The 143,853-nt window shown below is 37.8% G+C and overlaps 10 protein-coding genes and 5 long non-coding RNA genes across 16 annotated transcripts; 11 read left to right on the top strand and 4 right to left on the bottom strand.

The window, feature by feature from the left end:
* Window positions 1-1,692: 1,692 nt before the first annotated feature.
* On the top strand, window positions 1,693-3,447 carry LOC129739604 (uncharacterized). The gene has a single exon (XM_055731083.1). The coding sequence runs from the start codon at window positions 1,714-1,716 to the stop codon at window positions 3,346-3,348; it is 1,635 nt and encodes a 544-aa protein (XP_055587058.1). The 5' UTR covers window positions 1,693-1,713; the 3' UTR covers window positions 3,349-3,447.
* A 28,594-nt stretch (window positions 3,448-32,041) lies between these two features.
* On the top strand, window positions 32,042-33,291 carry LOC129742991 (omega-amidase NIT2-like). Its single transcript, XM_055734938.1, has 2 exons — window positions 32,042-32,256; window positions 32,329-33,291. Exons 1-2 carry the CDS (start codon window positions 32,238-32,240, stop codon window positions 33,168-33,170), a joined length of 861 nt encoding a protein of 286 aa, XP_055590913.1. The 5' UTR covers window positions 32,042-32,237; the 3' UTR covers window positions 33,171-33,291.
* A 147-nt stretch (window positions 33,292-33,438) lies between these two features.
* LOC129743000 (uncharacterized) lies at window positions 33,439-43,966 on the top strand. Of its 2 annotated transcripts, none has more exons than XM_055734955.1 (4): window positions 33,439-34,057; window positions 42,700-42,776; window positions 42,842-43,025; window positions 43,094-43,966. In XM_055734955.1, the coding sequence occupies exons 1-4, from the start codon at window positions 33,940-33,942 to the stop codon at window positions 43,165-43,167; spliced, it is 453 nt and encodes a 150-aa protein (XP_055590930.1). In that variant the 5' UTR covers window positions 33,439-33,939; the 3' UTR covers window positions 43,168-43,966. The 2 variants fall into 2 exon arrangements, with proteins under 2 accessions (XP_055590930.1, XP_055590923.1); XM_055734948.1 differs by lacking the exons at window positions 42,700-42,776; window positions 42,842-43,025; window positions 43,094-43,966 and adding exons at window positions 34,723-34,799; window positions 34,867-35,062; window positions 35,129-37,271.
* LOC129743018 (uncharacterized) lies at window positions 38,484-40,341 on the top strand. The gene is made up of 4 exons (XR_008736581.1): window positions 38,484-38,596; window positions 38,651-38,866; window positions 38,929-39,085; window positions 39,616-40,341. It is a non-coding gene; the product is annotated as an uncharacterized LOC129743018 (long non-coding RNA).
* Window positions 43,967-47,764: 3,798 nt separating the features above from the next.
* LOC129738280 (uncharacterized) lies at window positions 47,765-48,136 on the top strand. The gene has a single exon (XM_055729463.1). It carries the CDS (start codon window positions 47,765-47,767, stop codon window positions 48,134-48,136), a length of 372 nt encoding a protein of 123 aa, XP_055585438.1.
* Window positions 48,137-61,950: 13,814 nt separating this feature from the next.
* Window positions 61,951-74,035, top strand: LOC129739601 (uncharacterized). Its single transcript, XM_055731078.1, has 4 exons — window positions 61,951-62,169; window positions 73,042-73,118; window positions 73,200-73,404; window positions 73,467-74,035. Exons 1-4 carry the CDS (start codon window positions 62,046-62,048, stop codon window positions 73,574-73,576), a joined length of 516 nt encoding a protein of 171 aa, XP_055587053.1. The 5' UTR covers window positions 61,951-62,045; the 3' UTR covers window positions 73,577-74,035.
* Window positions 71,091-71,585, bottom strand: LOC129739602 (uncharacterized). Its single transcript, XR_008735908.1, has 2 exons — window positions 71,502-71,585; window positions 71,091-71,410 (listed from the first exon to the last, which is right to left on the bottom strand). It is a non-coding gene; the product is annotated as an uncharacterized LOC129739602 (long non-coding RNA).
* A 7,886-nt stretch (window positions 74,036-81,921) lies between the features above and the next one.
* On the top strand, window positions 81,922-96,211 carry LOC129739598 (uncharacterized). The gene is made up of 4 exons (XM_055731077.1): window positions 81,922-82,244; window positions 95,449-95,525; window positions 95,604-95,793; window positions 96,012-96,211. The coding sequence occupies exons 1-4, from the start codon at window positions 82,127-82,129 to the stop codon at window positions 96,092-96,094; spliced, it is 468 nt and encodes a 155-aa protein (XP_055587052.1). The 5' UTR covers window positions 81,922-82,126; the 3' UTR covers window positions 96,095-96,211.
* LOC129739599 (uncharacterized) lies at window positions 85,722-91,803 on the top strand. The gene is made up of 5 exons (XR_008735907.1): window positions 85,722-85,784; window positions 85,845-85,916; window positions 85,979-86,218; window positions 86,282-86,890; window positions 91,678-91,803. It is a non-coding gene; the product is annotated as an uncharacterized LOC129739599 (long non-coding RNA).
* A 504-nt stretch (window positions 96,212-96,715) lies between the features above and the next one.
* LOC129739597 (uncharacterized) lies at window positions 96,716-98,240 on the bottom strand. The gene is made up of 2 exons (XR_008735906.1): window positions 97,328-98,240; window positions 96,716-97,269 (listed from the first exon to the last, which is right to left on the bottom strand). It is a non-coding gene; the product is annotated as an uncharacterized LOC129739597 (long non-coding RNA).
* Window positions 98,241-106,961: 8,721 nt separating this feature from the next.
* On the bottom strand, window positions 106,962-108,029 carry LOC129740021 (uncharacterized). The gene is made up of 2 exons (XR_008736072.1): window positions 107,574-108,029; window positions 106,962-107,515 (listed from the first exon to the last, which is right to left on the bottom strand). It is a non-coding gene; the product is annotated as an uncharacterized LOC129740021 (long non-coding RNA).
* Window positions 108,030-114,224: 6,195 nt separating this feature from the next.
* LOC129739596 (uncharacterized) lies at window positions 114,225-121,365 on the top strand. Its single transcript, XM_055731076.1, has 4 exons — window positions 114,225-114,450; window positions 119,780-119,856; window positions 120,693-120,891; window positions 120,958-121,365. The coding sequence occupies exons 1-4, from the start codon at window positions 114,339-114,341 to the stop codon at window positions 121,071-121,073; spliced, it is 504 nt and encodes a 167-aa protein (XP_055587051.1). The 5' UTR covers window positions 114,225-114,338; the 3' UTR covers window positions 121,074-121,365.
* A 1,034-nt stretch (window positions 121,366-122,399) lies between these two features.
* LOC129739595 (omega-amidase NIT2-like) lies at window positions 122,400-131,094 on the bottom strand. The gene is made up of 2 exons (XM_055731075.1): window positions 130,366-131,094; window positions 122,400-122,985 (listed from the first exon to the last, which is right to left on the bottom strand). The coding sequence occupies exons 1-2, from the start codon at window positions 130,702-130,704 to the stop codon at window positions 122,491-122,493; spliced, it is 834 nt and encodes a 277-aa protein (XP_055587050.1). The 5' UTR covers window positions 130,705-131,094; the 3' UTR covers window positions 122,400-122,490.
* A 6,616-nt stretch (window positions 131,095-137,710) lies between these two features.
* LOC129738279 (omega-amidase NIT2-like) lies at window positions 137,711-138,550 on the top strand. The gene has a single exon (XM_055729462.1). The coding sequence runs from the start codon at window positions 137,711-137,713 to the stop codon at window positions 138,548-138,550; it is 840 nt and encodes a 279-aa protein (XP_055585437.1).
* Window positions 138,551-140,297: 1,747 nt separating this feature from the next.
* LOC129738277 (omega-amidase NIT2-like) lies at window positions 140,298-141,137 on the top strand. Its single transcript, XM_055729461.1, has one exon. The coding sequence runs from the start codon at window positions 140,298-140,300 to the stop codon at window positions 141,135-141,137; it is 840 nt and encodes a 279-aa protein (XP_055585436.1).
* The last annotated feature ends 2,716 nt before the right edge of the window (window positions 141,138-143,853 follow it).

Below are 143,853 nucleotides of genomic sequence, written 5' to 3'. Positions count from 1 at the left end.
TGAAAACCTATTTTTAAATTACCTGACGATAGAGGATTCCAAACCACAGTTCTCAACAATTATTGATCTATTTATCAATCGTTTTTCAAACTTTCACTCTTTTACTGCAAACCGTTGAATAACCACCGAAAAGTAGTCGTACCAAAACATAAACAAAACAAGGGTTTCTATGACACGGTTAAAGAAAAATACCTTACTTTGGATGAAATATTATGGGAGAGTGGGGAATAATGGGCCACTTTTTTTCGTTGTTCCATAACTTCTTTATTATAAAAGATAAAATGAAAATAAAAAGTGGTATGGTTTTCTACATTTTCAAGGTATCATAAGGTATTTTTTTTATTTTTTTAATAAGTTATTTTCCCCAAGTTCTGACTGTTTAAAAAAAAGCAATATTTTTTGGATTTTAAAAAATGGTGGGGAATCGTGGGCCACCAAATCCAAACTGATCAAATAACATGCAAAATTTATGAGTTGACAAAAAATTGTGATTTACTAATTCATTTTGTTATTTAAACGCAATTTCAGATGATGAAATAAAAAAGAGAGCTGTGTATGACCGCATAGATTCCAAAACCTGGCTCGCGAACGTTTTGGCAAAATTTCTTGATGAACAAAATATTATTTATAACTCTTCATTTGGCATAAGAAAACTTTGCAGATAGTTAAAATGTATTTTAAGTTCTGAATGTGTTAAAAAACATAAAAATAAAGGTGATTCAAGATGTGTGGCCCACGATTCCCCACAAGCTATGATTTGCAAATTGGTTGCGTTTGTGTGACTTATTGATGTTTCATCAAAAATTCCTTTTCCACGTGAAAGATCATGACAAAACTAACATCATAAGCGTATGAGCATATTTTTGTTATGCACTTTAGGTTTCCCATCGATGAAATTAGCGAGTGTTTTTTTTAATTATGTAAGTAAATTTTTCTAACTTTTTATAGCTTGATAAATAAAACAAGCACATGATGCGTATTTCAGTCTACAACATATAGGAATATATGCTCACGCAAAGCGACGACGATGACAGTTGGTTTGAGATTTTTATCTTAACACACATCTGAGATATTAAAAGTGGCCCACGTTTCCCCATGGTCCACGATACCCCACTCTCCCCTACAGTTTTGCATTGAAATGGAAAAGCGCCAATGAGGATTTCGGATTTGGATCAAAATAATAAAAAATTCAAAGTAAAAAATTCGACAAACAAGATAATGGTCCTAGCTGTGAAAAAGTAGGCCAATTTGGGTCCAAAGTATGACGGTAGGACAAGGGTCGAAAAAGTAGAACATGCCCTACCAAAGTAGGACATCAGGTAAGCCTATGACGATATCGGTCATCACTTTGGTGATTCATGAGTCAAGTGATCGTTTCATAGGCGTGGAGAAAGTGAAACAGAGCAATCGATGGAAGAAGAGAATAGAAAAAAAAAGTTGATTAGCGTTATCGCAAAGTGTAACAGAAGAAAGAGGCTTTTCTGTCTACTGGTCTGAATTTATCAGGAGCGTGAAAGACACCATAACAGTAATTGTCCTTTCAAACAACGCTCCGTATCGCGTAAAAGGGAGATAATCAGTTAAACCAAGAGTATGGGAAATAATAATCTCATCCTAAAGTCTGTTCCTCTACTGATAAAAATGTGTATATATACGAGAAGGCGCTTCGAACAGCTCGTAGTTCATACAGAAATCTTCAACACAACTATCACAATGCGTTCACCACTGAATTCGCTCACATTCTACGACCCTTCAACGCGAGTTTGGAGGGGAACACTAGCGCCTCCTAGGTATGATCCACATCAATCGCTTGGAGGTGTGGTACTCAGTGCTCTGGATAGGTTCCCGGAGAAGATAGCTGAAATCAACGTTGAAAGCGAGACCCGTCTCACGTTTGGAGAAATGAAGCTCAGAACAGTTCGGATGGCGCAGAATTTGACCTCACTGGGCTACAATGAGACGGACACGTGCACTTTGGTGACCCTGAATAGCGATCACGTGGCTCCGCTCGTCTACGCATGTTTGACCTTGGGGATCACTATCAATCCGTTGGAAGTTTCACTGCCAAGTATTGGATTCGTCCACATGTTGAAAACGGTGAAACCGAGTGTAGTCTTTTGTGAACAGAGATCTCTGCAAGAAGTGGAGGCCGCCATGAGCATGATCGATTTGAGTGTTGAAGTGTTTGTGATAGGTGAACGAGTCGAAGGGTACAAACACGTAGAGGATCTTCTAGTGGAGACCGGCGAAGAGGACCAATTCGTTCCAACGGATCTCGAGGATGCAGCTAATCGTGTCGCAGTGATTCTGAGTTCTTCGGGCAGTACCGGGCCTTCGAAAGCTGTGTGTCTGTCGCATGCCGCCTGTATCGCAAATATGGTTGGATTGTTCGAATTCCATCCTGATGAAATTGTTCTGTATTTCAGTTCGATGTATTGGCTGTCCGGTTTCGCTACCTTGATATCGGCCGTGGTGGCAGGATCGACTCAAGTTATGACTAGATCGCCCTTCAGCCCTGAGCATATCTTGTCGATAATTGAAAAATACATGGTGACATGGTTTTTCTTGGTTCCGGAACATCTAAGAAGTGTCATTAACCATCCTAAGGCTAGTCAAACCGATTTGTCCAGTATCAAACGCTGTCTTAGTGGTGCAGCCTACGTCTCTTGTGAGTTAAAGCGAAATACTGAATTACTCATTCCTGGTGTGGATTTTATGATTGCCTACGGATTTACTGAACTGGCAGGGGTAATAGCCATTGCAGAGAAAGGTTATTACAAAGAGGGGTCCACGGGGATACTGAATTTCTACTGCCAAGCTAAGATCGTTGATGACACAGGGAAGGCATTGGCAATTGGAGAGTCTGGAGAACTACTCGTCAAATCGGATTACACTTTTCTAAGGTACGAGAACAATCAGCAGACAACTGAAGAAACAATGGATTCCAACGGTTGGCTGCATACCGGAGACATCGCGTGGTTCGATGAAGATGGTTTCCTATTCCTGATCGATCGCAAGAAGGACATCATTCGTTCGAACGGTCACATCATATCACCGAGCGAGATTGAGAACGTAATCCAGGCCATCCCAGGTGTTGTTGTAGTGTGCGTGGCTGCAATCACTCTCGACTGTGGTTTGGACGTGCCGACAGCTTTCGTGACGAAATCCGATGAGTCGCAGCTTGATGAAGAGCACATCAAACGAGTGGTTGCACAGAAACTTCCGAGCTTCTGTGAACTCCGTGGTGGAATACACTTCGTCAAGCGTATTCCATTTACGATGACCGGAAAGAAACATAGAGCCGAGTGCAGGAAGCTGTTGCAGAAGAATGCGGAGATCCGGAAATGAAAACTTGTTTTTTTCACAGCGGTACCTTTTGATAATTTTTTTATGTTTTAATGTTCAATTTAACTTACTTTCAAGTTTTAATCTTAGCAACAAGTGTGTTTTATCAGATAAATAAATTAACAAAGAAAAAACTCATTCGTCTTCTTTGCCCTTTGCTGCTTGTGAATCCGTCAAAATTAAGGTTGCCATCCGTCCCGCAAAAGCGGGACATGTCCCGCTTTTTTTTTTTTTGTCCCGCCGTCCCGCTTTTTCCTCAAAATGTCCCGCTTTTTTTCAAAGAAAACTTAAAAAAAAATCAAAGACTAACACTGTAAAAAATCAAACTTTATCTTCTTTATGATTAGGTATTTTTTCTCAAAATAAGCAACACAACACAAAAAAAAATCGAATAAGTAATTTTCCTCGAAATATGCATCATTTTTTCAGAGTTTATATAAGACAATACTAAAAAGTCCTGAAGTTACAATAAGATTCGGATCAATTAATCGTTCTTGGAGAACGTTCAACCAATAAAATAACTTTAGTTTATATGATGAACGTATTGTTTAAGTATCTTCTAGATGATTGTAAATCTTAATTTTTCGACAGAATTTAAGTTCAATTGCCTTTTACACGCCATCTTTTTCAACTTAACTAGTCAAGTATACAATGATGAAAATTTTCTTGAGTTTCAAATTTTTGAAACAAACTTGAAATATATTTGTTAATGCACAAATGTTTTTAACACGATATTAAATTCGCCATGTAAGACTTGAAATATTTCTCTCAAATAACGTGTTAATCAAGGTTGACGAAATCACAGAAAATCTATAATTACAATGAATTTTGAGCAAATTTTCATCACAGAATCTTTGTCACAGAACACAGAATATTAGAAATATTCACAGATTCCACAAAACTTTAAAATTGCATAGATTTAAAAAAAATTTTTTTTACATCGATATTTATTTTGAATTTTAGTATGAATTGGAAAATATGATAAGATAAGTAATGTTCTTTGATTTTTCTCAAGTAAAATATTAAAAAGACTAATAATCAAAGGTTTGAAGAACCTCTTAGCTGAATGAAACTATGATTCCAAAGTAGTCGAAGATTCCTTTGAATTCAGCAATTGTAGCTGAATTCAAAGGAATCTTCAACTACTTTGAAATCATATTAAAAAGACGCAGCGCCACAGAAAACCATCACAGAGTTTTTGGATAAAATCTTAGAACATCAGGTTTTTTCATCGACAATTTTAACAATTTTGGCAATTTTGATAATTTTGACAATTTTGACAATTTTGACAATTTTGACAATTTTGACAATTTTGACAATTTTGACAATTTTGATAATTTTGACAATTTTGACAATTTTGACAATTTTGACAATTTTGACAATTTTGACAATTTTGACAATTTTGACAACTTTGACAATTTTGACAATTTTGACAATTTTGACAATTTTGACAATTTTGACAATTTTGACAATTTTGACAATTTTGACAATTTTGACAATTTTGACAATTTTGACAATTTTGACAATTTTGACAATTTTGACAATTTTGACAATTTTGACAATTTTGACAAGTTTGACAATTTTGACAATTTTGACAATTTTGACAATTTTGACAATTTTGATAATTTTGACAATTTTGACAATTTTGACAATTTTGACAATTTTAACAATTTTGACAATTTTGACAATTTTGACAATTTTGACAATTTTGACAATTTTGACAATTTTGACAATTTTGACAATTTTGACAATTTTGACAATTTTGACAATTTTGACAATTTTGACAATTTTGACAATTTTGACAATTTTGACAATTTTGACAATTTTGACAATTTTGACAATTTTGACAATTTTGACATTTATGACAATTTTGACAATTTTGACGATTTTCACAATTTTGACAATTTTAACAATTTTGACGATTTTGACAATTTTGACAATTTTAACAATTTTGACAATTTTCACAATTTTGACAATTTTCACAGTTTTGACAATTTTGACAATTTCGACAATTTTGACAATTTTGACAATTTTGACAATTTTGACAATTTTGACAATTTTCACAATTTTGACAATTTTCACAATTTTGACAATGTTGACAATTTTGACAATTTTGACAATTTTAACAATTTTGACAATTTTGACAATGCCTACAATTTGAAACTATTTTTTTCCCATTTCATGGTTAAAAGGAGATTTCGTTTTATATTTTGTACATTTTTAGCATATTTTGTACAAGTTTTGCCGAATCCGTAGCAACTAGAAGACATGAACAGATCCATGAAGGAAAAATAAAACAAGGTCAAGCACACACTAGGCAGCAACAGAACCATTTGCGATTCGAATCACTTGCATATGACGCAAAAATATGAACACCAGGGTTCGTCCGGGAGACGGAAAGTTGTAGACAATTTTTCTCATTTTTTTCTCAGGGTTGTCAAAAATTTGTGTTTGAGTTTGTTGGAAAAAAACCTTCGAAAAGACTATTTCAAATATGCATTATCAAAACCTGTCGTACATTCGTATTGATATTTTTTAAAATTCCGGGAAAAGATTACTTTGAAAAAAAAATGAAATTCCCTACCCTGGCGAAGATTCCGAGCATCAACTAGACAAGCACTCCGGAGGGCACACTCTTCGTCATGATCCCGTAATTCCTGGGACTTGTGTTTGAATGGGTGGCCTGGCTGGCTAGCTAGCTGACTGTCATGGCATTGCACGTGCCAGCCAGCAAGAAAGCAGATGAATAATAAGACGAGCTGAGAAGATTGTAATCACATGACTATTCATCACAAAAGTTTGTTCATTTATTTTTCATACCTCATCATCCCTCGGATGGGTCCTGTGGGGGATCGGAATCCTGTCCGGGTTGCAATGCAACAGCTGTCGGGCAGCAGTAGCAGAACTTCTAATAGGGAAACACACACAAATTGTGTATTTGAGCCCTGCAAATGTCGAAGGGATTCTACCACCAAGTAGGAGTTGGTGGTCCAAATCCAACACGTACTTAATCTTTGTAGGTACAAAAGAAATGACATCTTTAAGTTTAAACTATGCTGATGGAAAACTGTTTTTTTATAAATATTTTTATCAGATTAATTTAAAAAAAAAGTCTGTTCGAAATTGTTAATTATTTTGGCTCATTTTGAAACAAAAACGCTGAATATTTGTATCTGAGCGTTTTATTGAAAATGTAAACATCATGCGAGTTCTATAAAATAATATGGTGCAAAGGTTCTTGGGAGGTTCGAAGTCTCAATTCAGTTTTATTTATATTGGATCGAATTAATAGGCATGAAATTCTGCAGGTATTTGCCTGTACTAAGCGCTGAATGGGCTTTTATAAGCTCTTAGTGACCTAATTTAGACTCTGTGTGGCCTAATCACCACTCTGAGCGATCTAATTTAAAGTTCAAAGAAGCCTATTTCAAGCTCTGGATGGCATGTGCTCAGCCTCATTTAAGCTCTTAGATAAGTTCAAGTTTGAAATTAAGCATGGTCAACAGATTTTTTTTAAAACTACCTAAATATGAATTTCTAAAAAACAGCAAAATCAAACTCATTTCTTTAGCTTACCCAAAATTTCTCTTACATTCAAAAGCACAGCTTTAATCAGATTAATTAAAACCCTTAGGACCGCAGCAATCGAAATTCAATCCCACCATTCCAGTTTCATCTCACATCGCCCGATTCTTCCATTTACCGCCAGCCCGATACATATTTAATGAGCAACCAGAATGACTCCATTTGACTTCCGGAGATCGTCTTCATTTTACACCTCCAGATTAAAAGACGCTGCCTTCCGGTTCAACAATCTTGACTCGACTCTGTGGCAGCAGTGAAACTAATTAAAAATTTTACTCCTCCAAGTTCGATCACTTGCGCTTTGAAAGCCAATTAGGTACGTTTGGACTTAGGATAGGGAACTCATCGAAGAGAGGCTTTTTTTTTCATTACAAAATATCTGGATCGAACTAAGCTGCATCAATCGATTCCAGTTTACGCTTAAAGCTCGTTACTTGGTTGAGTCATTTTTCATGCAAAAATTCTAGGTGGCATCCAAATGGCCCCATTTTGAGGCCAACAACCCACCTCAGAGATAGAGGCATAAATTATGTATAAACTCTTCCTCTCACATGCTTGCACACCCCCTTTTTCTCCTGACCTGGTTCCAGCTAGTCGGTCTAACTCTAAGCCGAGAAAATAGTTTTAATTCTGAACGCATACACATTGCAACAACATGTTTGCAGGATGCAGTCTGGAAAACAATTTCGAGTTGAATGCTTCCTCGTAGTTCGTGCGTTGGATGGATCCGGTGCAGATATTCCGGATTAAAGAAGTTGGTGACAAATCAAAACTCATTCACCTGAGAAGCTGAAGACTCTTTAGGATTAAACGTAGATCGGTTTGATTTCATTTATGGAAAACGTTTAGTAAGCCTACAACCAGGAAGAAGAGGAAGTTCCTAGGCAAACAAAAACAACTAATAAATGGCAACCCCTATTTGATCACTTTTCACAATATTTACAATTTTGCCAGTTTGGACAATTTAGACAATTTGACAATTTTTATAGTTTTGACTTTTTTGACAAACGCCTTTGGCAACACATGTATTTTTGGAGAAGGCATTGAATTAATTTAGGATCTAAGTAATCCGTGTTGTAAAATAAGAAAATAAAATCATTCCACTGTCACACGTTAACTTAACCACAATTGGTTAAGGTACCCACATCGGAAGTCAGTAATTTTTGTTTGGTCACATCAAGATTAAGGCATGACCACTCAAAGCCCTGAAAGAACACGGCAATCGAAAAGGACATATCAAAACTAAGGAAATGGTCCTCGACAGCAGTCTTCAAGAAATGAAGCACCCGGCGGAAGCTGTACGATCGGAGCAGGAAGCGTTCGAGTGGGCAGGAGTTACGTTGCGTTGACCCCATTGAGAAGCTGTGTGGAAGGGACAATTACACGTCGTGGGCGGTTGCGATGCGGATGGTTTTGATCCGCGGTGGTAGCTGGTCTGCTGTGAAAGGAGGTGGTGATGGTGTGCCGAAAGATTTGAAGTGGCAAGCTTTAACTACCATCTGCCTAAGCCTAGAAAGCTACAACTACAGCTTGATGCAGAACGCGGTCAGTGCCGAGGACGGGTGGGCGAAATTGAAAACTGGCTTCCTTACACCCCAGATACTGGGCTAACAAGGAAGATAGGATTACTGAGAAAATTCACGTCGGTGCGGCTCGTCAATTGTTCCAGCGTTGAAGCATACGTGGACGAGTTGATGAGCACCAGTCAGAAGCTCAGAAACGTGGGATTCGAGGTGAATGATTCATGGTGAGCGGCGATTTTGCTGATGGGACTTCGTGAACAATACGAGCCTATGACAATGAGGCTCGAAGCTTCCGGAACGGCGTTGACATCGGATCCAGTAAAGGCCAAAATCCTTCAAGACGTGAAGCTGGAACGTGGTCCGGTCGGCAGCAGCACGGACGGTGCTCTGTACAGCAAAATGAACCGGAAGAAATCAAGCGAATCAAAGGATGTGTAACGACCGACTAGCTCAGTCTAATCGCTAATCTCAGAGTCGGCTAAATGCAAAGGGGAAACACGAAAAAGACGAGGAAGAGGGATGCGCAACAAAACAAATCTCCGAATGAGATAGCGGACCTCTCCAACATATATCGGCTCGGAAAATTATAAGTTTGGAAATTTACGTATTTACATTTTATTTTATTTAAGACATACAACAAAGGTTATAAGGGAATCGATGCGGCCGATACAGCGACTTGACTTAATTTTGAGGGCATGGGTGGCGACTTGATTTCTTGGTTTGGAAGGCTAAATTATGTGGCTTACCGCAATTGCCGGAGCGGATGGGCGCCATTCGACGATCCTTGGATGGACCAACGAAACTGATACCGTGTGGTTGCGGTAGCCTTCCACTTTGGTGTCTGGTTGCCGGATTGTCGTCCATGTGTCGATGCCAGCAGGTTGTTTGAACGAGTCGACACCGGCGACTTAGGGCCCACAGATGCGTGCCAGCAAACCAATGCCAGCGGATTCGACGCTTACAGGTGCCGAACCAGTGCCAGCGGAACCAGTGCTAGCGGGATAGAAACCAGCCAGTTGATTGCGGCCAATCGGAGCTTGGCCAGCGGAACCAGTGCCAGCGGGATAAAAGCCAGCCAGTTGATTGCGGCCAATCGGAGCTTTGCCAGCGGAACCAGCGCCACCGGAATCAGTGCCAGCGGAACCAGTGCCAGCGGGAAAGAAGCCAGCCAGCTGATTGCGGCCAATCGGAGCTTTGCCAGCGGAATTTGTTCCAGCGGAGCCTGTGCCAGCAGGGTCGATTTGATTGCGGCCAATCGGAGCTTAGCCAGCGGAGCTTTAACAATAGATTGCGGCCAATCGGAGCTTGCCAGCAAGATTTGTTCCAGCGGAACCTGTGCCAGCAGGGTCGGTTTGATTGCGGCCAATCGGAGCTTTGCCAGCGGAGTACAATCAAGCCAACGGATTGCGGCCAATCGGAGCTTGCCAGCGGAATTTGTTCCAGCGGAACCTGTGCGAGCAGGGTCGGTTTGATTGCGGCCAATCGGAGCTTGCCAGCGGGATTTGTTCCAGCGGAACCTGTGCCAGCAGGGTCGGTTTGATTGCGGCCAATCGGAACTTTGCCAGCGGGATCCAATCGAGCCAATGGATGTTATCGTCGGATTAATTAGCTGATGGAATGCTAAGTGGATAGTTGCCACGTGATTTGGCTCCCGGTAATAAAGTGTCCAGCGTTCCAACTTGTCGGTTGACCAAACTTTTCAGAGAGGTTGTAGGCCATCTGATTTGAGTTCTCCGGAATTGCCCAGCAAACCTTTCAGAAGGTAAATTCGAGAACTGGGTGTTCTTTAAAAGATGATTTCTCCAAGCCCACAACCACGCGGTTTTTTTATGTGTAGACCACTTCAAACACGTCTGCTCCAATTCACTATCCACTCCCGACTGACTCCTTGTAGAGATCGACAACCAACTCTCCACTTCGTTTCAAGATTTTGCCACGGAAATTTGTTGGTTGTCAAACTTAAGTCGCCCATTATAGCACGAACGGGGTAGGGATGCTGGCAGTTAGGGTGACCATGGACATAGTTCTATGTCCGATTATCATACTCACGAGCCACGGAAGCCAGCCCACATAACGTAACCGTTCTGGTAGTTGTGTCTTAGGGCATCGGGCTCTTGGGACACTCCAGACCGGAAATCTTCCGTGATGATAACCGAACATAGAACCCTATCGCAAATCCTAAACTAACAGACAACACATCTAATAACAATTGTATGTTTACCTATCATCAAACATCGAGCTTTACAAAAAACTATTACAATATGTTATAAAAAAAATCTTGCTTGGCTTTCGGTTGCCCATAATAAGAAAAATTGTCAAGTTTAGTTTATCGTGTTTTAATTTTCTGGCAACAAATTACCCAATCTCCCTCTTCACAATTTTCTTTCGGACAAATATCGACTTACGGGTCTCTCCTGTATCGGCGCGTCTCGCAAACGCTTCTCCTGTCGCTGCTCCCGTCGATCCACGACAAAATCTGGTTAATCTGCTGCCGGGGGACCTTTGAGCTTTGACCGGTGTCTCGACCATCGCTTTCGTCGCACATCTCGATTCGGCAGCCCGATTCCGACGTCATCACCTCGTTGGTCACAACCTGGCCGGAAAAGGCACACATGGCCGTGCGGTTGAACTTCGAGGGCAGCCCAGCCTTTCCACGCACAAACAGCTGTCTCTATTTTCGCGGCGATGGTTGATTCGAGCCAACTTCGTTGGAGCCACATGACTTCTTGAATCCCTTTTCGGATCACTTGCGAAACTCGCGTGATGTGTCGATTCGCACTCGTCACGAATCTGATCCGAACCAAACCAAATTACTCCTCGGTCGCGGTTGAGTCCAAACAGAAAGTCCTAAGCCGAGACCGAGCCTCGAGAGGAAGAAAAAGCCGTCCTCCCCCGGTTCCACGTCACCTTTTTCTGACACTCTGGTGACGCACACTTTGCCGCAAACTTTTTCCTCGTTTTTGTTTATTTCTTGACCGCTTCCCGTTCAGAGTTTTGTCCGATTTTTTGCCAAATTCGGCCGATTTGAGCAGTTATCGGGTCGATTTTGCCACGTGATTTCCGAACTGGGATGTTATTATTTTTCGGTTCACATTGAGCGTAACTTAATGAAAAGTTGGGTTTTTTCTAACAAAAATGTTGCCAATTTTGCTCAAATCATATTGAATTTCAGTCAACTCAAACATTAAAAAAAAAACAAATGTAAAAAATAACAAACCCTAACTTAATTTAATGTTATATATATACATGGGATCAGTCCATTAATACTTACATTTAACGCATTGCTACCTTCCGACGGTAACAGATGGTAGCAAAAACGACAAACTTTGCTACAATTGCGAGAAACCGGGACATTTTGCCATCAAGTGTCCACTCAGGAGAATGAAAGACGAAAATTTTTGCCATCGGAAACGTCAAAGCGGATGAATGGTATCTGGACTCCGGAGCCACCGTTCACATGGCTCGCGCGGATCAACCATTTGTTGATGTGGTTACCATGGAGCACGATGTTGGGACAGCAAACAACGGTAACATGAAAGCTGTCGTCAAGGGAACGGTTCGCATGGAAACCGGCGAAGGACGAGAAGGAAATTCCTGACCTAGCAACCCCACGGAGCTGTTGGAGTTGGTACACTCCGATCTCTGTGGGCCTGTCAAGGTGTCATCGTTTGGAGTCAGCCGTTATTTTGCAACGTTTGTTGACGATGCGAGCAAGAAGGTCGTAGTTTATTTTCTCGAACGCAAAAACCAGGCGCTTGAGGCTTTCAAGAAGTTCAAGGCAAATGCTGCGAGCGACTAAGCGGCAAGAAGTTGAAGATCTTGCGTACCGACAACGGAACGGAGTACGCAAACCGAGGCTTCCGAAAGGTTCTGGAGCGCGAGGGTATCCTGCATCAAACGACTTGTCCATTAGACTGAGTCGATTTGGGGTCATTTTGGAATTCCTCAAACCCTGGGGTCTAAAAAGCTTCGTCTTGGTCCAAAACTTATCCATGATTTTTTGCAAAATTTTTAAGTAACGTTTACATGAGTAAATTTGAACTTTTAGTTTTGTATGGGAAACTTGAATATTTTGTATTGAAAAATCAACATCATTTTTGTTTCTGTGGAACCGAGCCAACTTATGGTTTGTGAGCCAATTTATAAAATTCGTAAAGGAAATTTTCCGCTGAACAACTTTGTCGAAGGTCGTAACTTCGTATCTTATTAGGAAAAAAAGTTATTAGCTGTTCAACAGGGGTATGTCTTTTCGCACTGATAAACAATAAATTCAATTGACATCCCTGCAGGGTGCCTAGCGAGGTATTGCGTGACTTCTTTCCATGCAATACTTCGCGAGGCTCAAGCAGTGATGTTAATTGAATTTATTGTTAAGGGGGGGGTAGGGTCTAACGGGTATAAAAAAAACACCATTTTCACGATTTTTTTTTTCTAAAGCTATCGTTCAAACAAATGTATTCAAATTTTTTGCATTATACAAAGCATTGTTAAAAGAACATTTAGTAATTTTTTCGTAGAAAAATATTGAAAAATGAGCCGGTGACGGAGCATTTTCGAGGATGCCTTTTAGAAAACAGGATTTGCGGTGGACACTGTATCTCAGCACAGAATCATCTGAATTCAAAAAATCAGAGCAAAATATTTTTAATAGATGTTTTTCTGGACCCCAACGTTTTTATTTAACTTAAAAATATTTTTATGAAATTTTTGTGGCTGTTTGAAGTAAAAACTACGATTTTTCACTTAAAAATCCGCCATTTTTCACCTATAAAATCTCCCCAAAGTAAAAAAATCAAAAAAGAAAAACGTTGGGGTCTGGTATTTTATATGTAGAAACTATGTTCCAAATTTGAAAAGAATCGGATAAGTAGTTTTCAAATGACGATGTCCACGGACTTTAAAAATGTGCTTTCGAGAAAAACGCGTTTGAAGTTTCTGCTCTTGCTTTCTTGCAGTATTAGATAGGAGGAGATAAAGGCCTATAACTTCTACAGTTTTGCTTTAATTGACTTGAAAATTTGACACAACATTCTTGAAATGTTTTACAATAAGAAAATAAAAAAATAAAAAAATCGATTTTTTGAAAGTGTTAGACCCTACCCCCCCCTTAATCAATGCGAAAAGACATATCCCTGTTGAACAGCTAATAATTTTGTTTCTTAATAACATACGAAGTTAAGGGACACGGTGTTCTTCATGGGGAAAAAATATTTAAATCTATTTTTTCGAAAAAATTTCTGGATTATCAAAATTCAGTCTACCTATTATCTTTGGATCTTCAGCTCTGGAGAGATACAGTAGATACAAGGTACTTGAAATGTGCCTCCTTCAATAAAAGCGCCCTCAATGGTTTCCCGGATATTTTCATCTTGCTCCAGCATGCAAGGGATCCCATTTTAAATGCCAGATTTTTCATTCCACTTGGCGGAACGACGACGAAGACAATAAATGGTGGCCTGGAAGAAAAAAATATCTCGGAAGGTACCTACCTACAGTAAAATCTTCAACAACACAAAGTGGCACTCGGTAAATAAACTGAATAAAAATCGCTTTGTTTTACTTGCTCTCCATTTATCATGACTTGGAAAGGCCACACTAGGAAGAGGAAGGAATGAATCGCTACCGGCTGCTGGAATATGTAGGTACAGGCTGGAAGCTTGAAGAAAACGCAACACAAAACTGAAAACTGAAGGCGGAAGAAATTTTTCCGGCACGAGATCTCGACACGAAATGAAGGGGAAATTTGAAAACAGTTCCGGGGCTTGTTTTTTTTTCTCTCTGTCTCGACGAAGTTGTTTACAAAGAAGCTGTGCTTACCTGAATATGACGTATTACTTAATGCTATTAAGAACCAAAGTGATCAAAGTCTCGAATATATGTTACCGCAAATATTCGGAGTCTTTTTTGGTTCAAATTAGCGCAATATTGAAAAATGTTCACTTTCACTGACCAAAAATTGATGCTCAAGCAATACCCATTCCAATAAATTTGGATGTGTAATTCACTCTTTTAGTCCTTTTTTTATCGTTTCGAAGTTGCTGAGTGAATTTAGTTTTTTTTTTGCGAAATACAAAGGAGAGCAAGATCTTTGTCACAAGTGCGTTTGAGTTTCTGCCACATTTCTGCTGAACGGAGTGGATTCTAGGCCTTTCTTCCGACGACAAACCGGGACAAGCTGAAGTTGAATTGAAGTGCACCACCTGAGAACACTGGAGTAAATTCGGTCCTTCCTAAATACGGTTCAAATGTTAAATACAAAGTCAGAAGAGATGTTTAAATTTGAGTCAGGGCTACTTTTAAGAAGTCGAAGGCACAAAGCAATCAAATGTGTCCTTAAAGTGAAGCCCGGAGCGTTTGATAAATTTCCAAAAAAAAGATAAAATCCCGTTATCCTTGCTGCAGGAAATGATGAGCCGGAGAAAATTTGAAGAGGTGTCATAGACTTCAGGCAGCTCTCCTAAAGATCAATCAACTTTATTCGGGTTGAATGATCCAATGAAACGTGATATCCCCGGATCAGATATTGATGATTTGTGAAAATCACAAAGTACACTTTAATGAAAGAACTTTTGTTAGAGAAAACTACCGAAAATGAATTTGATCATTTTTTATCCTTCCCTTTGTCAGGTAAAAAATTACTTTTACGTAAATTCGATTTTCGATCATCGTGTTACCCCTGAATGTATGCATCTATATAAACCACTCGAAAAAATATGAGTAAATATTTGAAAATCAAAAATTCTGATTCTCAGAGCTGCAATTTCCACCAAATCGAATTCAGATTCAGATTCAGAATTCAGATTTAGAATTCAGAATTCAGATTCAGAATTCAGGTTAAAAGTTCAGATTCAAAATTCAGATTCAGAATTCAGATTCAGAATTCAGATTCAGAATTCAGATGCAGAATTCAGATTCAGAATTCAGATTGAGAATTCAGATTCAGAATTCAGATTCAGAATTCAGATTCAGAATTCAGAATTCAGATTCAGATTCAGAATTCAGATTCAGAATTCAGATTCAGGATTCAGAATTCAGAATTCAGATTCAGAATTCAGAATTCAGATTCAGAATTCAGATTCAGAATTCAGATTCAGAATTCAGATTCAGAATTCAGATTCAGAATTCAGATTCAGAATTCAGATTGTAAGCGTTGCTAGTCAGTCGAAGGAGGCCGCGGTGATCTTGCTGTAGTTTTTTTTAAATAAATGTTGCAGTGTTGTTTGTGGGGGTTAAGGGGTTCTCCTTGGTGAAGCAGTTCACCAAGCCACGCTAACCAGGCGAACGACCGGGCGAAAAGTGGTCGTTCATCAATCCACCACCAGAGCGCAGTGCAAAGATGTGAGCCGTAGTCTTCAAGCGAAAAGGCGAAGCGTGCGATAGGGCGAAGCGAAAACGAGCGCGGGACGGGGGCAATGAACGCGAATGGGGTCAGAGCCGGTCAAAATGGAAATGACCATTGACTCTGCAGATAGTTCGCGAACGCACAGAACCGATCCAAAATCAACTGAAGGATCATATCAATATTTTATAAAATTTGAACTGTGGTGATTTGTTCAGCAAGATTCCAAAAAGAACAGGATTCACCACCAGCAGAAGATTCCTAAAGGAAAAGCCAATCTCGAGTCGCTTTTGATTGGAACTCCAGGTAACCCCACGCCATTTTGCCCCCTGCCAAAAATACCATGTTAATCTGATCCTGAACCTTACCAGGACCCCGCTGTTTCGGATTGATTGTTAATCAACCGAGCCCTGAGAGCGCCACAGCGCTCTACCACCTCAACCGACCACCGTCGGTGTTACTCAATTCCGTACCTGGTTCAGCACCCAAGGTGGGGCCAGGTACGACGTCGCCACGCGCTCCGTCCATCGTCGAAGGGCCTAGTGCGCCACCGATAACATCGACCGACCGCCGCCGGTGCTACTTACCCTCGTACCTGATTCAGCACCCAAGGTGGGGTCAGGTACTCAGCATCCACGCCGCTTGCTTGCCGTCAAAGGACCATCAGTGCCCGGTTCAGCACCCAAGGTGGGACCGGGTACAACAACACGACCCGCTAGAGCCAGCCAGCTTCCAAGACGACCTAACCGAGCCCGAGCAAGGAAAACCAGTGCGCAAATAAAGGTTAGCTAGGTTAAGAAATTGGTGGGTGAACAAAACTGCAGATTATTAAACGGTACCGAATTTTATCCGAGGAGTTTTCTTTAGCTCTCCCGAATTTCCCTGCAACTTAGTTTTTGTGTAAGCTTGCCGACCCTAGGGATAATTAGGGGTTCACCGCAAATCTACCGATTGGCTAACAGCCAGTCTTACAAGATTCAGAATTCAGATTCAGAATTCAGATTCAGAATTCAGATTCAGAATTCAGATTCAGAATTCAGATTCAGAATTCAGATTCAGAATTCAGATTCAGAATTCAGATTCAGAATTCAGATTCAGAATTCAGATTCAGATTCAGAATTCAGATTCAGAATTCAGATTCAGAATTCAGATTCAGAATTCAGATTCAGAATTCAGATTCAGAATTCAGATTCAGAATTCAGATTCAGAATTCAGATTCAGAATTCAGATTCAGAATTCAGATTCAGAATTCAGATTCAGAATTCAAATTCAGAATTCAGATTCAGAATTCAGATTCAGCATTCAGATTCAGAATTCAGATTCAGAATTCAGATTCAGAATTCAGATTCAGAATTCAGATTCAGAATTCAGATTCAGAATTCAGATTCAGAATTCAGATTCAGAATTCAGATTCAGAATTCAGATTCAGAATTCAGATTCAGAATTCAGATTCAGAATTCAGATTCAGAATTCAGATTCAGAATTCAGATTCAGAATTCAGATTCAGAATTCAGATTCAGAATTCAGATTCAGAATTCAGATTCAGAATTCAGATTCAGAATTCAGATTCAGAATTCAGATTCAGAATTCAGATTCAGAATTCAGATTCAGAATTCAGATTCAGAATTCAGATTCAGAATTCAGATTCAGAATTCAGATTCAGAATTCAGATTCAGAATTCAGATTCAGAATTCAGATTCAGAATTCAGATTCAGAATTCAGATTCAGAATTCAGATTCAGAATTCAGATTCAGATTCAGAATTCAGATTCAGAATTCAGATTCAGAATTCAGATTCAGAATTCAGATTCAGAATTCAGATTCAGAATTCAGATTCAGATTCAGAATTCAGATTCAGAATTCAGATTCAGAATTCAGATTCAGAATTCAGATTCAGAATTCAGATTCAGAATTCAGATTCAGAATTCAGATTCAGAATTCAGATTCAGAATTCAGATTCAGAATTCAGATTCAGAATTCAGATTCAGAATTCAGATTCAGAATTCAGATTCAGAATTCAGATTCAGAATTCAGATTCAGAATTCAGATTCAGAATTCAGATTCAGAATTCAGATTCAGAATTCAGATTCAGAATTCAGATTCAGAATTCAGATTCAGAATTCAGATTCAGAATTCAGATTCAGAATTCAGATTCAGAATTCAGATTCAGAATTCAGATTCAGGATTCAGATTCAGAATTCAGATTCAGAATTCAGATTTAGAAGGGGTTTTTTTTTCAAAAATTACATTTTAATTTATTTTGACAAAATAAACCTTACTTTACAATAACTCAAATTTACAAATATATAGGTAAAGCTGATAAAGTATTCTATTACTGCTCTAACGAACTTATCAAAGATAAGTGCGCTGAATATTTCTAAATAATAGAATGAAAATTTCTTAAATGTCGTTTTTTCATTTCATTTTAACATATTATTTTTGCGTTAATTTTTTTACCAAATACTGCTACATGCTAATTACTTTTGGATCACTTTGTAACTCACTTCATGAGGAAAAAGCTGAACATTTTTTTAATACAACTTATTATCGTTAAAGCATGTGATTCGAAACGAAAAAAAATCACTTTAATTTTCTAGATCTCGATCTTGTTCGCGCTGCTCTGGTGGTATTTGTGAGCGCTTTCTTCGTTTTTGACCGTCCACGAGGAGATTCTTCCGAGCCGGTGCTTCTTTCTGATGAAGACTGCTTCCCACGTTTTTTCGTAACCAACAGAAAATCGTCGGTGTGCATTTCGTCGTTCGGTTCGGCGATGCGAGTCGTTGCTGCTTCTTCCGGTGTTGCCGCTTCATGTGCCGTCTCATCTTGAATCCGTTTGGGTTCGTATCTTGATTCGCTGATCTGGTTTTTCGAAGAGCTTCCATCGGTTTGATCGGTTTTCTTGATCATAGGAGTCATGTTCAAAGCCAATATCGATTCCTCTGGTCGGTTATTCGTTCGGGCTGCGGCCACAATGCTACGGTACGTTGCAGGATTGGGTGTTTTATCCACGTTCGTTGTGCTGGTACTGGAGGTACTAGAGCTTGAGTCGACGCTTGGTTGATGTCGTGTTGCTGTTAATTTTGGACACTCGGCTTTTATGTGCCCCTCTTGCCTACAGAGGAAGCATTTATTCTTAAGGCCGTCATAGTATAACCGCACTTTGTAGTGCCCTATGTGTAGGTTAGCTGGGATCTCCTTCGCTATTTCGATATGCACCCCTCGTATTCCGCTGTACACCGGATAGCCGTATTCCAATGGGTAACGTTCCCTTACCTGCTGTCGTACCACGCCAAACCTGCTCATAACTGCTGCTATTTCCTTGTCGTCAGTTTCTGGCGGCAGATTGAATATTCTGACGTATCGAAACATACGACTAGCTACTTCCAATTTTACAGGTGCACTCTGACCATCGCTGTACAAGAATAAATATTCTTCTTCCATGTTGGCCGTAAACTGGTTGAATCCAAGGTCATCCAAAAATTTAATAAAGAAACAATGATCGTACTCGTCTTTATATATCGTATGTACACAAGTTGCAGGAAGTTTCAGTTCGTTCATTGTAAATTGCAACACATCCAAATGGGCTGGAACCTTTGTCACAGGCCTGGGCAGTGTTCATCTTGGAACGGGAATTTGGGAAATTTTGAGAAAGTATGCACAGTTGATGTGCCGATTGTGAAATTTGGGAAATATTTCTCTCGATGATTGTTTACGTCTCTCGAATAGGAGAAAAAAATATATGAGAGCCGAAAAGCTCAACCAACACAGTCGAATCTACACGGTCTTGAATTAAAAATCAAATTAGGCACTGTTATTGAAACCTTAATTATCCAACACTAGGCCGTTGTAACTCAAAACCAAGTTTGAATGACGCAAAATCGGTATTCCCGACGAGAATTATTTCGAGATAAATTACTCAAACTTGAGAACAAACGTCATTCTCACAAATTAATTTTGAGGTATGCCATTCGGCAGGTATTTTTCGTTTCAAGAACTGCATCTCAAAAGGGCCCAGCCAACATGAAATCGTAAAAGAAATCAGCACTAAACCCTTTTATGCACTGTAAATTTTGGCCTCGTTTTCCAGCAAAAGAACTGTTTTCTTTTCGCAAACTATATCTAGTCATCCGAAAATACCGAGAATTTAAGTCCATTTTTCCCTGGGAATCCTGATTAATTGGCCATATAATTTTTTATTGTTAATTGTATAAAATTCAATGGATCAAATTTAGATCATATATCTGAACTGAATTATAGGTTATTTACATAGAGTTGCAGAATGTGATTTCTCAATCCTCGCGGTCGCAGGTTGAGAGGAATAGCTTCCAGCAGCACGGGACAGTCAATCCCCGATGTGAGGAGATCCGCAACCACCAAAGCACGTGTATAGTGTTTCTTCGGACTTGAAGCGTGTCGAAGTCTATCGAAATGGAAAGTCAAACGAAAAGAATCTTGCCAGTTCAGGTGTCGAAGGGCATATTGCAAGAAGCGCCTCTGGATAGGCTCGATTCGTTCAACTCCATGGTAGGAAGGGCAACAGGCAGCAGAAGCATACTCAAGAACGGAACGGACTATGCTACAATATTGCTGATCCACTCTTTTTTTCTATTTCTGCGATAGCTGATTTGGGCTCCCGTAGGGTACCACTGTAAAAAAAATTACAGTTTTCAAGAAAAAAATGAGCATTGTTCTACATAAGGATTATTTATCGACAGAAATTAATTCGGATGAACAAGCGGAAAACATTGAAAGATGATTTAATAAAAAGTTTTCAAACAAACATGTATACCAAATATTATTATCGGATTATCTATCTAATATATAAAGATGAGTTGGACTATATATGTTTGTTTGTTTGTATGCACCTTATACAAATCCACACCGCTGAACCGATCAGCTTGAAATTTGGTACAGAGATGTAGTTGAACCAGGGTAAGGTTTTAGTAATAGTTATGAGCCCCTCCCACCTAAGAAAAGGGACCCTCCCATACAACTTTCGGTTTTATTCACACAAACCAAAAGTCATGGCACACATTTTGCTAACAGATTTTCGTTTCCTTTGGCGGGGTTTTTTTTCACCATCACCATGGGCTGGGCATTAGAAACGACCATCCAGAGTTTACGTGTACTGAATATCAAATCAAAGCTTGCTGAGTATTAAAAATTTGAGAGAGAAAATTTTGGGGGTGATTTTTGTCCTCCTACTATTCAAAGCACGTGGTACCGGTACGAGATATTGGGATGCAAAATATGCCTGTATCTTGAATTGAAAAATACAACTAGCCTGTTAGGAATATAATTTGAAGGACAAGAATTGTAGTGGCTTTCGAAGTGCTTTTTACCGCCTCTGGGGGGCTTTGAGGGTCTGCAAAAACAAACTGTGAACTGAACAGTGAATAATAAATTGACTTTTTCAGTGGAACAACTATTTTCACTGAGTGTTGAAAAATTTATGAACCGATTTTCATAAATTCCAGCTTTCAAGAGCCAACCATTTTCATATTTTTAGCATTTTTCATAGAGAAAGATAAATTAATTAGATTCAGAGTTATAAGCCGAAGGCTGCGGTTTTAACGCTTCGATAGCCTTCGAGGAATTCAAACGGGGGTTTAGAAAATTGGTTAGGAAATTAAATCCAAGGTTTTGAGTTTAATACAATTCCATTTCATTGGCCAATTTCTAAGTTTTGAGTCATTTTTGGTCATCAATGTGACTTGACAGCATTGAACACCTTTCGAAATCATTAAAGGGATGATTGTGTCCAACAATGGAAACATTGAAATATATCTCAAATTAAATCTATTTCTTAAAATTATAATGGTAACTTTGGTTCAGAGATAGTTTGTTTTCGATAACTTCAAAAAACTATAAGTAAAACTTTCAAGTTGAAGTTCAGCATTTAAAAACAAGTACTCATAAAGCAGTGTGATTTTACAAAGCCACATACTATTGAAAACATGCAAAGTGAGTTTTTAACATGGTTGAACAATATTCTAAATCTTTTTTGAAAATTTCTTAGTAACACAGGAAGATCACCCAGCTTGAAAAGTGGGATGATCTCCAAAAAAAAGGATTGTATCAAATGGGGGATGTGAAAGTTTAACGAACAGTTTCATCAGCTGAAGAGAAAAAAAAATCAGGTAAAAGCTATTCAAGCTTCCTTAGAAATGGTGGGTGGAAAAAAATGTTTGTTATGATAGGATGAACAAGCATTCAAGGGAAATAATTTTGAGTTACTTTGAACACAAACGCTATGAGGTTCGTTTTCAAAATTATGAACACGAGAAAAACAATAAATAATCTCAATCTAAACTTAAAAAAGACTAACAAAATTTACAAAGCTAACATGGCCTAAAACAGGCCAAATTTCTTATATCTTATGATGAATACAAAGCTTCCCAAATTTTGAGAAATCCAACGACTCATTTTGATTTTTATTTTATGCAAACCCGAGCAAGGCCGGGTAAAATCAGCTAGTTGTTTATAAAACAAAAAAATGTGTTTGCCTTGAGCTTGGTCAATCAGCGGTCAAAATCACGGAAAATGAATAATAGAAAAAACCTGTTTGCGATGGGGTCAATCAGCGGACAAATTCACGAAAAAAAATGAAAACCTGTAGTTGTTTAAATAAGTTTAGAGTTCGACGACACGGTAGCGATCATTCATTGAATGTTGGATTTCGTGCTATGTTTTGCAGTTGGAGTTATCCGTATAAAGTTTAACTGAAAAGCGGTTAGCGTGTAGAAAACCGTCAGATTTTATACTGATTTGATAAATCGCACAAATTTCGCAGTAATGAGTGCGCAGTCCATTTTTTTTGCGATGCGAATGGTATTATTTCCTATAATAGTTCACCGTACACAACTCCTTTTTTAAACTTCTCATATACGATTTGTTACATTTTAACGACAACATAATTGAATTCGACCAGCATATAAAGTATCAAAGAAGCATTTATCGCATCAAAAATCTTCGTCATGCCAAATTAGTTAATTCTCAGGCTACGGAAAAATGTGTTTTCAATAATGTAGACTGCTTTTTGTTTTGTCTGGGATTTTAACGCTCGTAATTAATTCAATCTCAATGAATACTAAGAATAATAATATTTCATTCCGATGACTTCATGTTTTGTCCTCTCTTGCAAAATAATGATTTGAAGATTGATTGAAGAATTTACTTCTCAACTTTTTAATGAAATTAGTGAGTAAGAATGAATTTTTTAACTGTGTTTACTGCTCCGGCTAGCCTACCGCACGGAAGGCTACCGTCGTGCGATTAGAAATTTTCCCAGTAACCGCAATATAAGCTTTTTAAGCAGTAAACATCTTTTTTAGCCACGCGAAACAAGAAACCAAGATTTGTGGAGGCTTTGTCAACAACGTGAGAATCTTAAACCCGAGAGATTATTTCATCCCCGAGAATGTACTCAGTCAGCATAATTGTCAGGAAATCCAACAGATTTCGAAGGGAAACCGGATAGATTCAAACTGACAACTAATGGTTTGACAGTTATCGGTCCGGTTGCGATGTTCCTTCCGATCCGGGATGCTCTTTAAACGAAATCATTTTCTTTTGGCAATGTTACCTCATTTGGTACTCGTTTTGTATTGAGCCACTGATTTTGTTTGAGACAAAAAGCAAACATTATTTAGTTGATTGAAGAGAAAGCAATAATAGTTCAGTTAACATTTGCCGCAGGATTTCCGTATGATGTGTTAATTTATGATACCATTATAAGCATTTCAAATCTAATGAATCGAAAGTATCACCACCCATCTTCGTTCGAACATTGCGAAATTCTAGCATGTAAACATCGCGTCATTTCTGCCAGGATAGGACTTCAGTACCTACTTCCGAAAATATTTGAAAATTGGAATAGCTTCTTAATATTGAATTTATCTTCTTAGACAGAGCCAAGTAATTGCATGGATGTTACCCGGACACCTAAGAATTCGAAGAATTTAAGGGAATAGCAAAAGGCATTTAAAAGCAACTCGATATCAAAATTTTTTAAATTCTTCAAGTATTCCTCCTTACTATTATACTTATTACAGATATCCGATAACACCATGCGCCAATTTTTCACTAATCCTACACACTTAATATTTTCTCCTGTGGTCGGGACGAATTCAACCTGTATTTTCAACAGCTGAAATTACAGGACGATCTCGGGACAGAAAAACAGCTCAGGAAAACCATCTGTCAAATTGTCCTGTAAGCTCGAAACGGTTTCCTCGCGAGATTTGCAGGGAGCTAAATTTTTTTTTTCTGTAGCTACGGAACGCTTTATTTTTGTTTTTTTTTTTTATTTGTTTTTGCTCCCATTGAAATGTTTGATAAGATTGAATAAAATAAAATGCGAGATACAGAGATATAATCAAATAATTTTATTTTTCCTAAACATAATAAATATATTTACAAAAAAACACTTACAAACTCACCTCACTATCACAACCGAATAAGTATGAAATTTTAAAATTCCGCTCACGTCTTTACCATAAGCCGCAGAGGCATTTTCCCTGGGTGATGATGTCCTGCGAGGGGAGGACCGGCTGTTCCCATCTAATGATGTTTGATGGTTTCCCGGGTGACAACATTGACCAGTCGACGTCGAGCGCAGGATGATCCACTTTAAGACAGCTCCTTTTTTTTATAAAAAGTAAAAGACGACGACAATCAGCGCATCTAATGATTCAATTAGAACGGGGTCCAGCACTACACTTCCGCAAGCTTTATTTCCATGGTGAACTTGTTTATCACTACTCAAGTCCAGTTTTTGCTTCCAGAAATGCCAGAACATGCAAAGTAAACGTGACACACGATAGAAAAGGATAGAAACAAACCCAAGCAACCAAAAGTCGCGTTTTTACTTAACTCCGAACTCCGAAGTTCACATTTGGCTGAAAAAATGTTTTACGGGAACTTCAGGTGACTCTTGTCGCGTAAAAGTTACTCAGGAACTTCCATCGCCTTTTAAAGGGTTAAAATGACGATAACGGAACTTCTGAGCGCTTTTAATGCAACTTTTTTGAGAAGGTCAGTTGCGTTCGCGAAGCACTTTCTAAGATACTTCTAGGTGTTTAAAGGAACTTATTTGGGAATTCTATAGCACTTCTAGGTGTTTCAAGGAACTTATTTGGGAATCCTAAGCGACATGTCAAAAATGTCTGTCAATTTTTTATCATGGTATTTGTTTTGTTCATATTAGTGCTGATATTTACAATGGAATTCAACGCAAAAGAAAAATTCGTCGAAGGTTGAATCAACAAGTAGTAAATATTTTTCGGATTTTCACCATCGTTGTTATTTTTTTTTTAGATCTTTCCTATCATCCACCGCTGCGATTGGGGAGGGTACCTGCAGGCTTACTGACGGCGATTTGAATTTCAATCTGCATTCTGGCGCAGCTCGGGGAAAACCTCTCAAAGACCGCATCCCATTACTAATGACAACATCCACCTGGAAACGGCCTGAAGCCGGTGCCGTCATTACGGACAACATCGGCTTTCTCCTGGAAGACACGGCCACTTTCGTAGGTAGAATTTTTCAGCATTTTAACATTGATATTCGGTAAGTCTTTTGTGTGATAATATTTATAGTGAATCGAATAAATTTTTGATAATGTAATTTTTTGTTACTAATTATTAAGTGTATTGAAATCCCTTGAAAACAAAATAATGTACAATCTATTGACCAACCCATTCAATTATCGCTCATACGCGATCTCAATTGACATTCCTTAAGTTTAAATACTAATCATTACAAAGGCAATGAACTATTGCTGGATTGGTCGAGTGGCTGGTGAGTTTCATTGCAACCTAGAGAGCAGCGGTTCAATTCTCTTAGCGTAAGTATAGCTTTTGTAATCAAAACTATGTAATTAAAATTGAAATCAATGAGCTAGACCATGATAGACCGGCAATCAAGCAATCTGTCAGAGCTTTCTGTCAACCGGATTTTTTTTCGGCGCGTAGAAGTTTTTTGACATTCTCTTTAAGGCTGAATAGCATTCTCTACAGCTTCTTAAACGAACTTGAAAGTAGCTTTAAGAACTTAAATTTTGGGCTGATTAGCGTTCTCTTCAGACAGAAACGAGAACTGATTAAGCTTCTAAGGAACCTTTTTAAGGGAATTCTGGTTGCTTGGGAAGGACATGACAATAAAAGCGCGATAGCTGATGAGCTCCACGTAATACAGGTCATAACTGTTTCGAATTCAGGACGGTTGTTCGAGTAACTGTGAACTTGTAGTAATTTCATTCTGAATTACAGGAGTAATCAAGTGACACGATTTTCGGGGAAGTTTCCATTCGAATTTCGTCAAAATTAAGCTATTCCCCTGTGACTCAGAGAGCCAGTATCCCGAGAGGGAAAATTGCAATCTTAGAGCACCTGCAACGGTTCAGGCGTAAATATTGGTTTTAAGTATACCAGTTTTAGCACAATTTGAAATTTTAGAATCGGCTAAAACACCCACTCCCCACCGGTGTAGGAGAAAAATTTAAAACGGAAACACTTTCATTGCAGACACTCAATCATTGAGAAGAAAAAACCCATTTTATTATAAAAATTGCATAAGTTTTGAGTTTCACGGTTTATTGTCTCAAAATTAATTCTACGAATATTGTTTTTGACAGAACAATGATTTCAACTATTCTACCAGGATTTCATTGATTTAAAAGCAAAAATGACTACACAACGAGGAAAAAAGGTCAATTGAAATAATTCTTCAATTAATTCAATCAAATTGCTTTGAATCAATGGAATAAGGTTTTGTTAAAATGAAATGAAAAAGCAATTTTTTTTCAAGTTATTGGTGACATTGATAAAGGAAACGAGAAATGTTTATCCCAAAGTCAAAGGAAATTTTCCTTTGATTTGTCGACATTTTTGTTTGACAAAAACTTGTTTCACTATTTGTAAATTTATGTATGCAGAAAAATATGCTGATATTGACGAAAACTCCGAGCAATCCATACGAAACTAAAAATCTCTCAATATATCAAATAAAACAAAAATTATAGAACAAACAATAAACATTTATTTTACCTCATCGAAAAATTATTTAAATTTTCTTTTCGTTAATTTTTTTCTAATTTTAGAACGCTGACTGGATTCACTAATTCGTTGAGCCCAAATGAAAAGCTTTTTATTTAATTATATTAAATCGAGAATAATGTGACATCTATTATTTATACTTGATATGGTTTTTATTAACATCTATTCTCAATTTATGTTACGTATAGAGTGGTTGAAGCGAAAAAAAAACATTCAAATAATATCTCAAAAAGAAACTATTATAGAAACTATCACACCCAATGTTACCCAAACATGTGTGAAAGAAATCATTGTTCGCTAAAATTTTCTCACCGTGAACTAAATCGGTCTGTCGTATATTTTGAAATCCTGTTCCAAATTTGCATGAATTTGGAACAAAGGCGTATAACTGTTGGGAATTTTGAAATCGATAACTGTGCTAAAACAGCAATTTACGCCACCGGTGCCAGCCGAAATGTTTTAGCGTGGTCGAAAACCGTGTTTTGCATCTACCGTTGGGACAGCCCTTAGTGTGTACCGAGATAACAATTTTGTGAAAGAAAAAAGAATACTGAACGAATTTTTAAATTTGTGTTCATTATCGAAATTTATTCTAAATTATAAAAAAAATTCAATTTAGTCTTGATGTAGTGAATTTCATGTCGACAAAAACAAACACAGGCCAAAAACTGAAAAACCATACAATTATTTTAATACCCGATTGAGTGACTGAAAATAAATTTGGCTTTGAGCGCATTTTTCATTCGTTGAAGGTACTATAGTCTGAGCGTGTAGAAAAAAATGGAAAAAATAAAAGTACCGGTAACGACATCTGATGGCTCTTAGCTAAGTTGCAAAAATGACGTCGTTTATTTTGAAATCACGGTTGGTGTTTTTACACACGGTTGGGGCTCCAGCCCGAACTCTGGTTCTCTGTGGATAAACCACATAAAGATATACCAACTCATAAACTATAGTCGCAACTTTTTTCCATTTATAATATTTGTAGTCTGGTCAACATATTTTATATGAGAAATACAAATTTTAAGATTATTTTGATAACTTTTCCAGCAGTTTTTTGTGAATGCTTAATATGTTTCTTACGACGTAATGAAAGCTCACCCGAGAATTATTGATTATCATGAACTTTTCCAGCAAAGGTGGGAGCGATGGAAGGCGACACGTATCAACGTGAAATCGTCTTCAGCGAATTTTACTATTTGGCTCGAAGAAACTCTCTTGTCAACTGGCAGCGCAAATGGGACGAGGATGACCAGGGTCGGTGGTTCCACTCGATTATCCCAAAGGTAAGCCTTAAACCATCATGGTTTAATAGATTGAACTTGAGTCGGGATTTTATTCGTATATTTTCCCGTCTCATGTCCAATCATTGTTCCTTAGACGCGGTACTCTATCGTTTTGATATTGCTGGCAGCAATCTATGTGGTTGTGGCCAAGGTTACCATGACATCGAGCATATTGTTTGGTCGTGCGAGGTCCATCTTGTCGCCAGAACGAATTTTATAGACTCCCTTACGGCCCGAGGAAAACCACCCTATGTTCCAGTGAGAGATGTGCTGGCTGTGATAGACTTGGACTACATGTTCGAAATATATCTTTTCCTAAAAGCTATTGATCTTCGTCTATAATTCTTTTTATTTTCACATTTCCCTATCTATCTTCTATCGTCTTTTCTTCAAAAAGTGAACTACACGCAGCGAAAAGTAGTACCATTGAACTAAAAAAAAATACACCTTAGAATCAAAAACCTTGTGTACATTGAAACAAAATCCAATTTCCTCGATTCAAGTAAATTTTATATTGAACCGAACTTTTTTCCCATAAAACCAATGTTTCAAATTTTTAAATCTAAATATTTAATTTGAATTCAAAGAATTTTTTTCTTAACTTAGAATCAAAGTAAAAATTCATTGATTAAGATGATTTATCTTTTGAACCAAAGTATGTTTTCGTCAAACTATCGACACATCTTCATTAGCTTCTGTTTGTTGAACCGGCGAGAAGCTTTTCCAAACAACCACCTATTTATTTTTTTTTGCGTAATCTTCCTGTCGCGCAACCGCCAGACAGCACCGGAATCACAAGTCGAACCCGGCGTAGGAAAGTTTCGACAGCTTTGAGAGGACAAACGACAGTGGACTATCCTATAGGTAGGTCTTTCAAAATTAATTTAATTTCAAATAAACTGTCTATGTAATACAATTTTTCAGGGCAACCATTCATCCAACTAATTTGAAGAGGAAACTGTGCCTCTTCCGGTCCTCCGACTAAGCGGTTGCAATCGCTTCCGGTCCGGTCCAAGGAGACTTAACAAATGGTGCCGAAACCCTTTATCGGTTGTTCGGATGGAACTGTCCGCCAATAAACATCGTCCAGTAAGTACTTTTCATGCAATGTATGCAAATAATTTTGATTTTTTTTAAAATTGCATTATTTAGCTTAATGTCGTTTTTTGAAAGCTTCATCATAAGCCGTATTATGTGTTCTCCTCTTTATTTACAGATGTACCGGTTCAAGTCTTATCCAGTGGAAAATCGAGGATATAAATGATGATCATGTACTTAAAAGCAGGAAATAAAATGTTTTAACCATAATTGATTTCATTTAATAGGATATTGATTTCATTTAATAGGATGAAAACTAATATGTAGTACTAGAATTTTTAGAAACAAAAACTAGAGTTGAAAAACAAATGCTTTTAAATTGAAACCCAAATACCGTTGGAATAATGGAAAATTTCATAAAATTAAACGAAAAGGTTTTTGAATCAAAAGCATTTAATTATTTGAAACAAAGAAAAAGTTTTGATTCAAAGGAATAGGCATTTCTTCGAAACAAAAGAAAATACATTTGAATCAAAGGAATTTTTATTTGTCCCAAAATCAAAGGAAAAAATCCTTTATTTTTGCGGCACTTTCCTTTGAAACTAATTTCTATTTTTCTGCGTGTAGATATAAGCACACAATTGTAATCAAACAAAACGAGTTTGGCTCCTTAAAGCCTAAAGGTATGAGCCGTTTCAAATAAAGAAATTACAAAAAAAAAAATTAACTTTTCCAAGGTACAATTTAGAACAATTAACCTCAACACATGAGACTGTTGCTATTAACTCGGTGCACAAAAATACTAGCCAATAAAAGATTATATTTTCGTATAAACAATTGTTTTTGATGACTTTTTGTTAAGCAACTAAAACGACTAAAACTGAATAGTTTTCAAGTTTTGAAATTTGAGTTGGAAATATCCATCATTTTTCGAACTTTAATATTTAATGTTATAGAAAAAAATTCTCCAAAATCTTTCTTTTTTAGTACGAAAATGCGTTGGGAGGTGATTTGACATCTACCAAAAAAAAAACGATCGACTGATGCATCACTATCAAAATATATCAGATATCTGTTTACGAACGCACCAGCCGCACCAGAAGACAATCGCAGCGAGAAACTCAAATAAATAATTTCATATTACAAAAAGTTGTTTGTTCTCAATTATGGAGAAGTTTGAAATTTTCTATCACAGAGTGTAAACACATACATGAATACCTGGGGGAGGAAGACTGAAATTTGCTGTATCGTTTTCTGTATCGTTTTTTTACTGTTCGGCAAAAAGCTAGCAATTGTTGAAAAGATTTGTAATCGTTCAACTTTTAACTTTAGATTATCAGTTTCGTGTAGCGAGTCATGTAACTCAGTTGTTTAGGTGCTGAATTTAGATTTAGCTATTTTTAGAACAACCATTAATCAAACCATTTTTATGTATCAGCTTCAAAACTTTAACGAAATTTGATCGACTCAATACGCCTGATCATGCCAGAATTTGCGAGAGCAAAACAAAACCTAATTAAATCATTGTTTTATGCAAAACAAGTGCTTTTCAGCATCAAACAAGTTTTATTCAAAATCACTTAATAAGAGAGTAAAATTTTGAACGTTCGCACTGGTCGGTAGATTGATGAGAGAAATTTGACGTTTGAAAGATTTTTTTCTATTTTTATTCAGTCTTCCTCCCCCAGATGAATACAAACTAGCCTCTGTGAGAGAACAAGAAGCATTGAAATACTGCAATTTTCTCATAAATTGTGCTGATTGAGCTAGCTTATTGTGCTATAGAAAAGTGCTATAGTGCTATAGAAAAGTGCCAGAAATTCATCCGCTGTGCAGGAAATTCTTCTAATGTGCAGAGGCGGGCAGTAAGTGTGGTGGAAAGTGTAAGAAAAATCATTCTCCAAGAGAATTAATGATCGTTTCATACGGGTGCTTTGTCACATCAGAAAACACTATTTTCAAAGTATTCTTGCGAGTAGAATCCATTTTGACGTCGGTACTAGAAGTTTCCGTTTGAAAGCAAAAAAAATGATCACCACGCGATAACGCAACGTGTTTGTTAAAACGGAGCTCAGCTTTAAAGCGTGTGCTCGTGTCCGAATCTCTACGAAGACTGAATTTAGATTCAGAATTCAGATTCAGAATTCAGGTACATAATTCAGATTCAGAATTCAGATTCAGAATTCAGATTCAGAATTCAGATTCAGAATTCAGATTCAGAATTCAGATTCAGAATTCAGATTCAGAATTCGGATTCAGAATTCAGATTCAGAATTCAGATTCAGAATTCAGATTCAGAATTCAGATTCAGAATTCAGATTCAGAATTCAGATTCAGAATTCAGATTCAGAATTCAGATTCAGAATTCAGAATTCAGAATTCAGATTCAGAATTCAGATTCCGAATTCTGATTCAGAATTCAGAATTCAGATTTAGAATTCATTTTCAGAATTTAGATGCAGAATTCAGATTAAGGATTCAGATTCAGAATTCAGATTCAGAATTCAGAATTCAGATTCAGAATTCAGAATTCAGATTCAGAACTCAGATTCGGAATTCAAATTCAGAATTCAGAATTTAGATTCAAAACTCAGATTTAGATTTAGGGTTCAGAATTCAGATTTAAAATTTTCATTTCGTAAAATGATTATGAGATTGGTTTGCTCACCTTTTTCATTAGATGGTCCTGAAAAGCTTGTTTTAGTTGAGGTTATCCGGAAAAGCACCACACGAAGCTTTTCATATTTAGTTACAATGTTCTCCACCAGAGAGGATAAGCTCTGACATTTGAAAGATTGAAAGCTTTATTGGGCGGGCAGTATTTTTGTTACGAATAACGTGTGAAACAAATTAAAAACAAGCCGCAGGCTTGAACGGCTACGAATACAGTGTGAAACGAATGTACCCCAAATTAAAAACAAGTCGCAAACTTGAACTGATAACAGATAAACCGCGAAGCTGCGAGATAGAGCAAGAGTATATTGATGGTTTATAAACCACCAGTCTTGTATTTATTAAAAAAAACCTGATAAGGACGTGACTTTCAGTTTGCATTACGAAGGAGTATGTTGGAAATGGCTAGAGGTAAGTTGCATCCGTTTGTTTTTGGTTTTTTGTGTTATTGAAGGTAAAGATCTAATTTGTTTGGTTTTTAAGCCGGTTTCCGAATCGCGTTGCTACAGCTCCGGGTTGGCCCGAGTAAGGAGGAAAACATTTCCAATGCCCTGACAAAGATTCGGTCGGCGGCCAAGGATAATGGTGCCCGAGTTGTGGCACTTCCGGAATGCTTCAACTGTCCATATGGCACCCAGTACTTTGCCAAGTACGCCGAAGAAGTGCCCACTGGAGAGACGTGCCGCAGTTTATCCGATGTGGCCAAAGAGTTAGGCATCTACCTGATCGGAGGGACGATTCCGGAAAAGACGGCCGATGGGAGTGGAAAAATCTACAACACTTGCACGGTTTGGTCCCCGGAAGGTTCCCTGATGGCAACCTATAGGAAGATCCACCTGTTCGATATAAATATTCCCGGGGCAATCACTTTTCGTGAATCTGACGTGCTGTCCGGTGGGGAAAAACTGGCCATCATCCCCGTTGATGATGCCAAAATTGGCATCGGAATCTGCTACGACATACGATTCGACGAGCTGGCCAGACTGTACCGGAACAAGGGTTGCGACATGTTGATCTATCCTGGGGCTTTCAACATGAAAACTGGACCCCTGCACTGGGAGTTATTGGCCAGAGGCCGGGCAAACGATACCCAATCGTACGTGGCCACGATTTCGCCGGCCCGGGATGCATCGGCCGGGTACATCGCCTGGGGCCACTCGATGGTGGTCGATCCGTGGGCCCAGGTCGTGGGCTCGGCCAAAGAGGGCGAAGAAATGGTGCTGGCCGATGTCGAGCTGCGAAAAGTGGACGAAGTGCGGGCACAGATTCCGATTTTCAGCCAACGTCGAACCGATCTGTACGACACCAAGGACCTGAAAAGCTGAAAACGGTTTCATTTGATGGAATTTTGGTTTTGAAATTGTTAAACGATGCTTTTAAAAGTTTTTGACACATTTGTAGAATGGAAGTCGAAGAGTTGAATAAATGTTTCAATATGTAAAACAACTTGGCTTAGAAGTGTCGAAAAGAAATCCATAAAAACACTCAAACAAAGAGCCAAAGTAAAGTTTCGTTAGAGCGAACAGAATCAAAACCAGAACCCAAAATTCAAAATCATTACTCCCGTTGATCAAATTGACCATTGTTCCCAGATCGCGCCCTAAACATTTCCAATGAATGCAATCCGTTGTCAGTCAGATCATCAATGGAGAAGAAACCCCGTGCCGAATGCCATGCGAAGAAAGTGTTGATGTTGACACATTTATGGTCAACCAAGAAACAAGAATGGAACTCAAACGCTCAAAAGGAGCATTCTTTCGCAGTATGGTCGGTCGTCGGAGCTGGATAGGGAGCGTTTGTTTATTATTTACTAAGTATCCGGTACCAGGAAAAGATCGCATTCGTAGCCTGAACTCGCTGGGTTTGTGATAAAATTTAAGCTCGTCAGCATAATTTCAATCAGTTTCCCTGTTCAACTGAACCTATGCTTTATTCAGAAGAAAGTTTAGGGCATCCGTCGCTAGAAATAGTAGGCAGCTTGATCAGTTCTAAGTTAGGTGGCATCGAGATTTGACCGAGTCCTTTCAGTGGGATCAGTTAAGCGAAAAAAAGATTCAAGTTTGAGAAGAAGACAGTTGTAAGATAGTGGACAAAATGGTATCCAAAAGTACCTACAATATCCTGGGATACATCTACACCGGACTGTGCCTGACCGGATCGTTACTTTTGATTATCAATGTTAGCACAGCCATCGAAGCCACGGGTGTATCTGGTAAGTAGACTCATTATGGATTATGAAATTGAATTTGTTTCTGATTGCGAAACTAAATTCTGAAATCTAGATTCGATCCTAATACAGCTAATACAGTTTCAGACGATTTCAATTTTTAGAGATTTTAATTTGGACTCAACATTTCGATACTAGATTTCAATTTTGACTCCCAATTTTGATTCTAGATTTTAATTTTGACTCCTAATTTTGATTCTAGATTTCAAAATTTATAAACAATTTTAATTGTGAATTTGGACTGAGTTTAGGTATTGAGTTTTTATTCTTATGCTGAATTTAGCATTAGTTTCAGAATCATGATCCTACATTTTGACAATTTTGACCTCAATTCTGGTTCAGAATCAGCCATCAGAATATAGATTTTGATTTAAAATTTGAGTTTTTATTCTGAGTTCTGATGTTTTATTTTTTAATTAAAATTCTATTTTCCACATTTTAATGCTACAAAAATTGCGCATTTAGTTCTACAAGAAAAAAAAAGAAAAACAACGATACTGTTTTCCAATTTAAATTTAATTTTTACTGGTTAAATTTTTTTTTAAAAAAACCCTAGGGTCCACATACCAAAAATGTTTCTCTTTAGAAAAATTTCCAAGATTTACCAGCAATCCGATTTTGAACAACAATTTTCCCAAACTCATTTGCAGTGGCTTCGTTCTTTGTCACAGCCGTTTCCTCAACGTGTTTGCTGTTCAGTTTGGTTTTGCTGTTCGGGATTGTGAGGGTAAGTTAGAATGATTTTTTCCAAATTTGCATTCTTACCATTTATTATCTTTTTTTATTGAAACCAGAAAAACATTCGACTCATCACGCTTTATTGTCACTTCCTGGTGGTTGTATTTGTCCTAATGGAGTTGTCGATCATCATTGTCAGCCAGAAAATTACAAGTTACGTTGCGGATTACATCCTAGTAAAACCGATATTCGGAGCTGCATGCCTTGGCTTGCTTCTACTTCTATCGGTCGCTCTTCTGGGGATTGTCGTTGGTGAGCACAAGGGAAAAAATTGTAATTCTGTGTTTTGAAAATTACATACATTTTTTTAAATTTTAGTGTGGTTTTCCCTGGCGATGTGGCTCATTAATGGACTGATTATTGGGATTCAAGAAGAACCAGAGGTTTCCTCACTACACTCCTTAGTAAATGAATCCTGTAATGAGAAATAAAAATTTTGAAGGAGATTTTTTTTTCCAACGGATATTTTTTGTGTAATAGTTTTATTTTTTATGCTCGCCAAGATATCATCAGTTTTCCTCGAGCACGAAGAGGATCTAGCCCAAATCAGGCCTCTTTTCCTAAGTCGGAGGCCCGAACGGCCAAGTCAGAGGCCAGAAGTCCATAAAGTTTGTGTCGGAAGTCTAAAATTGTTATACATTTGAGAATGAGTGTGTACGGTTTGATTTATCAGAGGAAGCTGGATGCTATCGATCCATGTTATTAGGGGTGATCCTGATCATTATCAAAATTCGCAAAATACTTATATAGTTTAAAATAGTTAAAATACAATTTATTTAACAGATATCCAGAAAATTTTATTAAAGTTTTTGTCCGGAAGTAACATTTTGGATGCTTTTTTGAGAGGAGTAGGCGATGACCGGATGACATCGCACGTGATTTTTTTCGCGTCCCGGAAAAATAAATAAAAATTGCTGGTTCATTCGTGAAATTGTTAATTTGAGTTGATACTAAGTGATATCAATATTAAACCGGGGAAGAATGATTGTGCTCTGTGCAATAGTTTGATTCAGTGCCACGAATTATTCCCCAAGCGAGGGAAAGCTGTTGGTTTTGGTCAATGTGAGCCATCGTGGCTAGTGAATTACTCCCAGATCCGTCGCTGTTTCTTTCTAAAAGTCCGCCAATGGTTGGCCAACAAGAAAATTGGTTGAAAAAAGAATGGTAAAGTGCAGGACTTCCAACAGGAAGGACATAGTACATACTAAGAATAGAAAGTGTAGTCGAGAATTGATTTTATGGTGAAATTGGAAGTGTTTTTTTCGTTTTCTCCCCACCCAAAGGGATTTCCCCCGATTGTATTCACTTGCCAACGACATCTGTTTTCTGGATTGCTATGATGATGATTCCACGTATAGAATTATATTTTAGCGTTACTTAGAGTTTAGAGCTTATTAAAGGGAATGGTAAAATTAACTGTATTTTAAGCAGTTCTATTTATCAAGCCAGCCGGAGTACCTCGATAAGTGTAATGCATGTATGTGTTCGAGACAAACATTTCGTTTACAAGACCTTACGTACTTCGAACAGCCAACGCTTATTAGAGACAAGCTGCGCAATGATAAGTATCCTTCATATATTTTACTCGTGCAATGAGGTGTTTTTTCATAAAAGTGATTTAAAAAAATCCGTTATGCTTAAGTTTTTAATAAGTTCAATCTTGCAACCTATTTTTTGTCAAATCATATCTTTCAATTCGGTATCGCGTTTTTAATACGTCAGCTTCTCAAAGTTTGACAGCTCCATAAGCTCTCAGCAAAAATATTATTATGTTTTTCGTTTTTCTCTAAAATAAAATATCCTCAAGATAACTTTGTAACAAAATGTAGGTCTCCGAACGGACCCTTTTTACCCATCTCATAACTCCATATGTTTACATTTCGTGCATTCACCTTTTTTGAAATTCATTAACGAATTGCTATTTAAATAAATTTAGTAAATATCGAATCATATACTAAATGCATGAGGGAAGATTACAATGTTTTTTGTTCAAATTTGAATTAAATGTAATTTAATTAAGAACTGAAAATTTATGCTTGTGGAAGCTTTCGGGGTTATTCAATGAGTAAAATTATATTCTACGATTAGGATAATTTTTTTCAAAAAAAAAACTTTCAAGCAATAAACAGACCTTGAAGGGTTTTTGTTCTACTAATATTTTCCGTTTCTCTTTTTTTATTTTCAAGAGCGAGTAAAGGCGCTTTATCCTTGGTCAATGACCAGAAATGATTGTACTCTGAAATCCAAAACAGTTATAAAATAAAGCTAAGATTTTAAAAATCCTTATGTTTATCAAATTCTTAAAAATGAATCTATTCTTAGGTTTTGTGATTTTGGTATACCAAATAAATCATTTCCAGCCGCTTAAGAATTGCCCTAGTGATTGGCGAAGTTAATTCACATCACCCATGGTTTGTTCATCAATTTTTTTAGCATGCTTCCAACGATACTGCCCATTCGAAACGTACACAGTAAACCAAAATTACCGAGTTCGGTAATTTAGTTTACAGAAACTGATCTGTAATTCGAAAATTTTCGGTAAACGATCAATCTGACGTCTTGTTTTTACCGAGTTCGGTAATTCGATTCATGATGTACCGAAGTTCTTGTATTTTTATGTAAACAAATCGTTTTGCCGTAAATTTTCGGTAAAAAACAACCGAAAACTGTAAATCAGTATCGATGTCAATACAAACGTCAAATTTCGAGCGTCCGTTTCTCAGCGCAACTGTCTCACTCTAACAACCGCGATGTATGAGTGGCATTGGTGGCATCCCGCTTGCGCTGTAGAAAAAGAAGCAAAAACATTTCCCGCTTGCGCTGTAGAAAAAGAAGCAAAAACATTTCCAATACTGTATGCGCGAGCGGGATGCTTTCAATCAAGCAGTAAAATTTCGGTATCGCGGTTGTAAGGGGGTTGAAATTTGGCGAAAATATCGCGATCACCAGCTGCTGCTACCCAACAGCAACAATCGTCTTCTTTCGGCATCATGTCGAGGATTACAATCCACGGGAGCTGCTCAAGCACCTGCGGTAATTGAAGTGTGTGCGCGTAAATTTTTTTTCCTCATTTAAATTTTTGTTTACTTTCAGGTGTAGTCATGAAAGGAAAGTTGCAAATTTCTGGTAATGGCACTGGTCCGGAACAGATGTACTCGGTTTCTGGAACTTTAAAATTTCTTCAAATGATAGCGGTAAGTTTTTGTTTTTTTTAATGGTTTAGTTTTTTTCGGAAGTGGACTAGCGTTTTGACTGACAAAGCGATTTCTGCTGTCAGTCCTCAATCGGGAAGAAAATATTGAACTGAATTAGAAAATCACACGGATGAAGAGCTCAGCAAGATATACTACGAAAAAATTGAACCAAAAAAGAATCTGCTCTTCGGTCGGCCGTCAAACAAACCAGTACAAATGATGCCCTCTGAAATGCGAGGCAATATTGCCAGAGGGATAATGCCGATTCAGAATCAGCAGCAATAGCAAATGCAATCGATGCCACTGGAAGTCAATTCGCAAATGTTTGCACAACCTACATTTGCACCTTGTTCCGGTGGCCGAGGCATCGTACATAGAAAAAATTAATAAATAATTAATAAACATACTTGGTTTTAAAACCCCTGATAAAAAAAGAAAAAAAATCGACCAAAGCAGATTCGAAAACAAAAACAAAGGAACCAAAACATGAAGTTTTGTTTGAATAATTTCGAATGACACGCATCCGTATAGGCACTGGTAGTGATATCTGGGCGGGTGTTCTATTACAGAACGAGTCGAGGTCTTAATTTTGGTGAGTGTTGAAATGTTAATTTGGATTTCTTGTAATAGCTCTAGTGTTTTGCAGAAAATCGTATTTTCGGCTTAATTCTTCCGCACTTCCCGGTGGTGGATTCGAAAATCAGTTTTTATGGTGGTGATGGAAACGACATACATAATTCCGCATTCGTGGGTGCTGCAGTTCCGCCGTTCCGTTGCCGTTGCAATTTATGATCCAGAAACTAAAAAAGACGCTACCATACATGGGTTTTTAGAGACGGATTTGGATTATGTCTATGCGAAGGTATTGAGACATCACTTCTTCCATTTTAACAATTCTTAATAAACTTTCGATTTACTGCGTAGGTTATTCAATCTGTATCCAATTGTCATTCAGAACGGGTTTCTGAAGATGCTTGGAAAATGCTCAAGTATCGTGAAAGGCTTCTAGCTACGTTTGTCAACGGAAGGGCAACTGGTCTAGGTATGGCCAGCAGAGATACCTGTATATACTGTGACCCATGTGAGTATTTAGCTGTGAATTTTTTCGATAGCCTAATTCCGCAGAAGTTCATTCTTCATTATTTGTATCGAAGTTTTCATAATTTTGAGTATATTTTATTCTATCTTAATAACTTTGATCAATAAAACTGTCATCTGCCGAATGCGTGAACAACGATGTTTCGAGAAAATCGCAGGACAGCTCCATAACAATAATATTATATTGTTCTCTTAATTTCTCGAATACCAAATATTCTTCTGACAAGAGTTTAGAGAAAAAAAAAACGAAAAGGCTTTTGAACGTACTACATATTTCATTTAGCTTACTTTTTTTTTTGTTTTGTTTTAAGACCCTTTATTTAGCTTACTATTTGATTATCTCACATTAGTCGCAATAACTCTTTTCAAATATCGATACCGGACATACTTCTTGGTTTCATAATTCAAAATTCATCCATAATATTTATTACACTTTCCAATGAACAATAAAATATCAATCTGATCAAAATGAAGAACTGAACGTTTAATGTAGTACCTATAACATATTTTCAGGAAGGGGAAGTCATCAGCCAAGCTGTTGTGGAATCTCTCCTGGGTGACGATCTTCAGTTGCAAAGTCAAAACATCGACCTCATGAAGACCTTGCTGAATAAATTAAGATCCTGCAGGAAGCAATACGTGCTCAGAGCTTCCGTCCATGTTTTTGTGCTTGGAAAGATCGACGTGTGACAAAACGCGTGAATTTTTATGTAATTCTTGGTTGGTTGAGCAATGATTATTTGTACTGTTTAAATTTTTTTCAACTAAAGTAGAGCATTTTTTATCGATTCACGACATCTGGAATTACTTCCAAATAACTATTTGAACAACAATATAAATAGCGATTGAAAGAAAAATTCTTTTAAAACTAGTTAAACAAATAATTTTAAAGAAGCAATGTAAGGTATGTATAAAAGTAAGGCTCTGTTTCATTGATTCATTTATATTTTTGTCTGATTTACACAATGAACCGAACAATTCTTAAGCACCAGAGAAGAATGTTTTCGGACAATTCGGCTATAATAAGCTATTAGATAGTACAATAATAAATAAGGCTTCAGCTAAGACAGCAGAATCAATCTTGTTAACTCCTTCGCAATATACTACTGTTACTATCTGACGTTTATGTATGTACTAACTATAGTAATATATAAGGAATTGATTCAGAAGCATACGCAGTAGCTCTTGAAAGATAAAATTGTGTGACAAGAAGTAATGAACATAGCTTGAACTGTGTAAAAAGTAAGCGGTTATAAAATGTTAATAAATATTTGGAACACTGTATATCAATCCAAGTTAATTTGCCTCAACCACAAATATGGAGTTATTCTTTGAATTTTCATTCATAAGGTGAAATTAAACTTTTTTTCAGAAAAAATATGTGAAAAAAAATTTTTTTTTGAATTGTATCGTAAAATCGGAAATATTTTTTCTTCACTGGCTTTTCTGATATCAAACATGTTTAAATTTACCTCACGAATGAGAATTCATAGATGATGAAATCCATATTTGTGATTGAGGCATGCTGGCGAATGCTTATTTAAAAAACGACATAATTTTACATCAGAAAGGATGCTCCGCTTTTGTGCATTCAATATGACCGGAAATTACATCATTTCAAATTTAATTTTAGATGTGTCAATTATGATGCTTCAGTTTTGTGCATCTTATTTGACATAAATTTACATCTTAATGAGTTGAAATTTAAGTCTCGAAGCGTTTCTTTCTTGAAAATTTTACACGACTTCTATTTCTATGATGTAAATTTATGTCAAATGTGATGCTTCAATTTTGTGCATCCAATTTGACATAAACTTACACCAAAAATTTAATAGTGTGTACTATATAAAAATGTTAGCTTTTAGCACTATGTTCGTGATTACATATTACGAAATATTTTAATTTTGTATTTGAACTGATCATACAAAAGCAAAAAATGAACAGAAATGGGCAAGAGATTTTCATTTCTGCAATGTTTGAATTTTTCAATGAACTCTTTATGTTTTTGCAACTTTGAGTCTTCCGAAAATTTTGGTGGACTGCATTAGAACTTTATGTCAAATGTGATGTTTCAATTCGGTACATAATGTTTGTAATAAATATAATTATAATAATATATAATTCGGTAATTTTTATCGAACCGTGGAAAACGTTCAGTAATTTCAGCTTAGGATGCACATCGCATAATATGTGATGATTCGAGTCTCCAGAAGATATTTCAAGCGAAAAAATTTCTCTGAGGAACACATATGTTAATGTTTTCGCATAAAGCGGAGATGACTTCTGAAACGAAATTTTCGACAGGTGTCATTTCTTGTCGGTCGGCATGAAGTATGACACGAGTCGAAAATTTCGAGATGACACTTTTGTTTTAGGCGAAAACATCGATTTGATGGAGAGGGTCCATATATGTGTTCTTCAGAATAGAAATTTTTCGATTGGAATGTATTATGGAGACTCGAATCATCTCGTGTAATGTGCTGTGCATCATAAGCTGAAAGTGCCGAACATTTTACGGGTATCGATAAAAATTACCGAAAATTTTACAGTTTTCGTTAAATATTACCGGTATTTCGGTAAAAATTACTGAAATTTCGGTAAAAATTACGGGTTTTCCGGTAAAAGTTACCGATTTTTCTGTAACTTTTACCGAAATTTACCGGCATTTAGAGAATATTTACCGGCATTTCGGTAATTGTTACAGGTATTTCGGTAACTTATACCGGTCGTTCGGTAAATAATACCAAACTTTTACAGCTTTTCGGTAAAAAAATTACGGTATTTCGGTAATAGTTCTAGATAATTGGGTAATAATTGCAGGTATTTCGGTAATAATTTCAGGTTTTCGGTAATTTATAAAGGTATTACAGTAAATTCTACCAGTTGTTCGGTATATACTACCGAGCTTTTATAGTTTTCCTTTCAAACATTACCGACCTTTCGGTAATAATTACAGGCATTTTGGTTCAACAATACCGGTTGTTCGGTAATATAGCGAACTGTCACGTTGACAACTGTCATAATTTGACAGATGATTTTAGATATGATCAGCCGAGGTTTGGTAAAGTTTTACCGAAAAAGGTCTGTGATATTTGACAGCTGTCACTTCTCTGCCATGAGAAAAATTACCGAACGGTTTAACGAACTCCACATGTTAGGATTTCGGTAAAAAAATTACCGAACTCGGTAATTTTCGTTTACTGTGTATGGTACTGGTGGTCCACGTTTCTTCTGTTCCTTTGTTCCAGATGTCGCTGCGTTCTCTGCTCCACAGTGGGCCCGGCCATTTTATGTTTTCTATTATTTCAATGTTTTTATGTTAACATAATAGAAAAACATGAACAAAGACAAAAAGAATGGTAATAATTTTTTATTATTCTCCGGGATCGGACATAAGTTCTGGCTGAAGAAGTACGATTAGTGATTAGTGATTAGTGGAAGTAACATTTTGGATGCTTTTTTTTGCTTCTTTGTTCAATCTTAAACTACATTCAGTGAAAAGATAAATTTTACATGTTGACTTTTCGAATCAATTTTGTTGTTGTATTGTATTATCTACCAACTAACCTAGAGCATTTTATATCTCATACTTTTCAGTCACCGGTATCCTCATTCTGCTGACGATCATTGTATGTTTTGGGTTCGACTTGGTGCTTGTTTTCGGAATTGTTATGGTATGTTTTTTTTTTTTGCACACAATTGGGTCTACAGAAATTTTTGATCTTTTGGTCCCTTTTAGCGCCGTGTCGATTTCATACGGATCCACAAACGTTTTGTTGTTACCGTGTACGTACTGGTTTTGGTAACCATTTTCATCGGAAGCATCGTCGGTGCCACTTTCATTCATATGGAAAGGAACGCCCAGGCCGGGTTGGTAACTTTTTTGACATTTTTGTGCATCTTAGGAATTGTGATCACCACAGGTTAGTCAGCAAAAATTCAATTAACCCCATTGCATTAGCTGAAATACTGTTTTATTTTCCAATTTTAGTGGTGTGCTGTTTTTGTTTGTGGATTTTGAACGGATTCATCAGTGCTGTCGGCCAGGAAAACCACGCGGTCTGATTTTTTCGATAGAGCAGAAAATTGAAATGCAAATGACAATATGTATTGCGTGAGCGACAGACAGAAGAATAGAATTTTCCGATTTGTTAAAACGACCTTTATTTAACAATAGGATGTACGTTTATTCGGTGGCGTTAATAAATTCCTTCAATGATAAAATTAGATATAAAGAAAATTCATACATTAATTGCCACATTGTTAATAATTTTTTTTGATTCGAAAGGTTTTTATAGTTTTGTGAAATAAATGACTTACGTTTAGTTTCCTTCTGCCTAATCTGTGCTCGAAACTTTGGTTGCACGTGTTTTGTTATGCTTTCGTGCAGCACGTGAGCTGGGAAGATTAGTTTAGGTTAGGTTACAATTTATCTATGATGTTGTATAAATTTATCTGATTGGTAGTACATATAACAGTTATGGTTTAGAGAATGTTCCTACCACTTACAACTGCTTGTATAGCTAATCTAACTGACTAAATTAGGAAAATAAGAATTTACAAACAATATTTTCTTAAACGATTCACATTTTTACCTCGGCAAAGCACACTTGCTCTGCTTCTGATTTTTCGTTAGTAAAGACCTGAGGTTACTTTGATCACATTCCGTGATTCAAATTCTGATTGACGGCAAGTGGCAAGGTGGCTATTAGTGAAAGGTGCTTCACTCCGGATGGTTTTGACAGTACGATTTGGTGTTCAATGTTCTGTGATGAAAAATCATATTTATTTAGGTGTTAAAAATTAAATCTAACCGAACACAAACAGAAAACTTATTCACTACCGGTATAGTGCGTACATTTTGAGTGTTGGTTTTTTAGTGATTCTATAAATTGGCACCATTAATTAAGAAAAGCTAATGGAAAAAAACAATTTATGAACTGTTGAAATTTAAATTTTATTAAAAACATACAACGAACATAACAAAATGCTCGAATTACTTTGTGTTGATTTCCCTGTCATAGCAAAACTAGGCATCGTTGAGGTATCATGGAATCGATAAGAAATTAACAATTCAAATAAATCCAACGATTTTGGTTTCATTGAACGTTTTAGCCAGCCTATTCAAAGGAGTTTTGAGGGCATGACAATGCCAAATTTTGAATATTTTGATAACTTTGTCAATTTTGACGTCTTTGATTCCAACCACTTCGACAATTTTGACGGTTATGAAAATTTTGACCATTCTGATAATATCCACAATTTTATCAATTTTGACAATTTAGACATTTTTATAATTTCGTTAATTTTCGCAATCTTTACAATTTCCACATTTTTTCTGTTTCGACAAATTGTTTGGATTGGTTAGACAATTTTTTTAATCAAAATTGAATGGTCTTTTAAATGTAAATTACTTGGGAAATTTGTTTATTTAAAAAAATAGACATGTTCGTGTAAAATTTTCTCTAATTTCTTCCATTTGAATGAATTTCTATTTTCATAAAGTTTTATTAATTTGATTGGAGAACTTTTATAATCTAATCAGTCGAACACACAGTGGAACTCAAATCATTTGATTTGAAAGATTTCGTTTGCCCGTTAGAAAAAAAAAACCGGTCGCGATCACGAAGCAAGCCAAAAATAGATTTTATTACCTCGTGCTAATCCGCTTTGCCTCGATTTCTCGTGATGTTCTCTGACACTAACGACATCTAGGTGCCACTAGAGACGGAATGCAGGTGCGAGTGTTTGGTGACAGTTTCTTGATATCTACTTCAAGTTGTCGAGAATATTTTTTTTTTAATTGAAGTAGGAACTAAGAATTGACAGACTTATTTCGATAGATAGAAAACTTATTCAAAATTGAAAAAACCTAGGTTTTTCCAACCATGCAAAAACCACTCTGGTTTAAGTCGTCAAGAGATGAGTTCAATTCTTCTCTATAAAATTTACCCAATTAAATCATAAAATTGTCCTGTAGTTATTTTTGCTTCGAACGATTCGTTAGCTAGGAAGTTTACTTGGTTGTTCCTAAGGTGTCGCGATTTGCAAGTCCAGCTGCAGAGTGACTCATGGAAATTAAGTTAGCTCAAATTCGATTCTCGAAGTTGAACCATTAAAAACCGATCACCTAACATGGGACAGGTTTGCTTTGGGCTAAACCAACAGCCGATATCATTTTGCAAGCGAATTATCAATTTAAAAAAAATGTGTCCGTTTTGATTTCAGCTATCATTTTTGTCACTTTTTTTATTTATTTTTGCCATTTTTTGTCGTTTTTTTTTTTGTAATTTTTGTCGTTTTCATCATTTGTCATTTTTTGTTGTTTTTCCATTTTTGTCATTCATGTGATTGTTTCGGTTTTTAGTCGTTTTTGTATCATTTTTGTGTCATTTTTTTCATATTCGTTTCATTCATCTGTTTCAAGTGTAATGTCATTTTTTGTCTCGTTTGTGTCCTTTTTTTTTATTTATTTATTAACGGTTTTCTATGGCTTTGTAGTCTTTTTAATGCCTGTTCTTTGCCATTTTTTGCCATTTACGATTAATGTTGTGTGGTTTTTATCATACAGCTTAGTTCTTTTAGAAATGGGACACTTTCTTTTGCTGAAAGCTCATTTACTGGTAATCGAACATTCAAAATTTTGACAGCATTTTGCTGCCTGTGAAAAATACTATCCAACTGTGGCATCTGTTTTCGCGCTCCCACCCTACAGACTACACACGCAAAATAATTTGAAAATTGATTCTACGGTATTTTTCACGTAGACTGAGCTTTTGATGCATCCCATCAATTCTACGTGAATCCGGAGTACCTTATTTGTTTCCTCATGAATTTCACGTAAAGTCTAACGGAATGAATTCTGAAATCAATTGAGGCTGGCATCAATCTTGTTTGAGTTGTGAACATTTGGTTGGACTTTTTCTTCCGTAATTTTTTAACTTGATTTTTCGGTAATTTCGATGGTTTTATGGGAACTTTATCAACGTTACTGATGCTGAAATTTGTGCGCCCTTGTAGATCGATAGAAAAGGGTAAGGGTCCTGTGGAGAAAAAACAACAATTTTCAAAAAGAAAACTTTCGTTTTCGCTGTTTTTAAAAGCCTAAAAAGAGTAGTCTTGTATGTACATTTCGCAAACTACGATCTATACTAACCGATTATACTTTAAATTCAATCCCATTATGGTTTTACTTCGATATTGTCAGATTTTCCCAGCAGACATTTCATCAAAAATGCTTTTATGTGGCTAAAAAAATAATCAAGTTTTGTTAATTTCCAAACAGCTGTATCCACTTAATTGCTCTCAGTTTCTTTTGGAAGAAAAGTATTGGACTGAATAGTAGCAGAAACTGAAGGAGGAGGATGAAGCCACCTAAAATACAGATTAGATGAAGTATAAGTTGGAAAAAGCGATCACCGGCCGGCGAGATACCAAGAATGAAGTAGAATCTTTTCTTACAAAAGACGATGAATATTTATTTTCAAATTTTTTCATGATCTGTCATAAGATTACCTTTGTTTCCTTCATAGAAAGTATTTCGAATAAATAATGGTTTTTGTGATACACACATTCGTAACTGTCCCAACTTTAAATGAACTAAGCTTTATTTGCATAGGTTCTGTTTATTTTTGTTTTATTTTTAGGCATTTTTGTTTACAATATGTGCTGTGGGCCTACTTGGTTTAGTAATTCTATTGAATCAAAGAAATCGAAAGATTCCCTTTAATTCAACCACGATAATCTTTCGGTTGCTTTGATTCAGCATTTTTGTTTTATTTTTGTGTTTTTATTTGACATTTGGGGTGACACTCTTTGGTCATTTTGTTCACATTTCCAAGTGGTTTTTTTTGTTTCTTTTTATGTTCTTTTTTCTGTTATTGAGAGTGACAATTTTCGAAATGTTTTTGGAAAAATATTTGTATACCTTTTTTGTGTTATTTTATAATATTATCCAGTGAGCGTTACGTTTGTAGTTAATCCGTTCATTGATGCGTCAACATGGTCAACATCCATACATATTTGAGGCCAAAAAACAACATCAATAGAACGCGTATCGCCCATTGATAAGCATTGAACAATCCTGATAGCTAGCGCGAAAAAAAGCTTTCGTCTAGCACAAACCGTAGATATGGCCACCTTGAAACTAGCATTGATTCAACTCAAAGTGTCCGAATCTAAGTCGCAGATCCTTCAAAGGACGAGACAGTTGGTAAGAAAAGCTTTACGAGAACATGGCGCTTCGGTTGTAGTTCTTCCGGAGAGTTTCAACTGCCCATACGATGAGGAAGCGTTAAAAGCGAGCGCCGAAGACATTCCGGGTGGAGAAACCAGCCAGGTTCTGGCTGAGACAGCTCGGGAATTACAGCTGTACATTGTTGGAGGATCCATCGTTGAGCAATGTAAAGGCAAACTCTTCAACACTTGTGTAGTCTGATCACCTTCAGGAGAAATTCTAGCCAAATATCGGAAGGTGAGTACCTACTTGCTTCAAACAAAACCCTTATCAGTACTCATTTGGTTATCTTTCCAGGTTCATTTGGGCGATGATAGTCCCGGTTCCATTCCAATTGTCCAAGAATCATCAGTTTTTACTCCGGGCAGCAGCTTCGAAACGTTTCAGATTGGCCAGTTCAAGATTGGCCTCGGAATATGCTGGGACATGCGATTCGCTCTGTTTGCCAACGGTTATCGCGATTTGGGCTGCCATCTCTTGATCTATCCATCCCTGTGTGATGTTGAAACCGGACGGAGCCAGTGGCAGCTTCTGGCCAGAGCACGTGCCCTAGATAACCAGCTCTTTGTGGCGTTCTGCGCACCTGCTAGAGATTTGAAGGCTCGGTTAGTTTCCTATGGACACTCGACGATTGCGGATCCAAACGGTTGCATTATGGGCGAACTGGACGAACAAGAAGGCATACTTGTGAGGGATCTGGACGTAGCGCAGCTTCATCTCGCCCGAAAGAGCACTCCGATATACAACCAACGGAGGAATAATTTGTATAGATTGACTTTACCCAATTCCAACTTTTAGAATTGTCACGAGTATTCAGCACGAGTCGTGAATTTAAACGACGAGTTTTGCAGACACAATTTTATGCAAATTCGAATAATTCCCTTGAAAATTTATTGATTAACGTATTTCTCATAGGTCTTATAGGTTAATTAACCTATTTCTTATAGGTCGTATGTCAACAAATAACATGTGGACGACCATACCAACGACTAAAAATGCAAAGGGTGTCCACGATAAAATTGCCACACATTGATTCGCAAAATTCGAGTTTTCATCCGATTGCTATCAAATTTTCAGGGATTGAGAAATAACTATTAAACTTCATTTTACATTTTTTACTCGTATTTTATTTACAGTCCATACACAAATGCCCGCACCTTGGCCTTAACCCCGGCCATAAGATTCTGCACAACCTGTGAATCAACCGTGTTTTACATGTAAACTCATACTTTCTTCACTATCTTAGGTCGTTTAAGAAGGTGCTGCTTCAAAATCGCGAAGTACTTCTCGATGGGGTGGAACTCCGGAGGGTTGGGAGGGTTAAACATTGTCGGCACGAAATTGACCTTATTGTCCGCATGCCACTTCAGCACATCCTTGGAGTAGTGGCATGAGGCCAAATCCGGCCAGAAGGTTGTTGGGAAGTTGTGGGCCTTCAGGAGAGGAAGCTCAGCAGTCGCTTCTGAAGGCACTCTTTGATGTGCGTGCCAATCCAGGAATTTATTCGCGCACACTGCACTTATCCTTGGCCTTGAAAAACAGGTTGGGGGCCGTTCGAATATTACGTAACGCAATTTTCGACCATTTTTGACCACCCCCCCCCCCCCCCCCACCCCCCTACGTAACACATTCGTACCTGATTTTCGATTCAAAACCCACGAAGCGTAACAAACTCTTACACCCCCTCCCCCCCCCCCCCCTAAATGCGTTACGTGATATTTGAATGGTCCCTTGCCAGCGATCTGTTTGAAGTCGGCCTTCACAAATGTTTCGTCGTCCATCATGCAGCATTCAACTTTCATCAACTTCCTGGCATGGGTTTTGGTGGACTTGTTCTGCTTCTCGTCGCGATTAGGGTCCTTTTGTACCTTGAAAGTTCGAAGCCCAGCCTTAATTTTGGTCTTCTGGACAAAGTTCGGCTTAGGTGCAGCTTCTTAGCCACATCCCGAACAGAGGCGTTCGGGTTTTGGTTGAAGGTCCCAACTAGGCGGTTGTGATTTTTGGTGTTGTACGTATACTTGCCTTGTTGGTGTATACTTGCCATTCCGCATGGAGTTATGATTGTGAGCTTTATAAACGAAAAGTTTCAAAGGTAAGAAAATTCATCGACTACGGGAAATAGCAATCACATAATGATATTTTGTATCTTAATGTTTGTGGATTGAGTAACAATTTTGACGAGGTAGTTCGAGAGCTAAAGTTTGACGAGTAGCTGGAGATAAAGCCGTACGTTATAGTTTTGGTCGAAACTCACCTTACGGTAGACTCGAACTCAAAAATGTTGGATACAATAGATTACACTATGATTAACTGTTCGCACACAAGACATACTGGAGGAGTTACAATGTATGTACAGAGTATTCTTAAATTTTGCTCAATTCATTTGATGAAATGAACTGGGTTCCGACAGTTAAATTAAAAAAAGAAAAAAAGACAATTCGTTATTGGCGGAATATTCCATTCTACGAGTGCAAGAAAAGCTCGTTTTCTGGATATCTTGAAAAATACTAAGTGGCTAAGTGAAATTGTTAAAGATGAAATCGATAACTTTGTTTGTGGAGACTTCAATATCAACTACAATAGCGAAGCAGAGTGCAGAAACCTTAAACGTGTTATGGACTCAAACGGATTAAGACAAATTTTTAATGAAGACACTCGAATAACTCCTTCCAGCAGCTCTAGAATTGATTTAGTTTTCACGAATGTGAACGGAGCTCAAGCGTCTGCAATTCCAGATTTTCGCGTTTCGGATTATGAGACAATAAATATTGATGCTGGATTTGAACTGGACAGTTTCATATCAGAAATTCAAGAGACTGTAAATGATTGGAGTCTGTATAATGCCAATGTTTTTCGCCAGCTTCTTGAGGCAGGTATCAACCTTGAGAAACACAGACTTTAATGAGTCAGTAAGATGTTTCGATTTATTCATAAAGGATAGGGTTAATGCACTTGTGGTCCAAAGAAAGGTTAAGAAAAAACTCCTACTCAATGGTACAGGTTCGGGTGCTAAATGGTACTCCAGAAAACTTAGTGATATGAAAAAACAAAGATACAATCTGTATAAACAATTTGTAAGAACTAAAAGCGAAAGAAGTTAGCGAAAATACAAAACTGTAAGAAATGAATACTCGCGTAAAATAAAACAAGAGAAAAACCAATCGATTCAAGATGAACTGGAAAAAAAAACCAAACAAATGGTAAAGTACTTTGGAAAACGATCAAACGATTAATAAGTTCAAATACTGCCCGAGAAGACTCCGTCTTGTTCGACGGGCTTGAAATCACGGATGAATCAGAAATTGCAGAGAAGTTTAATGACTTCTTCATTGACAATGTCATGGAAATCCATGACAGCATTCCGACTGGTTTTAATTTCTACTCAGATCATGTGATTTACAATAGTGGAAGTATTGTATGAAGAGTTCTATGAAATCGTTAAAAATATGAAAAAATACCTTATACGTGGAAGCGTTCGACTGTTATTCCTATTCAGAAAGAGAAAAATGCGAGAGATGCTAAATTGTATCGACCGATAAACATGTTGGAAAAACAAGAAAAGGTGCTTGAACTAGCAGTTAAATAGCAATTTCTACTTTTTATTGAGTCAGAAGGAATATTGATCGACGAGCAATCTGGATTTAGAAAGCAGCACTCAACGGAGTCCGCAGTAAATTTGATACTTCGAAATTGGAAGATCAATATGGAAAACGGTAGTTACAGAGTTGCAGTATTTCTGGACTTCAAGAGAGCTTTTGAAACAATTGATCGGCTAAAGCTGGTAGAACTATTGGAAAGAATAGGTATCAACGGAACGGCTCTAAACTGGTTTAAGGACTACTTAAATAGCCGAATGCAAAGAACAAAATATGGTTCATCTTATTCGAGATTTCGGGAAAATAATCTAGGTGTCCCACAAGGGAGTGTTCTGGGTCCCTTGTTATTCATATTGTATATTAATGATATGAAAAACTGCCTACGATATGGTCGTCTTAAACTGTTTGCTGATGATTCCGTCTCCTACTGGAATAGTAATGACTTAGAGCTCGTCGAGGCAAATGCCAATTTGGAAAATATCGCAGAATTTCTGAAACGTAGAAAATTATGTCTAAATATAAACAAAGCCAACTGAATGGTTATTGGTAATCGGAAAATTGGAGTTTGTCCAGATTTGCTCATTGATGGTTGGGCCATCGAAAGAGTGCGCCAAGTCAAGTATTTGGGAATACAAGTCGATGAAAAGCTCAATTTCATAGCTCATATCGATTATACGATATAGAAAATCGCCGTGAAAAATGATATACTCTGCCGAATTAGCCGATACATGACTTTCTGGTCAAAAATAATTTATGTATGTTAAATCTGTTATAATGCCACACTTCGACTATTGCGCTACAATATTGCTCAATGCATCTGATACACAAACAAATCGACTGCAAATAATACAAAATTAAATAATGCGAGTAGTAATACGTTGTAGTCGATGCACTCCTAGTGTTTTTAATGCTGGATATTCTTCAATGGTTGTCAGTTATACAAAGGATTGCATACAACAGCTTAATTTTTATATACAAAATGAAAAATGGAAAGTTACCATCTTATTTGATGGAAGGCCTGCAGTACGGAATCGACATACACAGATACAATACCAGAAGAGCACAAGAATTCAGACTGCCCAACACTAAAAAAGAGATTAGCAAACGCTCTCTTTTCTACAACGGATTGAAAATGTTCAACAATTTACCACCTAGCATCAAAGACAGTGTCAATATGAGCACCTTTAAGAAACTAACAATACAACACACAAAACAGACTATTTGATAAAATGACCAATCCTTAAAAGGATCGGTACGAAAGTGATGAGGATCTGAAAAAAATCGATATGAAATTGTACGGTGATGGACATACGCGGGAGTAAGACGAAAAAGTCGTAAAGAATAAGAAAATAAATGTTAAATTAAAATATCCAAAGGATAAAATGTTCCCCCCACTTCTAAAGAAGCGTATGGGGTGGAGGAAGGACCCAAATGGGCCTAAGGAACCATCACAAAAAAAAAGAAAAAACACCAACTTGAACATTTATGCTTGAAATTTAATTGTGACTGTTCTTCATTGGAATCGATTCCTCAATTCCATCTTCGCAATTCGATCTACACATCTAGGTACCTACATGTATCACCAGATATGAAAAAACTCCAGTCTGTATATTTTTAGAGCGATAATATCTGCTGTTTCGGTAAAATTTGTGAGCTCCGCTAGAAGATGCATTCAAACAATTTTATGATATTTCCATTTCAAAATTTTGCACATTTTTGGGGTCAAATATATAAATTCCTCTCCGGATTCCATGGACCAATTGCGTAGAGCAACGATTGAAACCTCCTGCACATAGCACCCATATCCCAGTTTGGGACACATCCACAAGCCCGCCCACAAGCAGGTTCAAAACACTTCCGGCGATTAGTGTTCCTTTGAATTTTCGGATACTCGTTTTTTATTTACCTATATTTTCGAACAACTTCCTCCAAAAAATATTCAGAAAATAACCATCTTATAAAAATTTTCACGAACCCGAAAACAAACACGTGTGATGCAATAAGGTCAACGCCTACTCCTCCATTTATCCTTTTTTACATTTCTTTGAAAACTACCACTTTTTTTTTCATTTCATTATCTTATATTTCAAAAGAAAAATCAAGTAAAGACGAGTAAAAAACCAATGAAGACTCATTTCACATTTTGTACCTTGGATCGGAAATCTTTCCATCGTAGTAAAATTAGAAAAATCTTCACGTTGTTTCTTGTTGACTAAAAATAGATTTTTTTTGATAGCCTTTCCTTATTTGAAAAAAAAAACGGTGGCGCGGTAAAATTCAGCTCATCCGGCGGCAATACATTCCGGAACGGGAATGTGATCCAGCAATAGCATAACCAAATACATTTCAAGTTTCAAACTTGGAGCTACGATTTGCATCTTTGACATTTTTCTCTTACCCATTCGCATTTTCTAAAGAGGAAGTCCGATGATCATTATTTCTTGGAATCGGAGAAATACTAGGAAAATGGTTGAAACTGCAACATTTTACTAGCTTAACTTTTTCATGCATAGCGACTCCTTTATCTATGTTTGAAAAGTAGTTAATAAACGCTGATAATCACATGGAAAAAAAAGTCCCCTCACTGATTCAATAAACAGTTCTAAAAACAAGTCCACCTCTTCTAAGCATTTGAGCTGAGATAGAACTATTATTGGGAAATTTGTCATGTTTCTGTTCCGTCATATTCTAATGAAGCAATGCATCAATTGTCACTCGATACCATTGCATTGTTGTTAAATGGGCGCGTTTGGATTTTTTTCTGATTTAAAAACTGGAAATAACTACTTGACTCATTGATTGTACTCTATCATACAAATTGTAGGCGAATCTTTTTTTCAATAGTTTTAAGTTAATGGATTCATATTTTACCGGAGCTCGGCTGCCTTTTTCACCTGGGCATAGAATGTGGATGAAAGTTATCCAATGCGAAACAGTGCGAAAAGGTGGTTGACAGTTTGAAATTAATCTGCTGAGCTAATACAGAATTTCATTCGGTGTGATTGTACCACGTGCACCGTTATTATTTCTTATCAGAGCGGTCTATTTCCGTTCAATGATGCAATGAGAATTTTTGCCATGACCGTATGGTTTATGAGTTATTTCTTTTTGAGGAGAAAGTTTCGCGGTATTTTCACTGATTATTTTCTATTGGTGCAGCTGATGTGAATCGTTGCGCAACCTTTTTTTTTTTTTTTTTAAATATATCTTTATTAGTACCAATTCATCATTACATTTATATTACATTAATACATTAAATTAGGTGTTCAGTTCAATAATGAACTTTCAGAGCCCTATAGTTTAATAATCACTAAAATTTATTTATTCGACTTAAATTTGCTGAGCACAATCAAGCATTTTTATAAAGGAGAACATCCTGTAGTGAAAAAAAAAATATTTTAAACTAAAAACTAAAGCTATCCTAAAATTAAACTAATTGTAGAGAGAGCGAATCTCTGCGATGGAAGACTGCATCGATTTGCCTCTGAAGTTGGAGATGATTTTGTTGGCCATCTCTTCGATAGATTCAATACCTGCAATCCGATGAAGATCTTCGGTGCTGTGCCAAGGTGGAAGCCGCAAAATCATTTTCAGAACCTTGTTCTGAATCCTCTGGATGGCTTTCTTCCTCGTCGCGCAGCAGCTAGACCAAATCGGAACTGCATACATTATCGATTGCGCAACCTTGTTTGTACAACATTGATACGTCTATACTCAATATGTATAAATAGAAAAAAAAATACAAAGAATCACATTCTATGCACATTTTTACAGATGCACTATTCAGGTTCAAAGGCATGAATACAACGAGTGCAACTGATAACTGACTGATTAACCCTCATGCGTTCCTGAAAATTTTACCCGTTACAGTCCCTGGAGTGTCAATTTGCCACTCCTGAATAAAACCAAAATATCTCTCTTGTTTCTCAACCGATTTTTTTTTTAAAATCATAGTTTTGGAAATAAGTTTTGGAAACCCCGTAATGAAACTCAAAAATGTTTCTCAGACAATATTCAACATTTCAGTTTTCCGTTATAGGTTTTTCCGTTATACAGTTTTTCAGATCATGACCACAAAACTGTAAAAAAGTGGTGTAAAACCCGTACTTTTCCATAAATTAATCGTTAAAATTTTGTAAGTCCCACCAGATAAGTTTTGAAAAGAGGATTGGAAAGTTGACGTAATTTGGCACATTTTTGCATTTTCAGATCTTCAAAATACGAAACACAGAATTTTTGACTAATTTTCAAAGGTAGGTAGCTGTTTTTCGAACCATTTGTCAATTTGCCATTGTCTCAGATTTTCTAAGACTTAAATTCAACTTTGCACTGGATTTCGAGTTAATTTAAGCGATGTAATGTCAAAAACGGTTGCGAAATAAGAGAGATATAGCGGTTTTTAGCGAGAAGTGTCAACAATTTGACACTCAAGGTTTGATTAGGAAGTTTTTTTTCCTGGAACTTAAAGGTGCGTCCATAAAAAGTTATAATGCAAAATTGAAGATTTGAAGAATTTATTGAGGGTCCCCGAAGAAATTTTGTAAATCGGATGCACCCGAACAAAGTTACAAGTCGCTAAACTTAAACAATCAAACTTAAACAATGTAAACAATCCACATAAATTTTCTTATTTAATTTTTGGCATTTCGGCGAGTTGTGAAAATTCAAGGTAGAATATTTTAGAAAGAACATGAAAGTATTATAGGTGGAAAGATCAAAGCTAGAGCGCTTTGGGTAGAAGAAATTGAATAGTTGGTGAAAATGTGAGCAGGGCTTTTGTTTTGTGAACAGCTTTTGAACTATATACTTGCGTGATTCTTTGCCGCGCGCCGTTTCAATGTTGATAGGAAGTTATTGATGCTTTAAAAAAGTTTATTTTCAACACATATTGCCTCACAACTTCAAAACAAAAATAAATTTTGATAATCCGTTTTCAACAAAAGATGCGCATTATAATTATCTAAAATGTTGCTGAATAAATGATTTTTATAAAATATCATCATGAAAAGATATCGTGAAAAAACTTATTTTTAAGAGGACCACCCTAATTTCATGAAAACAAGTTGTCATACAACTATTAGTTCAAGAGATAGATGTGTAGTGTCTTCGACAAAGTGTACTGAATTGTTATTTTCTTCAATATTGTAGAATAATGTAGGCCTCTATCTTATCACAGTTAGGAAATAATTTCCGGATCTCAGCAATCTTATGAATCACCCCGAAATTTTCCAGTCAAAATGACCGCCTTTAGTTGCTGTAAAATGTTGTGAAAGACATCAAATGCATCAAACTTAAGGGGAAGACGCTAATAATTGTTTAACGTTAAAGTTCATTTCTGCACCACTGTGCATTAGTTCAAAATTTTCAAGTCCCAACATGCGTTTTTTTAATAATTGAAAAATGTAGGGGAATTGAGGGTAAAAGCCGCAATAACTCCATATTCCGAAGCGTGCTGGGGCTCAAACAGCCTTCATTGGATTCCTCGTAAATAATCACACAAGATACGTCCCATTTGGCTCAAAATGCTTTTTTCTTGAATAATTGAAAAATGTAGGGAAATGAGGGTATAAACATCCATAACTCCATTTTTCGAAGCTTGCGGGGGCACAAACAGCCTCCATAGAAAATTGCACAAGATAGGACTATTTTTGTTCAAAATTTTCAAGTCTAAATAAGTTTTATTTTCTGAATTGCTTATAAAATATAGGGGAATTGGGGGTTAAAAAGGCACTATAACTCCGTTCACTTCTGTTTTTTTCGCCATTGTGCGTTGGTTGCTCAAAATGCGAAAAATTTTATATGAACAAAACAAAAAAAGATTGCATTTGATATTTTCAGGCTTTTAAAGTGGAATCGCATCAAAAATTCATCGCAAACAGCAGGTTATGACACACATTGAGTTTAAAATCAGTCGGACAAAATTACCCTGAAATCATATTTTTAATTATATGTATATTCAATAGTAGCTAGTCAGGACGTTCGAAATTTTTGCAATCATTAATTGCGAATATCAGGAAGTAAATCAAACTGCAACCTGAAAAAGGTCAAGATGCAAATTTTGGTATTGAATAATGAATTTAAATTCTGTGTCAAAACTTGTTAGTGGAATATTGATTAGAAGTTATCGGAAGTCTGTTGCTAAATGTTGGTAAAAAAAAACTGTTCAACTCACTGAATTCTTGATTAAAACCAAAGTTAACACTTGAGTGAATTCAATAGACCTTACAATCGACTCATTTTACCAAATATCACAAATACTCAACTCAATCCCGCATCATTTTTCCATGCCTCCCACTGAAGATAATTGCAAATATTCTTCCCGAGATGTTGATGATTGAGCTCCACGACATGGATGACACGACGAGTCTTAATAAGTGGTTTCGCTGGAATTATTCCTTCGGCATTTTTTGGTTTTTTTTTTAATTTTTTTTGTTGGCGTTCCCCCTTTTCATCCGTAGAGGTCAAATTATGAAATAAGCAAACGCCTGCGATGCGCTGAACGAGGGGGCCTGTTTGGTAGCAAAAACGTTTGAATGAAACGGAATCGCACGGAATGTCAGCAGAATGATCAACCCAAATGGCTCAAGAATGTCGCTTTTCACAGAAAGAATACTTTTCGGAACTGGAGAAACTACGACTATATAATCAGATAAAAAGAATATTTCTATGTAAGATGAAATTTATGACATTCTGAAAAAAAAACTTTTCTCATCCATCGAGAACAACAAGAAAATGTTGAGCTCAACACTGCTGCGAAATGGCGAAGTAACGTTTATGCCATTCCCAGATCTCGTCAATAAGAGTTTCTTTTTCCCTTTCCCACTTTCCACTTTTCCGGAATCTGACTGTATCACATTTCATGAAGAGTCCCTCGGCAAAACCTTTTATACGTAAGTTGTGTGTATTTAGCTACATAAAGTATCATTCGTGAGGAAAAGTGAAGAAGAAAACGACTATTTTGTAGTATAGTGGTTTTTAAGGCTTAATTTTACGAACACCAGGCAACATCGGGCAGCTCGCACCATATGCAAACCCATACAGCTAAAAGTTCCATAAAACAGGTAAAAAAGCTTTCTCAGCTCAATCATTGATCTGAAGTACTTTCCATGCAGCTCAAAATATGTTCTTGTTGATATTTTCAAGTTCTAAAACAAGTCTAAATGTGCCCTTCTTGTGACTTAAGTCCCTTACAATGTACATATAAAGCACTTTTGAAACTTACAAGTTCATTTATGAGTACATATAGTTCACGCATGAGAATTTTCAAATCCTTCTTTTAGTGAATAAAGCACGAACACGAAATTATTGCGACAACGAGAATGTCATGCCAATTTTGTTATAATGTTTAGAATCAAACCCAAATTTTAGGGTAGTTTTATACATATACTTACTTTAAAAATTCAAAGGAAAAGTTAATCGATGGAGCCTTGAGTGTAAAATTGAACGCATTTTCGCTTGATTCCCTTCATCCAAGTCTTTACAGTGTCATCCGGTACCAATTTCTCAGTTTTATTTCCATTTTCTTAACACTCCTTCTCGTCTTTGACTGTCTTCTAGCTCTTCCGAAGTTCCCGCTTCATTATTGGCCAGAACTGCTCCATCGGGCGCAGTTCCAGACAGTTTGGCGGGTTCTTGTCCTTTGGAACAAAATGAACAGAATTGGCTTCATATCACGCCAGGACACTTTTAGAATAGTGGCATGATGCCAAGTCTGGCCAAAATAGCGGAGCTTCGTCGTGCTGCTGCAAGAACGGCAAAAGGCGCTTCTCGAGGCACTCAGATTTGTAGATCTCGCCATTTATTGTGCCCTTTGTCACGAAAGGCTCACTTCTCAGTTCGCAAGAGTAAATGGCCTGCCAAACGAGATATTTGGAGGTGAACTTCGACATTTTCTTCTTCTTAAATTTGTCGTCCACATAGAACTTGCTCTAGCCGGTGAAAAACTCCAACTCCGGAATTTTCTTAAAATCGGCTTTTATATACGTTTCGTCGTCCATCACACAGCAGCCATATTTCGTCAGCATCTTCTCGTAGAGCTTCCGTGTTCGAGTTTTAGCCGTCGATTGTTTCCGCTCATCGGGGTTTGGGAAGTTCTGTACCTTGTATGTCTGTAGTCCAGCTCTCTTCTTTGTATTCTGGTCGTAGCTCTGCGACATGCCGATTTTTTTTGGCCAAACCACGGCTTGAGACGTTGGGATTTGCTTCAATCATCCGCTTCACCTTTCCCTCCGTCTTTTTGTTCTCCGGTCCCGGTTTTCTTCCAGCTCCTTTGCCGTGGTCCAACGTCAACCGCTCCTGGTACCGCTTCAACACTCTAGAGACGGTTGAATGATGAATGTTCAACATTTTTCCCGACAGGTCAGGAAATTCCAGGTGTTTGGAAAGAATTCGTTCTCTCGACTCGCGTTGGTTCACCTCCATTTTCGTTGAATCGAAAAACACGACTTCATATTTAACAGCATGTAAACAATACACAATACACTGAGAAAGTGTGCAAATTTTGGTAAATTTTTACCCAATGGTAAAAAAAAGTTATGCCCTGTTGAATGTGTCGGAATAATTTCGAATTCGTCCTTTAACCCGGCCTTGCTCGGATTCCAATAAAATATTTATAAATATTACCTAGTCGTTTGATTTTTCGAAATTTTGGAAGCATTGTATTCATCATTTTAACAAATTTTGCCAAGTTAATTTTTTTATTTTTTACTTTGTCTTGGAATTTTTTTTTATTTGATCATTGGGATTTTAACATCTATGGGGTCATTCATCCCTCAAAATATGATATGATATGATAAAAAATATGATAAGATTGGTAATGTCAAGTAACTTTTCCCATGTAAATTGTGGAAAACCCAATTTTTCATAGCTTGAAATAAATGCTATTTCCATAACAGAAAACCGTCTCAAAAATTGTGGGTGAGATCACAGAAAACCAGACTTTTTCTTCGCAAAAACACAGAATTATTTTTTCTGTAACCCATCTGTTGTTCACCTATTAACACAAATTTAAATTGGCCGAAATAGTCACAGCAGCACAAAGTCAACGTCCTATGAATGGACAAAATACCAGTCAGCCATACAATTATTTTTACCAACTTGAAGGAAGCGTGTGCTTCAACTTTTTCTGTATTCCTTTGTTTTCTTTCATTTCTTACTTCACTTTATTATTCTTTCAAAATCGAGGAAATTTTCAGAAATTCTTAAGCGTGAAAACTTTTGCACATTAAGTGGTTGATCCTTTTGCGACTATCAAAGCATGCTGCTGAACTTTTCGCGTCAAGAATTCAAAACATACGCATGAATTAACAATATTTCCCTTCGAATAATCACTCATTTATCAATCTAAAACTAAACACTTTAATGACATTGAGTTACAATTCCTCTGCATCTGTGCTCATATATTTACCATTTGAAACCGCTTAACATTTGGTGGAATTTTCTTCATCTTTGACCACTCTCACTCATGGTTTAAAAAAGGCTCTACCCAAAGTTCTGGGAATGCCATCCATTCAATTGTTTGTTCCCAATAGGCATTGGTATTCTTTAACAATCCAGAAATCACTTAGGCAACTTTCACCGGTCACTTATTGAAACATTTTCCACTAGTTCTTGAAACGAAACATTTAAGTAAAATTGTTGATGCAGGAAAAGAAAAACGCGTACGTCGTCCAAAAGTCATGGCTTACTCAGAATTTTTTTTAAAACCCAATTAAATAAAACCCCTGGGATACTAGAAAACGCCTAAACGCCACTTTCACAGTAAAAAATCTTGATTTTTGTACAAAAACATAAGTGGTATTATTCTTATTCCGCACCCTTTTTTTACATTTTTGGTACTCAACCCCAATTGCTTAATCAAAAAAAGGAAATTTAAACTTCATTTATCCGTTGAACAATTTAAAACAAACTGTAGATGAAAATTTTGTTGATTTTCAACTTCCAAAATTTCCGGATGACGATTTTGTTTGTCTATGAAGTAAAAGTTTGTCACTTTGTCAGTGGTAAAAACGAAAACGTTATAACTTATCTGACTATGTCAAAAGAAAAAGGTTAGAACTTCGTGATGAAAAAGTTAGTCGTCACGGTCCAAACATGTATTCAATTTGCCGGTCGTTCTAGTGTTAGGTGCGTTGTTTACATTGACAAAACCTGTTTCATCGCACTGTTTTTGCAATGTTTATTTTGATTTAAGATCATTTACATTTTGGGCCACTTGATCGTCCTCACTTTTGAACACATTTTACAGATTTCGGTTGTTTTTTTTTTCTCACAAAAGAACCCACATTAGAATTCTGGATTTTAACTGATAATGCGGTAATTGAAAATTTTCAAATTCAACCGTCCCAACGACCGGCTATCGACAATTGAACTTCGTGAGCAGATCTACAATCGATTTTCGGTCGTTTGGAGTAGGGATTGAGATCATCAGCAGCATTCTACGCTCACTCACAGTTAATTCGCATTCGAATTTGGTTGGGGATTTTATTTTTCGGGTTATTCCTCTTTCTCTTCATTTTTTTCCATTGTGTCCTACTTAAAAAAACGGCACGTGTACGCTCCACCTCATTCCACTTTATCCGCAAGCCGGCACTCCTTCTTCTGCGCTCTGTGCGGGCGGGTGCGTGTAGATCGTAAACATACTTCTTCAAATTTTGGGATCACAGTAGGCCGGGTCCGTTGGAAAACTTGCTGAATTTTGCCTTTTTTATTATTTTTTTTTATTTTTAGTTTCTGGGACCACTCAAACGAAAACCGAAAATCCGAGACATTGAAGATCAACATTTGGAGAAAAATTCCTCCCGCAACATAACAACAACTCTGTTTTGATGGAGCCTCCCTTTCGGTTGAAGTTATTTTTAACTTTGGATTTGCGAATAATCAACCACCACAGAGACTCTCCCATGTCTCAGGTCAAGCTCAACCAAGGCAAAACACAGGCAGCAAACAGTTGTTGCATGAAACTATCTCAGAGAGCGGTCGCGTTTGTATCAAGTTTTGGCTTCGACGGCGCGCATTCCTGTATAGTTAGTTCTTCCTCTGACGCCTTTACGATCGGTTCGCATTTCAGGAAACGGTTCTAACCGGCAAAACCGACCAAACAAAAATTCAAAATGGTTTCCCACCAAACGTTTATAGTGCTCGCCTACATTTTCTGCGCCCTGGGCATTATCGGAGCACTCAACACCATCGCTACAGCGTCCATTGGAAGCCACCATGCCGGCCAAAATGATGGCGGTAAGTAAACGTTGAAGTCGGTACTGCTGCTTCCGGTTTTTCCTCGGCTTGACGCCCAATCAGTTAATGCGTAGTTGACAAAGTGGCGCCAGCATAGCTGGGCGAAGAAAATATGGGGGAGACACACCCACCCATCCAGTCGTTCCAAGCATAAACGGTTCAAGGTTGGAACATTTTCCGTTGGCGAATGACACGTGCGTAGTTGGTTTTCCGGCTATAGATGAGATGAGTCATCCAAAACTGGTCTTTTCTTTCAAGAACCCCCCCTGTGCTACAAATGTTATCCAGATGCTGGACTTTAAGAAATAATCAGTTCGAAAAAAAAAAATTAACGGAAAAATTTGAAGAGGTTAGCTTAAACATATGTATCAGATAGTTAAATTAAAAAAAAAATGATGGACGAATGATAAAATGAGTTTGATTTAAACTATTTTTAAAATCGAATCATCAAGTGGAGTTTTGCCTCAGCACATGCCCCCAGCCTGAGAATGGATCAATTAAACGGCTGCGTTTGGCGTTCTCAAGTACCTATCTCGATGAGGATAGACCGTGCTAAGTGCAATAAAATTGTTTACTTTGTGTTCCCAAAATCGAACCGTGCAATAAACTTTTTTTTACTAGTTTCTAAAAAACAACTGTTTGTTGTTTCTTATCATGGGTTTCTATTTTTGTCAACTTTTGGAAGTTGTCTTGTCATTTTCAATTTTTTTTTTTTCATTTAACACATTTTCTTTGAGTGTTCATAATGTTTGTTATTCTAAAATAAAAACTTAAAATCTTAAATTTCTCGGGAATTAGAAATACTATGTTGTAAAATTCAAAAAAAACACACTTTCCTCGAGAAAACTCATTCTAGGGGAGATAAGGTAGGGTTGCCATTCGTCTCGCAAAAGCGGGACATGTCCCGCCATCCCGCTTTTTTCTTAAAATGTCCTTAAAATAAAACACTTAAATTGAAGTTGAATTAATCCGAAACTCAGCTCTCCATATTTTACTCTGTTCGAGAAGAAAATCATTTTTTGAATGCTCAATTGGGATTCTATTCGCTCTTAAAAACGAGCATGTTAAAATTTATACCAACAGTGCGAATACAAACAACGGTTGCTTCGATAATTTTGTATGTTATTTGACGTTGACGTTGTTGAACACTCAAACCAGAGTGCCTCCAGTAGGGTGGGTGCATACTGAGGAAAAGTAGGCAAGGGGTACCAAAAGTTTCTCATTGGTGGGGGGTGGAGACGGTGCGCTTTTTGACAGCGAATTGTTCGCCTACCATGCCTACGATTACGATTGCCTGTCACCCCTGTCACAAGATGGACGATTCCGTGCATTGGTATAAGAACACACCTAGCTTTACCCGCCTTGACTCAAACCTTTGATCCTCATGGAGGGTATTGCTGATCCACTCTTTTTTTCTATTTCTGCGATAGCTGATTTGGGCTCCCGTAGGGTACCACTGTAAAAAAAATTACAGTTTTCAAGAAAAAAATGAGCATTGTTCTACATAAGGATTATTTATCGACAGAAATTAATTCGGATGAACAAGCGGAAAACATTGAAAGATGATTTAATAAAAAGTTTTCAAACAAACATGTATACCAAATATTATTATCGGATTATCTATCTAATATATAAAGATGAGTTGGACTATATATGTTTGTTTGTTTGTATGCACCTTATACAAATCCACACCGCTGAACCGATCAGCTTGAAATTTGGTACAGAGATGTAGTTGAACCAGGGTAAGGTTTTAGTAATAGTTATGAGCCCCTCCCACCTAAGAAAAGGGACCCTCCCATACAACTTTCGGTTTTATTCACACAAACCAAAAGTCATGGCACACATTTTGCTAACAGATTTTCGTTTCCTTTGGCGGGTTTTTTTTTCACCATCACCATGGGCTGGGCATTAGAAACGACCATCCAGAGTTTACGTGTACTGAATATCAAATCAAAGCTTGCTGAGTATTAAAAATTTGAGAGAGAAAATTTTGGGGGTGATTTTTGTCCTCCTACTATTCAAAGCACGTGGTACCGGTACGAGATATTGGGATGCAAAATATGCCTGTATCTTGAATTGAAAAATACAACTAGCCTGTTAGGAATATAATTTGAAGGACAAGAATTGTAGTGGCTTTCGAAGTGCTTTTTACCGCCTCTGGGGGGCTTTGAGGGTCTGCAAAAACAAACTGTGAACTGAACAGTGAATAATAAATTGACTTTTTCAGTGGAACAACTATTTTCACTGAGTGTTGAAAAATTTATGAACCGATTTTCATAAATTCCAGCTTTCAAGAGCCAACCATTTTCATATTTTTAGCATTTTTCATAGAGAAAGATAAATTAATTAGATTCAGAGTTATAAGCCGAAGGCTGCGGTTTTAACGCTTCGATAGCCTTCGAGGAATTCAAACGGGGGTTTAGGAAAATTGGTTAGGAAATTAAATCCAAGGTTTTGAGTTTAATACAATTCCATTTCATTGGCCAATTTCTAAGTTTTGAGTCATTTTCGGTCATCAATGTGACTTGACAGCATTGAACACCTTTCGAAATCATTAAAGGGATGATTGTGTCCAACAATGGAAACATTGAAATATATCTCAAATTAAATCTATTTCTTAAAATTATAATGGTAACTTTGGTTCAGAGATAGTTTGTTTTCGATAACTTCAAAAAACTATAAGTAAAACTTTCAAGTTGAAGTTCAGCATTTAAAAACAAGTACTCATAAAGCAGTGTGATTTTACAAAGCCACATACTATTGAAAACATGCAAAGTGAGTTTTTAACATGGTTGAACAATATTCTAAATCTTTTTTGAAAATTTCTTAGTAACCCAGGAAGATCACCCAGCTTGAAAAGTGGGATGATCTCCAAAAAAAAGGATTGTATCAAATGGGGGATGTGAAAGTTTAACGAACAGTTTCATCAGCTGAAGAGAAAAAAAAATCAGGTAAAAGCTATTCAAGCTTCCTTAGAAATGGTGGGTGGAAAAAATGTTTGTTATGATAGGATGAACAAGCATTCAAGGGAAATAATTTTGAGTTACTTTGAACACAAACGCTATGAGGTTCGTTTTCAAAATTATGAACACGAGAAAAACAATAAATAATCTCAATCTAAACTTAAAAAAGACTAACAAAATTTACAAAGCTAACATGGCCTAAAACAGGCCAAATTTCTTATATCTTATGATGAATACAAAGCTTCCCAAATTTTGAGAAGTCCAACGACTCATTTTGATTTTTATTTTATGCAAACCCGAGCAAGGCCGGGTAAAATCAGCTAGTTGTTTATAAAACAAAAAAATGTGTTTGCCTTGAGCTTGGTCAATCAGCGGTCAAAATCACGGAAAATGAATAATAGAAAAAACCTGTTTGCGATGGGGTCAATCAGCGGACAAATTCACGAAAAAAAAAAATGAAAACCTGTAGTTGTTTAAATAAGTTTAGAGTTCGACGACACGGTAGCGATCATTCATTGAATGTTGGATTTCGTGCTATGTTTTGCAGTCGGAGTTATCCGTATAAAGTTTAACTGAAAAGCGGTTAGCGTGTAGAAAACCGTCAGATTTTATACTGATTTGACAAATCGCACAAATTTCGCAGTAATGAGTGCGCAGTCCATTTTTTTTGCGATGCGAATGGTATTATTTCCTATAATAGTTCACCGTACACAACTCCTTTTTTAAACTTCTCATATACGATTTGTTACATTTTAACGACAACATAATTGAATTCGACCAGCATATAAAGTATCAAAGAAGCATTTATCGCATCAAAAATCTTCGTCATGCCAAATTAGTTAATTCTCAGGCTACGGAAAAATGTGTTTTCAATAATGTAGACTGCTTTTTGTTTTGTCTGGGATTTTAACGCTCGTAATTAATTCAATCTCAATGAATACTAAGAATAATAATATTTCATTCCGATGACTTCATGTTTTGTCCTCTCTTGCAAAATAATGATTTGAAGATTGATTGAAGAATTTACTTCTCAACTTTTTAATGAAATTAGTGAGTAAGAATGAATTTTTTAACTGTGTTTACTGCTCCGGCTAGCCTACCGCACGGAAGGCTACCGTCGTGCGATTAGAAATTTTCCCAGTAACCGCAATATACCCAAGGAATATTTAAAGAAGGTAGTGCCAAGGCAGCCCTGCTTTAGTATTGGTACAGGCTGAGACGTCACAATCACGAAAAATCTGATAATTTACTAGGAAACTTTTCTTTTTCGATGATAATTTGAAGAATCTGCTGTAAATTTTCCACTTTGAAAACATGTTATTGTAGAAGGATTCTTGCTCTTCGAGATGGTTGCACAAAAATTTGCATTTTCGAATAATTTTTCTTTGAAAAAGACCATCGCAGTTTGAAAAAATGGTGGATGTTCACCACTAAAATTTGCAAAACTTTAAAATTAGTTCAAAGTCTTCCATGAAAATGTTCAAGTCAGTGCAGTTTAAGCTCCTCATTACAATAAAGTGATAAAAACACAATTTTTTACACAAAACCACAATCTTTCATTGGCATTTCAGTAAACTGAGTTATCAATCATGAATTGATGTTAATTGCTCTACATAAGAATTGTATATGGTAAACCGGTTGGATTAAAATCATTACAATCAGTTGAACACTCAATATCTACCAGCTAGACCTTTTCGAAGCAGTTATTTTCTTCATTTTTGCACGTTTTAGCTTCAAGGCGACTTTGCATTCATTAAAAAATTAAGAAAAAAACATAATGCAATCTTCAAAGGACCAAAAAACTTCATATCATAGTGAAATGGAGGCCTTAAAATAAAATCAAAATGAAATTGGAATTCGATTTCGTTCTAAAACGTGTTTTTCTTTGAAATTCCTACCATTCTCACATAAATTTTCGATACAATCGTTTTTGTGACGTCACAAAAAAAACCAATATGGCTCTCGACACTACCTTATTTAAACATTCCTTGGGGTATACCAGGTCTTTCAGCCGCCTGTTATGATGCCTCTTCTCAGGAGGAAGCAGCACTGAGCGTTTAGAAAGGATTTTCCATAGGTTACATTGGGCTTGTGATATAGCTCAGTTGGCAAGTCTGTTGTCTCCTGAGCCGATGTCCACGAGTTCGAGCCCAAGAGCGAACATCGAACACAGTTGTACCGGATAAGTTTTTCAATAACGATCCGCCAACTGTAACGTTGATAAAGTCGCGAATGCCATAAAGATGGTAAAACGACTATAATCGAAAAAAAATAGGTTACATTGATGTGACTCAACCTTTTCCAATTCTACATCTTCGAAAAAGTTAGTCCGTGCTTGATAAAAACGCTTCTTATAAAATCTCTCCACGATCATTTTCATCTCCTATTATTTTTTCTAATCTTTTTTCATCCATTCATGATTTTCAAAATCAGAAATGTCCATTCTTGAAGAACATGACATTCACCGATAAGGCTGTAAAAATCAAATAAAAATAAACCTTTTTCAAAAATCGCATAACGCTAATATTTAACTCCCTGTCTACTAGGACCATAAATAATTCACAACAAGACTTGGCTCTCATGGACCAAAGGTCTGCGCCAAAAGAGAATGAAGGAAAAAAAATTAAAACTTCTATGAAGTTTCACTGACTTACACTGGAAAAACCTAAATTTGGCATCAATTTAAATTCATTGGTTCAACACAGAAAATCATTCACATATCATGTTTTTTTTTTATTTGCAGCCCTATTGTGTTGTGAGCCTACTAGGTTGAATAATTCAACAGAATCAAAGCAATCGAAAGATTCCTTTTAATTCAACCAAGGTAAATGAAAAGTTCAGATACCGGTATTTCGATAGCAGCTTACTAGCTTCTTCAGTAATCGAAAACGCTCACTGAAGAAGATAGTAAGTTGCTATCGAAATACCGGTATCTGAACTTTTCATTTACCGTGGTTGAATTAAAAGAAATCTTTCGATTGCTTCGATTCAAATTAGCAGCATTGTTTTTTCAAAATTCATAAAGACGAGATTCAAAAACTCGTTTAGTTTTTAGCATTTAAGGTTGCCGGAATATGTTCCAGACACATCCGGACCGGGTGAATTTGAGCAATTTTTTCTTAAAAATCTGGACAAATTTGGTCAAAACCACGGAATCTATACATATAAAAATGGATTTGGCATGGAAGGGTATTTGGATACGAAAAATATATTTATGAATATTTGAGACCCTTCCCTCTTTCCATTAGGGAGATTTAAGGAAGGGAGGGACCTATTTCAATTTTTTTACATAATTCAAAAGCTAATCAAGCAAATGGAACCAAATTTTTCGTGGGAGGATATTTGGAAACGCGAAATGTTCTAATGATTAGTTGAGACCTCTTCCTTCTTCCCCAAGGAAAGGGGAAGGGGAGTTTCATACAATTTTTACTGCATAACTCGAAAACTACAACAGCAAATGAGACCAAATTTGGTATTTTAAGGTTTTTGGGTACGAGAAATGCTCCTATGAATATTTCGTATCTATCACTCCAAAGATATAAAGGGGGAAAGGGGGCCTTCCATACACATTTTATGCATAGCTCGATCAATCGAGCAAATGAAACCAAATTTGACAACAAAAAGTATTTGAGTTCCAGAAATATTTCCATGAATTTTAAGTTCTATCCCCTCCTTTCAAATATAGGAAGAGGGGATGGAACTCTCTTTCAAGTTTTTGCATAACTCAAGTATTTCAATACGAGAAATATTTCTTTGTGAAACAATTCAATTCTTGCAGTAGGAGGATAGGATTGGGAATATAGGAAGGGAAGTGGACGGTTTGCATCCATTGTTTTTTTTTTACAAAATCCGAGAAAAGGACAAAACTTAACATGGAAAATCATTTTAGTATGACTCTATGATTATTTGAAACACCATCCTCCTTCCAGTGAATATGTACATAGGAAGAGGGAGATGGACCAAAATCAATTTTGTTAGCATAAGTTCCAATTTAAGCTAACGAAGCCAACAAATGGAAACAAATATGGCATGGAAAGATATTTGGTTACGAGATATGTTTCAAGGATTTAATAAGTTAGGTCGTTTGGGTAGGAATAATATGAGAATCACCTTTTTCAGGGCGGAATCGAGGAAAAAGAGTTTTGTTTTTTCATACTTTATTTGACATAACTCGAAAACTCTAATCAAACAAATGGGGCCAAATGTGGCATGTGACATTTTTCAGATACTCAAAATATTTCTACGGTGTAGTTGCTAACCCGCTCTGGCAAAGGAAAGGGGAAATGGTGAGGAATTTGTATCAATTCAATAATCGAAGAACTTATGAAGCTTAAAAATACAGATTATATATACATTTTTTTTGTAATATTTAGTCTTGTGTTTGTATATTTGTTTTTAAAATTTTATAAATCTTTTTTTAAGATAAGTTAACCACCGTTAATTAGTTTTTGTAAATTTATTTTTCGGCATATCGGTGAAATGTATATTCTTGAAGAAAAGGTATCAGAAATGAAAATTGATAAAGATGGATAGAGAAGTGAGAAGAAAATTTACAGATGTTGAAAAGAGCGAAATAGCATTTTTGTGAGGAAAATTTATTAACGTACACCATACTTTGCCCCGCAACATTTCATTATTTAGGAGAAGTAGGACCGGGATAGAGGTGGCACTACCTTAACCTAGGATTGCCAGATACATTCAGAATAAACGGGACATTTCACGAAAAAAGCGGGACATTTGAGAAACTTATAAGTATAACATCAGCCAAAGTTGTTCAGAGAAAGTACGCTAAGGTTTTTTTACGCGGATTGATTTTGCTCAGTTTTTCTTACACGACTTCTATTTACACGGTTTTTTTGCCATACTCACCCATATTTTACACGGTTCTCGTGATTTAACACGTAATTTGGGAGAAAATATTTTAAGTCGTACATGTAAACGGCGGATTCGATATCGGGTAAAAAAAATTCGTGTAATTTGTATGATAATAAGTTTGTTTGGAAGTTTGTTTAAAAATTTGAAAACTCAAGAAAACTTCCATCTGTATATATTTCGTACGAAGAAATCTCCGACGAAGAAATCTATTGTTATTTGGAGGCAACTTGAACAATATTCTCTTCATACATTAGTTGAACGTGCTTCAAGAACACTTAACTGAATCAGAATGTTACTGTAATGCTAAGAGCTTTAGAATTATTTAGTACTGTCTTAGAGCAAACGCACCAATAAGTGAGTATACGCGGCCCGGTTTTGCTCATTTCAGCGGACCGGTTTTGGGATACTCACTCTTTTGCGCACCGGGCGGTAGCATAATTATTTTTAAATTTGGCATTGCACTGAGAAAACTTTTGAAGAAAATCTTAATCTTAAATTAATACGTACCGAGTAAATTTTCGGAGTCGTCAGTTTTTTGCTGAAATTTTAATGAATGTTGGTCTTAAAAGGGCCTGGGGGTGTTGGCAGTTATTTGACGGGATAGCTGCTATCCGTATCGTGACGTCAAAGTCTACATCCTGGTTGAACATGCCGTACAGCAGCAGCAAGGCCAAGCAACTTTGAACACCAGTAATCGGGTCCGATGACGGATGCAGCAAGAACTTCCGAGCAGGATGTTTGCTTCGCTTGGCCTCGTCATCATATCTATAGGACACCGCTTTCAACCGGTGGTGGTTGTTTTCGGCGACCGATTCAACATTGATCCTTTCGGTAAAGCGTTGAGTTTCCCTTACGGTGTTTCCAATTCCGTGTCACCCGTTTGCTGGATTGTGATTAAAAACTTATTGCATTGTAGGACGACTTGATTGAATAAAATAAATTCAGATAAGAATAAGTTCAGATAAGAATATATTTTCGAATTAAGCTCGATTTTGCTTTCAAAACGCCGGGCACTTTTATTTCTTAACACCCCCGAAACACACCCTAACACACCCGAAAAACAAAATTCAACAAACTAAACAATTCAACTAAAATTCAACTTTATTTGTTTATTATATTTATATTAAAATCATACTTCTCTAAAAAATCTTCAACTTCTTTTTCTATCCAACGTGCTGATTGAAATAGTTGCTGCTCCGAAAAACTGGGTCCCATTAGTTGCAAACTTATTGAGAGACCTCGTTTCGAAAGCCGAATCGGTAGGGACAGTACTGGAATGCCACCCATATTGGCCGGTTGGATACAAAAATCCTGCACAGCGCACTGGTCTCGATTATTATTACTCCGAGAAACTCCGAGTGACCATTTTTGGTCACAAATTACGATGCTTCAAGTTTGTTTATCTGAAATTGAGTGAGAAAGGAAAAAATGTTATCAAAATTCATAGATAGAAAAAATTCCAAAACAGTATAAAATACAAAATAAATAACTCACCATCAGAACCAGCATGTACACTTTCTCGTTCAATTCTTGGAAAAACTCGAAAAGATGTAACGAAATTGCAAATTTAACTGGTAATTCCAAAAAAAACCATCCACAATTTTAATCTGATACAGTTTTTTCTTAAAATAAATATCAACAAACATCTACACGCTGCGACATCGTTTGTTTAATTCTGCTCAAAACGGTAAAATTTTTTTCAGTGCATGTTTGCTCTCGCCCCTTTCTAGTGAGCAAATTTGGTGATTTCGTCGGTCCGACGGCATCGGCCCTATTTTGCTCACCTTCATACTAACCCCCGGTGCGGTATGGAAGTGATTAAACTCGTGAGCATTTTCACTTTGCTCGCGATTGCTGCGGATGCCCTTAAACTATGAAAAATGCTGCCTATTTTGAGAAAAAGGCGTGTTTGAAAGATTTTCTGCTCATCACAGAATCCAAATTGAGACTAAAGTTTAATTTTTTCCAGTGCTAGTCAGTTAACTTTGTAAAAGTTTTCCAAGAAAAAAAGCGGGACATTTTGAGGAAAAAGCGGGACAGTGGGACATTTAACAAAAAAAACCGGACATGTCCCGCTTTTGCGGGACGGATGGCAACCCTACCTTAACCTATACCAAGGTCTTTTGATACACTAGGTTTTCCGACTTTCACAGTAAGTAGGCGAGGAGTGAGCGGGGCTCTCAATGAGTTTGTTTATTTTTTGCTCAGCTTTTCGGTGGTTTGTTGGTAAACAAACTTCATGAGTTCCGTATAGATGCATAGCCTACATAGCCAAAATGGCTGAATCGGAAATTCGATATTTGGTAACACCTCCTGAATATAAACACACCATGTGGTGAACATGTATACTCCGGACGGGGTAAATTTTCTTCTCACTTCTCTATCCATCTTCATCAATTTTCATTTCTGATATTCTTTCTTGAAGAATATACATTTCACCGATATGCCGAAAAATAAATTTAAAAAAATTTTATAAATCTTTATCAGTTTTTTTCATTTTTGATTTTATTTTTAATTTATTTTAACAGCAATAAAGAAAATTAAAACATATTTATGGTGTTTGTTAAAATTTCTAAAGTACTGTTATAAGGTATATGTAATGCTGTTTCAAAAAACCGTTCGATTTTAGCACATGTGCCAAAATTGGACGGTGACAAAATTGATCGGGCTCTGTATTGACATTAGACCTGCCGGTCTCAAATCTTATATATGCAAAAAAAGTCGCTGAAGTGGGGGGACTTTGCTCAGTAATATGCAAATTAGGGCGGCAATGCATGTATAAAAAAATTACATCATCGAATTTCGAATTAAAACGGTGCCCATGTTTCAACAGTTGACTTTGGAAGATTTAGGCACCCTGCATTCAAATCATTCGTAAGATTTTGTCTATCACCTCTAGTTTTGGTGTTACGGCATGTGGAAATTGCAAAATTGATCTGTTTTGAGTAAAATCGATCTTCGATAACTGACAAACAAGTAAAAAAAACCCCGGATTTATCAAACTTAACATAAATTATTCTCTTTTAATTTTCAGCTAACAGAGTGTCATCCGTGGTGAATGGCTTGGCGGCCCTAGTTTTTGCGGGAGTTCTGCTTTTTGGACTGATTAAGGTACAGTGCTACCTACTTTTTTTAACCCATTTACATTTGAATAGAATTCTGAATAACCTTTGACATTATCGCTCGTTACAGCGTCGGGCAGAGTACATTCGAGCCTACATCCTGTACATGAAGATTCACTTCGGCATCTTGGTCGTACTGATCATCATCCTCAACGTGATTGTAGTGATTTTCGCGGCCTCTGCCGGTGGTCAAGATGAACACAACAAAGATGCAGCACTTGGCGCTATTGGCATTGTGCTTCTGATAACCGGAATCATCCTGTTGGTTATCACAGGTAAGCGTTGTTAGTTCTAAGTTCTAATCAACATCATTCTCATGACATTTTCTTGCCCGCAGCCTTCTTCTTCTTCTTCCTGTGGATCGTCAAAGGTGCCCTGAGAGCCGTTGAAAGTGAAAATTCCAACAGACGGTACGAGGCGGCCTCTACTGGCAAGGGCAACATCTAACTTTCTACTACTACCACCTACACACCACAAGTGGGTGTCTGGAGGCCAAAACGTCAGCCAGTTTATTGTATCTTTCCAAAAACATTGCCTATAGTTCGTCGAACGTCTGAAAAGCTTTTTGTGTACCTACAATGTTTAACACTGCCTTCGTATTGATGTACTGAATGGAACAATAGAACGAAATGCCAAGATATACACCGAATTTGATGGTGTATAGTAAACAGCTTTTCCACCGATTTTACGGGCCTTAGATCAGAGAGCGTACCTACTATACAACGGTTCTTAATTTAATGTATACTTCATTCATCTAATGCGGGTGCATACTATACACCTTCAAATAGGGCCTACATGCATACTTATAATGAATTGATTTCATTTGCACTACGCGATACTTAAAGAGTAAAACCACGTCAAACGTTTTATAAATGTCTACAGAGATTAATAAAGATAAGAAACTTTTTTCCCTCTCAGGTTCACCATGGTTTGAAGATTGATTGAGAAATTTCGTTACAGTTAGGCAACACGCAAGGAATATTTAAATAAGATAGTGACAAGAACCATAGGCGGCATCCATTAATTACTGTGACGTAGCTACCCCCTATAAAATTCCGTATTATTTTATTTTTTATTTTATTTACATAGTATTCCGTCTCACGACATAACTTGACGAACGTAATTCCTAAAATTCACTCGGTCCATGGCAACCGTTCTCCAATTTCTCGGGCACCCCACGTTCGCCAGATCACGCTCCACTTGGTCTAACCACCTAGCTCGTTGCGCCCGCGCTCGTCTTGTTCCTACCGGATTCGTAGCGAACACCTGTTTTGCAGGACAGTCGTCCGGCATTCTCGCAACATGTCCCGCCCAGCGTATCCGGCCAGCTTTCACCACCTTCTGGATACTGGGCTCGGTAGAGTCGCGTGAGCTCGTAGTTCATCCTTCGCCTTCACACTCCGTTCTCCTGTTCGCCGCCAAAGATGGTTCTTAACAATCGTCGCTCGAATACTCCGAGTGTACGCAGGTCCTCCTCGAGCAATATCCATGTCTCGTGCCCTACGGGAGAACAACCGGTCTAATGAGCGTCAGATACAGGTTACACTTCGTGCGAGGGCTAAGTCTTCTCGACCGCAGTTGCTTGTGGAGTCCATAGTAGGCACGACTTCCGCTAATAATTCGCCTCCGGATCTTACGGCTGGTGTCATTGTCTGCGGTCACCAGTGAGCCGAGATAGACAAAGTCTTCGACTATCTCCAGCTCGTCGCCGTCGATCGTGACCTTGTTATTACTGGACAAGCGGGTTCGGTCGGTCTCGGATCCGCAGGCCAGCATGTACTTCGTCTTGGACGTATTAATTATCAACCCAATCCTTCCCGCTTCGCGTTTCAGTTTGCGGTAGATCTCCTCCACCGCCGCAGTTGATCTGCCGACTATATCAATGTCATCGGCAAAGCAGATTAGTTGACTGGATCTGTTGAAAATCGTGCCCCGCATTTCGCCCACCGCTCGTCGAATAACACCTTCTAGCGCCACGTTGAACATCATGCAGGATAGACCATCACCTTGTCGAAGCCACCTGCGCGATTCGAATGAACTCGACAATTCACCCGAAATCCGCACACAGAACTGCGTTCCATCCATCGTCGCCTTGATCAGTCTGGTCAGCTTCTCGGAAAAGCCGTTCTCGTCCATGCCAGCCTCCAGCGCCAGCCACATCTTCTTACTGGACCTCCACCAGAGCTTCCTTTGAAATATTCCCGGAAGATTATCTGATTGGTCATCTCTCGCTAAAAACTGATTAGAAAAATGTGAAAGTACCTACATAAATAGTATATTTTTCAATTTAAATTCATTTACTTGCAAAAAATACTTTGCTACCACAATCCAAAACATTTTGAAGAGGACACAACCAAATTCCAAGCTTCGCAGACGACGAAAATTTTCGAGTTTGTGGGTTTCGAAGTTTGACGCGCGCCCAAAACAATAACGAGTTGCACAAAAATTTCAAGTAACCCATTATTTTATGGGTTTCAATCATTTCAATTAATACGACACTGAATTTAATTAAATTGTCCCGCTATATGATGATTGTTTGTAATGCACAAACGTTGTAATGAAAGATGTTTCCGATTTCGTCTGTAGTATATTACGATTCCGAAAGGTAGGTTATATGTATGATTGTGTAGCAGGGCCGTAAAAAGAACCGGCTCATGGGGGGAGGGGGGTTTTGGTGATTTTTTTTCTTACTTATAACATTTTTGCAGGAACCATGCATAAGGAAAAAAAAGTAGAGTATGGTGGGGTAAAAGTACAATGTTAGTGCTATCCTTTTTTTTAAAGAATATGAAATTTGATTCCTTAGACTTTTATCTCTCTTCAAAAAAAAAATACGAAGATAAACGATCGACGCATTTGATAGCATTAGTGAAAATGCCTAACTGCTATCGAAACGTACTCTTATCCCACCTCTGAGGCAACAGTTCTAATGATGTGGGGTAAAAGTTCGACCATTCAAAATTCCACATTTCTGAATGAAATAAAGAGGAAAATTATTTTAACTCAATCTTTGCCAACAACAGCAGCTTCTGTGTTCGCTTCTGATACAAATTCTATACATTCTAATCATTAGGATCAATACGTGATCCTTTGATATATTAACAATTAATAAATAATAATACATGGGTCACTAATTCTCTATATTCAACCGGTTTACGAAATCCAGTTCTTATCGTATTTGAGCTATTTTTTGCGTGAGCAGGTTGTTGTAGAAACAAAAATATGCGCTGATGTTTCCAATGCATCTAAAAAAAGTCAAAATTTTTCCGTTCAGATTTACTTTTTTTTTCATAAGGATGTTCGTTCGTTTAGGATGATTCGTGCTGTGTTCGTTTAGGATGATTCATCCCTCCGTTCAGATTTACTTCAGTGGACTCTGTATATCATTCGTACTTTTGCCCGATTTTCAGTTCGTATTTTTGCACCTTTAAGGTTTCTTGTGATTCACAGTTTATTGTGCAAAGTAGAGACATATTAATGAAATTCTTTCTTAGGCATTTAGCTGTGGATGAAACAACTAAATGAACACATTAAAACTTTCACTGAAAGCTGAAATTCACCTGATGATTAAATATCATAATTTAATATTTCATAAATTACCTCCTGTGAAAAAGTGTAATTTTTTTTCGAAAAACAAGTTCTTTGACATGAATCTAGATCAGGGATGAGCCACCTTTTGAAGCAACAGGCCACTTTTAATTTGAAAATCTTTCGGTGGGCCGCATTAAAATATTATTCAGGTATAAATAGTTTGCAGAGCTTTATATAATTTTTTATAACGACTAATTTCGACAAAAACAAATCATAAAAAGGATAAATAAAACGATTTCATGTACCTACTTACATAAACATTTTTTTCATCATAAGGTGATTATCAGCCGAAATTGGAAAGTTTTATAAAAAAATCATGATAATTTTTTAATTATTTGAATGTTTTAATCGATTTAACATGTTTAGCGAATATTCTTTTTTTTTATAAAAGGAAACATCTTTTACTTCCCTTTTATTAGTTAAAAACGAAAAATTTTGAAAGTCTTTCTGTAGTTCGTAAAAAGATTTGAATGCGATGATATGTTTCAAAATTACTTCCATTTAAAAGTTTTATGGAGCGTTGTTTTGTCACCATTTTTGAAAAAAAATTCACCATTTAATTTTTATCGTGAAGCTTCAATTTTTTTTCTATAAACGGTGTCTGTTCTTATCTGACGCTCCGTTTGAAATCATTGCAATGAGATATTAAGCGAGGATGAAAAATTCATAATTTCACAGATTTTTAACCAGAAACCAGATTTGTCAATGTTATAGTTTCCATTTTTGTTTCTAGAATTATTTTTACAGATTTCATAAATTTCCTTTTTTAATTAAAATACCTCTGGGATAGGCTTTCTTAGGCTGAATCATAAAAATCTTATGATTTCGGTAAAGTGGAAATGAAATTTCTGAAAATAGCATCACACATAACACAAGATAACAAAAATCACATTGTTCCGAGGTGCTAAGAATCTCTGAACTGAGTTTGACTTATTTAGGGGGGCTCAATCCAAATATTAAATTATTTACAGCACTAATCAATGGTAGTTTTCGAGATATCTTTAAAAAAATTGTAAAAAAGTTAATCAATTTGTGTACTTTTTTTCAAAAAACTGTAAAATACAAATACTTGTTTACTCAATGATCAACTATCCCGAAGACCGTGAGTTATTTTGAATTCGAAGAAAAAAGTTTCGGAAGTTTTCTTTTGTGGTTTTTTTCAAACCTGCAAATAACGGTAATTTCGACGACATTTCAAAGAAAAATTGAACTAAATTGAACATTTTACATTTTTAAAAACGTAAATCAAATCATGTCGCAGTTGTTGAATGACAGTCTTCTGCAAAGTTGTTGAATGATTTAACATCTTAAATATCAAATATTCAATAACTTTCTCTAAAGATGTCAGAAGAAGTTGTAGCCTTATTGTTTGGAACTTCTATAAATTTTATAATTCAATTTTTTGAAAACGTTGTACCTCTGATATAAGAATATCTTAGCAAAATCTGAAGCCTTAATTTAATGAAGGGTTGTAAATTGATTGAAAATCAGCTTTTGGATTTAATGTAGGTTTATTGGTTTATCAGTTATGAATGATCGATTATACCTGATTATAACTGATCAATTTAAAAATTTCCACACGCCAAATTTCCGAAATTATAAGTGATATACGATATCTGTGAAACGTTCAGAACGTCAAAATCATGCAAAATCAGTTATTGAAACATGTGCACCTTAAATACTGAAAGAAAATCTATAATCTTTTACCCAGTCTTTATTATAATTTTTTTTTTATCCGAACAAAAATATTTCACTTCATCGTACAATTTTAACTTTGTTTGAAACGATAAATTTGACTTAACTGACTCCCATATAACGTTTTCCCAATAATTAATATTGCATTTATGTCTTTATAAGAGCTCATTTAAAAGTTTAAATCTTTCAAGAATCTGGATGATTATGAGCCAAATGCAACTGCAAACAATCGACGTGCATATATATCAAGCTATTGATAGATTTTTTTTTTGGTTCATTAGAGACTGCTTTTTTATGATAATAAACAATCTATGGTAGAAAAAAATCATGAAATAAATTTAATTTGAGATAAGCTTAGCGGGCCGCACAAACATGACTCGAGTGCCGCGCTTTGCTCATCCCTGATCTAGATCATATTCCATATTTGTGATTTTCTCCAAGTTTGTGTTTCTAAACTAACTATGATTGCAATTAAAAATTTAATTTTGAATCAAAAATCAAAATATGAAACTGCGATCTCCTTCAATATAAATCCTAAATGAAATTCTCATATCATTATTTTCATCTTGATTATAAAACTAAAAATCGAGCTGAGTCTGAATACGAATTTTGAATTTTAGTTCTGATCCTGATTTTTGCCTAAATTCAAAATTTAAATCTGAGTTCCAGATAAGAATTGCTATGAATTTAAAACCAAAAAGCAATATTTGATCAGAACCTTTAACCATAAATCTCTTACTTGATTCTGAATTAATAATATAAATATAATTGTTTTCTATTATTTATCGTAATTTAACTTGTTAATATGAACGAAATTTACAAATGACGAAATTGTTTCAAATTTTTCAATTCTGGACTTATTAAACTTTCTTATGATTCAATTCTGTATATGAACGGAGGATAAATATTTCAAGTCCGAATCTTAAAAATGGTTTGAATTTTAAGAATTTTCTTTTCAAATTCCAAAATGATCTGTAAAACCAAGATTCAAATCAGGATTCTATCCCAATGATAATCTCAACTGAAAATAAAGAAAAAAAAATTTTCAGCTAGTATCCGGGCCGTGCAAGTCTCGGCTATTTTATGATATACCTTGCATAAATTTAGCAAATGGTTTCAAAATTTTCTCCAGAATCTGGCCAATATCTAAGCAAACCTCGGAATTTTGCCATTAAAATAAAGAAAAAAAAGACTTGATATTTGATTTTTTATCGAAACAAATCAGCCAATTTAGAATCATACTTTAGGCTTCCAAAAATTCGTTTTTGTTGACTTTTACAAAATTTGTTTAAATAATAATTTTGGACGCAAGTTACATAATTTTCAGGACTCAATTAAAATATTTGTTTAATTTTGCAAGAAAATTGAAAAAATCTGCACAAAATCGAAGCCATCTTCCAAGCTTTGTCTGCCTTTTTGAAGTCTGTTAATCTTTTTGGAGTCTAACTTTTGAAATTTAATATTCGGGACTAAATTGCTACCAACAAGTGAGAATTTTTTTTTAAAAACTGTTGTAAAATTTTGGACCTGGGATGAGATTTCAAGGTTTTGGACTAAGTTCATAATCAAGAATGTTTATTATTGACTTATTTAAGTTGTCCAAATTTGATTAAGAATTTAAAATTTTAACTTAAGCGAAAAATATTTCGCTAGACATTTTTGGAACCTCATGGGGGGTTTAAAAGAAGTTTCACAGAAGAGTGTGTTCTATGAAAAAATGCTATGAATGTTTTGATTAATCCCCATATAAATGAGATGAAAAATCGAACTTCTAAACTGCAGGTCAGCTCTTTTCTGTATTCGATAAAACTTATTTAAAATGCAAATTTATGAAATTTTGTCTTGAACGTCGGGTTTCGTCGAGTCATTCTTGTCATTTTTGTCATTTTTGTCATTTTTGTCATTTTTGTCATTTTTGTCATTTTTGTCATTTATGTCATTTTTGTCATTTTTGTCATTTTTGTCATTTTTGTCATTTTTGTCATTTTTGTCATTTTTGTCATTTTTGTCATTTTTGTCATTTTTGTCATTTTTGTCATTTTTGTCATTTTTGTCATTTTTGTCATTTTTGTCATTTTTGTCATTTTTGTCATTTTTGTCATTTTTGTCATTTTTGTCATTTTTGTCATTTTTGTCATTTTTGTCATTTTTGTCATTTTTGTCATTTTTGTCATTTTTGTCATTTTTGTCATTTTTGTCATTTTTGTCATTTTTGTCATTTTTGTCATTTTTGTCATTTTTGTCATTTTTGTCATTTTTGTCATTTTTGTCATTTTTGTCATTTTTGTCATTTTTGTCATTTTTGTCATTTTTGTCATTTTTGTCATTTTTGTCATTTTTGTCATTATTGTCATTTTTGTCATTTTTGTCATTTTTGTCATTTTTGTCATTTTTGTCATTTTTGTCATTTTTGTCATTTTTGTCATTTTTGTCATTTTTGTCATTTTTGTCATTTTTGTCATTTTTGTCATTTTTGTCATTTTTGTCATTTTTGTCATTTTTGTCATTTTTGTCATTTTTGTCATTTTTGTCATTTTTGTCATTTTTGTCATTTTTGTCATTTTTGTCATTTTTGTCATTTTTGTCATTTTTGTCATTTTTGTCATTTTTGTCATTTTTGTCATTTTTGTCATTTTTGTCATTTTTGTCATTTTTGTCATTTTTGTCATTTTTGTCATTTTTGTCATTTTTGTCATTTTTGTCATTTTTGTCATTTTTGTCATTTTTGTCATTTTTGTCATTTTTGTCATTTTTGTCATTTTTGTCATTTTTGTCATTTTTGTCATTTTTGTCATTTTTGTCATTTTTGTCATTTTTGTCATTTTTGTCATTTTTGTCATTTTTGTCATTTTTGTCATTTTTGTCATTTTTGTCATTTTTGTCATTTTTGTCATTTTTGTCATTTTTGTCATTTTTGTCATTTTTGTCATTTTTGTCATTTTTGTCATTATTGTCATTTTTGTCATTTTTGTCATTTTTGTCATTTTTGTCATTTTTGTCATTTTTGTCATTTTTGTCATTTTTGTCATTTTTATCATTTTTGTCATTTTTGCCATTTTTGTCATTTTTGTCATTTTTGTCATTTTTGTCATTTTTGTCATTTTTGTCATTTTTGTCATTTTTGTCATTTTTGTCATTTTTGTCATTTTTGTCATTTTTGTCATTTTTGTCATTTTTGTCATTTTTGTCATTTTTGTCATTTTTGTCATTTTTGTCATTTTTGTCATTTTTGTTATTTTTGTCATTTTTGTCATTTTTGTAATGTTTGTCATAATTTGATCGGACCATTTTTTAAATGGATTTGGCAGAGAGTATCCCCTTTTAGGCATTCGAATTCCAAGTGGATCAATCATTAAAGAATTGGCAGATTACAAGGAATATTTACGACTCGAATCATTTTTTCCGAGGTGTTACTTTGGCTTGCAAATAGTACATTTGACTCAACAAGGTATGAGTCAGTCAAATCCCATTTTTTCACTTGTAAACTGCCCTCATAGATGATTATCAGCAGCTCCCACAAAGTTTGCAACTACTAGGTACCAAATGGGCAGTTTTCGAGTGCACTATATCGCTTACACGCGGTGAAGTAGTTCTTCCCCAAACGTCACGCCGATAAGTTGGTTACAAAACGGCTAAAGTGTGCCAAAATCGGTAAAGTTCGCTGCAGGAAATATCCGAAACTAAGATCACATCCCATCGCAAGGCTCGAAAATGCCGTCCCATCAAACTTTCATCGTGCTGACCTACGTTATCGCGGTCCTGAGCATTCTCGGATCGCTCAATACTATCGTTGCCGGCATCATCGGAGCCCAAAATCTCAACAGTACAGGTGAGTTGACAGTAAAGGGAAAAAAACGAAAGAACGAAAAATATAAACCAATAACCTACAGTACCGTTCATGAGTCTGGAGAAGTGAGATGTATGAACCCCTATAGCTTTTTACTGTGATGATTTAGATCAACTTTGATGGTCACAATATTTTTTCACGAAATTACCATAAAAATTGAAATTTCTCAGAAATTACGCAACGCGATTACCGAAATTTTGCATGATGATTTGTGAAAAATAAAACTAAAATGTGTTGGTTTAGAAAAATTCCACCGATTGGCTTGGATTGAAAGTTACTCGAAGTACAATTTTTTTGGCTTGGACCAAAAAACAACACGATTTCTGAAGAATTTAGGACGAGTACGAGCACATGAAAATCAAATTTTCCATCCAACAACCTACAAATTCAATTCAATAATTTCTCACATTGTAAATTCTTATTAAGTCACTCAACTTAAGTCACAAGTTTGTTAGAGTCGTTTTGACCCTACTTCCCTGCGCTAGCTCAACAGGGGAAAATGTATTGATCACCGGAGAAATTTTACAACAATAACAATTCAAACTATGATTCTTGGGCGGACTTTTAAAACCAATTTGAACTTCACAGAAACAAACAACAAGAAAGAATAATTTTGAATTTTAGGGAATGCACTTTTAATTAAGACGCAACAATTTGGATGAAGAAAGACCATACATAACTTTTATTTTAAAAACTTTTCAATTCACTTTTCTTTGTGAGTGTTCTTCAATTTTAGGGGTTAATGAACCAAGAGAAAATGTGGTAAGATTTTGGGGTTTAATTTTGTACTTGCGCATTTATTTTTCAAACTCGACGAACTCGTTGCGGCCGTTTCTCGGTGGTCGACTCGTTGGGGGACTACTGCAGGAACGACGTAACGGGATCCGGATGAAAACAGGAACAGGGCAGTTTCAGGAACAGGTCGAATTGCACTTCGGGCAATCCGAGCAACTACTCGGCCTGTTGGGCGTAGGCCTGTCGTTCACTACACGGTCCGGGGAGCTATAGAGTTCGTGCACGATAAAACCACGCGAGTGTCTCACGACTATCGAGGGGCTTGTAACGGTTGGTCGGCACTGGAACTCCCAGAGGGAATTCCCACCAGGTCTCACCACAGCCTAAAGTGCCCCTTGGGGGTTGTAACGTAGTCGGGGCACTGTCACTTGCACGACCTAAAGCACTCACGGGTCACCGGTGTTCTTTAACAAAGGGCTGATGGTGATTAGCGACACTGGGGGAAAACTAATGTACTGGGGCTCCCTTCACTAAGCCACCTCGACCGACCAGTTGGGGAAAAACGACGTGAAGTCTTCCAACTGGCCGTTGAAAAAACTATACAGATCACAACTGGATCTAATGTAACGTGGGAAGGGGGTCAGAGCCACCCAATTGCGGATACGAACGATTGTCACGTTTTGGTGTGTGACCGCGCAGTTGCTGCTCCACCTCGGACCGGAACTTGCATAAAAAGCCTCGCGTCTTGCGAGCTCCTTCTATTTATACATTTTCTGCCTCTTATTTTAGCCCTGTTCCCATTTCCCGTCGGTGATGTTCTCGTCCCCTTCGATGACAGCAACATGACAGGAACAATACAGGAACTGACATATAGAGGGCTGGTGTCTTATTTTCTAACATCTCTTTTTATAGCGTGCATTCCAGAACAAATTATACTAGACTAACAAAACTAATTCCTAACAAATAACTAACTAAATAAATAATGAATGATTACGGCAAAAATAAATAAATAAATAAATAAATAAATAAATAAATAAATAAATGAATAAATAACGAAAAATTTAACAAATAAAAAAAAAATAAACAAAAACTTAATCCCTAAGTGACACCAGCCGATTGCTATTAAAATTAGGACAAGACATCACACAAACATGTAGATATCTTATCCTAATTTTAGACATTTACTAACAATAATTTTTATTTACAATATTTACAATGTTTTCATCCAAACTGGCCCAAAAATCACAATTTTTATTGTAACCATTAAATGAATGGTTACAATCTTCCCGGAGTCGGGGGTGAAAAAACCCGAGGACCAATGCATCGTGGTGGCTCCCTTAGCCTTAAAATCGCAACATATTCTAGAGTAATTGAGTCATAGCCAACCAGAGGAATCTTCCCATGTCGTCGATTCTAATGCCGGGTCACAACACACCATGTGTAATCGCGTAACCTACCGGCGCTCCCTTAGCATTAGAATCGCAACATATTCTAGGGTAATTGGGTCATCATTGCAGAGGAATCTTCTCACGTAGACGATTTTAAGGCCGGGTCACTAGACACGGTTGCAAAGGTCCTATCTCGAACGAGGGTTTTTTCCTTGGGTTCTCCGCTGATTAACTTCACAGAAATGTAACGGAATATCCTCATAGCCATTGTGAAGTAAGAGTGCAAGCACTTCACATACCGTGGCTCCCTTGGTCTTCAATTCGCAACATATTCTAGAGTAATTGAGTCATATCCAAGCAGAGGAATCTCCCCATGTCGTCGATTCTAATGCCGGGTCACTATGCACGGCAGGAATTAGCGCCTTACCTACCGCGGCTCCCTTAGCATTAGGATCGCTATATTAATTTGTTCATGCTTGCAGAGGAATCTTCTCACGTAGCCGATTTGAAGACGGGGTTACAAAGCACGGTAACAATGACCCAAGATTTTTCCCGAAAGACGCCCATTTCTGTTCGTTCCTCAACGGAGTCATCCCGAGCTAGTCGCCAAAACAAAGTCTTCCCTCCACCAAATCACGAGTCCATAATAGGAATTACTGATCACCGACTACCATTTTGCGTCATCTCAAAAAAATTCCATCTTTCTCTCCTCTGATCCAAATCGTTTCTCAAAACCAAAAGTGTCCCCCCAATCATTCAGTGTGCGATCTCGTCCAATAGGCTCTCAGAAAATTAAGAGATCATAAATTTGCCAAGACACCTCTTATCAAATGTTTTTCATTACCAGATTTGCCGTGACGACGTACATATTTCAGTATTTACCCTAAATTAGCCTAAAATAAATAAATAAACTACCTATTTCTATCTTAAATCACGCATTCTTTCTTGATTCATCCGACTAGTATTATCTTTCGTTCCTTTAATCATTCATACTCCCATTCATGTTATCATTCAACCTTCAATCCCTATAACTAACATCCAACACTTAATTACGTTATTACTAATAGAAAACTTAAACTTATTCATCAGTTTCAGTTCGTGCGCAACTGAAACGATTACTTTTATTAGAAGAATTACCAACTCGAAACGTTATTTCATTTATCGCTCAATTTTGAGTGCAAAATAGCGAAATAACGCAGAATTGGGTTTAATTCTTTGATCGTGTGTAAACATCGCACTAACTGGCTGCGTACTGCGCCAAACTGAACGAAACTCGCTTTTCGTTAATGATGACTGTTGGCGATTGATGATGACGGATGATGACGTGGCATAAAAACGTCATTCATTGATGGGGATAGTTTTGGTTTCTCTGTGCGGCATGTGTGAAAGAAAACTAGAGGTGGGTTGGGAAATAATCGCGATTTTTGGAATCTTCTCCTTTACCTTCGTTTATTTTCAGGTCTTCACACGCCGGGGAATGCTCGTTGGGTCCGAGTGAGCCGGAATCGCTACTAGAGGAGCCAGAGTTCAGGTAAGGAGGTAAATAATTTTTGCCTTTCGATACCAAAGGTTTGGTTCCATGCTTCTTTTTAGATGTTCCGGATCCGGCTCGAATGTGATGGCTCGCTCAAAAGAGGATGCGATGTGTGGGTGGCTCGCTTCCCGTGCTCAAGAAACGGGATTACACCGAGTCTATGTGATCGGTTCACGATGTCCTGAATCGCTAAACCGGGTGATGATTCTTTCGAGGGTGTAGATTGCTCGGCTCTCGCTTCAAGGACGTGATAGGGTGCACTCGACGAAGAAGCGGAACGGAACGCGGCAACCGCAAGGGTACTTATTTGTTCCAATTTGTTTAGGTAAGCTGGTATTTACTTTTTTTTTTTTTTTTTTTAGCAAACTAATCGTGATGGAGATGGTGTCTCGACCGGATGGAAAAAATGGTCTCGCTTTTGGAACACTTTAAAGACCATGTTAGCATTAATAGCAGCCGTGAGATGGTAGACGATTTGCTGGGATTGGCCGACCTGCTAGCGACGAATGGCTAGATACCGGATAAAGTGCTGGTAACGCAGGACCCTACCTACACTTGCGCGGAGCGCTTTTCTGGCTGGTAAAAAGCTTCTCCCGACCAATCAAAACAATCACTGGATTGTATTGCAAATTGTGGGAGTATTTTCTACATTCGGCAATAGAGAACAGTTTCGATTTGCCACTTAGCTACCAGTTAGCGTGTCAAGCGTGGATAACCAGCAGTGCACTATCCAAAATGTTTATTCAACTGTTGGCAGGATAACGACCGTGGAATGGTCTGTACCGAGGTCTGGCGAAAGGACGCTGTGCTTCTTCGGAATTGTCCTTCTTTCAGGATCTCAATCAGGATGCACACGCGCCACATAGTGTGAATAATTTCACCAGAACCCAAAAAGAATCATTTTCCACTAGGACGGACTAAGCTGGATATTTCGATCCATAAAATCAACAAACGGCTGGAAAAAAACAACGGTGAGTCATTTATCATTTTATCACACCTTCTCACATTTCAAAACGAGAGATAGTAGGGTAGCACTTTTATGCTGGCTTTATGTGTGCAGTGGGCCACACCCCTAAATCTTTGCCACTAAGATCTTCGAGTATGTACGAAGAGGTTCCACGTACACCTTTTATTTTACATGGTAGAAATTGCGGTCCGTATTTTGAATTATAGCTTTCCCCTGCATTGGAAAGCTTCATATTTCGACGATAAACTAATTGCCCTTTGATAAATGGTTTTGCTGGACGAATACGCAAATTATAGGTGTGTTTTGACCTGGCATACGCTTTTTCGAGATTCTTTTTGACTAGGTCGTAGATGTTCACAAATAGTTCTTTGCGTCTCTCCTCAAACTGTTCGGGAGTGAGATTTTCTCCGTGGCGGGCCAGGCGATGATCGCTTCCTAGTTCTGCGTATTCATGGCCGTGTATAATGAAGTATGGCGTAAATCCAGTGGGCAAGTGTATGCTGGTGTTCAATACCATTTCTATTTCAGCAATTCTAGTATCCCAGAGGCGCTGATCCTCTTTAACGTAGGTCCTAATAGCAGCGTTGATGGTTCGGTTTACTCTCTCTACGGGATTCGCCTGTGAATGATACCGTGAGTTCAACCAGTGTGTAATTTTGAATTGATCAAGCAATGACTTGAACTCTTTCGAGAGAAAACTAGAACCGTTATCGGTTATAATTATCTCAGGAACAGAATTCTTCATGAACCATTGATCTTTCAAAATTGCACACAGGGTTGAACTAGCGATTTTCTTCACAGGCTGAACTAAAACCCATTTCGAAAAGTAGTCCGAAACCACCAACAGATGCTGGTTGCCTTTACGACTTCTGGGAAGTGGGCCAATGAAATCGATCGAAATAACTTGCCAGGGGCGGTCGGCTAACCGCATTTTCCCCATTTCGGGTACCATAGCTACATGGGATGGCTTCACCTCTTTACACGTAGTGCATTGGCGGACATAATTTCGGATTTGCACCGCCATTCGCGGCCAGTAGAACCTTTGTCTTACCCTTGACAACGTTCGTTCGTATCCGGGATGGAATGCAGAGTCATGGGAATCCTGTATAATTTTTGGAATATCCTCCGTTCGTGGAATCATCTTCCATTCAAAATTTGAATCGTGCGGAAAGTCAGGTACCGAGATATACTTGAAAAGGTTACCATTTACAACCCTAAAATCGACATATTCATCCGGTTTACTCACAACTTTATGCATCATGGAATCGTACCACGTTGTAGGTGAGCCGTCAATTGCTGCAATGCTACGAGACAGTGCATCAGGAACGACGTTTTCTTTGCCTTTCCTGTGCACTATTCTCATATCATATTGCTGCAGAATGAGCGCCCACCGACTACAACGAGATCCGACTTTCCACTTTGCATTAAGTATGTGAGTAAGAGCGGATGAATCGGTGATCAGAGTAAAATGGTAACCCTCAATATACCCTCTAAAAGCATCTATGGTTAACATAGCTGCCAATGCTTCCTTTTCGGCAGCATGGTAGTTTTTTTGTGGAGTGGTTAGTTTGTGGGAGTAGTACGCGATAACGCACTCTCCGTTCTCCTGCTGCTGCGTTAACACTCCGGCTACTGCTACATCGCTGGCGTCTGTCTGGATGGTAAAAGGGCGGCTGAAATCCGGGCTGGCCAATATGGGTGAGGAAATTAAAAGCTCCTTAATGCGGACAAATGCAATTTCGGCGTCTTCATTCCACCGAATCAGCTTAGATTTTGTTTGCAGCAGATCAGTCAGAGCTGCCCTGGTTCCACTAAAGTCTGGAATGAATCGCCGATAGTAATTGGCCATTCCAAGAAACCTTCTGAGCTTTGTTACAGTTGAGGGCCGTTCGTATTCTAAAATCGGCCGCACCTTTTCCGGATTCGCCCGTAAACCTTCCGTTCCTAAAAGGTAACCGAGGAAAGGTACTTCGGATACCCCAAATTGTGATTTTTCCCGATTGATGCTTAGGTTGGCTTCACGTAGACGACGGGAGATCTCCGTAAGAAGCTGTACATGATGCTCGAATGTTTCTGTAACCACGACGATGTCGTCGAGGTATACAAAAACATTCGGTTCCAGTATACCATGACCCAGTACGGAATCCATGATTTTGGCCAATGACGCAGGACTGTTGACCAACCCGAAACACATCCGGGTATACTGGAACAACCCTTTACCCTGCACGCTGAAAGCTGTGTACCTCCGGGACTCTTTTTCTAAGGGAACCTGTAAGAACGCTTCGGACAGGTCTATGGTAGACAAATATTTTGCCTTTGGTAACTGACCTAATATTCTTCCAGGGTGGGGTAGAGGGTAAGCATCACGGACAGTTCTTTCGTTGATCTTCCGTGCGTCTAAACAAAGCCGAACCTTGTTGGGTTTAATGACCGGCACGCAATTCAACGACCAGTCGGACTCGCTACGCTCAATGATGCCGGCCTCGAGCAACCGTTCCAGCTCAACAGCTACCAACGCCTGGGTTTTCGGAGACCTCACGTACGGGAATTGACGAACTGGTGGCTTGCCTCTGAATTCCTCCTTCAAGACGATCCGATGAGTGGCCATAGGTGTAATGGTGAGTTTACCGTGACCTGCTGCTAAAAAGCTCGATTTAATCATCTCTAATTTTCCTTCTTCTTCTAGCGACAAGCAGTTAGAGGGCAAAGAAACATTTTCCAGGACCACTGCATTCACGGAATCTCCAGACAACATAGTGGGAACGATCTGAAATTTGGTCCAAAAGTCCATCCCACAAATGCAGTCGATAGACAAATTAGCCACCACCAGAGTGGTGATGACTTTGGTTCGTCCATCAAACTGGATAGGCAGAAAGGCCTGGCCTAAAATTTCCATCGAGTCACCACTAGCTGAACGGAGATCCAGCGATTTGTTCAGTGGACTCAGTTTTTCGTGCTTTGTCTTGTGGAAAACCCTCTGGTTAAGCAAGGTGTAATTGCTGCCACTGTCTAGTAGGGCACAAACGGGAATATCGTGAATCTGGATATCTACAAACGGACGGTGATCATTTGGGAATGGATATGAAATGTTACAGATTTCAGTATCTGCTGAATAATAATGATTCGGGACCGTTTCCCAGAACCACGGAGGAGCTGACGAATCGTCAGAAGAAGAAATTACGCCTGGCGTTCCTGCGAACCGCGGTTTTGGCTCGCAGTACCGTGGTTTTTTAAACAGTACGGACACATAGCAGTCGGAAAACCACGAAGCCCGCACTTGAAGCAGACAATGATTGGTGGTTGACGGCAAATTGCTGCATGATGTCCCTCCCGATTGCAGTTGTAGCACCGATTTGATGGAGGAGGCTTGTGGTTGTTTACCACCGTCTCCAATGTGAGTTGAGGCTGCGACTGACTGCCAGATGGTTCCCCGACTGCAGTAGATTTACTGGATATTTGCCGTGACGGACCAGGTAAATTTTGCGGGATCGGATTCTGGTTCTTCGGAGCAATATTCGCTTTAGAACCCGCTGAATTACCCCTCGGATATTGCTGAACTGGTACTATGAAATCAGAGTTTGATGCCTGCTTCTTGGTTTTGGTCGACCTCGGCTGCTCTGGATCTTCGCCTTCGACCACGTGAACCACCTTATCGGAGCCGAACACCTTGCTGTACGCGGAAAAATTAAGCGCGTCAAGCTTCTGACCCGCCGAGAGTAATGATTCCAAATTCAAAATAGGAATGAAAGCCATTAGCTTCTTGTAATCCATTCGCATATTTTGCTGAATGATTTGGATTTTCTCGAATTCTGGAATCTGTACACTCATCGTTCGGATCAACTTCTCTACTTCGCTGTAAAACTCATAGAATGACTCCTGCTGTCGTTGACGCCTTTGGTACACTTTCATTTTGATGAGAGCGTCCAAATCTGGGTGCATATATGTCCTGCGAAGTTCAAAAACAAGATGCTGCCAGCTGACGAGACGACCCATTGATCGCTGTGTCATATACCATTTGAGGGCAGATCCTGTAAACAAATGAACAGCCGATTCAAAAAGCTCCTGCTCGGAAACCTTTTCGGCCAACGACAGAGTGTGGACCAACTCTAGGAATTCATTCAGTTTCAAACCTTGATCATCTCCGCTGTACTTAGCCAAATTCCATTTGGAAACTGGCAAGGTATGTCGGGGATGAAAAGGGGGCTGAAACTGATGAGGAAACCCTGGATTCCCGTACGGCGATCCCCAATGTCCTGGAGGTAGACCGGATGGTCCCTGGTACTGGCCTGGAAACGCGTTATATGGGAGCTGAGGCTGAGAAGGATTCGGATTTGGACAATTGTTTGACCAGGAATTTGGCTGTCCGACATTATGTGAGAAATTCACATTGGGAAGGGATTGATTCGGGTTGCTAGGATTAACAGGAATTTGATTGGTAAGAGTGGGATATGGGTTTTGAGGATTGATAGTGTGATTCAGATGAAAATTTGAAATGGTGGGCTGGTTGGACGGAATATTTGGAAGTTTATTCTCACTGTGGGACTGAGAAATATTTGCTGTTAGGTATGGATAAGGATTGGTAGTTTGATGGTAAGATAAATGTGGGTGAGGATAAGTAGGATTATGGGAAATTTGAGGGAAAGAATTGTTCTGAAAACTGGAGATAGCAGAAAAGTTTTCAGAGTGATTTCTGAAATCCCTTTCCAGTGGGTTCGAAACATTGAACACTTCCTGTTCCGTTTGAGTTTCAACTTCTCTTCCTTCTTTTCGTTTTGCCAATTCTTCTTCTAGGCCAACTATCCTCGCCTGCAAGCTGTGGATCCAATCCAGGTCGTCCTGGCCCAGAACAGAGGGTGATGGAAGCTCGACCTCCGTGTTGGTGTTTGCCTCGGTGATAGCCTGCGATGGATTTTGGACAACGATTTCTTGCGATTCGATACCCGATGGATCGTAGACAGATTGCATGAGTTGGACTAATTCAACCAACACATTTTGCATCTGTGTTAGAAGATTAGGGGAACCTCTTGACGAACACAGAAGGGTAGCCACTCGTGTACCCACATGGGCTAGACGGGCTAAGCAAATCCTTTTCTGTGATTCGTCTGAAATATTAGATTCTAAAAGTTTTTTTAACTGTTTAAATTTAAGCAAACAAAGCTCCCTCTCATTTTCGGGATCGCTTCTGAGACTTAGGGCACTTAATTTTAAACCGGATTCTTTCTCCCTTTTTAAGGCATCTCGCAAACATTTTCTTTTCCGAGATAAATCCAAACCTGATAGTATCACGTCGCGACATTTGAGCTCTTGCTCAAGTTCATCTTCCTCCAATAATTCCACCCGCATGACATGATACCACTTCACCAAGCGATCTATCGCTTGATTGAAATTCAAGTCCTCCATCATTGACTAACTCTAGCTTAGTAAGTAATAAATTAACTAATGTGATTCTTTTGGATATGTGAGCTGAAAAAGAAATATGCTACATATGTGGGTGGCTTTGGGTTCTTTTAAACGCCAAAGGAAGGCAATATCTGGTATGAACACAACTAAATGCAAGATTAGTCTTGGCAAATATGAACTTATAATTTTGCTGTTGGATAAGAAGGTACTTTAGAATGGTTAGTAACAATTTCAGATCGATCAACAATTCGGGAGAAGAGTATGGTTTGTATAATAGTTATTATCATTCGCTGCAATCAGGGAATTTTCATCCCCAAAACTTCCTCGTGAAATGACTTTAGAAAAACTTGCTTCAACAACTACGCGATTTTAATGAGGTTAAATTTAACTGAATTTCTCCGGGAGACCAATTAGAAAAAGGGATTTACTTCTGGTCTGGAAAGTAGACCACTTTTTCTTTCTATTTTAATAATGAAAATTTAAATTTAATCAGAAATTTTTACGTTGGGCGCCAATTGTTAGAGTCGTTTTGACCCTACTTCCCTGCGCTAGCTCAACAGGGGAAAATGTATTGATCACCGGAGAAATTTTACAACAATAACAATTCAAACTATGATTCTTGGGCGGACTTTTAAAACCAATTTGAACTTCACAGAAACAAACAACAAGAAAGAATAATTTTGAATTTTAGGGAATGCACTTTTAATTAAGACGCAACAATTTGGATGAAGAAAGACCATACATAACTTTTATTTTAAAAACTTTTCAATTCACTTTTCTTTGTGAGTGTTCTTCAATTTTAGGGGTTAATGAACCAAGAGAAAATGTGGTAAGATTTTGGGGTTTAATTTTGTACTTGCGCATTTATTTTTCAAACTCGACGAACTCGTTGCGGCCGTTTCTCGGTGGTCGACTCGTTGGGGGACTACTGCAGGAACGACGTAACGGGATCCGGATGAAAACAGGAACAGGGCAGTTTCAGGAACAGGTCGAATTGCACTTCGGGCAATCCGAGCAACTACTCGGCCTGTTGGGCGTAGGCCTGTCGTTCACTACACGGTCCGGGGAGCTATAGAGTTCGTGCACGATAAAACCACGCGAGTGTCTCACGACTATCGAGGGGCTTGTAACGGTTGGTCGGCACTGGAACTCCCAGAGGGAATTCCCACCAGGTCTCACCACAGCCTAAAGTGCCCCTTGGGGGTTGTAACGTAGTCGGGGCACTGTCACTTGCACGACCTAAAGCACTCACGGGTCACCGGTGTTCTTTAACAAAGGGCTGATGGTGATTAGCGACACTGGGGGAAAACTAATGTACTGGGGCTCCCTTCACTAAGCCACCTCGACCGACCAGTTGGGGAAAAACGACGTGAAGTCTTCCAACTGGCCGTTGAAAAAACTATACAGATCACAACTGGATCTAATGTAACGTGGGAAGGGGGTCAGAGCCACCCAATTGCGGATACGAACGATTGTCACGTTTTGGTGTGTGACCGCGCAGTTGCTGCTCCACCTCGGACCGGAACTTGCATAAAAAGCCTCGCGTCTTGCGAGCTCCTTCTATTTATACATTTTCTGCCTCTTATTTTAGCCCTGTTCCCATTTCCCGTCGGTGATGTTCTCGTCCCCTTCGATGACAGCAACATGACAGGAACAATACAGGAACTGACATATACACGCTCTTTTTTTTAAACTCAAAATTAAGTTGTTTTGGTTCAAAACAGCACTTCGATGGCTTCCCTCAACTTTGAGTTCGACTGGGCAATAGCAAAACTAAGTTCTGATAGGCATACTCAATACTAAGTTCGTCAGCCGAACTCGGATTTATCCTTTTTTTTTGAGGGTAGCTGATTTTCAGGGAATTAAAGGATGATTAAAATTTGTTGTACCCGGATGTTGCTGTTCCGGTACATTGCATTGCAATTACAGAGCGATGGAAAGTTTTGACATTCCCGGTCAAAGAAAACTTCCGGATGTTACTTCCCACGGGAAGTAAACAACATCCGGAAGTTTCCGGACATTCCAAGCCGCTCACCATATGATGACAATGACGGACAGAATTTTACGCTGACACGGTGAACATGCATTTCATTATGAAGTTCCTTCATAGTCTTCCGGTAATTGTTCCGGAACGACATAATTTTGCGACGTGTTCGTTGGTTGCTGTTCCGGTTCGGACTGAACTCGCTAAGTGTTTTCAATCCAACAAAGAGAGTTCAATTTTCAGTTCATAAGGTCGAACTCAGCTTTGATCCCTCGCCGAAGGAAAAAAAAGGGATCAATTTTGAGTTCGCAGTTCGAACTCCGTTTTGATCCATCGCAAGGAGGAAAAAAGGGTACTTAACTTTAAGTTCATAGAATCGAACTATGTTTTGAACCTCGGTCGAACTTAATTTTGAGTTAAAAAAAAAGAGCGTGTAGAGGGCTGGTGTCTTATTTTCTAACATCTCTTTTTATAGCGTGCATTCCAGAACAAATTATACTAGACTAACAAAACTAATTCCTAACAAATAACTAACTAAATAAATAATGAATGATTACGGCAAAAATAAATAAATAAATAAATAAATAAATAAATAAATAAATAAATGAATAAATAACGAAAAATTTAACAAATAAAAAAAAAATAAACAAAAACTTAATCCCTAAGTGACACCAGCCGATTGCTATTAAAATTAGGACAAGACATCACACAAACATGTAGATATCTTATCCTAATTTTAGACATTTACTAACAATAATTTTTATTTACAATATTTACAATGTTTTCATCCAAACTGGCCCAAAAATCACAATTTTTATTGTAACCATTAAATGAATGGTTACAAGTTAACTAGAAATGTGCTTTTTTTAATTCCAAGAATTTCGAACCACATTGCGAAGAAAATCCAAATTTTCTTATCTGATCGAACCATCAAGTAGGCCTAGCTAAGGAAGTTTAGCTTTCCGAAAGCGTGCAGGGTATTAGTCAGTCCAAAGGTTGCTTTGCCCACTTCAAATACAGTTTTTCTGTACAATGTAGAATGTAGGTTTCCCCTGATACAATTTCCGGTGCTTAAATTTTTTTTTTTATGAGTCATATTTTTATCGCAAATTTTCAAAACGCCTTATTGTACATACTTTTAAATTGAATCACTAATAGCATTTAACATCCTTTCACAGAATATCGCGTTTCGGCAATTGTCAATGGATTGGGAGCTCTATTTTTCGCAGGAATGCTGCTGTTAGGATTGTATAAGGTATGGGTTCTATTTTTGTCATGTTTTTTCGACTTACTCAACTAATCAGTTTTTGTTTTTTTTTTCTTCTCCCAACAGCGACGTGCGGAACTAATCAGAGTTTACATTCTCTACATGAAAATTCACTACGCCATAATAGTGGTGCTCTGCATTGTCATCGATATAGCAGCGATCGTTATGACCAGCCAAAAGGCGGATATGGATAATCGTGCCAGCGCAATAGCCATTGTCGTAGTTGTCTCTCTCGTAGTTCTTGCGTTTATCACAGGTAAAACTCTACTTTAAAACCTTGGTCATTCAAAAACAAGTTGGTATAACAACTTGTTACGCTTTGTGAATATTGCATAGAAAATCTGATACGAATGTGTTACTTAGATGGAAGGAGGGGGTGGGGTGTCAAAACTTATCGGAAATTGCGTTACGCAATATTCGAATGGCCCCTATGTGTGGTCTAAAACTTAATTATCCATTTGGTTCTCGTTTCAGCTTTCTTTTTGCTCTTCATGTGGATAATCAAAGGTGCACTCAAGGCTGTCGAAAGTTTAAACTCGGTGAGGATGCCAGCATAAAACGAGACCGCTTGACTAAACATGTCGGTCCATGAAAATACCTTATATGACTAAGAAATGATAAAAGCTGTGAAATAAGTTTATCAAACTATCGAAATACAAAGGTGAAAAATCGGATTTATCAGATTCTTATTGGCAGATGTCGTAGTTACATAGCCTCCAGAAGTTTCTCTGCGCTCCACTGTACTAGTTTATCTAAGTAGGCTGTGATCGTCGATGACGGAAGTGGTTTTTTCAGCGAAATTTTTTTTAAAGTACCTACTCTTAAACCCAAATTTTAAAAGTTTATTTGTGGAAAATAATGATGAAAATCTAGATCTGTCTTCAAATGAGCGTGAAGCTCCTGGATTGGTATCAATTCGGAAAACCCAGTCCATTGTTTGTCTTCCTGGAATGCTTTCGACCACTCATATTAGGCAGGGATGAAACCTATTACTTAGCTGGCCAGCAGGGCCAGCTACTACTGCCCTCGAATTCCTGGTCAAGCCACGGGAATTCTAGTGAGGGTGGGCTCACATGCGGCCTCTTTTGCTTGGCTAGCAGAGCAGAGGTTGCGGAGAACCTCGGGTCGGCTTCTCACAATGGGCACTGGTCGGATGTTCTTAGGAAAACACAATCTCGTAAAATTTTCATGTCCTGTATATTTTACAAAAACTTACGTGTGTGTCGTGTGTGGGTGTGGTGTGTGTTTCTGCTCCTGCTGCTGCTGATGCTGGGCCGGCCGGCGATGGATGGTCTATGGTGGTTCAGGTGTTGGTTCGAATGTTCGGGGTGTCAACTGGATGAACTCCGGGACCTAGTTTCGAAGCTGAGGTCACCAATGGAGCGACGGAACTGAAGGGTACACGTTCGAAGTTTCACGAGCCCGTTTGAAGGGATCGAACGGTGCCCTCCAGAACCTCGTGGTGAAGATCAATCCTTCTTGGTTGCTCTGGATGGTGCCCGCGGGTCAGCACCTCGTGCTGGTTCACAGGCTCCTCAACAGACCAACGGTAGCGTTAAACGAGAAGGCTCACTGGCTTGCCTAAGCCAACCTGGAGCCTCTGCGGAACTTCTCGGTTGCAACTCTCTGATTCTTCAGGGCCGAAAGGATCGAATTGCTTTTCGGATCACTGGCCCATTTGCCTCTGACCAAATGGTGCTTTGTTGGATTTTATGCACAAGATTTCTGGGTCCTGTAGAATTGGTATGGGTTAGGATGGGCTATTGCTAGGTTTAATGCTAATCACTCACTTGATTCAAGGCTATCTTCTGGAACTTGTATTAAATCTTTCCACTAATTAACTTTATTGGGCTAAATGTATCGATATGCCCGATGCGCACACTTTGCCGGCTGAGAATGGAAAGAACAAGTAGAGCCTTTTAGTATAATGATTAGCTACCCATCCTAACTGGCATTTCCGTTCCGCTTTCCAGTTGACGTTTTCCAACTCTTATTTTTAACTCGTGGCTAAGTGTTTAGTGTATTTTGTTTCGTGTCATCAGTGTAAAGTGAATACTTTCTATCCATTATTTGGAGTGATCGCTACTGTGTTACATTTGTGATTACTGTGTTTTAATATTTTAATCTTATACTAACTAAGGTCCGTTTCAGTCATTTAACAGTTTTTGTTCTTATTAATGAAGCATATATTTAAATAAAAGCGGGAAAAATTGTCGATATTAAATCGATGAATATTATGTCTTCTAAGTAAGCACTCAGATTGAGTACTCTTAATACTTGCTCTCGGTGGGTTCTGATTGGGCAGAATACCCCAATGGTAACATTACCCCATACTCCCCCCAAGGAATTAATAACGGAAGGTTATTAATTCTGACATCAAGACTTCGCTGTAACTCTTGCCGCCCAGGGTTGAGTCTGCTTTTTGCAAAACGAATTTATGAAAAAGAAAATATAAATGCTCAAGTATACTAAAACATACAATAAGAAAAGTAAATTTATTTATTAATTTTTTTTTTGTTTTTTTTTTATATATATATATATACTTTTTTGATAAAGATTGGTGCAGTTACCTTTCACTTTTCCGTTGCTCTTGAGTTCACCAGTTACCTCAATAAAATATTGAGTGGAAAACTATCATCTCTTTTAAACTCTCTATTCGTCGAGCTTTATAAAACAAAGAATTTTATCAAATGGCATCATCATTCGGATCGCTGTAGTTGGTTCTAGGTGTGTTCTTGGATATTCTACGAAATTAGGCCGGATTTGTTAAAATTTTTGAATTTTGATGATTAACTACGATATGTGAATTCTGGTTTATGGACAAAGTGCTTTCGTATTACATGACGAGAAAATAACCGGTGTAGAATTCTCTAAGCTGTGTTTGATCTTATGCATTATTCCGTCGTATTCCATTTATCGGTTCAGATCAATATCACGCGAATCATATAATATTTTTGCTTACTTTTGGAGATTATGAATTTTTTGGTTTTACATGAACTGTCGATTGAACTGAGAAAAATTAACTGAATTTGACCCTAAACTGATAAAGCATTTTTCTTTGTCTTGCTCGAAATTCGATAAGTGCTCAATATTATTATTATTAATTTTATTTTTAATGCTGAAAGCAAAAACAAAAATTATAAATTGCTGGATGTGGTACCACTAAAATTTAAATTCTATGAAAAAAAATCATCAAAAGATATTTTATGATCTACTTTCTGTTAGCGAACAGAATCTAAGAGATCGTCCTGATACAATCATCTTAGGTTTGTTCTTCTTAATTCTCTTATTCTGCTTAAGTTTCTGAGATGCCTGGCTTTAGATCGGCAGCGGAAAATATGCCGATATTCTTCCCAGTTTGATCCATAAGCTCATATGCACTGGTTCCTCTTCTGGCAATCACAGTACATGCTATGTATGCTGGTCCTAACTTGGCATTGTATGCTTCTCCTGCTGATGATTGGGTAAAGTTCCTACGATAAACTTTTTGGCCCACTTCGTATACTGGGGCGCTGGTTCTCGACCGAAGATTATACGCGCGACTGCTTTTATCAAAAGCTTTGTTTAAGTTTTTTGCTACCAACTCCCAAATCGAACGATCGATTTCTGATTTCTTTTTTACTCTTTCAGATTCAGAGAGTTCCTGAGTTTCGGGATCTAGCTTGTGCTCTTGACCCTTTGAAACGATCTCATGACCATAGATGACGCGGTAGGGAGAGAAACCGGTGGATGCGTGACGGGTATTATTGATTGCGAACTCAACTTGGGAAATCTGAGTGTCCCATAACCGATGATCACTCTTCACGTACGTGCGTATACAGGCATTTATACTCCGATTTAATCTTTCTACCGGATTCGATTGCGAGTGATGCCGCGCGTTGGTCCAATGTTTGACCTGGTAACGTTCGAGAAAAGATTTGAATTCGCGACTAAGGAAACAACTGGCATTATCGCTTATTAGGATTTCCGGAACCGAATACCGTCGAAACCATTGTTCCTCGAGAGTTTTTATGATTATATTCGACGCGATTTTCTTAACTGGGAAAAGCATTGTCCACTTGGAAAAGTAATCCATAACGACAAGCAAATGCATATTTCCGCATTTACTCCGCGGCAACGACTGAATGAAATCAAGACAAACGATTTGAAACGGTTTTGTAGCCAGACGTGGCTTAGACGCGCCGGGATGCTGCGAGACGTTTGTAGGTTTAAATTCCTTACACGCGTGACATTTTTGAACGTACTTTCTGGCTGCGGACGACATATTTGGCCAGAAATATCGCAATTTCAAACGATCTAACAATTTTTCGAACCCTAAATGAAACATTTCGTCATGTTCTGTGCGGAGAACTTGTTCGCGAAGATTTTCCGGTACGCATAACTTCCAGTCATAACGATAATCTAAAACTGGTGTTTTAGTCGGCAAAAATCGAAACAATTTTCCTTCCTCAATTTTATAATCTACGCAATCGTCTGACGCTTCCTCAACCCTCTTCCACACTCCCTGATACCACTCGTCTTCTATCTCCAAAATCTCGATCTCTTCTACAGCGCGTGAAAGCGCGTCAGGAATAATGTTGTCCCGACCTTTTCGATGGCGTATCTCCATGTCGTACGCCTGGAGCTCGATGCTCCAACGACTTAAGCGAGATGATGTTCTCCAACGACCTTTCATAATATGCGTCAGCGCGGACGCGTCTGTTATTACGACAAAGTGTGTGCCCTCGATATATGGTCTGAATCGCTCAATTGCCGATAACACAGCGAGACCCTCCTTCTCAGTCGCTGCGTACGATTGTTGTGCTGGGCTTAACTTCTGCGAAAAATACGCGATCACCCTCTCCCCGTCCTCGTACTGTTGAGTGAGAACAGCAGCAATGGCGCTGTCACTCGCGTCAGACTGGATTTGAAATGGCAATGTAAAATTTGGGTTACACAATACAGGCGCCGAGATCAAACTTTCTTTGATCTCTAAAAAAGCTTTTTCTGCCTGCTCATTCCAAGGTAATGATTTTGGCTTTTTGCGGAGAAGATTTGTCAATGGGGCGCTCATTTCGCTAAAATGCGGAATGAAACGCCTGTAATAGTTTGCCATTCCAATGAAACGGCGTAAGGCACGAATAGAAGACGGTCTTTCATAATTTAGAATGGGATTGATTCTATCTGGATTCGGCCTTAATCCCTCAGCAGATAGGATGTAACCGAGGTATGGTAATTCTGGTACGCAAAATTTTGATTTTTCAATATTGATCGAGAGATTAGCTGCATTCAACCTGCGAGAAACTTCTTTCAAGGAACGGAGATGGTCTTCAAATGTGTTGTTTACCACGACTATATCGTCGAGGTAAACAAACACATTCGGTTCCAACTCTCCGTACCCCAAAATCTCATCCATTAACCGGGCCAATGCTGCGCTAGAATTCAAAAGGCCCATCGTTACTCTACAAAAGCGAAATTGTCCCCTCCCAATAACCGAAAAGGCCGTATACTTTCGCGAGGCTGGGTCAAGCGGAATTTGAAAGAACGCTTTTGACAAATCAATCGTGCTCATGAATCTACTAGACCCAAGCCTGCTCAGTATGCGGTCTTGGTGGGGAAGAGGATAAGCATCCATCCGAGTGCGTTCATTCAGACGCCTTGCGTCCAAACAGAGCCGCACTTCTCCTGTTGGCTTTATAACCGGCACAGTACTCAACGACCACTCGCTTCTACTTTTTTCAATCACCCCCTGCTCCAAAAGCTTATCGATTTCCCGGTTTATTTTTGCCTGCATGGCTGGTGAAGTTGGATAAGGATTGATACGTATGGGTGGAGACGCCTGGTACTCATCCTTAATCTCGATGGTGTGTGAGACCAAAGAAGTTGCACCCAAAATCTCCCCATCCACCGCAACTTTGAAAAGCTTTTTGATCTCCTCCAGCTGTTGTTCTTGACTTTCGCTCAGCTCCCATTTTCCTTCTAATTCCGATGTCGTCTCTTCGAGACAGTTTAAACTGGCGACGTCGATATTTGAATTGATTGTGGGTTTAATCCCAAAAGAGCGCCAAAAATCTTCGTATCCCAAAATGAGCTTTCGGCTAAGCTCGGGTGCTACAAAAGTAGGAACTATTTTAGTTGTGTTGTTGAACGTGATGGGCAAGTACACGAATCCCTTTGCTGGGATAATTTTTCCATTAGCAGCCTTAACTGTAACCGTGGTTGGGAACAGCTTAAGGTCTAATCTATCAATAAGTTTTTCTGAACCAATGCCCAAAACAGAGCGCTGGGCTCCACTGTCCAACAACCCAATAATTTCTTCCCCTGAAATGTGAACTTTTATAAAAGGTCTTCCGTCACCTTCTAGTTCAACAAATAACTCTGCTACTTCATGATTGTCATAATCGGTTTCATTTAATGGGCGAAATCCCAATGAATGCAATTCTTTAGCCAAATCAGGTGATGAAGGATTTGAAGATTCAGAATCAGTTCGCCTTCCCAAACTGAATTCTAAGCGTTTTTTTGACAGAATGGACACGCACTAGTGAAAACGTTAGCGAATCCACACAACCTACAAAATTTTTCTCGTTTTTGGGGGCATTCACTATAGTGATGGCCCTCTTTGCGGCAATTATAACAAGTGCCGATTGGTGGACGCTTATACTGGTTCACCAACACCTCCAAGGTACCTTGAGAAGTCCCTGGCAAATTCATCAACAAGTTTTCTTCTTTCTTTTCTTTCTCTGTTGACCTTTTCGTCTCCTCCTTTCCCTTGCTCGCTTGATTCTGCCCTTTTCTTGTTCCTTCGTGATTATTCTTATTAGCAACTTTGAAATTTTTTATCTTTTCTCAACATCATTGACTGTTCATCGAACTGAACTTCTCCCACTTGATTAGTTCGCCCACGCATGTTATTTTCAGGAGCTTTCTGATAAAGAGCCCAGTTATTTTCGTCAATGATCCGCCCATACTTACGTAGTTTAGCTAACGACTTTATTTCCTTTCCAGTCAACGCATTTTTATAGTCATGACGCATATTACGCCAGATTATTTTTAATTTCTTGCGTTCTGAAATCTGTTTCGTCATCGAATGAAATATTTTCTGGATTTCATGATAAAAATCCACGAATCTTTCCCCTCTTGCTTGGCGGCGATTTGTAGCCTGAATTTCCAGCTGAAAATCTATGTCTGGTGGGAGGAACTCCCGTTTGAGTTCCTTCAAAAGCTCTGACCAGCTTCTGAACTCCCTATTCTCAATTCCATCCATGTACCAGTCCTTTGCGCGACCACTAAATAAGTGAATTGCTGATCGGTACATTTCCCTCTCCGACACTTCTTCTGCCCTCATCCTCATCCTTATTTCCTTAAGAAACTCAGCCAACTTTCTTCCCCCGTCTCTTCCGTTGTATCTGAGTTTCCACTCAGATACTGGGATTCTCTTCACTCTCGCTTGCTTTTCCCGAGGCTTGCTACTCCCCCTTTTCTTGTAGTTTTTCCTTACTACTCTCTGAGATTCTGATGAGCTTTCCGAACTTGATTGAGATGAGACAGAACTATCAGATGTAGGATCTGAAAGTGTTATGCTCCCATACTTGGTTCTTTTGATCTTACCGTGGCTTCGGGATTTTACTACTTTAGTGGACAATCTATTGTTTCGAAAAGTACACTCAGTTGCAGAACCACTATCGTGACTAGAGGATGTGCCTGAACTGTAGTGTTGCCTGGATTTATCATATTTGATCTTTTGAAGGTCAAATACCTTTGGTTTATGTAGTATTCGGCTAATTAACAATTCGATGATTTGAAACAATCCCTTTCTGAGAACGCAGAAACCGACATGAGAACTCGCTGGCGAGTGCTCTACAAAAAGATTAAATAAATAGTCCAGTCTCTTTTAGCCTGGCTCCCAACAGAACCAGACGTGTTTTGTATCTTATAAATAACTAAGAAATCCCCTTTTATATATTTTTATACAAAATCATTAAATCATGAGTAATGATCCGGACACATCAAATGGCGACGAGGAGGTCGATTTGCTGGAGCCAAGGCGGCAAGATTTATTAATTTCAGTGAAAATTGTTTACACCGTGTTGTGAGTATGTTTGATGTGATTGTTTGGTTTTAGAAATATTACTGATAAGTTTTCATCAGTAGTATTACTTTTTTCTCAAACCGCAAATTACATTTTTTTAATTTGTTTTCACACGAGAACATTTTTCTTAAGAAATTTTCCTATTTTTTTTTTGTTTTATTTGGTAAGCGCATTGGTGGCTAAATAATGCCATTTTGTTTCGCAGCATTTTATGGTTTTCTTTTTATTTGTTTTATCAACAGCTTTTGTTCAAATGGTGAGTTCCCTGCTTCGTCACTTTTGTTTGAAATCTTGGCTACACTGCTTATGAGTGACTCAGACGGAGGACACTCATTTTCCAGAAGAAACGTCACCGATTCAAAGTGTAGCGCGAAAAGTGATTTGTTGAGCTTAGCCAGTAGTTTTTCATTAACGACTTCAGCAGTTTGGAAGTACACCATAAATGGTTTTAAAGAATTTCTTCGACAGAAAGATTACCATCATTACATCCGTTTGGGGTTTACTGTTTTGTACCCAAAAGCTTAGTTGCTGCGTTTGGAGATTTGTATTTTTTGCTGTTGGATAGTGCCGTTTGTATTGTAGCTGATTTTTTTTTCGAGCAGTTTGGCTGTTTTCTCAGCCAAGGAGAAAACGAATATTTTTGGATTTTTTTTTTGGAAACCAGCAGACTGTTTTGGTCCCAGGCGTCATTAGGATTGAGTCATATCGACGCATGACCGTCGGTTGATTCCAGGATTCTCTCTGGAAAGTAGCACCTTTGACTATTTTCCACGAGGAGGCAACCCTGTGTTTTGTGCTAGTATTACGTATCAATTGGTATGAATTAGACGACTTTGAAGGATGGAAACAGGAGTTTTGAGGATGATAAGGAGGACGATTTTAAAGTTTCATCGCCGTTTTTTTGTTTCATTTTAAGGGAGAAGAATATTGATAAGTGTAAAGGAACTTTAAGTTTGAATTGTATAACCTTTAGTTAGGATTCGAGTTTTGTAGAATAGAAAAATTAAAATGTATAGCTAGAAAATACGATCAAAAAAGAAAAAAAATGTTTATTTTCGGAATTTCTGAGTGTGATAAGTTTTTGAATATTTGCCGAAGGAAAACAGCTTCAAATAAAGGATGGAGGAGTTGTAGTATTCGGCTAATTAACAATTCGATGATTTGAAACAATCCCTTTCTGAGAACGCAGAAACCGACATGAGAACTCGCTGGCGAGTGCTCTACAAAAAGATTAAATAAATAGTCCAGTCTCTTTTAGCCTGGCTCCCAACAGAACCAGACGTGTTTTGTATCTTATAAATAACTAAGAAATCCCCTTTTATATATTTTTATACAAAATCATTAAATCATGAGTAATGATCCGGACACATCAGTTTAGTTCCTGATCTATCGAACAAGTGATATTTCGTTTTAGATTTCTCTTTGTGATCATCTTCGCCTCGTTCTTGCTGATCTAAATTTAGATTTAACTTCTTTCTCGAGGCTAGATCACTCTTGAACCCTTTACCGTAAACTTTCTTCCTAGAATGGTTCGAATAAGAGCTAGTTTCATCAGTGTCAGCTTGAGTTCGATCACTACTGGGTTTCAAACTCTGGCTATTGTGAATAGGATTTCTATTAACTTTCAAATCTATTTTGCCTAGCAAATTTTCGATTTTCTTCTTTTTCTCGATACTTTCTACCAATTCTTTCTTTTTCTCTTCCTTCTTTTCGTTATTCTGCTTTTCTTTTTCAGCTGTGATAATGATGAAACTTCTAAACATGTTTATCAATTGATCTAAATTATCATTATTACCCTGTTCATATTCCTCAAGAACTTGTAAAATTTCGTTTGAGCTGGGTTGTGATGATCTTATTTGTTGTTGTGCAACTTCGGAGATTTCTAAATCCTCATCGAGAGCTGTTACAGTCTCATTCAACGTTTGAATTTCATCGCGAACTTCTTCAAGAACTTGTGAAATTTCTTGTCCTATCTGGATTTCTTGAACTTTGTCATTTTCTACTGTTTCTTCAGAAAAATATTTTTCGAAGAGTTTTTCTAAAGTCAGTTCCATTTTTTCAATTTGTGGAAGAATTTTTTTAGCGTCCGAAGCTTTAGATAAATGAAACATTCGAACAAGATAATGCACTAAACGAGTCTTTATTTTATCTTTTGAGCGTTTGCCTAAATTTTGGTTTTCTAGAGCGCTTCTAATCATCGTCACCCGATTGCTAGTTATTTCCAGCTCTTCGGTGGCTGTTCTCCAAGTTCGCGCGAACGCGGTGGAGATGTACCCTAATCTTCTTTCTTCTTTTATTCTTTCATCTAGTTTTCTTCGTTTCTTCGATTCCGAGTCATCGAAATGAAATAGAATGTTCCTAATCAACAGTTCATGCTCGACCTCGTCAACCTCCAGGTGCGAAACGCACATATTTTTATACAACTGCTGCAAATTCATTTTAAAGCACGATAAAAATATAAAATATGAATCATAAAAACTTTAACTTTGTTACGAAAAACTTAGATTTTCTTTATTTTACTTCAATTTGAGTAAAATATTCACCCTCCCTCTCGTCGAATCAAGACCCAGATAAAAGTGTTTCTTTAATTGATGGAGTTTAAATAATCTCGGATGGAAAAAATGATAGTGAATAACTGTGATACCAAGTGAATGTGAAGTTATTGATGCGGAAAAACTATTTGAAAATTAAATTTTAAAATTGAATGTAGTTTTAAGTTTTAAGTAGGAAATGATGCTATTGCTTTTGATAATGTTAGATTAAGATGAAAATTACTATTGGAGTGAAACTATTGAGAACAAAAAAGTGAAAGTGTTGTATAAATTTGAAAGTGAATGTTCTATTTTTGAGATGGAATAAATATATTTTAAGCAAACAAATAGTTTTAAATTACTTTTGCAAAATAAATCCTTTTTCACTGGTACGCGCACTAGTAGACGGCAAATATCACAATTTATCGTCTTGTGCAAATTTGGAGAAAATACAGAATAACGAGACCACCGAAATACCCGCTTACTCAAAACCCCTTCGAGAAATCCCTAGTTTTAATTCGGACCAAACAAAATTTACTAAAATTTTGCAAAAATTCCCTAATTCCCTAGATCACTCCGATTGTGAACCCTTCGAACTACTGACCAGCACTGTTTCTTTAAGTTGGGCGCCAATTATTACTTAGCTGGCCAGAAGGGCCAGCTACAACTGCCCTCGAATTCCTGGTCAAGCCACGGGAATTCTAGTGAGGGTGGGCTCACATGCGGCCTCTTTTGCTTGGCTAGCAGAGCAGAGGTTGCGGAGAACCTCGGGTCGGCTTCTCACAATGGGCACTGGTCGGATGTTCTTAGGAAAACACAATCTCGTAAAATTTTCATGTCCTGTATATTTTACAAAAACTTACGTGTGTGTCGTGTGTGGGTGTGGTGTGTGTTTCTGCTCCTGCTGCTGCTGATGCTGGGCCGGCCGGCGATGGATGGTCTATGGTGGTTCAGGTGTTGGTTCGAATGTTCGGGGTGTCAACTGGATGAACTCCGGGACCTAGTTTCGAAGCTGAGGTCACCAATGGACCGACGGAACTGAAGGGTACACGTTCGAAGTTTCACGAGCCCGTTTGAAGGGATCGAACGGTGCCCTCCAGAACCTCGTGGTGAAGATCAATCCTTCTTGGTTGCTCTGGATGGTGCCCGCGGGTCAGCACCTCGTGCTGGTTCACAGGCTCCTCAACAGACCAACGGTAGCGTTAAACGAGAAGGCTCACTGGCTTGCCTAAGCCAACCTGGAGCCTCTGCGGAACTTCTCGGTTGCAACTCTCTGATTCTTCAGGGCCGAAAGGATCGAATTGCTTTTCGGATCACTGGCCCATTTGCCTCTGACCAAATGGTGCTTTGTTGGATTTTATGCACAAGATTTCTGGGTCCTGTAGAATTGGTATGGGTTAGGATGGGCTATTGCTAGGTTTAATGCTAATCACTCACTTGATTCAAGGCTATCTTCTGGAACTTGTATTAAATCTTTCCACTAATTAACTTTATTGGGCTAAATGTATCGATATGCCCGATGCGCACACTTTGCCGGCTGAGAATGGAAAGAACAAGTAGAGCCTTTTAGTATAATGATTAGCTACCCATCCTAACTGGCATTTCCGTTCCGCTTTCCAGTTGACGTTTTCCAACTCTTATTTTTAACTCGTGGCTAAGTGTTTAGTGTATTTTGTTTCGTGTCATCAGTGTAAAGTGAATACTTTCTATCCATTATTTGGAGTGATCGCTACTGTGTTACATTTGTGATTACTGTGTTTTAATATTTTAATCTTATACTAACTAAGGTCCGTTTCAGTCATTTAACAGTTTTTGTTCTTATTAATGAAGCATATATTTAAATAAAAGCGGGAAAAATTGTCGATATTTAATCGATGAATATTATGTCTTCTAAGTAAGCACTCAGATTGAGTACTCTTAATACTTGCTCTCGGTGGGTTCTGATTGGGCAGAATACCCCAATGGTAACAAACCTTCGGAGTCGACCGAAGGTTGTTTGGTCTTCGAGGAATGTTAAAGCTAAGTATTTTCTCTTTCTCTAAGTGATTTTTCTTATAAAAGTAAATGAAAAGTAATGAAAATGTTGGAAATTGAACAATTCAAAATTCAATCAAAATCATCTATCAAAAAATTGGTTCTCTTTTTTGTTTTAAATGCTTTGTTTTTGTATCTTTAATTTTCAAAATATTAAATCTTGCCATCAAAGTTTATGTATTTAGTTATTATGTATTTAAATGTTTCGATATTAATTCAGACTGAGAACGATGGTCTGAAATTGAGAGCGCCGATGTGGTCAAGTGGTATTGGTACGCCAGGCGTACTGGGTTCGATTCCCGGTATCGGCAAGAAAAACTTTTGGATTCGAATCCCATAAGCGGGCCGACAGGTTAGATGTGTTTCATTATATAACTGACTATATAATTGGAATGTTCAATCAGTTGCCAGCTGGCCAGGTATATACACGGATGCCGGAATACCTGTAAGTAAACTAGCCCACCTGATTGATTCGTTCTTCCAAAATATACCTACATCAACACACGCAATACATTCACCACATAACAGTTCATACGAAGCCATGGGGTCCGGGTATGGTGTACGCGTTGCATTGGAGATTTGCTGAACCTAATAATCTAAGGAATGTAGTGAACTCATACTTTGGCAGAAACTGCGGTGAATCCGTGCACCCATGGTGAATTACCAACATACAACATACATACAACATACTGAGAACGATGGTCTGAAATTAATCTCTCTTCAATTTTTTTTTACTGATTCAAATGTGAGGTTTAAAAACATTAAAGCACTCGATAGTCATTTAGATCAAGATAAAATCATCAACAAGGCACAAGTTACAGCTTAATGTTTCGAATCAAATGTGGAAAATCGTTATATGACACTCAAACATTTTTAGAAATTGAAGTGGCTCATAAGGGAAATATTCAGCTCTATCAGATTGTAATTTAGCTACTCATAAAAAAGTTGCAGTTTTGAGTCTGTCTTCTTATATTTCTCTTGAATTTATTATCTCGATTAGTATTATGCTTGAAACCAAATTGAAGAAAATTCTCAATGACAACCTATTAAAAGGAAAACAGTTTCAAAATGAGCAACATCCTTCCTATATCCTGAAAAAATTATCAGAAGTATTGGTAAAAACTTAGCTCTGCTTAGCTTAGCACGATTGACTACTCACGTCCTAGGTCAGGTAAATAGAAATTCGCTGCAGCATTTTTGCAGCATTTTTTTTACTTTTCGACAGAAAAATGAGTTTTTTTTAACGATTTGTAATCGGTTATGATAAAAATTCGTGTCGGAACCAACAAAATCAACAAAGCTATTATTTTATAGGTGAGACATGCTCAGTTTGGTGAAACTTATAAACTTATTCAATGCAAAATTTAAAGTTTAAAAAATGATCATTTTAATGAAACAAAATTTGATACCTGCTCACTGGTCGGTGATTTAATCAGATCAATTTGACATTTGAACGCTCATTTTTGTTTTTTTCTTCTGTTTTCCACCCCTGGCTTACGTCCACATAATGGTCAAATCCGAAATGCTTATTTGAGGATAGAGGTATTTGTATCAGACGAAAATTGTTGGATTTATTAAAACTTAGTTTTTCTAATTCAGATGCAATGAGTGCTTGGCTTTACTTAGTTTTAAGAACAACAAGAATGCCTCGTCCTTGGCGAGATACGACTGAGAGTTGCGCGTGTCCAACGGCGCGAGGAGAAAGTCGGGTGTCGATACGACGTCCGGCGGTTGGAGAATCATGCGGTGAAAAGGGCACACGTTGAACAGCTAGAATCCCGAGCCTCGGAGCTGCCGACAGACGGAACAGTCGAAGAACAGTGGTGTGGAATCAAGAATGCCTTTATCACGACGAGCCATGGTACTCTCGGTAAAGTTTGTGGAAGACAAAGTGAATGGATGTCGGATGAAACCTGGAGGATGACTGATGATCGGAGAAAGGCGAAAGTCGGAATTGAGCAGGCATGTACCGGGTCAGCCAAAGCAGCCGCCCGCTTACGATATGCGGAGCTGGAAAAGGCAGTTAAACGAGCTTGTAGACGAGACAAGAGAGCCTGGACAAACTCCCTAGCCGAAGAGGGAGAAAGAGCCGCCGCCATTGGAGATATCCGATTATTATATGATATATCTCGCCGCCTTAGTGGTGCAAGGACTAATGCAAGAATGTCGCTGAAAGACCGAGCAGGTCAGCTGCTGACAGTTCGAACAGATCAGCTGAAGCGTTGGACTGAGCATTTTGAACAACTCTTCCGAGTTACAAATAGCAATGGCCAACAGAACCCGCAGCTCGAGGCGCCCACAGTAAGTCGCATTAATGGCGTAAACTCGGAAGCGCCCTCGCTGGCTGAAATAGAAGCGGCAATCAAGGACATGAAATCCAACAAAGCGCCTGGAATCGATTGCATTCCTGCTGAAATGCTCAAAGCCGACCCTGCCTTGTCAGCACAAATGTTGCACCGTCTTTTCGCTGACATTTGGGATACTGCAACATTCCCGGCCGACTGGATGCAGGGTATCCTCGTAAAGGTCCCAAAAAAAGGAGACCTAACAGAGTGCGGTAACTGGCGTGGCATAACGTTGATCTGTACAACCCTTAAAGTACTCTGCAAAGTGATCCTGAACAGGATCCAGGAGAAAATCGACGCTACACTCCGACGGCAACAAGCTGGATTCCGATCCGGACGATCATGTGTGGACCACATCACAACGCTACGAATCATACTGGAACAAATCAACGAATTCCAGGACTCTCTTCTGCTGGTGTTCGTTGATTTCGAAAAAGCATTCGACCGACTTAACCATGAAAACATCTGGGCGGCTCTAAGGCGACGAGGGGTCCCAGAGAAACTAGTCCATCTCATCAAAGCACAGTACGAGGCATTTTCGTGCAAGGTCTTGCACGACGGTGTCTTGTCCGAACCAATCCCGGTAACTGCTGGAGTGAGACAAGGATGTATTTTGTCACCGCTGCTTTTTCTCATCGTAATGGATGAGATCTTGACTGGATCGTTTGACTGTAGACCAAACCGAGGATTGCCGTGGAATCCTTCAGCAATTGAGCAACTGAACGACCTTGACCTGGCAGACGATATTGTTTTGCTCGCCCAAACACAACAAGACTTGCAGAGCAAACTCGACGACCTCACCGAAAGCTCCAAGACAGCAGGTCTCAAAATCAATGTCGGAAAGACCAAGTCGATGGAAATCAACAAAGAAAACCGTTCCAACTTCGTGGTAGTTGGACAACAGGTTGAGACAGTGGAGTGCTTCCAGTATCTTGGTAACCAGATTACGCCTGATGGTGGTACGAAGAAGGACATCGAAACCCGGATCAGAAAAGCCCGATTTGCGTTTGCGAGTCTCTGTAACATCTGGCGCTCATGCCAGATCTCTCTACGAACTAAGATCCGAATCTTCAACTCAAACGTCAAATCCGTATTGCTGTACGGCTGTGAAACTTGGTGCACATATGCTGTGACGACGCGAAAACTGCAAGTTTTTGTGAATCGCTGCCTGCGGAACATCATCCGCGCTTGGTGGCCTGGCAATTGGATCTCAAACGTTGAACTTCATCGCCGGTGTCATCAAAGGGCGCTAGAAATCGAGATTCGGGAACGTAAGTGGAGATGGATTGGGCACACGCTGCGAAGAGATGAAAACGAGATTTGCAGAGAGGCGCTTGACTGGAATCCAGATGGGCATCGAAGAAGAGGCAGGCCCAAAAGCTCGTGGCGGCGAAATCTAGCCGCTGAAATCCGCACAGTTGACGAGAACCTTGACTGGCAGCAAGTGAAGACGCTGGCCGTGGAGATCTTTGATCTCAGCCCTATGCGTCGATCAATCGGCGCCGGACCCTTAGGTAGGTAGGTGGGCTTTTCATTGAACGGTCGGGATACCAGCATCTTTTCTAAAAAGTTTCATGTCTGTTTTGTTGACTTTAGATCAGCTTATCTTTCAAGCTTCGCTGGACAGAGGTACCTTTCTCCTACTGTGGAAGGAGGTTCATTTATTTCTGGCCCACAGAAAAGGGGATAGACGAGAAGTCAATCAATAACAACTGGGGAATCTCAGCCTTATGTTCAATAGCCTAACTATTTGAATTTGTGGTCCTGGATTCCATTTTCTCGTTTTGCAAGAAGAACATTTCTAATGATTAACACGGATTGATGTCCAAACGCTACACGACAAGCAACTTTCTGACGTTCGCTTCTTTTGTGCATGAAACTTTGGCTGGAAAATCTCAAACTGATGCCATCGACACCGATGTGTCAGCTGCGTTCGACAAGGTGAATCTCAAAATTGCCTTAAGGAAACTTTGACGCTAAGGGTTCGGTGGTAATTTACTTGGCTGGTTTCGCAGTTTGTCGACTGGACGCAAATTGACTGTTCGAACGGAAGATACCTTTTCCAGGCAGTTCTCTGCCTCCTTCGGTGTGCCACAAGGTAGTCATTTGGGACCGATTATTTTTCTAATCTATTTCAACGAACTGCCTTCACTCCTTGACTGCCCAAAACTTTGCTATTCTGGCTCATTGGTGCGACATCAACTGCTTGCCATGGAATCGTAGTAAATGTGCAGTCATCAGTTTTTCTCGTAAGCGGCAGCCTTTGACTGCGGAATACTTCCTTGGAGATCAGCCCATCGCACGCGTGGGCCACATCAACGATGACGCCCAGCCTCGATCAGCTACTGGAAGATCAAATAACAACAAATCCAGGAATAAGAAAGTGTCCTGGTTGAGAAAAAAGGTGCTCTGGAGATCCCAGAAACTTGATATCAACATAACAGAAGAAGAAAAACCATCCAGAAGGCCTCAGGGCAAATTTGTTGAAATTGGATTGTATTTATTACTGTGTCAACCGTTGACCAAGACTCTTTTTCGTGATCCTTTTAGAATATTGTCAAGACAGGATAAAAGCTCAGAGACACAACATAAATTGTCGAATTAGAAATATCTAATTTGGTGGGAATTTAACAATAGCTCATACATTTTTCGGCAATTCAGCCTCGTGTAGCACCAATAACAAACCGTTTTTTTTACGATTACGATCTGTGATTGTGATGCCTCGTTGCTGCAGGATTTTCTCTTATGTCAATTTAGTGGGTGCTCTTCTTATTAACGCGCCAGCACTAAATTTTACTTCAGATGTCCGGGGACCAGGTTCACCAGGGACGTTTCTAAAAATTTCATTTAAATTCACAATATAAAAATAGCTGTAAATCGCTGACATTCGTAGCAACGCCAGCTGATTATCACAGTTGACTTTCTTTTCATCACAGTTCGGTATTGATTATCGGCTATTTGTACAGATTACTCTTGAAACATAAACTATAAAACTATAAATAACTTTTTGAAATATGTACTTTAAAGATGAATCAACTTACGTTTCAAGGGTTTCAACCAATCCGGGATTACTTTCGAAAGAGTTTCTGGTTGTCATGGAAAGATAAACAAAGCAAACGGCTACTCTGATTAAAATTTTGATTTTCAAAAAGTGGTAAAGTAGTGCTATCTATTGCCAACGTTTATAACTATGGTAAATATTTATACGTAAAAACCTCAATTAATGTCGATGCGTTTGTTTCTCAAAAGCTGTGTTGTGAGCTTGAAATCTAATTTTTCTGAAACCGAACTCTATTTTCATCATTGCCTCCAAAGTATTGAACAATCATCGATGTTTTTTGTAAAACTTGAGGCATGTTTACATATATCTGAAACTGATAAATATTTCACTCATTCGTTGGTTTGCATGTTTACCCTTGATAAATTTCTTCCCTTTATATAAGCACAAATGTGTAATCACAAATCTAACAACATCGTGTAATCCGATGCAATTACATGCAATATTTGCTTTTACTCTTTGTTTATTCTATTACCGATTGAACCGTTCTCTTGCTCAACGAATGAAAATGCACTCAAATTTGCCAAGAGAAAAAAAGAAACATGCTCTCGATTCTCGATCGAGCAAAGATCGCTGCTCGCTCACTCCTGGTCGGTTTTAAAATTTAATCAAAGAAGGCGGTAAAACCAGAAATCCAAAGAGCGAAATCCCGCAGTTGTTGTGCCGGCTTCGTTCGAATCGGTTTACGATTCTACATCGACTTGACCTCTACGCCACCAAAAAAAAAGTTGTAGATTGTAACTCATTAGTCAACTTCCGATCAAAATGGTTTCCAACAAAACGTTCTTCTCCTGGGCCTATGTTTATTGTGGGTTGGGATTCGTTGGGGCGCTGCGATCTGTCCTTCTCGGACTTATGGACACTCATTTAGGCATCGGTAAGTATGCAGCTGTAGCGTTCCCGGAAATTCTGCGATCGCAAAACCCCCGTTTTTTAGTCACGCTTGCGAAATCCAAGCTAACAGCTTAAAGCTGTCTGTAAAAAAAATTAACACACAGCTGGATCTTTGCAAAATCTAAAAGCGAACTCCAAACAATCAGCGGCTCTGCCAAATTAAGATATGCCTCGCACATGGCTTGTATTGGTATCATTTGAGTGTTTTGCTTTGTGGATTGATCGTTTTGAACCAAATTGGGAGAGAGAAAGAATAGATCGTGGGGTTAAAACTTGAGTTTGTCCGTGAAAGTGTACAGGTAAAATGATACACCCCTGACATTCCCCATTCACTGGTATACTGGTATACCTGGTATATTTGATTAGGGTAGCTTGTGTCTGTTTTGACTACATCAAAAATATTATTGTTTGAATTAGTAAATTTTAAGCTGTGTAGTAGTAGTAAAAAATAAAAACCATTATGAAGCTATTCTGGAGCTTGCAAATAGCAAATTGGGTGATCGATTTTCAATACTATCAAATGAAGCATCGGGTAGATCGAGTAATCAAGAGTTGTTTGAAGTTTGGATCGATTGTTGAGAGGTGGCCGCCCCTTTCATAAACAACACATTTTTTGCATTTATTGGTTTTTCAAATCGCGAAATGTTGTTTCTCCTCTAATATGTATTGTAAGCCTACTTGGATAAATAATTCGATAGCAACTAACTATCTTCTTCAGTGAGCATTTTCGAATCGAAGACGCTGAAGAAAATACACAGTAAGTTGCTATCGAAATACCGGTATCTGAACTTTTCTTATACCGTGATTGAATTAAAGGGAATCTTTCGATTGCTTTGGTTTAATTGTTTTTTTTTTTTTTTGAGACAATTTTCAAATTTTTGAATATTCTATCTATATGAGACGGATAAAGCATTGGGAAATTGAGAAAAATCCTTGTTTATTCCAAGAAACACCAAAGTAATTTACGAATGCTGTTCAGTTTCATCGACCATATTCTCTAAGTTTTTCACCTAATTCCACGGTTAAAATTGAAATTTATAACGGCATCGAAAATTATGGGTTGAGTTTGCAGTAACGAATTCACATTTTTATTGCATCAATCATAAATCAGATAGGTTTAAATATAAGCATTTTGCCTCATCCTTGCGGATGAAAGTCACGGGAAAAGGCGAATGTAGATAACCTCTTGCTTGGCTTGACCAAGACTGTTCATTACCAGTGAATGCCGCGCAACTGCCATTCAACTCAGCTGGGATGATGCTTTCTGACGTCATCGTTTCCTCGGAAATAAGAAAACAAAAACAAAAAGCCTTCGAAAAAAACCAAGTAAATTTGATATTTTCTTACTAGTTTTTCGAAACAAGGAGCGTTTTCGAAAAAAAATGCAACACTTCGTTTTGTGCATAAGTTTTGAATGCATGGATGGAAATTGATGAAACTTTCATTCTTTTGTGAAAACGAGTGCAAAATTTGGCAACAATTTGTCAAGTGGTTTTTAAGTTAGTGTCCAATACAAAGCTCATAGACAAATTGTAGGATCGAAAAAAAAACCAAAAAAGTCTCAGTGAGAGATCCAAAAACAAGTTGAAATCAACTATTCAATCCAAGTTCATATGGTAAATCATTTAAGGAGTCCTAGAGGATCTATCAGTAAGCTTTAATTTGAATCCATTAAGGTAAGGAAGGTGAGAGGTTTTATCAAGCGCAAACCGAAAATTTAAATGGGCTAAGTGATAAGAAGATTTTTTTCTGACTGGTTCGTCTAGCTGACTAATAAACTTGCCTGACTTCATTCCTACAAGGTAAAAAGCTGCCCACCGATGAAATAAACAAAATACGGTGGTCAAATCGGGCGCAAAATATTTGAACCAGTAGTGTGGAGATATTTTGAAAAAAAAAGAGTTGAGGAGGTAGTAATTTAGCTCACATTTTCTTGTCAACGTATAGCTTGTATAGAATAAGTAAACTTATGGTGTAAATATTCACGTAATGATTCACATATGACAGTGTCAAAATGGCAATGTCTGACTTTGTCAAATTTCAACATATCACAGAATTTAACCATGTGACATAATATTATCACAAGACATAATCTGAGCAAGCATTATGATCAGTCTATTTGATAAATCGAACCATGCAACATAATTAGATCATGTAACATAATCCGACCATGTGACATAATTCAACCATGCAATATAATCGACAATGTGACATAATCCAACCATGCAACATAATCGATCATGTGACATAATCTGACAATGCAACATAATCGACCATGTGACATCACTCGATCATGCAAGATAATCGGACCATGTGACATAATACAATCATGCAAAATAATCGATCATGTGACATAATCCGACTATACAACATAATCGAGCATGTGACATAAAGGGTGATACGGTCAAAATTTGATCAAGGGAAAACGCGTGTAAATCGGTGAAATTGTTTATTTAAAAAATCAAATTAAATTTCTTTTTCAAGTTTAATTAGTATAAAATTCAGGAAAAATATTCAGTTAGGCTTCCGCTTTTCCAAATCCGAATTGCTTAACCCCTGCCATCAGATTTTGTACAGCCACCTTGTCCACCTTCTTCGCCGCAGAAAGCCAGTTTGCCTTGAACTGCTGCTCGTCCTTGGCATTTTTTTTTTGGTCTTCTTTAGGTTCCGCTTGACAAAAGCCCAGTATTTCTCAATTGGTCGGAGCTCTGGCGTGTTGGGAGGGTTCTTGTCCTTGGGAACCACCTGCACGTTGTTGGCGGCGTACCACTCCATGGCCTTTTTACCGTAATGACAAGATGCCAAATCCGGCCAAAACAGTACGGAACAACCGTGTTTCTTCAGGAAAGGCAGCAGACGTTTATTCAAACACTCTTTCACGTAAATTTTTTGGTTGACAGTACCGGAAGCTATGAAAATGCTCCATTTCAGGCTAAAGGTACAGATGGCTTGCCAAGCCAGATATTTCTTCGCGAACTTTGACAGTTTCATGTGCTTGATAATATCTGCTACCTTTCCCCTTCCTTTTGCCGTATAAAATTCATGTCCCGGAAGCTGCTTGTAGTCGGCTTTGACGTAGGTTTCGTCGTCCATTACCACGCAGTCAAACTTCGTCAGCATAGTCGTGTACAGCCTCCGGGATCGCGCTTTGGCCGTCGTATTTTGTTTATCATCGCGATTTGGGGTCACTACCTTCTTGTAAGTCGATAGTCCGGCTCGTTTTTTTGGCTCGATGCACAGTTGTAGACTAAGGTTGCCAGAATTTTTTCAGTACCTATCCGGGCCGGACAAATCCGGGCAATTTTTTTATAAAAACCTGGCCAAATCCAGGCACTAGATTTCAAAATTGACGACCGAAATATGGGCAATATCCGGGCAGATTTAGTCAAAACCCGAAAATTATTCAACTAATATCAAGAAAAAAAATATTGAAAAAAAAGTTTTTTCATCAAAGTACATCGACAGAATTTAAGTCGTATAAGAGGCTTCCAAAAAACCTTTCATGATTTATTTTTATAAAACTTGCTCAAAAATTTCCCTTTTTAGGCATAATTTATCAATTTATAAAATACTATTTGTTTTTTCTGTTTTATTTGCCAAATAAAGTGAATAAATCCGGGCAACCGGGCCGGGCCGGACTGTTCCCAAATTTTGTATGAAATATCCGGGGAAACCCGGATAAAACCGGGCAATCTGGCAACCTTATTGTAGACGACTCCCAGCTTATTTGCGGCATCTCGGAGAGAGATTTCATAAAATTAAAAATAAGAAGGTCCTCCTGAAAAAGTGACAAAATAATGATAAAAGATTGAAAATAGATAAACGACAAAATGTTGACAGAAAATTGACAATGATTAAAAAAAGCTTAGCGAAAAATTGACTTAAGATTCAAGATAATAACACAAAAAAAGGTAGAATAAAAATTTTCGAATTTCAAACTTACTCAAAGAGAATTTACCTTCAAAAATGAAACATTTCCAAAGAGATCCACTGCAGACTTTATCGCACGATTCATATATCAATCAATAGAAATATTTATTAAAAAAATGAGGTTCAACAACAACAACAACAACAAAATAACAGATCCAAGAAACACCTCAGAGATTTCTTGGAATATTTTAGAAAATATATCAGTCAACCTCTAAAAAGGTACAGGAATTACTGAAAGTTATCGAAAATTTCAAATATGTTTTGAAATCTTAAATTGATATCTATGTAGGTATCTACCAATCTTTCAAATGTTTCCAAAATGTCTAGAAATAAAGGAACTTAGAAGTGAAATATCTGATATTTTCGATTCAATTGAGTCACTTTTCACAAGTTTACCTTTCATTCAATACAAACAAGAGCTTTAATAGCATGGAAGTTTCCTGCCATGTGATGAAGTACACTGTACAGATTTTGATTGATATTTTAAAATTAATTTTAGAATCATATTTTAACAAACTCAAGCTTTAAAAATCATAATACTTCAAATTCTGGTTAAACATGTTGTAAGAGTGTCTCTTTAGGAAATATTTTAAGTAATAAATTTATTAATAACACTTTTTTTTCTTGACACGAATGCCAAAACGTTGATAAAATGTCACAAATTAACAAAAAAATACATATTTTCTAAGGTAAAAACGATTTTTGTTAAAATTAAAATTTTTATTAATTAATGTTCAAGAGTTATACATCAAAGCAAAACAAAACAATAATCTTCCTTTACTGAACCGGAGCCATTCTCCCAATTTAGGTCGTGTAAATTTCCACAGGACTCGAAAGGAAAGAAAGGAGAAATAACTAAAAAAAATAGGCTAAAGAAATTATTTAAAAAAAATAGTGACTTTAGTGACCCAATTTCGAAAAAAGTAACTTATGAGTGACCAGCCTGAAAAAAGTGACAAAGTTACTAAAAAGTCACCAACTTCTAGCCCTGCGCAGAACAGGGCACAAACTTCCAACTTAAACTGAATGTTATGTTTCTCACAGTTGATTTTTTTTAGCAAACTTTCACTCACAAACTCTTCATTTAATGACTTTAGAACATTTTGCGAGCACAGATTTAGTAAAAGCAGTGAAAACTGAGATTTCTCTGTAACTTTGTCAAATTTTATGTTTTCATCTGAAAACTTGGTGAAATTATGTAAAATAGTAAATTTTGAATAGTATGTGATCAAATTTGATCAAAATCGATCAACTTTAAGAGAAGTATATGTATGTTTTGTAAAAAATATATTCATTATTTCAAAAATTATTCGCGTTAAATCTTCTGGGATTGATTCTTATCACAACTTATTTCAATTTGATGCATTCATTTACATTTTCAGGGTACCGAGTAAACTTGCTTGTCAACGGCTTGACGTGTTGCTTTTTCATCGGCGTTTTGCTAGCCGGAGTAATACAGGTGAGTTGCCCTAGTATACTGAGTCGATTTGGGGTCATTTTTAGATTTCTCAAACCGTGTAGTCTAAAAAGCTTCGTTTTGGTTCAAAACTCATCCATTATTTTTTTTGCAGAATGCTTAACTAACGTTTACACGAGTAAAATTAAGTTTTGAGTTTTGTATGGGAAAATTGAATATTTTGTACTGAAAAATCAACACAATTTTTGCTTCTTCTGTAGAACCAAGCCTGCTAATGGTTTTTGTGCCAATTTATAAATTCTCTGAAGAAAATTTTCCGCTGAACAACATTGTCGAAGATTGTAACTTCGTATCTCATTAGGCAAAAAAGTTATAAGCTGTTTAGTAGGGGTATGTCTTTCGGCATTTAAAAACAATAAATTCCATTGACATCACTGCTGGGTGCACAGCAAGGTATTGCATGACTACTTTTCTTGCAATACCTTTCTAGGCACCAGCAGTGATGTCAATTTAATTTATTGTTTTTCAATGCCGAAAGACATACCCCTGCTAAATGTTGTTCAACGGAAAATTTCCTTTGATTTTTTTTAAATTGGCACAAAAACCATTAGAAGGCTCGACTCTACAGAAGAAACAAAAATTATGTTGATTTTTCAGTAAAAAATATTTAATTTTCCCATACAAACCTAAAACTTCAAATTTACTCATGAAAACGCTACTTAAAAATTTTGCAAAAAATCATGGATGAGTTTTTAACCGAAACAAAGCTTTTAAGACCCCAGGTTTTGAGAAATTAAAAAAACGACCCCAAATCGACTCAGTCTATTTCTGGAATGTGACTGTTACATGAACATTTCGTTTTCATAACTCTCCTGCAGCGACGGGCCTCGTTTATTCGAGCTTACATCCTGTACCTGAAAATTCACTTCACAGTCGGTATGATCCTGCTCGTTCTGTTTCAAATTGGTCTTGTCCTGTTTGCCTCATCCTACGATGATGAGAAAAACAAAGCGGAAGTTCAAGCGGTCTCGTTTATTGTCCTTTGCGTTATGGCATTTGTGATGGCTTTGGCAATCGGTATGGACTCTAGAGGTTAAGTTTTTACTGAAGACTGTACGATAGCTAACATTTGTTTCATTCTAGCCTTCTTCTTCTTTGCGCTGTGGATCCTAAAGGGGACTCTGAGGGCGGTGGAACAGGAACTCGGCAAAACTCACTTTGCATTGACGACTCCAGAAAAGAAGGGATTGGAAGTGTGATCGGGTTGATAACATTCTACCTTTTTGAGATATTGTGCCCAACGTCTTCTCACTTTACGATGGTCTGCCTACTTTAAGATGTTATCTATGATTGATATCTTCGAAAAGTCATAAAAAAATAAAATATCTAATTCCATCACGCTGCAAATACATTAGATTTTTATATTGGAAATCTAGGTAGAAAAAGTTTAGAGTGTATTTCTACATTAAAGTGATTTTTTAGCTTCCAGAAAGTTGAAAAAAATGGCATCACTTGAAAGTAACATTGCGAAATAAAAATCGTAAAAACAAACTTAACAAAATGCGATTTGAAGATTTTTTTTATCACTTTAAAATGTTTCTCACTTAAAAAAATTATATAAAAAATATTTATTTTAAAATCTCAATCGTTAGAGTATAATTTGAACTTCATTATGCCATATTTTTTCAAATCAATAGGAAACCCTCATTTTTTTTAAGAAGAAGTTTTACAAAATGTATGTTATGGGTATAATTGACCCAAAGAGCCCAAAATGATATATTTTTCTTCTGAATGGATCGTGATCGTTGGTCATCATGAAATTACTAATAAATAAGAGCAAGTTCACTCGTGTTGGGGGAAAATGGTAGAAATTTTGACACTTGTAGCATATTTTGGAAATTTCACCATGCAAAAATGTTTTCATGATCATTGAGCGTTGTATTATGTGTATAGCACCAAACCGAATAGCGACAGTAGGACTAGCGACGCTTTTTTACTAGCGAGATTTCTGTCATTCGCAGGTTTGTTTTTCTTTTTTCAGTCCAGTAGGCGATTTCGATGTAGTACTCGAACATTGTTTTTGTTATTTACTGTACATTTTCCTTAGGCCATCAATCGCACGCTCCTGGTCTCCTAGGAAACTTGCGGTACGTCGTTATTATTTTCAACGTCGCGACGTATGCGACGTGTAGCTAGTAGGAAAAGCTGCTACGATTGTTACTGCTCATATTTTGGATTTTTTCTGCATGCATAATATTTTTTTTTATAGCACTGTTTCTATTCCAGCCGTATGTGATTGAAATATAGCTATTTTTGCATCATAGCATGCGAGAATACAACGCGTGCTGTAAAATTTCTTGAAATCTTGAAATGTTTCGCATGGTAAAGTTTTCAAAATGTGCTAAAAGTGTCAAAATTTCTACCACTTTCTCCCAACACCAGTAAACCTACTCTAACAAGTTCGATGGTGTCATCAAATTTCCCGCAACTTAGTAGCAATCAATCCAGACAGATATTTTTAAGATCTATCAAAACAAATAGAGCAAGGAAAATTGCACTTGATGCTCTACCAATGAAGTTTGTTTCAGTTGTGTAAAAGTACGTATTTATTCATTATCACAAAAAAAACCTGACCTTATAATAGAGTAACGAATTACGGGCAACAAAATTTTCCATTTACTTCTTCCGCACCAACAATTCATACAGGTCGGTCCGTTTCTGTTGCAGGACCGGGATTTGACTGCGGGCTTCCGGCAAAGTTTTCAGCGTCAGATCGGCCACGATGATCTCCTGAAATTCGGTTCCCGTCTGCAACACCTGGCCCCACGGATCGACCACCAGCGAGTGTCCATGGGCGACCATGGTGGCGTGGGGATCTCGGGCCGGCGAACAGAACGCCACAAACATCTGATTATCCAGGGCACGGGCCCGGGCCAGCAGCTCCCAGTGCATCTCCCCGGTGTAGGTGTCGCAAACGGCCGGATAGATCAGTAGATCGCAACCCAACTTCCGGTAGGCGGCCGCAAACTCCGGAAAGCGCATGTCCCAGCAAACCCCCAGCCCAACCTGGGTCTCTCCGACTTGGAACGTCGTGTAGCTCTCGCCGCGGGTGAACACTTTGGACTCCTTGATTTCCAGCTTACCGGGAATTTTGGTGTCACACAGGTGCACCTGGGAAATGAGAATCAGAAGAAATGGTTGATTCAGCTTAATAAAGGTCCAAGGAACGTTCATTTGAAAAGTCACATCCAGAGAATCGAACTCTGCCAGAACAATCCATCGATCGTATACTCTCAGATCTCCCTCACGGCTATTGTTAGTACAATTTTTTGTTTTCGAGGATTCTTGACTCGCCTCAGGCTACTTGAGGGCATTTTGAGGCGTTTAAGAATATTTTACAGCATTTACTCAGCTCTCGTACAAAATAAGCGATTTTCTTGGGTACAATGCCACATTTGAAGGAGTTATCATGTGGTTGTCGTAGTATTGCTTTCTTCAAACAATAAAAAGGCCATGTTATAGGATGGTCAAACAATCCATTTGGATTTGAGATGAGAAACTTCATGCTTTAGAATCTACAGACCTTTACTTTCCTTTCCTTTGTTGCCTTTTGAAGTTGAAGCCAAAACAATTTTAAAAAAATTTAAAAAACAACAAAAATTACATTGATTTTTTTTAATAAATTAAAATTTTTCTTTTCAATGAACACAGGTCTACAGGTTTTCCACACAATGTATTTCACAAGACTTACTGAACCTAAAAAAAGAACAAAAAAGAAAAAATTACCAAAAATTACAAAACTTACAAAAATTACAAAAATCACAAAAATAACAAAAATGACAAACATTACAAAAATGATAATATTGAAAAAATAAAAATAAATGACAAAAACGAAAAAAATTACAAAAATGACAAAAATGAAAAAAATGACCAAAATGACAAAATTACAAAATGACAAAAACGACAAAACCGACAAAAAAGAAAAAATTACAAAAATGACAAAAAACACAAAAACGACAAAAATGATAAAAATGACAAAAATGAAATAAATGACAAAAACGAAAAAAAAAAAAAATGAAAAACTACAAAAGTGACAAAAATGACAAAAATGACAAAAATGACAAAAATGACAAAAATGACAAAACTGACAAAAATGACAAAAATGACAAAAATGACAAAAATGACAAAAATGACAAAAATGACAAAAATGACAAAAATGACAAAAATGACAAAAATGACAAAAATGACAAAAATGACAAAAATGACAAAAATGACAAAAATGACAAAAATGACAAAAATGACAAAAATGACAAAAATGACAAAAATGACAAAAATGACAAAAATGACAAAAATGACAAAAATGACAAAAATGACAAAAATGACAAAAAAGACGAAAATGACAAAAATGACAAAAATTCACTCTTGTCATTTATGTGAATTATGTTTATTTTGTTAGTATTATAAATTTTGTTGGTTTTGCCAAATTTGGTTTATTTATCGATATAGTCAATTTTTTTCTTTTTGTCAAATTTTTAAAAATTTTGTCAATTTGGTAGCTTGAAACATTTTTTTGCCTTTTGGCAATTTTATCGTTTTTTTTCTTAAATTCCAGTCAATTTTGTCAAATTTATCAATTTTAAAATTTTGGCCAATACTGTCAATTTCGTTGTTTTTGTCAAGTTCGTCAGTTTTGTTATTGATGTTGAATTTGTCAGTTTGATTCATTTGATCATTTATGTTAACTTTGTTTTTCAGCTGCAAAAATTAAGAAAATTCAACAAAAATTACAAAATTAACAAAATGGATTAATTTGACAAAAATTACAAATTTATGAAAAAATGGTCAAAAATAAAATAAATCGAAAAAAACACTGAGAGAGATAACAAAACTGACAAAAATGAAAAAAATCAAAAATGGCAAAAATGACAAAAATGGAAGAAATGGCAAAAATGACTATAATTACAGAAATGACAAAAATAATAAAAATCACAAAAAATCCTAAATTGACAAAAATGCAAAAAAAAAACGACAATAACGACAAAATTCTCTCTCGTCATTCATATCAATTTTGTTAATTTTATCAGTTTTATCAATTTTGTAAATTTTGCCGTTTTTTTCAAATTTGTTAATTTTATCAATGTGATCAATTTTGTATTTTTTTTTTAAATTTTCAATTTTGTAACTTTGAATAATTGTTTGCCTTTAACCAATTTTTTTTTCCTTTTTTTTCATTCTTGTCAATGTTATCAATTTTTAAAATTCTTCAATTCTGCCAATGTCGTCATTTTTGTCAATTTCGTAAGTTTTGTCATTGAAGTTAATTTTGTCAATTTGGTCAATCATATAGGTATGTTAACTTTGTTTTTTTATCTTAAAAAATTGAGAAAATTGAACAAAAATAACAAAATTGACAGAATGGGTCAATTTGACAAAAATTTGAAAAAAATGTCCAAAATTAGGAAAATTGAAAAAAACTTACAAAATTGACAAGAGTGACAGAAATCACAAAAATGCCAATAATGTTAAAATTTACATATTTAATTAATTGCTGCAGCATGCTACTGATGATATTTCGGCTACCGGCTCTATCTCGTCGAATTTCAACTGGACATCGGGGCGCACCATTTCTTATGCCAATTCGGAAGTTCTCTTCTCTGGCCACCAACTACCGACTGTTCCTGTTACAAGTCGTCCCGTTGATCGGTCAGGTGCTTCAGGGGGAGGCTTCCAATTGCCATGCAACGGCAAGTATTCGTCTGTGTTAAGATTTCCCCCTCGTCACGCATTTCAACCTTACAGCCCCGTATCGTATGAGTCGCATGTATTCAATTTTGCCCGTGACTACGAACCAATATTTGATGATGGCAACCTTCTGCTGCAGCTTGCTGCCGATGATAATACGGTCACCGATGCTGCTCCGGTAGATTTCAATTGGACGTCGGGACGCACTATTTCTCATGCCAATTCGGAAGTTCTCTTCTCTGGCCATCAACGACCGACCGTTCCTGTTACAAGTCGTCCCGTTGATCGGTCAGGTGGTTCAGAGGGAGGCTTCCAATTGCCATGTCACGGCAAGTATTCGTCTGCTTCGAGCACTTCACCCAGTGATGCATTTTTGCCTTCTAGCCTTGCATCGAACAGGACTCCGTCTACTCAACCCAACGACACAGCTTGGTGCTATTACCAAAACGTTCGGGGCCTACGCACCAAAACAGAGGACTTCTATTTGGCAACTATCGATTGCAGCTACGATGTCATCATATTGACCGAAACTGGCTGGACGGATTCAATCAATGCTGCCCAACTATTCAGCAATAGGTACTCTGTTTTTCGATGCGACCACAGCTCAAGAAATAGTTTGAAAAAAAGCTTTGGTGGAGTTTTGATTGCCGTTAAACCACACCACGTGAGCAGTTTTGTCACCACTGATTGCGGAAATGACTTGGAACAAGTCTGTGTTGCAGCGAATATCAACGGGAAAAAGTTTATTTTTGTGCTATATACATGCCACCCGATAAGTGTAATTGTATGCACATTTTGGAGTCCCACGTAGCTACTGTTCGCGAGCTGTGCACCCGTGCTTCTGCTGATGAGTCCGTCGTGGTATGTGGGGATTATAACCAACCTCGTTTGTTGTGGGAGGCGAGTGATGCAGGTGCTAAACTCTTAAATGTTACACCGATCAGTGCTGCCGCCAGCTCCTTGATAGATGGAATGAATTCGCTCAATCTGAATCAATTCAACGCTATCAGTAATCATCTCGGACGAATACTTGATCTCGTTTTTGGCTCTTGTGAGGAACAAATCGTAATAAGAAATGCTCCCGATATTCTCGTACCGATAGACTTGCATCATCCGCCCATCGTTTTTGATTTACCCGCTGCTCTGTCAACAAATTACGGTTCTCCAAATACCTCCGTACCTAGGAACAGGCCTTTAAATTTCCGAAAGACGGACTTTGCGTTGCTCATTGAGTACTTGAACTGTGTTGACTGGGATGCATTTTTTGGAGACTTGTCAGTTGATGCAATGACAGATTCGTTCTGCAATTTGATCTGTACCTGGTTGAATTCGCACGTTCCGAAGTTTAAAGCACCTATGTCGCCGGCTTGGAGTACGCCCACCTTGCGGCAACTACGACGCGAAAAAAATGCTTGTCTACGGAGACTTAGAAAAAATCGAACTGTGGATTTTCAACGACAGTTCAAAGCAGCAAGCGTTGCTTACCGTAGACTGAATGAATCCTTGTATAATTTCCACGTCTTACGCTTACAGTCTAGTTTACGCAGTAATCCACGAAGTTTTTGGACTTTCGTAAATTCAAAACGCAAAACGAGCCCCTTACCGACCTCCGTTTTTTACCATGATGCTGTTGCTAGCTCTCCAGATACCTGTTGCAATTTATTTGCTGAGCATTTCCGATCGGTTTTCTCGGACACTGTTTCCTCCGAATCTGAGTGCAGCGTAGCCAACTCTTATGTTCCAGTTGATGCAATAGAGCTTAACATTTTTGAAATTAACCAAGAGCTAATTGTAAATGCCGCGAAGAAATTTAAAGCCTCATTCGCTCCCGGACCTGATGGAATTCCAGCTGTAATTTACTGCCGCTGCATCGAAGCTCTTTCAATGCCTCTAGCACGAATCTACAACAAATCTCTTCAGCAACGTAAATTTCCTGAAAAATGGAAAAATTCATTTATGGTTCCAATATTTAAAAATGGTGACCGAAGAAATGTCAAGCAGTATCGAAGTATTACTAGTTTGTCGGCAGGTTCTAAATTTTTCGAAATCATCGTGAGTGGCGCTCTATTACGAGCTTCATCCCAATATATTGCGGCTGAACAGCACGGGTTTATGCCTGGTAGATCGGTGAGTACAAACCTTTTGCAATACACATCGTTTTGCCTGAACCAGATGGAATGTAAAAAGCAAGTAGATGCTGTTTGCACCGACATCAAGGCTGCATTTGACAGGATTGATCACAGAATATTGCTTGCCAAACTATCTAAACTTGGTGTTCATGAGAACATGGTTGTTTGGTTGGAATCCTTTCTCATAGATCGGTGTATCAGGATTAAATTTGGTGACAGCATATCCTTTCCTTTCATAAATCGGTCTGTGGTGCCTCAGGGAAGCAATCTTGGACCTCTGCTGTTTGTATTGTTTTTCAACGATCTGATAATCAGTTTGGATGATGGAACTAAGATTGCATACGCTGATGATTTGAAAATATATGTCCCAATAGAATGCTCCGAGGATTGTGCTCACCTCCAATCGCTGCTCGATCGGTTTAGTGAATGGTGTAGACTGAATAAGTTATCTGTCAGTGTCCCTAAATGCTATGTAATAACCTTCCATCGAAAAAAATCACCCATTCTACACGAATATAGCATCGATCATCAGCATCTTAAAAGGGTATTGGAAGTTGACGATCTAGGTGTTACCCTTGATGCACAGCTCACGTTCAACAGCCATCGAACAACCGTCATAAATAAAGCCAATCGACAACTTGGTTTCATTTCAAAAATAGCACGAGAATTTACTGATCCGCTGTGCTTGAAGTCGCTGTACTGTGCACTCGTTCGGTCCATAATAGAACATGCTGCAATCGTCTGGGCCCCCTACCAGCTGTGTTGGATCCTACGAATTGAGCGCATACAAAAGCGTTTTCTAAGATTCGCCCTACGACATCTGCCATGGCACCATCCTGAGGATCTTCCCGCTTATCCTAACCGCTGCCAGCTTTTGGGTATTGAAACACTGGAACGCCGTTGAAGGATTCACCAAGCAACATTCGTCGCTAAAGTGTTGAACGGTGAGGTCCAGTCACCACACTTGCTGGAAATGATATGCTTTAGTGCGCCATTAAGGACCTTACGGTCTCACTCGTTGCTATCAACTCGAGTCCACCGAACATCCTACGGCTATAATGAGCCATTGAGTGCGATGATGCGAGTATTCCAGGACGCTGAACATCTGCACCAGTTCAATGAACCAGCTAGTCGATTTATTCGTCGTGTTCGTCAGTCCAGTCTATTTAATCCTATCTGATCTGTTTTTTATATACATATATTAGAATTCATTTAAACAAATATGTTCGATGAATAAATGAAATAATAATAATAATAATAATAATTAAATTTACAAATTTAAATTCAACAGAAATGACAAAATTGAAGAAATGTGTCAATTTGACCAAAAATTACAAAAAAAAATGTCAAAAATTAAAAAAAAAAATCAAAATTAATAAACCGAGAATATTGGCAAAACTGAGAGAGTTAACAAAAATGACAAAAATGGAAAAAAAATCAAACAATGACAAAAATGACAAAATTACAAAAATGAAAAAAGACAAAAATGACAATAACGAAAAAATTTACTGTTGTCATTCATGTCAATTATTTTTGATTTGTCAGTTATATCAATTTTGTTGGTTTTGTGAAATTTGTTAATTTGATCAAAGTGGTCAATTTTGTCACTTTTGTCGATTTTTTTCAATTTGATCAACATTGTATGCAACAAAATTGCATACTATATCATTGCATAAAATCTATAAATCAAGTATTTTTTTTATAAAAAAAATCAATAAAATCAATATAATAAGGGTTTAAAAATTCCCATTCTCCAATATTTGTTTTTTGGTCTTCTAATCTCTCGGATATTCGAATTTTTTTTCTCGAAATTAACATAAAATACTTCAAACTTTATTTATTTCCCCCTTCGGGTTTTTTGGAAATTTCGAAGGGACGGTGGGGGGGGGGGGAGGGGTTTTGAAAAAAGACGAAATTGATATTTGTTCCAGCCTAACTAGATTTGCCAAAACGACGAAATTCAAATTATTGACAAAATGTTCAAAATTGTCATAATTGTCAAAATTGAAGAAATCGTTAAATTATTTTAAACACATGGATGGGCAACTATTTTTAAGTATTCTACTTATTTAAAAAATAAAATAAAAACGGGATCATACAGGATATTCCAGGAACCAGTAATTCAAAAATCACCAACAAGTTGCATATAAAGGTATTTAGATGAAAATTATGGTAAATTTCAAATCCTTTTATCTCATATTCCATTTTGAATTTTTATATTTTCAAATAATTTTGGATTTACTGCGTTAGAAAGTCTTTAGCCATAATTTGATGGTTCAGAATTTAAAAAAATTCTCATTTGTTTATGATATTGTATAATTAACAAAATGTAAGGAAGGCTACAATCCACTGTCAATCGTTTTTTTTTTTAAACGAAACATGTCAGATTTTTAAAAACCTCCGCTCCACTTTTGCTAAGTTTTGTTATTTAGATTGAAAGAGTTGAAATGTTGAAAAAAAAATGGAAAATCTCAAAATTTTCCAGACAAGTATTCAGAGTTTTATTTTTTTCAAAATTATTTTCATAACATGAGATCAAAGATTCAGATCTCCTGTGTTATTTTCCTACGATCGTCTTTCTTTAATTAGCCGACAGGTAGTAACGTAGCCGTTCTTATGTCGGATTCGTATTGCATAATAGCCCGTACTCGGACTGAATGATAAAATTGACGCTACAAACCTTCCGGTGTTTGGCAACGAGAGCGCCATCCGGTCCCCAAACGGTGCAGGTGTTGTACAGTTTCCCATCGCACAGCTCCACAAACGATCCTCCCACAATGTGAACTCCGAAGTCACTCGCTGCCTGACTGAGCGCTTGGCTCGTCATTCCTGCCGGAATTTCTTCGGCGTTTGCCTCGAAATCTGCCTCATTGTACGGACAGTTGAAACTTTCGGGCAGCACCACCAGATTAGCGAACTTTTCCTTCTTGGCAATCCGGATCAAATCCACTGCATTCTTGAGGATCTTCTCCTTTGGTCCGGAGATCTTCAGCTGAATCAGAGCTATTTTGATCACCATTGCTGATGCTGCGGCTTTCTACCTCGGAACGCGGATCAACCGATCAACTTCACAACTCGTCAACGAACCGATGGCAACTGGCAACGATCTCCGAAGATGGCAGATTCAAGATGATCTTCGGTCATTCGGAGGATCCTTAGTTCAGATCAGACGCTCACCACGAATGACCTCCACAAGGCTAGCGACGCCTATTGTTGCATGGTTGATCGTTACCGGCTGTGCCATAAACCGAACAAGGTTAAACGGGATTGATAACGCGTCGGCTTCCCGAACTGATCCCGGTCAGGCTCTTATCACACACAAAAAAAACTCTGGAGAGAAAAGAATCCGCGCGATTCCGGGGTGGCTGACTAGCTATCACAACATAACAACTGTCGATCTATTCACGAAGCCACCACCAACGTACGAATCGGTTTGGTTTTGTTTGCCATCCAACCCGATCGATCGATCGGGCGTGATCACGTTTGAAGCTATTTTTTGTTGCTCTCGTTTTAAATAGAAAGATGCAGTTTTTTTCCCCCAGGCTTCTGTTTGGATGCCACTGAATTTCGCATGCGGCCACCAAGTGATGATAGACGCTACGGGCGACGGTTTGTTTTGATACGGATCGATTGGCCGATGATCGACGGGCTTCGTCGCTTGATCGGCCACGATGACAACAATAACGTGGTATGAGCGAGCAATCGTTCCTCACCGTTGTGTTTTGCTATTTTGATCCGAAAGTCTGATTATATCGGATCTAATTAGATCAATGCAGGTTGATAACTTCGATCGAGAACTCTCTTTCAGAATTCAGATTCAGATTCAGAATTCAGATTCAGAATTCAGATTCAGAATTTAGATTCAGAATTCAGATTCAGAATTCAGATTCAGAATTCAGAATTCAGATTCAGAATTCAGATTCAGAATTCAGATTCAGAATTCAGATTCAGAATTCAGATTCAGAATTCAGATTCAGAATTCAGATTCAGAATTCAGATTCAGAATTCAGATTCAGAATTCAGATTCAGAATTCAGATTCAGAATTCAGATTCAGAATTCACATTCAGAATTCAGATTCAGAATTCAGATTCAGAATTCAGATTCAGAATTCAGATTCAGAATTCAGATTCAGAATTCAGATTCAGAATTCAGATTCAGAATTCAGATTCAGAATTCAGATTCAGAATTCAGATTCAGAATTCAGATTCAGAATTCAGATTCAGAATTCAGATTCAGAATTCAGATTCAGAATTCAGATTCAGAATTCAGATTCAGAATTCAGATTCAGAATTCAGATTCAGAATTCTGATTCAGATTCATAATTTAGAATTCAGAATCTATGTAGAGATTAATAACTGTAATTAGTGTTTGTTACTTAATTTATCGGCCTTATCAGTAAAAAGTTTTTAGTAAGGACATCTTAAGCTGACACTGTAGAACCAAATACGTACCCTGAACATTATACCGCTGCAAAAAATGACTTTTTGCTCCCATATGTTTTTCCGATGCCTTTTAGGTCACCAAGCATCAGTGTAAAATTTGAGATGATTTGGTTGATTCCAGAGTAAGCGCAACGCGTTTCAATTTTGTGTGTAAATTTGAATGGAAGAAGAAATTTTGGCACATAAAATTATCCAGAACATTCAAATAAGCTTGAAATTGAGTGATTTTTTTTTTTTGGTTTTGCCTATTCTTCAAAACTTAATTTTTTGCTAACATGACAAACAGCTAAACATTTCATGTAAAAAGTTATAGCCATTTCAAAATAAAAAATCAGAATCCATTGAAAAGTATTTAACCTTCCAAAGCCGTTCGCTAAATATCCGTTTCGGGGAAATTTGAGTTGTGGTTTGATTTCGTTCTCCTGGCTGTAAATGTTGACCGATTTCGATGATTTTATATTCATTGTGTAGGTAATTTATTCTAATTACAGTATTGTTCCGGTTTTGTCAGCTCCCGATTTTGTCTACCCCCAATTTTGTTTATCCCCGATTTTGTCAGCATTTGATCCCGATTTTGTCAGCCTTTAAATTTAGTTGAAATTTTCTGCTTTTGAACTAAAATTCCCAGTCATTTAACACGGTATGTTTTTTTTTTGGGTTGTCCTGACCCACGTAGAGGACACTTGGCCCTCCGGGCCTCGGATCGAAAGTTGGTTTTTCAAAAGACATGAATTCCCTTCTTTGTAAGAAGGGTAAAAAATACAGAAAAGGGGTCAATGTCACCCCTTAACATGGTATTGACATAAAATATTCAAATAACCAGTGAACGGACAATTATCAAATCAAAATTGAAATTATTCTCAGGAAAAAAAATTTTCCCGATTTTGTCAGGTACCCTGTTTTGTCAGCCCTAAATTCAAGATGGGGCTGACAAAATCGGAACAATACTGTACTCAACATTTAAAAAAAGTCGGTATGTATTACCAGGTTATCAGAAACTGGTTCAGAAAGTAACAAGTCCGAAAAATCAATTTTATTTTTAAAATACTCATAACTTCTGACAGATTTTCTGTAATTAGGTGTTTCACTGATGTTTGAAATTGTCAAAAGTCTATCTATCTGGCAATGTATAGATATGTTGGGGTCCAATGAAAGTTTTTACAACTATCTCAGAACTTCCGGTAGAAAATATCCATCTTAAAAAAAACGACATCCAACTTTGACTTTGCTTAGCTGTATTTCATTTCCCAACTAACCGATTTTCATAACTCAAATTTTAATTTTTTGTCGTTAATTTGATCATTATTTTCATAGAACCTATTTAGTCTGTCAAAATTCCCAGTTCTTTAGTATATTGGAATGATGATAAAGATGTTTGAAATGTGCGGTTTGGGTCATATTGACCCGAACAGCTTTGGTGGGTTAAAAATGGCAGACTTTGCTTGCTAGAGCATTTAATAATTTCTTGAAATGTTTTTTGCAAAAGTTATAAAAATCAATAAGTTCCCTAGCTATACAAAGCAATTATTTAAGATTTTTTTATCCTCATCCTACGGTTTCACAGCTTTCAAATAAGCAGTCAAAAACGCTTAAATAAAAAAAATTTGAAAACAAAAATTTTTTATAACATCGAATATCTTTTTTGGGGTACATGTAAAGTATGTGCTTTATTCACATGAAACATACTGCAAGAATCAAGGAATATTTTTCATCCAAAGTTATATTTTTAGGAACTTTCAAAAAATCTCTGGCAATTTTTGGATAGGTCTCACTGATTTTTTCGCCAAGGGGTTGGATTGAGGCCAGATTATGAACCTCAGATGTACGAGTTCTCGGGGGTGAGTTTAGGATAATACGGAGGAATTTGTTCTGGACTCGTTGGAGTTTAATGTGGTGTGTGTTTTAGCGCAGCTCTCCCAGACTGGCATATTGTATTCAATAACGGGAAGTACTGCTTATAGACAACAAGCTTGATTTTCAAGGACAATGTTGATTTTCGACTTACTAAGGGATATAATGATTTCAGTAAAATGTTACATTTAGTGACGATTTTTTCAATATGTTGACTGAAAATCAGCTTACTGTCCAATGTAACACCTGCGACTTGAGTTACTTGAGTTTCTGTAGCAATAATACACATCTTCCAACTAGTGAAGTAATCTGTTAGGACATCCAAGCTGTAGTTTATTTATAAGCGCTCGTATTATCCTGCCATTATAAATGACTGCGGTATCGTTAGCAAACAAAGACAATGATCCGTTTTCAGGAAGTTGGGGTATATCCGAAGAGAACAGGTTAAAAAGAAGTGGGCCTAATATGCTTCCCTGTGGGACACCAGCTGGAATATCTTGAGCCTCAGAGATACTTCCGTTCAGCAAAACTCGAAATGTCTTCCCGGACAGATAACTTTTGATGATTTTAACCAAGTAGTTAGTTTTCTACATCGAGTAATGCCATAGCAGATGTTTTGGATACTGTCTTGTTTCTTTTCAGGATGTTCACGACTCGAGTCAGCTGATGTACGGTTGATCGTCCAAGTCTAAAACCGAACTGTTATTCTAGTAAGACATTTCCTTCAACAGCGGATGATAGAAGTCTACGATTGATTTCTTTTTCGAACAGCTTAGATAATCCTGAGAGAAGGCTAATCGGAGACTTTTTGGGGGTGGTGGGATCCTTTCCAGATTTCTTGATAGGTTTCACCTTTGCAGACTTCCATAGTGCAGGGAAGTAGTTAAGGCGAAGGCACTGATTGAAGATCAATGCTAGATAATCAAAGAACTGAGTTCTAATGTGCTTGAGGTCTAGGTTCAAGATATTATCGAAACCAGGGGCTTTCCTGTTCTTGGAGGATTTAATGTAAGTCAAACGCTCGTCAGCTGAAATTTCCAAATTTTCCGCAAAAGCATGGGAAGTTAAATGCGTTCGATTAGCAAATTCGGTGACGTTGGTTTCATGTGGGCTTATAACGTTGTGTCCAAGATTATGTGAGCTGACGAAATGACGAGCTATCTCAGCGGCCTTCTCATCAGGATCAACTGAGCTATTGATATCCATAGGGGAGGAATTGGACTTGGTTTGGATTTAAAAATCTTGGTGAGTTTCCAAAAAGGCTTACTGATGTCTGGGAGATTGCGAATTTTGTTGGAAAAATCATTATTTTTGAGCTCCAAAAGTCTGGCCTTAATGATTTTTGTTAGACGATTGAGATGGGTTTTTAGATTTGACAGACCAGTACATTGGTACTGTCTGCGGATGGTGTTACGAAGACGAATGTAATATTTAGTGAGACTATCAATGGTTAAGGTGTTGCATACTTGACTGGATTTAGGCACATGTTGTTCTCTAGCCTGGGATATAGCACTTTCAATACACTGGAGTTGTTGATCGATGTTTTCAGTTGTGGTCGGATAAACTGTGTAATTTACGCCGTCATCCACACAATGTTGAAATTGCTCCCAGTTGACACGTTGGTAATTACGCCAGGATACGATGTTCCGATTTCCCGATAAGCCAAGTTCAATCATCACAGGATAGTGGTCTGAGCTCAGCTCTTGAACTACAACCGGCTGAGATATTTTGTTGTATACGTTGGTGATGAAAACGTCAACTACTGCATGAGCCCCAGATCGGCTCAACCGAGTTGTAGTATCTGGGCTCAGAACTGTGTAGTGGCCTTCTTCTTGGTCTTTTTGCACAATTTTACCATTCGATTTTTTGCGTGTGTTTCCTGTTCCATCTCGACTATTTGTTTGTTTAGACATTAAGCCACAATCACACTGATCGGGCCTACTGCAGTTTCAACCTCGACCTCTAAAGCTTCGATGATTTGCGTTTAAAAACTTGGCAGTAGACGGCAGTTGATGTTGTGGCGCAGCGCAAAAGCTACACGTCCTCCAGCGGATGTCTTGCGTCGAGTCTAGTGATACAAAAATTCGAGATGGAAAAACTTATTTCTGGCTTGAGATCCGTCTCGGTGATGATGGCGATATCTATGTTGCGGTCTTTTAGAAAATCTGCTAGCTCTATTATTATTATTTTTTTTTCTTTTTATCTTTGGTTTAATTACCGTACAGACTGATGACTTAAATCTAGGAAATTCTTCTTAAGCCTATTTTAAAACGACGTTTGCACATATTAAAATTAAACAAATGATACACTAAATTAAAAAGTTCACAACACTTGTCAATAGGGGGGTTTTGGCCATAGGCAGTACGGTGGTGAGGAATTGAAAGAAACTGACGTTGTCGAAGTGTTCTCGTTGGTACCTACATAAATGTTAACACGTTGTAGAATGTAAGCACAGTCAATACGGTTGGTCAATGTGTCGAATATAAAACCTTGCTGCAGTTCGACGCGCCGCTTTTCGAGTGAGGTTAGGCATATCAGAGCACACCTTTCCTCGTACGGTGGAAGTTGGATCGGGTCATCGGGAAGACGCCGTAGAGCGTAGCTTAGGAAACATCGAAGAACTCGTTCTAGACGGTGGCATTGTGTGCTTTGAGCCGGAGCCCACACCTGGACGGCGTACTCCAGTATGTTACGTACTGAAGCACAGTATATGGCTTTCAATGCATAAACGTCATCAAAATCCTTGGTGTTCCGACGTAGGAATCCGAGAGCAGCAAATCCTTTTGCAGAAGTAAGCGCGACATGTTCTGCAAATGTTTGCCTGTTATCGATCTTTACTCCTAGGTCGAGAATAGACTGCACATTCTCCAGCCTAACCCCGGTTAGTTGATAGTCAAAATGAATCGTCCTTCTTGCACGAGAAAAGTTTATAATCTTACACTTTTTTACGTTTGCTAACACGGAACAAGCATTTAAATTTAGTAAGTTGTGGTGCTATTAGGGCCAATATTTTGTTTAGGAAATTTACTGAAGAAGGTAGTAAGTTACTATCGAAATACCGGTATATGAACTTTTCATTTACCGTGGTTGAATTAAAAGGAATTTTTCGATTGCTTTGATTCAGTTGAATCATTCAACCAAGTAGGCTCACAACACAACAGAATTCGAAGTTTCATCAAAACAACATCGGAATAATTTTTTTTATAAGTTTTTCTTTAAAGTGCAATAAAAACCCTACGTTTTGAGTACAAAACATTTTTATTTCGTTTACAAAGCTTCGAGATAGACCCTTTTTAATGCGTCCAGATTTAACGTGATCCATGCTTTATAAACGAGAGCGAAATTTTCACGATCAGAACTGTTTGACGTTTAGCACGTTTAGCAGATAACTTCTTGAGAAGCTGGGCTTATTAAGGTTCGACTGTTCTAAAATTCAGAATCCAACAATCAAAAATAACAAAAAAAATTAAAAAAAATATAATGACGGCCTATAGGTCACTTTATCATTTTACGGAACTACTGCAACAGTATCTCTTTTCCAAAGAAGCGAGTGGGCAGCAAAGAATGGCTTGCATTGGCAAATTTCTATCGCCAAAACCTGATAAGCCTTTCAGACTGAAGACATTGTTGCTTTTTTTCTGTGCTGTGCTGGGGGACTGGGATTGATCCCTTATAAATAGAGTAACTTCCCGTAACATGGGCATAAGTATCGGCTGGACCATCGATCAGAAATGAGTGCTAACACATTGAAAATCGCTCTTATTCAGCTGGGAGGTTTTCCGACCAAAAAAGAAGCCATCGCCAATGCCGTTAATCAGATAAGAATTGCGGCTCGTGATAAGGGCGCCCAGTTGGTGATCCTTCCGGAATGCTGGAACTCGACCTACAGCGCCAGTGAGTTCGGTAAAAATGCGGAACTGATTCCGAAAGGTGAAACAACAACGGCTCTGGCTCAGGTGGCCGGTGAGCTGGGAATCTATCTGATTGGAGGCACCTATCCGGAACAAGATGGCGGTAAGCTGTACAACACCTGCACCGTTTTCGGACCCAAGGGAGACTTCCTAGGTAAATATCGGAAGATGCATCTGTTCGAAATGGACATTCCTGGCAAGTGTACCTTCAGTGAACCGAGTGTGTTGACCCCGGGAGATCAGTTTTTCACCTTCAATATCGGAGATCTCAAGGTGGGACTGGGAATATGCTACGATCAGCGGTTTCCGGAGTTTGCCGCAGCCTATCGGCAGTTGGGGGTGGACTTCCTGGTGTTCCCATCGGCTTTTGACACCTACACCGGTCCGATGCACTTCGAACTGATCGCCCAGGCCCGGGCTCTGGACAACAGCATGTTTGTGGCACTCTGTGCTCCTGCCCGGGATACCACCAAGGACTACGTTGCCTACGGGTATTCCACCATCAGCGATCCCTGGGGCCGTGTTTTGACTCGTGCCCGGGAAAATCCGGAAATTCTCATCCAGGACTTGAACCTCAACATGCTGGCCGAGATCAAGCAGCAGATTCCGGTTCTGCGGCAGAAGCGTTCCGATGTGTACGAGCTGAAGGTGAAGAAGTGAGGTGTGGTGTGTGTTTATCAAAGTTAAGCGTATACTTTTCGAAAAATAATTAGTTTACAAAGAGCAATAAATTTGTTTATGTAATTTTACAGAACACTTAAAGAAATCAGAGTCCGAATTCAGATGCAGCTTTCAGATTTTGATTAGCCGCTTTTTTTTGTTGACCTTTGTGACTTTCAATGTTGATGTTTTCGGCAGTGTTATTTGTTAAATTTGAGCCGATTTGCTGACCATCAATTTGAGTGATAGAAGTCGAGATTAGATTTCGAGTCAGGATCACTATCTATGTTTTGGTTTAACTTAGTGCTGTCGAAGCATTTACTGTGTGATCCCAACAAATTTTAATCACTTTTCTTTTAAGTTTGGGGCTTCGTTTGCAAATACCGCGGGGTTTTTATTTTTGAAGCTACTAGCTACAATACAGAGCTTTCTGCACGTGACCCTCTCATTCTGATTATGAACTGGTTTTTTTTTCGTAAAAACATTGTCCGAATTTTTGAAGCTAAGCCCGAAAATACCAAAATTCGGCCTTCTTAATCTCAGAAACGACTTGACCAAATTCTACAAATTTCTGTATCTTTGAGTTATCGGAAGTGTTGTACACATTTATGTAGAATTAAGTTTATTTATAAAATTTATCACTTTTGAGTTATGCTTCTTAGGGAAGCGCACTCGCATCAATCCAAAAAAAAACGAGATATCTCGTAGCCTACAGATAGAGAATTCAGGTTCAGGAACCAAATTTTAAATTCATATTTAACATCCAGAATAAGCCAACAATTTAAGAATAAGTTTTCCGAAAAGAGATTCTGAATTCAGAACCAAACTCAAGTTCGTTAGTGAAAATCGTAATTATGATCCATTTGAATCATAATTTCAATTTTCGCTGTTAAGAATTCAAATTTGGAATCAGAATTGCAAGCAAAATACATCGATTCTGTGTTCCGATTCTTGTCTTCAAAAAGCTGCTTTTCGATTGGAGTTCGCAGGAAAAAAGAAACATAAATAGATGCATTAGTTTCCCCAAAGCTGTTACCTATTATGGTGGGATCACGTTTAAAAAAACAATATACTCTTCAAGCTCCTTAACGTAGAACATCGCGACGAGCACACTTCGAAGTGGGAAACAGGCGAGTATTCATTTTCACCTAGTACGCACATCAGATCACGTTTAACGGAGCCGGCATGATAACAACCTATAGATCTACATAGATGTTTTCTGATTAATAATTTTCGAACTAAGTATAGTTTTGATTTGCTTTAATTTATGCAAGGCAATACAAATATGACGTTAACGCAAGGGTGGAGGGGTAAAGTTCACATTGTTCATCACAGCTTTAGCTCATTCCCTAAACAGAAAACAATTATGCGACAAACATTGCCTACCTTTAGGGAAATAATTCCGACCCACGTTTTGAGAGGAAGCGGTTGATATGGAGACCTCATTCAGCACGGTAAGCTTCAAAATTGAGCAAGTGTCATGTTCGATTAATACTTGACAAACGTTACAATCGTTACCCTACGGTTGAATTCTTTGGCCCCCGCGAGATACAGTTAGATGACGACAGGTGTGTAGGCATATTGCAATAAATTATAATTACCAATTAGATATTCTAGTACACAACAATGCATCACGTGTGAGAAATCTGCAACCGGTTTTCGTCTATAGGCTGGTGGGCTTGGCGGCGCCTATCGATCGGCTATATAAATGGGCCCGGTTAAGCGTTTGCTCATTCCGAGCATCAGAATGACCGGTAAAACTTTGAGAGTAGCGCTTATGCAGCTGAGCGGTTTTCCAACTAAACGGGAGGCGATCGCTAATGTTCAGAACCAGGTACGAGTTGCCGTGAAGGATAAGGGCGCCCAGTTGGTGATCCTACCGGAGTGTTGGAACTCCACCTACAGTGCCGGTGAATTCAGGAAGAATGCGGAACAGATCCCCAATGGAGACACCAGTGCGGCTTTGAGTAAGATTGCGGCCGAGTTGGGGATCTATCTGATCGGTGGAACGTTCCCGGAGGAAGATGGTGGCCAGATCTATAACACTTGCACCGTTTGGGGCCCAAAGGGTGAGTTTCTGGGCAAGTACCGGAAGATGCATCTGTTCGAAATGGACATCCCGGGAAAGTGTACCTTCAGTGAACCAAGCACCCTGACTCCGGGAAATCAATTCCTTACCTTCATGGTTGGGGATCTGCGCATCGGAATCGGTATCTGCTACGATCAGCGTTTCGCAGAGTTTGCTGCTATCAATCGGCAGTTGGGGGTGGACTTCCTGGTGTTCCCATCGGCCTTTGACACCTACACTGGTCCGATGCACTTCGAGCTGATCGCCAGGGCTCGGGCACTGGACAACAGCATGTTTGTGGCACTTTGTTCCCCAGCCAGAGACACCACTCAGGATTACGTAGCCTATGGCTATTCGACGATTTGCGATCCCTGGGGAAGGGTGCTGTGTTGCGCTCAGGAGAAACCTACCATGTTGGTGCAGGATCTCGATTTGAATATGCTCAATGAGATTAAGACGCAGATTCCGGTACTGCGCCAGAAACGCTTGGATATGTACGAGTTGAATGTGAAGAAATAAAGATCAATGAGGCTGAAATTAGCTGTACGTTTAGTTGTCCGAAAATGCTTCCATTGATTTTGGGTGTTTTATTAGTATTAGTATATTCCTATCCAACGGGACACATGTCAGTCCGAATGATGTCTTAAAATTAGGAAAAAGAAAAAGTAGGTACCTACCTACTATCGAAGTCTAACCACAGGGTTCTCAATACACTTCAAACTTTTCTCCGGAAATCATCCCTCGAAACGTCAAGGTCGAAGAAGCGCTGAGAAAAGCGGTTGAATGTTTTTATAACACTGATGACCCTGATCATCAGTGTTATAAAAACATTCAACCGCTTTTCTCAGTGCTTCTTCGACCTTGACGTTTCGAGGGATGTTTTCCGGAGAAAAGTTTGAAGTGTATTCAACTGTTTTTCGAAAAAGTTTGGAAGATTTTGAAAAACAGTCTGGAAATATCTGGATAGCTTACTTTTCAAAATGGTGACCCCTTTTTTCTGGTCACCAGATCTCAATGTTGCAGATATAGCCACGAACGTTTGTTCCTGTGTAACTATCAGTTACGTGTTCTGTCTGACTCTCAATTTAACATACATCTTCGAAGCGTTTGCCATTATTAATAGCTTTCAAACACTTCTGAATTTATAATTCATAACTCCTTATGCGTTCCTGTCATATTACACAATAAATATTTGGAATTTTCGTGAGTCTGGAATTGTCTGGAAGATATGTCAAAAGTTGCAGTATTTCTTTATTAAAACAATACTTGAACTTGTTAATTACTAGTTTTATTACTTATTTAAAGAGAACGATGGATAGCGTGTGTAACTTGACAGCTGCTACACTCAGTGGGTGGGGAACATGTGAAAAGAAATTATGATGGAACTCAGGATCGTATGCAAGATTGCTTTCTTTTCAACCCGAGACACTTTCCTCCGGGGAACTCACAGAAGGGATATCCAAAAAGAACCAAGCTAGACAGGGACGTACCGGGTGGTACCTCGCATGCTATCAACCGGGTCAAAATCTTTAAGAAAATCAAGATAAATCGGAGCTAGCAAATCCCAAACTGGACCGTTCAAAAGTGAAGTTTGGAGGGACGGCTTTCAGCCAGTAACGTTACCGAGTAAATGGTGTAAGTGGATCAAAAGTTCTCCCATAAATAACAGAAATCCTAATGTGTTTTACATTATTTGGGGGGTGTTTATTAAATTTGGTTCCCTCATGACGTCACATGGATATGTATACTTGCGGTTCTAATACTTTTGGCCTTCCGCTGAACTTTGTTGTGTTGTACGGCTCATGTTGATTGAGTACTTGGAGACCAGGGTTGGACGGCTGATTGTTACAGCACCGCCCAGGGTATCACAGGCTCTTTACCGGCGTCCCGGAAGAGCCCACGATCCTTTCCAAGATGTCACCGGCGAAGTTAGGGTTTTCGCCACGAGGGGACGTGCTTCTTGGTAGGCTCGATGGTCCGTCGGATTTTGGCTTTCCGACCGCTTCTTTTCTGCCCGCTTTGGTGTCAGCTGCGTCGTGCTGTTGAGCAAATTTGGTGGAAACACAAAAAAGGCCCTCTTGGACCTGCCAAATGGGTTATAGCATATATCTGTGACGTCTTTTAATTTACACGTGGTTTACAATTTATATTTTTGTTTGTTTCTTGTTTTACAATTTACCTTTTTAATGTTGTGTTCTGTCGACTTCGGTTTCACACTGAATGTGGTTTTTGTGTTTTTAACCACTTTTTTAATCTATTTATTATATACTTTAAATAAGTTTTAAATATTTTTTAACAAACATCATAACTTCAACTAACCGTACTACTTTTAACAATTAGTTTATAAGATTTTAACTAGGCTTTTAATTGATATAAGCCACTGTAAGCCTTACTACGGTTTATTTGGCTACTTTTTATCTGTAAATATGAAAAAACTTTATAACCATTTACACCACAATTTTCACAATTTGTACGAACTTTTAACGACGCGCACTTCCGTTCTCTGAAACGGTCACAGGCAGAAAGAACTAGCCCCGCATGTGCAAAAATCTACGTTACATTTGACCGACACACATACGAAGGAGAATGTAATTTTTACGCGGGTGTGTTCGCTCTCCGGGTGATCACACTTCCCCGGCATGTACCCTGCCTAAACCCGACGCCCATGGATATCCCTCAGAGAAAAAAGCCTGCATTTAGGCGTTTAGGAAAGAGGAATTGGATCTACTGTGGTATTACTCTCAACGGAGTACAGGAGTGGTAGGATTTTGTGGCGAAGTCACAAATAGTTAGATTGTACCAAACGGTTACACGTGTTAATAGCACGTGGGCCTGACTAGTAATGAATAATTTTCACTTGTTGATTTGGTATCCACGGTAGCATAAGTCGATGCCTACTGTGGTAACATATCTCCTTCCTTATTTCCAGGACACCAGGTAAGAGTTCAATCTCTCAGGCAGCCTGATGTGCCTCTGGGGACGTCTAGGTGTTGGTTCATCTTCGAGGGAAACAAAAGAATCGTTTTGGTCTTCCATGCTAACATCGACATCGACCAAAGTTGATTCTCCGGCAGGTGGTTGTGGATCATCTTCTTCAGGTTCTGGAACATTTGATGTTGGAGATGGTTGGCTTGACCGGGCTTGAAGTCCAAACATATCGACCAATATGTTCAATGGTGTAGGCTGCCTCTCCGAAGTACTTGCACGGATACCGAAGCTTGACCTAGTCGACGTG

Source organism: Uranotaenia lowii, chromosome 1 (assembly GCF_029784155.1).
Source record: "Uranotaenia lowii strain MFRU-FL chromosome 1, ASM2978415v1, whole genome shotgun sequence".
Classification (NCBI taxonomy): domain Eukaryota; kingdom Metazoa; phylum Arthropoda; class Insecta; order Diptera; family Culicidae; genus Uranotaenia; species Uranotaenia lowii.
The sequence above is the reverse complement of the archived record's forward strand: the minus strand, read 5'-3'. Positions and strand labels throughout refer to the sequence as shown.

What these genes read in the sequence shown, in the direction of transcription:
- LOC129739598 (XM_055731077.1), top strand. Translation starts at nt 82,127, where the DNA reads ATGCCGTCCCATCAAACTTTCATCGTGCTGACCTACGTTATCGCGGTC. An exon ending in CCAAAATCTCAACAGTACAG is followed by an intron (nt 82,245 to 95,448) that starts GTGAGTTGACAG and finishes ATCCTTTCACAG; the next exon opens with AATATCGCGTTTCGGCAATT. An exon ending in TGCTGTTAGGATTGTATAAG is followed by an intron (nt 95,526 to 95,603) that starts GTATGGGTTCTA and finishes TTCTCCCAACAG; the next exon opens with CGACGTGCGGAACTAATCAG.
- LOC129738279 (XM_055729462.1), top strand. Translation starts at nt 137,711, where the DNA reads ATGAGTGCTAACACATTGAAAATCGCTCTTATTCAGCTGGGAGGTTTT.
- LOC129738277 (XM_055729461.1), top strand. Translation starts at nt 140,298, where the DNA reads ATGACCGGTAAAACTTTGAGAGTAGCGCTTATGCAGCTGAGCGGTTTT.
- LOC129738280 (XM_055729463.1), top strand. Translation starts at nt 47,765, where the DNA reads ATGCGATTCGCTCTGTTTGCCAACGGTTATCGCGATTTGGGCTGCCAT.
- LOC129739604 (XM_055731083.1), top strand. Translation starts at nt 1,714, where the DNA reads ATGCGTTCACCACTGAATTCGCTCACATTCTACGACCCTTCAACGCGA.
- LOC129739595 (XM_055731075.1), bottom strand. Translation starts at nt 130,704, where the DNA reads ATGGTGATCAAAATAGCTCTGATTCAGCTGAAGATCTCCGGACCAAAG. An exon ending in TCGTTGCCAAACACCGGAAG is followed by an intron (nt 122,986 to 130,365) that starts GTTTGTAGCGTC and finishes CTCATTTCCCAG; the next exon opens with GTGCACCTGTGTGACACCAA.
- LOC129739601 (XM_055731078.1), top strand. Translation starts at nt 62,046, where the DNA reads ATGGTTTCCCACCAAACGTTTATAGTGCTCGCCTACATTTTCTGCGCC. An exon ending in TGCCGGCCAAAATGATGGCG is followed by an intron (nt 62,170 to 73,041) that starts GTAAGTAAACGT and finishes TTTAATTTTCAG; the next exon opens with CTAACAGAGTGTCATCCGTG. An exon ending in CATCCTGTTGGTTATCACAG is followed by an intron (nt 73,405 to 73,466) that starts GTAAGCGTTGTT and finishes TCTTGCCCGCAG; the next exon opens with CCTTCTTCTTCTTCTTCCTG.
- LOC129743000 (XM_055734948.1), top strand. Translation starts at nt 33,940, where the DNA reads ATGGTATCCAAAAGTACCTACAATATCCTGGGATACATCTACACCGGA. An exon ending in CGAAGCCACGGGTGTATCTG is followed by an intron (nt 34,058 to 34,722) that starts GTAAGTAGACTC and finishes ACTCATTTGCAG; the next exon opens with TGGCTTCGTTCTTTGTCACA. An exon ending in TCTTCTGGGGATTGTCGTTG is followed by an intron (nt 35,063 to 35,128) that starts GTGAGCACAAGG and finishes TTTAAATTTTAG; the next exon opens with TGTGGTTTTCCCTGGCGATG.
- LOC129739596 (XM_055731076.1), top strand. Translation starts at nt 114,339, where the DNA reads ATGGTTTCCAACAAAACGTTCTTCTCCTGGGCCTATGTTTATTGTGGG. An exon ending in GGACACTCATTTAGGCATCG is followed by an intron (nt 114,451 to 119,779) that starts GTAAGTATGCAG and finishes TTACATTTTCAG; the next exon opens with GGTACCGAGTAAACTTGCTT. An exon ending in TGTGATGGCTTTGGCAATCG is followed by an intron (nt 120,892 to 120,957) that starts GTATGGACTCTA and finishes GTTTCATTCTAG; the next exon opens with CCTTCTTCTTCTTTGCGCTG.